This window comes from Solea solea, chromosome 7, assembly GCF_958295425.1.
Source record: "Solea solea chromosome 7, fSolSol10.1, whole genome shotgun sequence".
Lineage (NCBI taxonomy): Eukaryota > Metazoa > Chordata > Actinopteri > Pleuronectiformes > Soleidae > Solea > Solea solea.
The window spans coordinates 12,641,228-12,784,352 of NC_081140.1; the positions used below are offsets into that span (position 1 = coordinate 12,641,228).

General features: G+C 41.8%; 8 protein-coding genes across 12 annotated transcripts in view; 4 read left to right on the plus strand and 4 right to left on the minus strand.

The window, feature by feature from the left end:
• Window positions 1-13,867: 13,867 nt before the first annotated feature.
• fzd9b (frizzled class receptor 9b) lies at window positions 13,868-16,747 on the plus strand. The gene has a single exon (XM_058634855.1). It carries the CDS (start codon window positions 14,401-14,403, stop codon window positions 16,150-16,152), a length of 1,752 nt encoding a protein of 583 aa, XP_058490838.1. The 5' UTR covers window positions 13,868-14,400; the 3' UTR covers window positions 16,153-16,747.
• Window positions 16,748-33,238: 16,491 nt separating this feature from the next.
• On the minus strand, window positions 33,239-47,438 carry baz1b (bromodomain adjacent to zinc finger domain, 1B). 2 transcript variants are annotated; one of them, XM_058633657.1, is made up of 21 exons: window positions 46,650-47,438; window positions 45,024-45,140; window positions 44,258-44,402; window positions 43,438-43,630; window positions 43,174-43,295; window positions 42,881-43,078; window positions 42,612-42,794; window positions 41,206-42,490; window positions 40,864-41,037; window positions 40,496-40,634; window positions 40,155-40,351; window positions 39,954-40,068; window positions 39,761-39,859; window positions 39,469-39,646; window positions 39,178-39,363; window positions 38,856-39,003; window positions 38,052-38,199; window positions 37,810-37,925; window positions 36,926-37,065; window positions 36,463-36,569; window positions 33,239-35,929 (listed from the first exon to the last, which is right to left on the minus strand). In XM_058633657.1, the coding sequence occupies exons 1-21, from the start codon at window positions 46,766-46,768 to the stop codon at window positions 35,284-35,286; spliced, it is 4,755 nt and encodes a 1,584-aa protein (XP_058489640.1). In that variant the 5' UTR covers window positions 46,769-47,438; the 3' UTR covers window positions 33,239-35,283. The 2 variants fall into 2 exon arrangements, with proteins under 2 accessions (XP_058489640.1, XP_058489639.1); XM_058633656.1 differs by having other exon boundaries at window positions 41,206-42,520.
• Window positions 47,439-47,979: 541 nt separating this feature from the next.
• Window positions 47,980-50,548, minus strand: bcl7bb (BAF chromatin remodeling complex subunit BCL7B b). Its single transcript, XM_058634253.1, has 6 exons — window positions 50,390-50,548; window positions 49,858-49,933; window positions 49,665-49,752; window positions 49,372-49,530; window positions 49,178-49,281; window positions 47,980-48,515 (listed from the first exon to the last, which is right to left on the minus strand). Exons 1-6 carry the CDS (start codon window positions 50,500-50,502, stop codon window positions 48,444-48,446), a joined length of 612 nt encoding a protein of 203 aa, XP_058490236.1. The 5' UTR covers window positions 50,503-50,548; the 3' UTR covers window positions 47,980-48,443.
• A 1,630-nt stretch (window positions 50,549-52,178) lies between these two features.
• Window positions 52,179-101,035, plus strand: hip1 (huntingtin interacting protein 1). 2 transcript variants are annotated; one of them, XM_058634658.1, is made up of 31 exons: window positions 52,179-52,500; window positions 75,958-76,021; window positions 77,184-77,326; window positions 77,473-77,529; window positions 78,918-78,998; window positions 80,307-80,383; window positions 81,481-81,542; window positions 82,568-82,708; window positions 83,676-83,733; window positions 83,907-83,982; window positions 85,294-85,437; window positions 85,929-86,026; window positions 86,134-86,206; window positions 86,325-86,508; window positions 86,633-86,721; window positions 87,526-87,642; window positions 87,889-87,990; window positions 89,685-89,879; window positions 90,543-90,690; window positions 90,795-90,881; window positions 91,094-91,201; window positions 91,971-92,107; window positions 93,163-93,273; window positions 93,439-93,497; window positions 94,416-94,509; window positions 94,955-95,055; window positions 97,451-97,556; window positions 97,888-98,011; window positions 98,152-98,213; window positions 98,310-98,427; window positions 98,518-101,035. In XM_058634658.1, the coding sequence occupies exons 1-31, from the start codon at window positions 52,384-52,386 to the stop codon at window positions 98,526-98,528; spliced, it is 3,144 nt and encodes a 1,047-aa protein (XP_058490641.1). In that variant the 5' UTR covers window positions 52,179-52,383; the 3' UTR covers window positions 98,529-101,035. The 2 variants fall into 2 exon arrangements, with proteins under 2 accessions (XP_058490641.1, XP_058490643.1); XM_058634660.1 differs by lacking the exon at window positions 52,179-52,500 and adding an exon at window positions 62,809-63,327.
• Window positions 101,036-112,823: 11,788 nt separating this feature from the next.
• On the minus strand, window positions 112,824-124,958 carry LOC131463027 (protein yippee-like 2). 3 transcript variants are annotated; one of them, XM_058634663.1, is made up of 5 exons: window positions 124,745-124,958; window positions 117,404-117,635; window positions 116,407-116,450; window positions 115,964-116,072; window positions 112,824-113,543 (listed from the first exon to the last, which is right to left on the minus strand). In XM_058634663.1, the coding sequence occupies exons 2-5, from the start codon at window positions 117,518-117,520 to the stop codon at window positions 113,502-113,504; spliced, it is 312 nt and encodes a 103-aa protein (XP_058490646.1). In that variant the 5' UTR covers window positions 117,521-117,635; window positions 124,745-124,958; the 3' UTR covers window positions 112,824-113,501. The 3 variants fall into 3 exon arrangements, with proteins under 3 accessions (XP_058490646.1, XP_058490644.1, XP_058490645.1); XM_058634661.1 differs by having other exon boundaries at window positions 112,824-113,259; window positions 124,745-124,953; XM_058634662.1 differs by lacking the exon at window positions 124,745-124,958 and adding an exon at window positions 123,940-124,056 and having other exon boundaries at window positions 112,824-113,259.
• A 1,517-nt stretch (window positions 124,959-126,475) lies between these two features.
• gdpd1 (glycerophosphodiester phosphodiesterase domain containing 1) lies at window positions 126,476-133,881 on the minus strand. Its single transcript, XM_058634967.1, has 11 exons — window positions 133,712-133,881; window positions 132,856-133,005; window positions 132,580-132,622; window positions 131,389-131,524; window positions 130,477-130,522; window positions 130,119-130,240; window positions 129,765-129,854; window positions 129,509-129,642; window positions 128,734-128,793; window positions 128,422-128,473; window positions 126,476-128,114 (listed from the first exon to the last, which is right to left on the minus strand). Exons 2-11 carry the CDS (start codon window positions 132,989-132,991, stop codon window positions 127,980-127,982), a joined length of 954 nt encoding a protein of 317 aa, XP_058490950.1. The 5' UTR covers window positions 132,992-133,005; window positions 133,712-133,881; the 3' UTR covers window positions 126,476-127,979.
• A 1,557-nt stretch (window positions 133,882-135,438) lies between these two features.
• LOC131462670 (ion channel TACAN-like) lies at window positions 135,439-139,098 on the plus strand. The gene is made up of 12 exons (XM_058634080.1): window positions 135,439-135,698; window positions 135,836-135,945; window positions 136,071-136,187; window positions 136,318-136,377; window positions 136,704-136,799; window positions 136,933-137,022; window positions 137,471-137,536; window positions 137,631-137,692; window positions 137,786-137,878; window positions 138,051-138,115; window positions 138,455-138,523; window positions 138,813-139,098. The coding sequence occupies exons 1-12, from the start codon at window positions 135,630-135,632 to the stop codon at window positions 138,924-138,926; spliced, it is 1,011 nt and encodes a 336-aa protein (XP_058490063.1). The 5' UTR covers window positions 135,439-135,629; the 3' UTR covers window positions 138,927-139,098.
• A 1,166-nt stretch (window positions 139,099-140,264) lies between these two features.
• The window catches only part of porb (P450 (cytochrome) oxidoreductase b), a 15,833-nt gene continuing 12,972 nt past the window's right edge, over window positions 140,265-143,125 (plus strand). Inside the window, 1 exon segment of the mRNA XM_058634467.1 lies at window positions 140,265-140,407. The gene's annotated coding sequence lies outside the window, so the exon portion shown is untranslated.

Here is a 143,125-nt window from a genome sequence, read left to right on the forward strand (position 1 = left end):
AGATGAAACTGAACAACTATTTTCTAGCGATCATGCCTATTGCAGCTTTAATTTCAGCGGCGCTTAATAACATATAGATATTATTCTTTTTACATTGATGCTGACCCCGCAGGTCAATACTACCACACACACGCACATGTCAGACATTATCTTCTTAGTTTTTTGTTTTTTTTTCTGCTTTTATTTAACTCATTTGCTATATTTTGTGATTTTGAAAGAACTCAAACGCAGCCTCCCTTAACGGTATACTTTTTACTATACTTACTACAATTCTCCACACATTTCTACACACGCAGAGGTTTGCTATTCTCCTGGCGACACTGCATTGATTTCCATTCATTTGGACAGCCTAAACAAAGCGTTATCCTTAAGCTTAACTATAACGAAACCCTCAATTTAACTTAGTTTCTCAGAAATGAGGTACTGCCTCAGTAGGACCACACACATTTCTACACAACACAACACACACACAGACACACACGGACACACACACCCTTCAGATGTGGAGCGTTTCCAGAGGACAGTGCACCTGATTCCCTCATCCGTCCACAGGTTATATTTAGGACTCATTTAACGAACCAGTGACCAGGCTTACAGGCAGATGGGGGTTTGAAGGGGGAGGGGGGGTGTAGGGGGTGAGGGGAAGAAGCCAATGGAGGGTCAGAGATAGTTGATATGCCTGTGTGTGTGTGTGTGTGTGTCCTCCAACTGCTCTTACTCTCTATATAACCCCCCACTTTCTATCTGAACTGCCAGCTTTAATTCTTACACATGCACTGCTGCCCTCCCTATCTCCCTCTCTCTCTCTCTCTGACTGTGTATCCCTGTGTCGGCCCACCATGTGTCCTCTCTCACTCACTCTGTGGAACATGTGTCACTCGCACTCTCTCTCTGGCATGCACTCTGTATCTCTCAGGCTCTTTCTCTCTCTCTCCAGCTGACAGCATGTAATTGAAATGGTGAAACACATGAAAACATGACAAATGGTTGGAGGTATTTGTGCTTCATCATCATCATTGCAGACTCTCTCTCTCAGCTTGTAATTAAACTGCTCAGACATGAGGGCATCTACACACTTGGCTGTGGCACAGAATGAGTCAATGAGTTGTGACTCTGGCCCGCACGTGTTGTGTTTCCCGTCAAAGAGTCCCTGAGAAACGGGATATGCAGATTAGTAAGATTAAGCGAGCTCAGCGCAATCAAACGTGGCCGTGTCTAAGTGAGCGGAGGACAACAAATTCATTTTAAACCCATCTCAGGTTTGAACAGGTGTTTTTTGGCTCACGCTGTACGCGTCATCTCTGGTCCACCTCTGAAACTAAACAAGTGTGTGGGGGGGATCAAAGTTACTGCTGTGTACTGTTGGAGGATTTGTTAATGTAAGAAAACAGAGATAGAACAGTGATTAACATTAGGCAGGCGGCTGCACCATGCTGGGACCATGCCTGGCCTGGGTTTGATCACCAACAGTTAGTCCTAACAGTTAACACCATTCACTGATAAAAAAACAAAACAAAAAAAAAGGCATAATGAAACTGTATTTTACAGAAGTTATCCAATTTACAGCCAGGAACCAATCAACAACAAAACATCATCAAAATGTCCACACTGCATCTATAAATGGTACAGTAACATTACTGTTTGAATAGATTATTTTCCTCCTTTATCTCTGAGAGAGAGTGGGGGGGGACAAAAAACTGTGATAGGCCAACAGGACGGATATCAAAACAAACACACCACACACTTGTTAATGTGTTATAGCTTATATTATCATATCATGATTTTATCTTTGGTTTGTTACTTTGTCAGACTTGTATATGAAATGTTATTTGCCAGGCAGAGACTGAAACATGAGGAACAACTTGCACATATGTGCGCCTGCAACGCGACACCGTCCTGGTGGGAGATCCCTCCATGAACAGACTGGTTTCTTTTTCCGACCAGTGTCTGAAGAGTTTTTCTGCTTTCACTGGGGGTCTTAAATGTTCTGTGCCTGGCAGATGGCAGGTGTCATGTCTTTCAATGAGTGTATCTGTGCTTCAATTTGTTTACTGCAAATTTACTGTATATGTTGTTTTAATGTATTCTTGGCAGATTTTTTTGATTATAAAGTTGAACATATGAGCTAAACACCACAATCTATTTCTGAGGAGCCAAGTTAACAATCCCGAACAGAAACACTCTCTATATTACAGAGTTATTATTCATGTGGTAAGTGTTCCTGATATTGTGCCACCACATTTTTATCAGGTTGCTCCATCTATTTGTGTTGTAAAGTCTATTTTGGACCGAGGTCTCACTTGAATCATGATCCAAATAAAGATCGGGTGGGTAAAGAATAGTTTAGGTGTTTTTATTTCATAGCACAGCACAAAGGACTGCGGGCGGAGTTGAATCATTCTAGTCTGGTGTTTTTATTCCAGCTTGATAATGATTTGATAACGTGACACGACAGACACTTAGAAGCAGCGGAATGTCTGCAGGGAATACGGAGTCTGGAATATCAACAACTGCTCCTTGCTGCCAAATGTATAATCAAGTTGTTTTGGTATCTCCATCTATGTAAAGCAGCCGTCTTTCAGCTATCCTAAGCAGCTATCTCATGTCCCCACCGACATCAGACGGGGGACAGAGCAGTGAGACGCAGACAACACTGGATACACTGATAGTGCAGGGGTCTTGTTTTCCCATGTGCGTTGCCAGGATGTGATGTATAAATAGGCATCGGGCTGTTTTGTGTGCGAGTCCAGGCTTAAGTTATGTGGCTATAGCTTGATAGGGGCTGTGCACGGCTGCAGGGGCTGCAGCTGGGGCGGGGAGGAGTGGTCGGTCGGGGACTGTCGGTGCCGTCTCAAGTCTTGAGATCAGAGGGGTGGTGACGGGCAGCAGAAGGGCACGGATTCAAAGCATTTTGGTGTTAATTGAGCTGATTGGCCTGCTATTCACAGCCTTGACGTGATTGATTTAAGGATAGTGTGAGACTGTAACGGAGGTGACCTCTCTGGTTGTGGCTTCTTTGGTATGGTCTCAGGACTGCACCGTCGAGTCAAGTCAAGTCAATTTGATTTATATAGACCAACATCACAAACATAGTTTTGCCTCAAAGGGCTTTAAGGTCTGTGCGGCAAGTGACACCTTCTATCATTAGACCCTCACCTCATCGAGTGAGGGGAAAACTCCACAAAAAACCCTTGTACAGGGGAAAGAAAATGCAGAGAAACCTCAGGAAGAGCCACAGGGGAGGGATTCCTCTCGCGGGATGGAGCGACGTTGAGTATGTTTTGTATAGCAAATTTAACAGTGGGAACATATAAATCACAGAAATGTAGAAAAAAGCGGGAATTGTAGGAGAGGCAGATGGTCACAGTAGAGTACAATAACAGTATCACACGTTCCTGTGTACTTGTATAACAGTACAATCAACTAGTATTAATATAATAACAGCTGTGAGGAGTAATCCTCTCCCCCATTTTTTTTTTTCAAAGAAGACCAAGCAATCCTCCACCCTCCTTCACTTTTATTAGTTTTTCCGAGGAGGAGAGGACAAGGGAGAGAGAGAGGGGGGAGAAATGTGAGGGTCTGGCAGGAGCTGGCATTTGAACCTATGCTCTGTGCAGGGTTTTCCACACTGGTGCACTGGGACCAACATTTATTAAACTTCTACAACTTTACTCCCTTCACAGTGGAAGAAAAAATCAAGGTCGCAAGAATCTAATACTGCAAGGGCTCGGCAACACAGCCAAAAGCATTATCAAAGTTTCACATCAGTCCATATTGATCATTATCATGATAAAATGAAGAAACAAGTTAATTGTGGCCTTTAACTTATTCTAAGGGCAGAAAACAAACATGCTGAGAAGAGAAACACGTTGAGCAATTTGAGCGAAAACAGTCATAGCAATGATGTGTCTCAAAGTGCACAATGCATAAACATATTGATTTCAATCAATACTTTGCTATTTTGATATTAAAGAAAAATGTATCGCTTTGTACATATATATATGTACAATATATATATATATATATATATATATATATATACATACTTCTTGCAGGGAGGTGAGAAGATTGATGCCATTGCATGGCGGGACCTGTGCGCTTACACAAAGTTTTAACAAATTATGCTCAGTGCTCAAAGACCAATTATACGGCTACAAACTCTATACAACATATCAACTTACCACCCCCTTAAAAAAAGGTCATATGGGCTCTGACATTCTTGAAAACTCCAGAACTCATAATTTCTGAGCTTTCAGTAACTGTGGTAAATATATTGAATAACCTTGTTTGTACAATCCATATCAACACCATTCATTTCAAGCTTAACATATTGTCTAAAAACTTTTTTAGAATGTGACATAAGTCTTCTTAACTCTCAGTACAGGGCGACTTTTTAACATCCGTCCAGGGACTACACATTTACAGTAGTGTTCATTAATGTGCACTGTCACTGTTAACTAAACCAAAAAAAGTAAAATAACAATAAAGTAAGCAAGCAACTGATTTCATGAAAATGCATTTTAATGATATATGTAGCATTTTCTGTATTATACTACACTATACTATACTATACTGTTCTATCCCCCGTAAACCAAACGAGGCAACAGGACAACAATTCCCATGATTCCACACTGCTTCCTGTCATCATCAAACCAAGTCTTTTGTTTTTGTTCTGATAGACAGACACTCGGACACGGAGTAATTACATACTGTGAGTTTAAACTGCGTTTAATAGTCCACATATTTTGCATAGTGAAAACTCAAATGCCAAGTAAGCATATATTAAATTCCGTAGTAAACCTAAATGGAAAGTCCTTGACAAAATAAATGGTAAGTGCAACTGTTATTTCAAGTCAGGCATGCTGCTTGTTCTTTTAACCTTGCTCACTTCACCCCCCCCCAGTCCATTTTTAGTTATTCAAGTCCGGCCTGGTGAGCAAACTAAAGTGATTCACTCAACCCAAAATGAAACACAATCAAATCCCAGCACTTACCAGTTTGGAGTACTCACATTGTGTGACAAAAAAGAATATAACATTATCATCCTTTGTCAAACTTTGGCAAGACGTAATTTCTTCTCATGACCTGTCAAATTAAACAACAAAATGTCATTGTTAAGACCCCCCCCCATAAAACTGTATCTTAAAATATTTCTAAATCCTCTGACCCCACTTTCCCTCTGTGCAAAGCCTCAGCCATTCAAAACACCCCCACTTCTCTCCACTATGACCGCGCAGTAGTATTGCTTTCGGCTGCATTGCTCCCCAAGGACATGTGAGAGTGGACCTGAGTGTGCCCAGAAACTTCAGCCTTTAAAAACAAAGTTGAGATGTTTAACTGCTCCAAATTGAGCCGTTTCGGCGTCAGCCATCCAGTGCAAACACACACATCCGCATTTTGCATGCAAATGTACGTTAATACACCGGCACATCATCAGTTTATTCCTTTTTTTTCTGACATGGCTGAAGTACTGAAGATAACAATCCATAGTGAATGCTCCATTCTTACCTTTAATTTGCTGTATTAATGGCTAATACACACCACATATGTTTTTTAAGTTGGCGATTTGGCTGCAGTTCTGAACACCTATGGGCTTTTCCAATATATTTTCAACTCTCATTGTATTTTAATACTTGTATTATAAGATTTGAATCACAGGCACATTGTGTTTTCATGAAGTAAAACTGATATATCAGTGTGAAAGTTCTCATACTTTCTGACTTTATTTTCAGCAATTGCCATCAAATCTGGCAACCCTTTCATGTGTGTGCTTAAAATGAATTTCTTTGTAAGTAAGTGGTATGTTTTAAAAGGCATTTTACTTGATCTTGATTCAAAACCAATGGCAGTAACAGGTTAACGTGTCAGGAAAGCAACAAAGACCAAAAATGAGCAGGCGAGCTTGAAAAAAAAAAAGTCAGAGAGAAAACCTGATATCGGTGCTTCATGTTTTTAACAGATCGTGTGGCATTTGTGAGCTGTGGTGTTGAATAGAGGGGGGATGATAGGGGGAATAAAGGGCAGGTGTGCAGGCAGGTGATGCTCTGATGCAGTTATGAATGCAATGACAGAATATCAGGTTGTGAATATCAGGAACGGTTAGTGCTGGAACCTTCATCGTGACACTAAACACATCTTAACTGGAGGTCGAACCCAAAGTCTAAACATTTCAGCTTCATCCCTGAATTTCTCAAGCCTTGTGTCTAAATATAACCACTGTTAATCATGGTGTGAAACCTTGGTAGACCAAGCCTTTACATTAGTCAACCTGTCTTATACTACACTAATCATGACCCTGTTAGGATTTCACTACTTGCATAACTTCTGATGTGCTTCACTTCTCTTAAGTACTATGCAACCTTTATGTGTTCCAAACATAGATCTATATAAATATATCCTATATAAACCAACCAACCTCTGGCAACTTGCAAAAACAGTTTTAGCAACAAGTAGCGCCTGACCTTGCAAGGCATGCTGTTACAATGTTGACTGTGGCCAGATGGTATCACACAGAAAACTGCTAACTTCAGCACGTTACATGCATATCAAGCTTAAGTGTTGAAAGCTAGTTTATAAATGTATGCATAAAAGAGCATTGTACTCACTGTGTCTTTATACAACTGTTGTAAAAACAAAATCTGACGTTTTACAATGACAAACATTTCCAGATGAACTGCCAAAGGGGGAACCTATGGAAGCCTTCAGTTATTAAAAGGTGGTGATGAAAACAACATTTCATACATTCAGGTGATTGAAAACTCGAAAACAAATACATCAGAATAATTATTTTACATTCTATTTCTGCCAGTGGAAATAACTCTTCTAAATCTTACACAATGAACCTTTAATTCCCATACTATTGATATTTTGAGGGTATGGCAACAGTGTCACTCCTAACTGCTACAGGCTGTAGAGGAGATTATCTGTTTTCAAAACACTGGACGATGAGGAACACAGATGGACTTCGGTAATGAACCAGGCCCTTCCACTTCAGTCATCTAATAGCTTCAGCATAAAATTGCATAACGGTGAAACTGAGACATTTGGTGCACACTGTCCTCTCATTACAGTGAGTAACAAACTGGATCTAAAAAAGAAGTGAACAATGTCACTTAAACAGACTCCATAACTCTGCAGTCGTGATTAGAAAACAAGAAACCAGCTGCTGCTAACTTTCACTCATCTCCTGTGTCAGCTCATTGCCCTGGCACTGCATAAATTACAGATTATTACTGCACAATATGAACAAAGAGGTAATTGCATGATCCACGGCTGAACAATTTGCCATTATACTCCGCGTCAAAGGCAGCACACTGGTTCAAATGCATTGCTTCAAGTGTGAGGTGTCTCTTGTTACACCCATAACAATCTCAGACAGCCCGTGTCTCTGGCATAGTAATGTCATGCCGGGTTGTGGCAAGGCTCTCCCATTGTTCTACACTCGATGTTTATAGCTTTGTGCCTGATATATGATAACCAATAAGAGAGAGGTTGTAATTACAAGGCCCACACTGCACCAGATTGCCTGATGAATGCGTGAAATAAAAGACGGGGGGTTCTTTGTGGAGGCTACTCATTACAAAGACCTACAGAGACTTGACATACGGCAGCTCTATGAGCGGGAGAATGTTAACAGGGGAAGAAATAAATAGCATATATCAATTTCCTCCACCAAATGGCAAAATAAATAGCACTGACCCCCTTAAAACAACCGTGGTGGAAGCCAGTGAGTGTCCAAAAGAAAACACAAAATACTTGCACATATACTCTTTCCCCAACTCTGCTCAGGTCAAGAAGAAATAACACAATTAGGTGAAATAAAAACACACCAAGAAAGCACAATAGTATCCTATTGTAGGACTCAGGACGCAGAGCCGTGGTGTGGTCAGACCTTATGTCTCCTGAACTAATCAGCAGCATGGTGCCATTGATTCTTTATGCATGTTGTCCCAGGAATGCAGGGACAAATCAAAAGCCTCCCACACTCAATGTACTCAACTGTTAATATTTGAATTAACTCAGTGAGGGAAGGGAGGGCCCAATGGTTTAAAGGAATAGTTTCAGACATATACTTATTTATGCTACAGCTGTGTGTGAGCTTAGCTGAGTAACAGGGACAAACAGCTGACTGTGACAGACTTGGCTTGAAACAGTGATATCTATGGATGATTAGAGAGCTTTTAGATTTTTAGTTATCTTTCAATTACTATCTTATACTATCTTAGTACTATCGTTTCAAATTTCTTTAAAGAAATATTTTGTGAATATTCAGTTGTTGGTGAGATAAAATGATCCAATACCACTGTCATAACGCTTGAGGCATTTTATGGACTGGACAGGTAGTCTGAGCTTGTTATAAAAGTAGAAAATTGAACATTCTAAGCAGAGCTTGCACTCAGTATGCCACTGCAGTAATGGTTACTTGCTTATTTCCTGTACTCGGCTAAATTTGTCTACAGCAGAGCACCCCAAACTCCAGAGATTTGAAGCTCCTGAAATGTCCACAGACATTTGGAATGGTGTGGGGGGGAATTAAAAGGGCACCCACTGTGCACCAGTGGGACAAGCACCACTAAGGACACCCTTTAGGACACTGTCATGTAGGGGCAGTAAGGAACTTCATAACGGCACCAAAATGAAACAAAGTTGCAAGGGCATCATAAGCTATGGTACAGTTCAGTTTGGTACAGCACAGTTCAGCTAGGAATGGTAAAGCCCTGGGTCAGGCTTGTGTATCATCTGCAGCCATCCACCGCCGGATCTTGTTGCCAGCAAGATATGCAGCGTGGTAATTTACCAGTGTGCCGTCATTCCGACAATGAATGACGACATCGAACGCAACACAATGGACAACAGAGGACGGGCGGGGTGGGGTGTGGGATGTGCCCAATGGCCGCACAGCACGATGTCCGGTACCGGTGCAACAACAACGAACAACGACATTGAACACAACACAACACAACGGACAACAATGGAGGACTCCAGCAGCTCTTTTTTTTCTGCTCGGTTTGTGGCTGTTTGTCTCAACAAGACGTCAAGCTTTGTATGAGCTGACTGTCGTGGGACTAGCTCCAAAAATGCCAAACCGAACGGTTATATAAGTAATGCTTGCCACATGTGAATGGCAGCCATGAAAATAATTTACTTTTCCGATGGGTTTCCATTCAAATACCTCCAAGGTCCACCAGTGGACCCGGCCCACACTTTGGGGAACACGGGTCTATAGCATCTGTAAGGTTGTCCTTATAAAGGCTAAACTAAACTAAATGGCAGAAGACAGTGTCCTCAACCACAGCGATACAGATATTGAGGCCACATCAACCTTCTTGTTGCCAAATATTTTTGGATGTTACACAAAATACTGTATGTTTTTGAGTAAATAAACCATGAGGGTCACTGTTTTTAGTTTGACCTCCACAGACACAGACTGAGGATCATTAACTATGATCCAAACTGCTTTGAGGGTCAAACTTTGATTTGCCGGAGCTCCCACCTTGAGAGGCTTTGTGACTTGGATGCTAATGTATCATGATATGTGCTTCATACCTTGGAGAAAGATCTCGCTCTGATAATGATATGAGTCCTTAGAAGGACACACTCAACCTTCTCTGGGTCTTCTCCAATAAACCCTTGTCTTTGAAGTGCAGATTTCAAATGGAGGAATAGTCATGGAACTTAAGTCAAAGTGTTTCTATTTGATTCACCAAAAGCTCCAGTGTTGGTGTACAATGAGATATCATCTCAGTGTCTGGAATGTATTTCCCCCCCCCACACACACACCTGATCAAGCTCAATTTGATGTTGAAGGGGATTTTCTTTTCCACCTGAAGCCAAATCTGATAAAGCTGCTCTCACAGCCTTCACCTAGCTCAATTTGTCAGCTAGAAAGCATAAGACAAGGAGATTTCCTTTCATAAGGCAGGAGTAAATTTACGGGCTGATGCAGTGCAAAGTGCAGTAGTTAACCACCAGTATTATTTTCACACTCCAATGGACAAGATCAAAATAATGTGTGTTGCAGCCATCTTAAAGTAAGAGTTCACTATTTGGAAACAAAAAATCTCTTTCTTGATGAAAGTTTGACAAGGTGTTTGGTATTAGTGTACTAAATGAGCGACGGTTAGTTTAGCTTAGGAGATGCACTGGAAACAAGAGGAAACAGTAATAGCCAAACTATTTTCTAAAACAGTTCTTATCTTATTTGTTGAATTCCTCTTGATAGTCATTAATAAATTAAGTGGTTTGTATAAAAAATAACTCAAATAAACACTCGCTACTGGGTAAATCTGAACAAAGTATTTGAAGAACCAAAGTCACAGGATAACACTTTTGTACTTACTGATGGAGGCAGCAGTATCATCAATTCCTGTGTGTCCTGATGTAAAATCGCTCATTTTCCAGGCCTGGACTTTGGTGCACGAGAGTTAGCAGGCTGCCCATCTGCAAGAAGAAGAGGCAGTAAATATATTTTTTTTAACATATCATACACTGAAGCATAAGTACATTTTATTAGGTGGCTAAATTCTGTTTGTTTTTGTATCCCTGCTTGGAGCCATGTTACCGGCAAAAGCATGTGTCTGTACATGTCCAAGATAAGATAAGATAAGACACTATAAAGCCCTGTTTGGACGGGTTTTACATCAAGAGCCAGGGTAAAGTAATTATTATGAGAGCTTCTCCGTGACTTTTACCTTGTGTAAAAGGGTCTGGAAAAAATATTCCAGGTAATACTAATCCCATGCTTGAAGAAGCATTCACTTAGAGTCAGAGTCACGGGACTTCTGATTGCTTGAGGTGAATACATCTGTTCCCAAATGGTGTGGTTATGCAGCATAACGCACATGACGACATGAGGTTACAGTGGTGCGTAAATCAATTTACTCCTCCCACTTTTGGTAGTTTGGTAGCGATTTTGTATACCATGCGACTCAGCCATTAATATTACAAATAACATAACCCCCCTCCCCTTGTAAAACTAATTGTAGGTTGTAATAAACATGAATATATAGTTATGAATATATGATATAGATAAACATTAAATATTAATAGAATACCCAGAATATGTACAGCATGAGCTTAATATTTACAGTGCAAACATTGTAGAGGCTGATTCTTGGAGATGGCGGCATGCTCAGTGGAGTCAGTACTGACAGTGTGTCATTACCTCATACAACAACATTTCAAACAATCCCTTTTTAAAAATGAGGCTTCTTTGGATGTGAGGTCACAGTGTCATTCTTACATCTGTGTTGTCAGCATCAGTCTAGATGTTACAAACACATTCTGTGACAAGTGCCTTCAACAAGCGGAGTTTTAACTCGGGGGGGCTAATAGAGACAGTATGCAGTTGACAGCCAATTCAGTCCTGCAGGGCGAGAGGCCAAAATCCTTGAGTTCCTCCCCTGTTTGAGAAAAGATCAAATGCTCTGTGCAACAGCTGCGGAGCTACAGACTCTCCTTATTCTGCCACTAGATGGAAACAATCGTCCTATGCTCGGCACAATCAGTCTTCCATTCATTTGTTGCGTGTTATGTCAGATTGTGAGCACTGCATTGTCTTTTTTCATCATCGCAATGCAAATCCTCCTCCAGTGTTGATGAGGATTTTTCAAAGCATCACTGCTCAGCTGATCTACCCTGAGGCACCTGCCTCTGCTGAGGTGCTGTTAGCAAGGCAGTGAAACCCCGACAAGCTGCAGCTGGATAATATTAATTTCATTTCCACTCAATAATTTGTGTTGATTGTGTAATTTGCTCCAGATGTTGCACCAGTCGTGTACATTTATTGAGTAATGACATAGTCTACTCTAACCATTAACCAATGTAGAGATGGTTATACTTTATTCCATATACTATTTCTGTTTGTATATTACTTTACCATCATTCCACTTCATTTTTAGAGAAAAGTTACAGACTAAAAATTGACATTAATGTGAATTATTTCTGACAGTATTTCCATTTGTTACAACTTTATACCCTGCTGTTCAGTTTACACATTGGGATGACGTTCTACATTGTATGTATTACTATTAAAAAGAAATACCCAACACTATGTAAATGTGGTTAATGCATTTATGCATCAGTATCCACTGATGTGTACAACAATGACAGTGGCCATTCGTGTGCACAGTGAGCACTAAAGCGCTTTTAAAGTGGCTCTGCTATTTTTGCCTCCCATAATACAGAAAAACATGTGTCATACATAAATATGAACATTGCAAACAGAATCTCTCTGTGTTATTTATTTCCCCTACTGTTTAAGTCACATAATATTATTCATGTTTTTTCATGTCATTTCGCATGTAATATGATTACTTACACTAATATGTATATTACTCCCTCCAGTAAATGTTCTTCTGTCACTGATGGATTTATTTAGGTTCCACTTCGTCGCTTAGTGCATCTTAATCCACCGTCGAACTATCAAAAAGCATTAAACAAACATAGGCTAATGAGCACATAATGACGTCATGAGATAATTAAAAGAAAAACGATACGCACGACAACGTTCAAAATACACATACCTCGCTGACTGCACAAAACTGAGAGGGAATAAGCCGACAGGAACAAAAATATCTTCCAACAAAAAATATCCTCAAAATTAACGAGCAATAAAAGATTCTTACAAACTGCTTTTTCTTCAGCCTTCATGCTGCTTGTTGCTTGTGCATCAACTTTAAGTGTCCCCCGCACAACACAATTAAGAGACACACACCCATATTCACAGAAACAAACAGAATGCCATGACAACATGAAAATGAACACATACATAGCATATAATTTAATTAATAATTAACATCAGCTTAACTGATATATAAGTAAAAAACACTGTATATTATAGAGTTTGCATACTTTGAAGCTCCAGTTTGGTTGAAATGTCACCAATGATCAAAACTCTTTGTAATTAAAAACCTATTTTCTGTTTTGTCATTCTATATCAATGAAAGAAAGAAAGAAAGATCTACAGTATTAGTATAGTTAAAGGAAAACCAGTAGAATTATGCATGAAATTGTGATAGTGACATGAAAGAATCTTTAAAATGTTCTTAATTTAATATTGTATATTGTGTTGCTGCAGTTGTGTCTCTGCCAGATATATTCAGGGCCTTATAAAGTATAGTATAACATAGTAGGCTTGCATTACTAATATAGTATACCTATTAGTAGTTAAAGTAAAAGTAAAGTTAAAAAAGTAAAGTAAGTTAAAGTAAGTTGAAGTAAATCTGTAGGATTACGTGAGAAGAAGTAATAGATATATATATACTTTATATGGAACAGTTCCACCCCTGTTTATACTGTAAATATCAAGCCCATACTGTATATATTCTGATAACTGTCTACAATGTAATGTTCTATTGTAACTTTTTTATAGATATTGTTAATATCTTATTTATTATCTTTATCTTTATTGTCTTTCCTGCAATGACAAGGTAAATGTGCCCACAATAAAGGACTATCTTATCTTATCTCTTAGTAAGTGGCTTTATTTGACCAGTGAATTCCACTAAATTTACAGGACTTTTATCCTGTGGTTGACCCTGTCAGTTACATTCAGGCCTACAGTATTAGTAAGTATCAGTAAGAGTAAAAGTAGGATTGTGTATGAAATGAAAGTGTGACGTAAAAAGCAGTGACTGTTAGCTACTGTAAGTACAGTTGTACTTGATGTAAATTGCGTTGCTGCCACAGTGGCTGTGTCAGTGATATTCAGGGCAGAAATGTCAGAGGTATTTGACCGTCCTCCAGCATCTGTCTGATAATTTTCCTTGTGTGCGGCTCCGGTTGAAATGTGAGCGTCACGGAGCAGCCGCCTCCTCCTCCTCCTCCTCCTCCTCCTCCTCCTGCTTGACTGAAGTCCTTGTGAGCGGCTCTCAAACTTCAGTGTGCAGCCTGAAAGCGGAGGACGAAGAGTCTGAGCCAGCAGACACACGGACACACAGACACTGAGACAAGCAGGCAGTCAGTTCGTCAGACGGGCAGACGCAGAGACAGAGAGCCGCTGAAGGAGCTCTGTGACCGGGCTGCAGCCGCTCTGATAACCGTCGTACCCGCGGCGAGGATTTACTCTCCTTCTTTTTTTTTGGTGACTTTTTTTCCTCCGTCGTTTGTCGAAGTTTCCGATAATAGTCATGGACTTTACTGTCGCCTCTCCGTGGGATTAACCGTCTCAGTTTAAGACTGAATTATTAAACAGTGTTTCAGTGTGTGTGTGTGAGAGCGAGAGTGTGTGCAGCTGTTATTTTTGGAGTGTTTTTCTGACGGACCGTAAAGGCAGCACTTGGATCTGCCCCTCGGCATGGGGAAATAGCGGGGATCTGAGACTGTATCCGACCCCGTGATTTTGACTTTTTCATGGTCGTCTTTTAAAGAAAGAGCTGGGCTTCTTCTCAAACATTGAGCATGGATGGTTGTCTGTTAAAGGTGTCTGTTTTCCTCTGGTGTCTGCTGGTGATTTCTGGCTCCAGCTTTGAGATTGGCTCCTATGACCTGGAGCGAGGCAGACCGGCCAAGTGTGAGCCCATTGTGATCCCCATGTGCCAGGGCATCGGCTACAACCTGACCCGGATGCCCAACTTCATGGACCATGATGACCAGAAGGAGGCTGCCATTAAGCTCAATGAGTTTGCCCCACTGGTGGCGTACGGCTGTGATGTGCACCTCCGCTTCTTCCTGTGCTCTCTCTACGCCCCCATGTGCACCGACAAAGTGTCAACCTCCATCCCGGCCTGCAGACCCATGTGCGAGCAGGCCAGGGAGAGGTGTGCGCCCATCATGAAGAAGTTCAGCTACACCTGGCCTGACTCGCTTGACTGCTCCAAGCTGCCCACTAGAAATGACCCCAACGCTCTGTGCATGGAGGCCCCCGAGAACGAAACCAGGACGGAGGGCAAGAAAGGCGAGGGCATGCTTCCTGTGCCCCCTCGCCCGAGGCAGCCGAGCACCAGCAGCGGCCGCTCACCGGGCAGCATAGGCTCCTGTGAGAATCCAGACAAGTTCCAGTTTGTGGAGAAGAGCCAGTCGTGTGCACCACGCTGCTCCCCTGCTGTGGACGTCTACTGGTCCAGACAGGACAAAGACTTTGCCTTCATCTGGATGACCGTGTGGTCCATCCTCTGCTTTGTCTCCACTGCCTTCACTGTGCTGACCTTTCTCCTGGAGCCTCACCGCTTCCAGTACCCGGAGCGGCCCATCATCTTCCTCTCCATGTGCTACAACGTCTACTCTGTGGCCTTCATCATACGCTCGGTGGCCGGGGCTGAGAACATCGCCTGCGACCGTGAGCACGGCGAGCTGTACATCATCCAGGAGGGGCTGGAGTCTACTGGCTGCACCATCGTCTTCCTCATCCTCTACTACTTCGGTATGGCGTCGTCCATCTGGTGGGTCATCCTCACCCTCACCTGGTTTCTCGCTGCGGGGAAGAAATGGGGTCATGAGGCTATCGAAGCCCACAGCAACTACTTCCACATGGCTGCGTGGGGAATCCCTGCCTTAAAGACTATCATCATCCTCACAATGAGGAAGGTGGCAGGGGATGAGCTAACAGGACTGTGCTATGTAGGGAGTATGGATTCTGCGGCCCTCACTGGCTTCGTCCTCATCCCTCTCTCCTGCTATCTGGTCATCGGCACCTCCTTCATCCTCACGGGCTTTGTGGCGCTCTTCCACATCCGCAAGGTGATGAAGACCGAGGGCACCAACACGGAGAAGCTAGAGAAGCTCATGGTGAAAATCGGCATCTACTCCATCCTCTACACTGTGCCCGCCACCTGCGTCATCGTCTGCTACTTCTACGAGCGTCTCAACATGGACTACTGGAAGCTGAGGGGGCTGCAGATGAAGTGCGGCTCATTCAGCGGTCACAGCGGCGACTGCTCGCTGCAGGAGTCCGTGCCCACCGTGGCTGTGTTCATGCTGAAGATCTTCATGTCGCTGGTGGTCGGCATCACCAGCGGCGTGTGGGTGTGGAGCTCAAAGACCTTGCAGACCTGGCAGGGCCTGTGCAGCAGGAAGCTGACGGACAGGACTAGTAGTAGGAAGCCGTGCAGCGGCGTGAGCTGCGGTAGCACACACTGCCACTACAAATCTCCTGCTGTGGTTCTGCACATGGCCAAGACTGACCTGCACTCCGACAACCCCACACATGTCTGAGAGGCAGCACACACACACACACACACACACACACACGCTGCCTATCTGAAAGCACATACACTCATAGACACACACACATAGATAATGCCCTGTGTAAGGAGCTGCTAAAGACTTTATAAGAAGAGTGGATGAATTGAACAGTCGCTTACTGTTCTGCTGCTGCCAAGGGACACACAGGTACAGGCATCACTATGGGAAGCTCGTCCTAAACAGCATTGAAAAGCATAAAGGGAAATGTTCAGTATTGTTATACACATTATTGTTCCTGTTCATACTGTTCCGTACAGTCGACATGCCCAATGTTGCAAAGCCAAAAAAAAAGAAAAGAGAAAAAAAAGACTGTTATAGGAGGCATCTTTGAAAATATTAGCACATCCTCCTTCCAGAAAGTGGCATGCTAAACTGTATAAATCTGTATAAATGTTTTATTTATTGTAAATATATTTAATTTAAAGTCCCCCCCCCTTGTCTCTTATCAGAGTTGTTAAGATACAGTTATTAAAGGTCAAGGGAAATTAAGTGCCTTTTATAAGAACTCTGGTTATGGCCTTTTTTGGAGGATGAAATAAATTTGTGGAGTTCATGTTCAACTGTCTCTCTGCCTGGTGTTATTTTGTGGTCAACGTGAAAATTTACCATTTCAACCGTCTCGACCAGAGACCTAATAGTTGCAAACGATTGCTCATTCCAGCCTTTTCCTGCCCAATTTTCTTGCCATTATTCTTCTTCTAGTGTGTGCGTGTGTGTGTGTGTATCAGAGTCTTCCACCAAATGTGTTTTCATCCAAGTGCATGCCACACATCCCAGAGGCGTCCCCAATAATAATCCTCAAAGAGAATCACTGATGAATAGAGTGACAAACCATGGCAAGTGATCATGTTTGCATCATGCTCTCCGAATTGGCAGAGGCAGCTTGCAGAGGAATATATTTAATTAATGGCTGTTTTAATCCTCGCACAGATTCACTGCTGTTGCCCTCTCGCTGCTCCATTTGATCCTCGAGCAAACACTCATCACTTTGATCCGAGACGACAAAGCTGAAGTGGATTTCAGCCACGTTGCACGGTTTCACTGACAGATTTGAGTTCAGCACAGGCACTCAAAATTGCGGTCGTTCATTGAGTCGATGGATTATTAACCTGATATCAAAGTTTCTATGTGGTTTGTAGCTTTTGGAGGCCGAGTTTTTTTTTATTTTTATTTTTTTTGTTTTTACATAAATCAAGGGGATGCCTGGACACAAAAGATCCAGATTTCCGTTTTTTAGTTTGAATTTGATACGCTTAAGGCATTTTGTTTGGCCGTGGACACAATGCAGCCAATAAATCGTTCACAAACCACCACGAGGTACAAATAATTACAGGCTGTTTCACAGAAAAACTATGCATAACTTTATTTTTATTAAGTAAATACTCTAAATTGGTTCTTGCAGCTAACTTTTCTGTAGTAAAGTTGGTTTTTACTGTGCACGAGAGCCACCACGTTCTCAGATGGTCCATAAAAAAGTGAAAATAAATAGCTTTTACATCACATGACTTGTAACATTTTCAGCGGTAATGTAAATTGAAGCCCCCCACACACACACACACACACACACACACAGAAAGTCATTCCCTGGCAAACACACTAGAAATGACTGTGTTTGACAGTGGGATAATTGACTGTTTGTTATGAGTGTGCGTAACTGTGCGCCGTGTCACCAGCAGCAACACCAGCACAAGGGAGCGTGATAGTATGGAAAGACTGCGATGACCAGGAGTTTGTTTACATTGCATTAGAGGAAGCTCAGCTTCAGTGTGAAGCAGGCGTGTGCTAACTGACATCTCCAGAGGTCTGGAGCTGTTTTGTTTTCATTTTTCCACCATTTGCATTCCTCCAGTGAAAGTAAGATTCATGCGCCGCAGCTTGTTCCATGTTAGTGTTCATTTACCAAACAAATCAAAGGTGCGTCGCCTCTCTGTAGTAAATGAACCACGCGTGGATCCGTGCGACGCCTAAGTTAACTTCAATTACGTATTTCTTCCTCCTGCAGAACAAGATGTGGGTTAACTACCAACATCCTCCCCCCGCTTTTGTTTTCATTACTCAGCCATTGTAGACGCTGTCCATGGCTTGGCAGGCGAGAAGCTGCCTGTCCTGGACTTCAACACAGTGTGGATCACATTTAACTATTAAGAAGGCCTGTTTTTCTTGGAGCACGATCTCAGCCGGAGACTCGACTGGTGGTGTTTCAGCCACATGTTCCAGTTCATGGGTGCCTGAGCGGGGGGCGCGTGCTTCCTCCCCAGTTTACACTCCAGTGACACGACCCAGAGAGGCCTAACACTTGCTGTGTGAGACACAGAGCAGCTTGTTCCACCTGCACTGATTAGATAGGAAGGAAAGGGTTAGGGACATTATGGTGTTTGTCTTCATTTAGCAATACTTTTGTTTTTACCCTTTGAACCCCCTCTGAGCATTCTGTTTAAAATGTTTGCTTTTAATAGCTTAATATGACTAACTGTTTGTTTGTTTTTTTAAAAAAGGGGGCAACACGACTGACTTGAAACAATGCTCTTTTTGCTTTTCTACAAATATGAATTCTGTCACTACATTTCCAGGTCACTGGTGGCTATTTTTAGCTTCGCTCTCACAGAGGAAAGGAATCACACTGCACTGAGCTTCAGATAGAGAGGCAAGGAAGAATGGCTCAGTCCAAAAACAGAGTTTGTTTGAGCTGTGGTTCATTTTGGCGCCAGAGATGTGGCTGCCGGGAACACCTTCCTTATAAGCACACCCCACAAGCACACACACACACACACATTCTGGTCCAGCTTACTTAATGAGGACACATTTGGACATTCTGCATTCCCTAGTCACTTACCCTAAACTTAACCATCACAACTACATGCCTGACCACAACCCTTGTCCTAAAACCCTTGGGGACACTTTTTTCTAAACTGTCCTTGCTTCCTATGTTGTTGTTTTGTTTGTTTTAAGGGTCAGGGTTATGGGTCAACGCCTTTTTATAACCCGTACTCTGTACACACACAATCATATTTATAAACCCTAAACCCTCACCTAACCTAAACCAAATATGACCCTATATTAAAGGGATATAGAGCCTAAAACTTAAAACATGTCATGATGTGTAACATTATGTCCCCATAATGTGATTGCATAAAAAGCTAAGTTCCACCACATACAAACACACACACACACACACACACCTGAGGTGTGCAGTGCTGCTGCCAGCCAATCGACACACGTTTTGAGGAAGAACCCACCACACTTTTCCAGTAACGTCCCATCTCGGGAGCGAGCGTGCGTTCAGTCTCATTCAGAAGATTTGGCCGCGTCTCCTCGCTGTTTTCCTTCTCCTCTGGCTCAGGAGGTTAAAAGTGTCAACGTCAGTCGCACTGTGCAGCGAGTTTGTCTGTCGGGCCAAGAGTGAGAGGCTACTCCCAGAAAAGGCAACGTTTCTCCTCACAACACTCTCAGGAATATTTCATTGTGAGCCTATAACGCCGTGTGTTTGTTGACTCTACAGCAACACGGAACATGTCTGTTTACTCAGGATTGGGGGAATTTGTTTGGTTTTTTAAGGCACATGAATACCTCTGTGTTTTTCCCGCTGTACACGCGGGCGCCCGTGTTTTTGTCTACTGAGGAGAAACCCCTCCATCTGGTCATGAGTCTGATTAAAGGCAATCATTATGGCATCAATGTGCCTCCCCCGTAGACTTTAACCCCCTGCCCACTCCTGAGGGGAAAAGGGAGAAAATAAAGCATCCTTCATTACACTGCCCTCCCTTCTCCTGCAGTCCCTCTCCCCACCCCCTTGAGCACTATCCCTTTCCTGTGCTGTTTTGATGTGTAAATGAGTGCATTGAAAACCTGCAGGCCCCCAAAGAGATGCTTTCCATGAAAATGCAGCAGTCAGAGAGCACCAGAGTTCAGACTGCTCAGCACTCCTCGCAACCAGACTCCATTCAGACAACAGAGTGCACCGCTTTACTGCTGCTGCTGCTGCTGCTGCTGCTGCTGCTGTTACAACCGGACACAAACATGTGTAAAATCACACACACACACGCTGACCCATGTCACCACATTAACATTTTACACTGTAAACTCACACAAATAAGCACTGGAGGTTAAAACTAAGTCACATTTTTTTTTAGTCCAAAAGACAGAGGATAGAGGAAATAGTGTCAAGTGGCTGAAGAGATGGAGCAGCTGAATTTTGTTTTTTCTGCAGCATTTATCACATCAGGGAAGTCAACGCTCACACACTCACAGGCTGAGACGGGAGATTGTTCAGGGCGAGGGAATTTCTTGTCATGTGTTATCTACTCTGATGTACAGTGTAATGCACTGAAATGCTTCTCTGAGATCCATCGGGGATGATTTGCTCATGACATGAGTTTGTCTTTTTCTACTCGGCCTAATTAGGTGTGTCACTGCATCAAAATAAGGCTTCACATGAATACGACTCACTCATTTATTAATTTAACATATGCTCATTTGTGTTGGAAACACAGTCAGCTTTTGTTCAAGAAGAGAAAGACGTGAAGCCTCAGTGACTGACAGATTTATGACTTGGTCAGTGGTGATGTATTGCAGTGGAAATACTGTAAGTTTTGTACCTGATGTGAGCTGAAGGACAGACGTCCTCAGATGTCCAGATGTCGTCCTTTCATCTCCATCCAAAAAGGTAGAGACGTGAGCCGAGAGGAATGTCCCTTTTTAAAATAAACGAGGAGGATGAATATGAATCCGCTCCAAAACTGACTCAGATCAATATGTAAATGTCAGTGAACACAACAGAGTGCATGTTGTATGTTGTTTTCATACAAAAAAGTGTTTAATCATCGCTTCAATCATTTAAATGATTCCTTTATTTTCTCTCAGTGTATCTGGTTTTTACCTCAGCCAAAGAGATCGTGTTTTTGTGTTTGTTTGTCTGTGTGTGTGTGAGCAGCAAAGTAAAGGATGGATTTGGCTGAAACTTTGTGAGGTTTATGTCTTTGTTTGTGGCCCATGTAAGTTCACTGCCTGTTCACTGTTGACCTTGTGAGAAAATGTACATTTTCCTCTGAGTCTCTGCACAGTCAAGATCCCAGTAACACATTTATGATTAGAGGGGCAGGATCAGCTCGAATTAAAAGATCTAAGGAACAAACACATTTCCAGTGACATTATCGGGATGATGCATGAAAAAGAAAAGCTCACGGATCACACTTCCATGTGCAAATTGGCAAAACATAGCAACACTGACACGTTATACTTGGAGCTGTTTGAAAGTGGCAACGTTTACAGTTAAAAACATAAGCTTTGTGATGGATTTCAGTGAATGTCGTGAAAAGCTGAGCCGGCCGAGCACTTTAGTGACTCTCCGACTGACTGACATCTTAGTTTGGGTTCATAGGGACACGTACACAGATTACATCTAGATCTCGTTGCTCTACAAAGATTAAATGCACTTACTTTCAGAGTTACTTTGGTTAAATGCAGTGAAGTCAAAGATGTTCTAGGTGCAAACAGGTCAGGTCGAAGGAAAGCAGGAGCTGTGGCACGACACAAAGTGGCAGCAACGTCTAAACACAGTTCAAGTCATGTTATGAAACACTGCAGAGGGAGAGAAGTTTCAAGACAAAGTTTCCAGCTTTTTGCTTTTTTTTTTCATGTGAGTCTCTATGTGTTCTTTCATGTGCTTTGATCAACAAGCTGAAGTAAAGCTTTCTCGTGCCTCTGTACTCATTCCTGTGCTCCGTCTGCCTGTGGCTGAAGTGAGAGATGAATCAGGGAACAGAGGGAGGTTCCGCCACTCGCTCGCGCTCTCTGAAGCCAACAGCATTGCTGTGATCACAGTTAATCTCTTTTGCCACTCTGCTGCCATCTCTTCAAATGCATTCATCTTATTTCCAATCGTGTTCACTGCCTCCTCTTCCTTTCTAATTAGGTGCCATCAAGATTTCAGAAGTCACCCTTTGGTGTTTTGCAGGAGGCGAGATGGCTCTTTGAGCCAGAGGGTCAGCGATGGCAAGTATTTGTTTGAGGGACGCCTTTCATCATTTTGTTATGATGCACGATCAGAGGCTCGGGGATTATGTAGGTCAGACGTTGGAGAGTGAGAGCGCCCCTTTTGTAGCTGCCATTTTTATTCAGTTGCTAGGCAGCACCCGCTCTAATCTCTTGTACCAAAGAGTCTCTCCCCAGAGAAAAAAGAGAGGGAGCAGGAGTTACAAAGGATGGGGGGGGGGGGGGGGGGGGGGCACAGCATCAACAAAGAGCACAAACTCAAGCAAGGGCTGCTTTTAGAAACACTTTAAAGGGAGAGTGAGTGTGGAAGGACAGGATGTGGGAGTCTAAAGTTCAGCCCTGAAACCTGCTCAGACCCTCCTGGACCTCTTTAAAAGCCTTGTGCCACTGATTGAATAATGAAATGATGATTAAACCAATCACACAGTTCCAGCAGCAGCAAGGTCGATTCAATTCAATGCTGGGAAACATGATTTTGGCGTAAGAGTATGGGAGCTGAGCATCTTCAAAACAAGCAGAAATGCCCCAGTGGGACGATTAAAGTCAGGTAGGTGATGTGAGTCACAGTTTTGGCACAAATTGTCTGTCAGCAGGTACTGGAGTGGATCAGAACCCCTCAGATCCTTGGCTCACTTGTCTGGCAAAGTGTGTCTGCTGTCACACTGTCACTGCACCCCCAACCCCCCCCCCCCCCCCCACACACACACACACACACACACCCCAGCCCAAATGTGCTCATGTCACGCTTCGCCATCAAAGGCTCACCCCACGGCACAGAGCTGATGCACAGAGATCCCCTCCCCTCCTCCCACCCCGGGCTCAGTGTAAGGATCTGCTATTCTCCACTGCATTTCACCGTCTTTGAGTTTGGAGTTTTGAAGTTTGTTATTGTCTGTGCTTTTATTTTTTTTGTCTTTTTCTTTCTTCTGCCTCTCATTCACACTTCACTTGTGTGTTGTGTTTCATATTGACTGTTTTTCCACTCTGGCACTGTTGGCTCTTTAGCAGCCATGTAATCACTGATGTACCTGATTTCAATAATTCAGCATTTTGCAAAGACAGAGGAAGCTAGTAAAGGTTTTCAGGGAAGAAATTAATCTTATTTTGTCAAATGTTTTGGCTTAGGGCCAACTGTATTATGACATTGGAAGGAATTTGATCTGCAAACCTGAATAAAAATCCACAACAAAGCTTACGCAGTACCACACTGAACCAGAAACTGAAAACATGAGAACATCGCTGTGCGTCCAAAGATGCTAAACTATTCCTGGGACATATGGTCTCAAACAGAGCAGTGATTTCACTGAGCCTTTCTGAAGGTATAAAAGCCCTTTGTGAGGCAGCTCCACAGTTTGTATGGCTGCTGTAATTGTCTAATTAAGGGAGAACTGTGAGTGTGTGTGGCGTTTGGGTTGAGGTGGGGTGGGGTGAGTGGTGTGTGTAGGGGGACCCATCATAACATCACCCGAGGAAACCATTTTTCAGCCCTGGTTTCTGTTCTTGCTCTTCTCCAAAATTAACCTGTTCATTAACTGGTGTTTTGTACATTTTGTCGGCGACGTTGTCCAGAGTTGTTTGTGTTTTGAGGACGAGATGGGACAAAAAAATTAAATTAGACATTCCATGCCAGTTCAAACACATTCAACTAAAAAGAAAAAAAAAATTCCTATCATCAATTAAGCCCCTTTTTTCTGGCCAGGACTGTTGACTCAGGCTGATCACTGTACATTAGCCAGTCTGTAGTAAAGGAAACCAGCTGGGGCCACACTCACTCCAACACTGGACCTTTTGTCAAGGTCTCAGCCCCCTACAAGTAAAATAAAAACCTCGTTGCATGAGAGATACTCTTTGTGCAGAGGCAGACATTGTTCCTATTGTGGCGTGTCAAAGCTGACATGCCAGGTCCAACACAGTGCTGAATAAACTGTGGTTTGTGTACATACTGTAACTGTAGGCTGTGGAAAAGGAGCGAGGCAGCGCGGTCTGTGATGATCTTGGCGGCCGGCGAGGATTTGGCATGCGGAGCCAGCGCTGGAGCAGCAGTACCACATGCGGCCTTTTCCCTCTGGATAATAAGTGCTTGTGAAGCAGAGAGGGAGAAAACCTGCAAGGATCAGCCTTCCTGTTCACACCCCATCATGCATGAGCTGGCAGGATCTTAGTGTTGTTCTGGTCTTGAGACATTTCCTGTGCGTGTTTTTTGGGTTGCATCTGGGCTTGTTTACAACTCAGGGTAGAGCCTCATTAAGTGGAGCATGGTTATTGGCTAATGACGGGGGGGGGGGGGTTTCAAGTGCCTATGAGTGGGGCCAGACTGTAGCCCCAAACCAGAACCCAACTGGGCCAGGTGTTCATGACACATTTTACAATAAAAACATCCTCACACATGTAGTAAATGATAAAAAAAACATCAAAACCAACAATTTAGCTCCTCTCTTAGTGCCTCAGGATGTAAAATATCTTCATTTATTGCAGCACAGCTCTACAGTTTCCCAAATAGTGCTTATCGGCACATTTAATGTGTTGGTAAAACTTCAAAATGATGGGGGAAAAAAAAGAAGGATTCATAATGAAGCTATTCAGAGCAACAACTCGTGTCCTGGATAGGTTTTTAAAAACAAATAACAGAGCTCTCTGTCACAGAGGAATAAGATATATCAGTGTTTTGTCTTTTGATGAAAAACAAGCAATATCAGTGATCACAGCTGTATCCTTTCTAATGAACCTCTTTGCACACAGTGTGCAAAGTCTCCACAGACACCTCTGCTGCTCCAGCCAGAGACGGTGGCCTTGATTCATCCTCTCTGGTCATGCACACTCAAAGAGCCCCTTTTCCCCTCATTCATCTTCCTGTGCACACAAAGCATACAGGACCCTCGCGGCTCAAAGAACCGTCTCTCAGCAGCAGCAGCAGCTTCATGAATTCCTCCACAGCTTCCGTGTGAAGTGTCCTGCGAAGACTAAAGCTGTGCAGCAGAGGACAAAGCAGAGAGGGATTAGAGTCGACGTCCCCCCCCCCCAAACCCCCCCAACCAACCCTTTTCTGCTCATGCACACTCGCACTGTGTAACACTCAACATAATCAAACATTCACCCAGTGTGACACACAACACAACCAAACACTCTTCTGGGGCCGTGCTACTAAAACAAACTCCAGCGCTGGGAGCCCCGGCACAGGGGAGAAGTGGCGGAGGAGCAGAGAAGCCGGATGCAAGGAAGGCCAAGAACTGGTGGTGTTTATGCTGCACAGCCAGAGAGTGGGAAACGCATGGAACACGATCTCCATGTTTTCCTTACCCCGGCTAATCCGACAAAACTACAGAGGGAGCAGATTCTCTTACAGACAAAGCTGCCACTTAGATATTTATCCTCTCTAAGACAAACATCTGGCCCCAGTGGGCTCCTTTCATAGAGTGATATGAGTGGGTGTGATACTCGGCTACATTTATCTGGGTGTGAAGTTTTAATTAAAAGTGAAAGCGATGCCCGACAGCTAACCCTCCTCCTTCAGCTTTTTGTCTATCCCCAGAGCTTCATCTGAACGTGGAGTGAAGTGGGGGGGGGGGAAAGGATAACTAGTGATGAAGAGGCAAACGACAGTGCGGCGGCGGGGGAGAAAACTGGACAAACACATGCAGACACAGAAGGAGAAGAGTAATCTATCTACTGAGGAGGTGCTCGGGGTGTGAAAGCCTTCCTCTTATTGCTGTTTGTTTTCAGTTGCAGTCAGATGGAACAGCCTGGATTACAGACAAAGTGCATGTTGCCCCCCACACACAGAGGAGGGCGTATTGCTTACAGAAAAATCTGCTTACTCTCCAGAGTCTGGTTTTCCAGGAGCACCCTTGCATGGAAGACCGTCAGCTGGCTCAGAGCAGACAGGAAGGAACCAGGGCTCACTTTAGGGCATTCATTTGTCCTGTTTTGTGGTTTTCCACCGTTTTTTTGGGGGGTTGTTTAATGTCTTTATCTTGCGGCCCAACACAAAGATGCATTTGTGCAGCGGTTTTTACAAGTAACACCGAGGTCATGCTGTGTTTACCAGTCACCTCCGGTCACAAAGTGCCAGGGCTTCATTTATGAGATGGCGCATGGATTCTTTCATCACTTTCAACTAAGACAAAAAAAAGAAAAGCAGCTCATTGTACTCACACCGTGTTTAAAACAGCACACATAATAAAGTCAAACCTCCCATCAATCACTTCTAATTACCTTTAGGAGGCAGAAACAAGTGCGTGAATGAGCGTCAATATGTGCACTTGATAAAGGTTCCAGGTGACTTTAAATTACTTTGTTATTTTTACACACAGCAGTTCATTTTGTTAATTTCACTTTAAAAAAGAAACGGCAAATGTAGGCCATTTGACAGAGGTCAGATTCACCGTGGGCCTGTTTATATTAGTCAGACTATAACAAATGATAAGACTGAGACTTTTTCTTTTATGGCACTGGCTTTGTTTTGGTTTTGTATAAACAGTGTACGTTTAATCACCCACACGTCATCTTTTATGCATCACATTAAGTATTTGCTGTTGCTTTGTACAGATTTATATTGTGGAAGGTAGATCTGAAAGTAAATACTTGCTCCGGGTGTCACTGACACATGTCCTGTGCGTGGATGACTTAAAGCTGCAGCGTCTAACTTTAAGGCAGTTTCAGAAATGATGTCACATTATTTGTATGCTGCGTGTCAGCAGCAGCAGAGGTTGTTGTTTTTTTTAGCAGTATAATTCACTTCTGGAACTGTTTGTGGGCTCTTCAGTCATACTCCAACCTATTAGGAGAATAATATATTTATTTTATTTTATTTAACCTTTATTTAACCAGATAAAAGACCCATTGAGGGTCACAAGGGTGACCTGGCCAAGAAAGGCAGCAGCACACGTCACAGTTAATAAAAACAGGGAGATAACAGTTACAAAACAAACATTGAAATATAAAAGTGCGAGTAAATAGACGGAGTTGTGGTTGCTGTAACAATGTAAGAACACGGGCACTGTTCACTGGATTCCCGTTGTATATAAACAGTGAGCTGCTGCCGCCAAAACAAATCACTTCCTGTGTGCACAAGATCCAAACACTGCTGAACTGAGACAGCTGATAGGCTGAATCCGCTTTGTGTGAACTCATTCGACGTCATAGTCTTTTGTTGATATTTAAAAGCGACACAGTTGCATTTTACAAGTGTCATCCCACCTGATGACATGTCAGGCTCTTTGTCATAGAGACAGTGTGTCCTAAGATGTGTTACAACTGAGCACAGTAACACTCTCACTGTCTCACTGACGCCAGAGTTCTACCCTCCTCTGGCGACAGTGGGAGCCAGGAAAGGTGGCATAAAGCCTGGCCTCTGAGTGCTCCAGACTCCCTGGGTCTTGGGGAAACCAGAAGGCATGATCCAGTCTGTGGAGGCCATCCTTGAAGCATACACACCTGGGCTGAACTTGAACGGAAAACCCGCCTACTTTTGGGGGGGAACAAGGGAGAATTATTCTCATTTCAAAACTGAGAGTGGCTCAAAGAAAAGCGTCTCTCTGTCTCTTGCTTTGTGCTGTGTAGAGTTCCCTCATGTCTGATTGGAGTTCACCCAGAGTGTGTGTGTGTGTGTGTGTGTCTCCTGGCTCCTGTCTGCCATCCGTCTGCCTCCCCTGGATTGGACTCCTGTCGCCTTCACAGTGAAGGGCCACTCAACCTGGGTGGATATTCTTTCCCCCCACATCTGCTATGAATTTAGCGGAGCCAGGCCATTCAAAGGCTCCTTTATGGAGAGAGCTGTGACTGCTCGCTATTAAGACACACATGCACGTTTGCACACCTTGGCACACATGCACACAAACGTTTGTATTCATGCACACGTTTACACTCGTGCCTGGGTCTAAATATGCACTTTTATAACAGTGTGCTGTCTTTGTCTTAGCCTCATAATTACACACACACACACACACACACAAACAAACATAATGAACTTAAACGTCCCCAGAATATACAAGGATCTGACCTTAAGTCAGAACCAACAGCTGCAAACTCTTCTTTTTGCTGTTTTTTCTTTAAGAGAATTACCCGTGCATGGCAGAGTGGCGCGCAGGGTTTTTTTTTTGGGCCATTACACACTTTAATCTGTTTACTGCCGACATGCCTCTCACTGGGCACACGCACACTCCAGAGAAACATGAGCTGTGACAGCGGCGGGGATCAGTGTTGCTGGAGAGTCATACTCTGTGAACACTCCGTATCAAAAGCATATTCAAAGCAGTTGTTTGACGTATTAGAAGCTCATTTGAAAACATGCAGATTTGCGGACGAGGCAAATTGGACACGAGTGTGAGAGTGGATGGTTGTTTGTCTCTATATGTGGCCCTGTGATGTCAGCTGGGATTGGCACCAGCGACCCTCGTGTGGACGATAAAGTGGTATATGATGAATGAATGAATGAATCAGTCAATGCTTAGCTAAGCCTGGCTCGTTATATCTGTTTTGATCCTTTAATGGCGTGCACAAACTAAAAACACATAAACCTCATGAAACCATGGTTTTCACAGTAAGAGTGTCCTTGATTTAATTCCCAATTTGGCCAGGAGCCTGTGGAGTTTGTATGTTTGATGGACAGATGGATGGCTCTATTGAGAGGTGAATAAAAACAACTGTAGCTCAGTAGTTAACATCTTACACTGTAGGATACAAGAAAAAAGAGAATATATTCTCTTTTAACTTAAGCAAGCAAGAATAATGAAAAAAAACAATCTATCATTCACATTTTCTGCTAGTGTGAGTCAGAGTCAGAGGGTTTAAGATCCGCTGTGTGACATTTAAAGGTGAGACTACGGATTGTAACAAACTGTGGAAAGACAGCTGTTCATGTGTGTTTGCATAAGCCTCGGCCTCAAACTGAAATTTCCATTTCCTTGATTGAATTTCATGAAATTGCCATTCCCGCCATGAAAAGTGCCGCTCTGTGTCAGGTGCACGACGCATCGATGGATGTTTAAGAAATCTCCCACTGCTCAAAACAGTCGGACCGAGTTAATTGGCTTTTTTTTTTCATCCGCCGCTATAAGCTTAAGTAAGGAATCCAAAGATACTCTGTATTTTAAGCCTGTTGAACATGTGGGGATCACTGCCTTGACTGAACAGTAAAAATTAAGCCTCAGTATGATTCATGAAAGGCTTCGGCCCAATTATAACGTCTACCAGTTTGACCGCCTTTCATCTTCCCTGTAACGTGCTCATCCAATTGTTACTGCTGCCGTATCACGATCCACGAGTTCAAAGAAAGCCCTGCCTGTCTGAGGTTCTTCTCTCTGGGTTGTTTTCATGTGACATTAAAATAGTATTATGTATAAACTGGTGGACAAGAAGAAGCACTTTTTCTTTCCTTTGGGATGAGGGCGTCGTGCTCCCGGGAGAACAGTCGTCCTCTGAACTGCTTCGCTTCTGTACTCCATCACTTTTTCTGCCCTTTTGCTGTGGTTATATCATCAAAGGCAGAGGACGCACATCAGTGGAGAGAAGCCTCTGTTTTGTGAATAATGCATTAACAGTCATTTGTACTTGCACTTAAAGCAGAGGGGAGAGGGATTCGGGGCACGGTCGCATACGATAAGTTGGTGTTGGCACTCGATTGTCAGGTCACCTTTATGCTCTGTGAGCGATTATGTTACTTCACTCCTTTCTCCACTCAACTGCCTCTATCTCCCCTCTCCTCATTTCCTCTGTGTGCACTCCTGCAGCTGCCAGCACTGGCTCAACTCCCATCATGCACCAGGGCGTCGTCTCCTGTGTGACACGGCGTCACCTGGACGTTTTTTTTTAAAGGTGATCGTGACACAGATGTTGGGAAACCACAACAGAGACCATTTCAAATCTCACTCTACCGAGGTTTTACCTCAGTCAGAATGAAACAGGAAGCCACAGGTCAGCTTACATTTTATTTTGGAACTGTTCAATTACAATTGTATTAACAATGGATTAAATAACGTTGCATAAAATTGTACGTATTATATTCACATCATATAAAGTGGTTCTTGTAAATATTCATTTTCAGCAGTCAAGACCTTTAACACCAACCGAATTAGGCAAAGGGAAGAAGGGTATTTATTCATTCATGCATTCATGCATTCATTCATTCATTCATTCATTCATGCATTCATTCATAGAGAGAGAGGGTACCTCATGATACAATACACGATACATGGTCCACGATACAATGATTGTGTGATAATCAATATATTGTTATTGCACGTGGAAGGACGACGATATATCACCAACTGGATATTTTCACCCACTCTTAAGTGTACACGGTTAAGGTTTCATGATTCACAGCTCATCACGTCGGGTGGAAGAAGTGTGGGAAACACTCTGGCTCTCTCCCTCTCTGCCAAATGCCCTCTGTGCTGACTTGGACCTGAGGTAAATATTTGCAGGGTGGGTTGTTCTGCTCGTACACACACTGGGCAGATGACTCCCGCTGTCGGGGTTCAAAGTTTAGTCTGCACGTGGCCAGAGTTTGCACCTGCTGCTGCTGCTGCTGCTGCTGCTGCTGCTGCATAAAACCAAGGCAAACAATCTAAAAACTTGCATCCAGACACGTTAGATGAAGTACACGTGTCCCGAGCTGACCTCCTGTTGTTCAGTCACTTGTCTTGTCAAACCACACCCAACCGACATCCCAAATAAAAACACATACAAAGTGAATCATTTACCATTTGTGACCCACTGCTGAGCAGAAAGTGCAGGTTCTTCTGGTAAAGTATTGTAGTATTGATGGTTTTTAGGTTTAACAGGGATTAGTTTAACCATTGATGTTTGACAAAGGGAGGACACACTGGCTGCTGACCGGATACTCACGGTGAACTCTCTCTCCAACTCACTCGCCACAATAAAAACAACAGGCCACACTCTACGGGAGAAAAACACGCTATAGATTTGACTAGATCTACTCCAGTCAAAATTAAATGAATTGTTTCCACATTACACACCACAGTATACTGGTAAGTGATAAATCACCTCACAGTCATATGACTAACTGTATTAAAGTGGCTATAATTGATTTAGTCTGACGGTGGAGACCAAAAACAAAGTGTGAACATGAAAGTGAACCAAAAATGATGAATGCTGGACTTCGCCATGTGACTAGAGACAACTCCAAATGACTGGTAATGTTGATAAATGATACCTTGGAATATTTTCTTTATATAATGGCTCAAATATGAACTTGTATTACTGTAAAACGTCTGCCTCAAAACACATCGAATATTAGGTAGGTAGGTAGGTAGGTAGGTAGGTAGGTAGGTAGGTAGGTAGGTAGGTAGGTAGGTAGATAGGTAGATAGATAGATAGATAATGAAGTCATTGGTTCCTTTGACCTCAGCAGGGAGTCAGAGGTTGGTGATGAATGTGTGTCTCAGCTGTTTCAAAGCGTAGGATTCACCGCATGAGTCATAAACAATCTTCACATGTTTCCTGAGTTCAGAAAGAAGCAGCAAACATCTCAAAGTTAATATTGGCCTTATCATGGCTCAGCTATCTCAACTCATTCTTTCAAGCTCAAGAGACCAGTCCTCCACAGAGCCACACGATCTACGTCATGATCGGAGTTCATCCGGAGTTCATTCAAATCACACATAGATCACTTCAGTGCGCGATGGTGTTCACTTTGGGGTTTGGCTGCAAATTAACAAAACCCTCAGCCAACCAAGGAACGGGAATACTGAATATCATCAAAACCAAAAGGAAATCTCTGCAACAGTTCCAATAATTGACCAAAAACACAATGATACAGTTTGGTAAAGTATGATTCAAAATGCAGCCAACGAGAATGAAAACTAACAAAGTGAAAGATCATTTTCCATTTATTGAAGTGTCACTAATGACATGCTGTGTTTGCACTGGCTTTTCTCGGGTGTGACCTTTACTCTGATCCGTCTTGGCCTCGACACCTGTTGCCAACGTACAGATGGCTCACAGACTGTCAGCACCTCGCCGTTACATATTTCAGAGGATCTTGCTGTCCTCCTTGTTCTCTCCTCTGCTCCATACATCACACACACTCACACACACACACACACTCCGTGCCGACTTTTTTAGATGGTGGGAATCATCACTACCTGCTGAAACACCGTTTTTCATACACAGAAAACAACTTTAACTGAGTGTGGAGTAGTGGAATGAAATGATTGATTTGTTGCACAAACAACCTTGAAAAACTGTAATGTTGGAGGTGTGTTGGAGTGGGGACACATGAAGGGCAGTGGGTCCCGAGGACCAGAATTGAGAAACACTACACTACACCAACCGTGTGGTACTTTATTATGCTGACGTCCTGTTCACAGCCCTCAAAAGTGTCCAGGATCAGTTGAGGATGCACCTTACAGTGAAGACAGATATTATCATGGAATTACATCCATCCTTAAGTGGAGGATAACGATTGTAGATGATTGAAAATAATCCAAGTGGATGAATAATTCACTTTTTCACTATTTCTTTTCTGCAATATTTTTGTTTGTGATAAAATGTCTCAGCTACTTGAGCGTCTCTATCAGTGTTTCTCAATCCCGGTCCTCGGGACCCACTGCCCTGCATGTTTTCAATGTTTAATCAATAATCTTTATTTAACCTTTATTTTACCAGGAAAAGACTCATTGACAAGAGTGTCCTGGCTACGACAGGCAGCAGCATAGTCATACATACACACAAACAAAAGGTGGACACAAACATTATAATCACTTAGCATCCAAAACTGCAAACATTTCAAGGTAAGCTACAATAATAATAAAAAACCAGTCCCAGTATTATTTCAGTTAATGTAGTTAAAAGGTAAGAAAGTAAACCTAAGATTGCCTTGTAAATGAGAACATGTCCACGCTCCAACACACCTGATTCAAATGAACGGGTCGTTAGCAGGCTTCTGCAGTTGACGAGCGGATCATTTGAATCAGGTGTGTTGGAGCAGGGAAACACCACAAACATGCTGGGCAGTGGGTCCATGAGGACCAGGATTGAGAGACACTGTTCTCTGTGAAGACGCAGACGTTTCTGAGGAAAGAGACAACACCAGAGGGGAATGGAAAACGTTTGATATTTTTATTAAAAAGTAAAATTAGACATCAGTCAGTGGTCATGATTAGCCCGTCATCCTCCCTGTTCATAGATTTACAGATGGCAGTGATGTCTGTCTCTCTGACCCGGGAGTGCTCCGTCAACGCAACACAAACAAAACAGGGAGAACTACGGTCTTCGACTATAGCCTTTATTGGAAATTCTTTACATGTAAATCCTCCAAACCTGCCCGACCCCCAGCTTTAGAGACTATAAATATATATATATAAAAAAGGTGTAAAAGACTTTTGCAGTTCCTCCAAGGATTAAGAAAAATCACTTACAGTCAGGTCTCATTTTGAGAGGGGCAGTCAATGTTTGCTTGTTCTTTGCGATGTTGAACAATCATAACAGTGAACGCAACAACTGCTAAGCACGTCAGGAACAAAGCCAAACTTAAAAACAAAAAAGGGGAGGGGGGGGGCAAATGAAATCAGGAGATCAGTGACATTTTGATGATAACAGCACTAACTAAACACAGGAGAGCAGAACAGCACAGCACAGAAGAGACAGAAGAGGGAGAAACCGACCACTGCCTTGTCAGTGCGATGGAAACCTGACTGCAGACAAAAGGTTTTGTTTCGGTGACTGCTGCCGTGTTTGCTGCAGCCCATTCTTCACTTACTACAAAACAAGTGGCAGAGCCGTAAACACACCGGGTCAACTGCTTCAGTGGACAGTGTGAGCACAAGACAGTGGCAGTCGTGTGTCCCAGCCGTCCAGCAAACACAGCAGTATTACTGTAGTGTTTGGATAAAAGCTCAAGAAGAGCACCACCTAGTGACCAGACGAGGAATCCCTGCAGTTCCCTCCGAGGAGTCACTGTCACTAACTCCTCATTAAAGGAATGACGGAGGACATTAGGCGCTGGTTACAAAAATGTACAAGTGAGCGACGGTTTGTTCTCGAGAGTCCTGCTTAATCCTGAACAATTTAACTAAGGTGTTATTAACAAGTCATCATTTACAATTCCAAATAAAATGTGCAAAAAAATATCAAATATTCAAAAGAATGCCCGTTTTTTTTTTTTTTCCTTAACAAAACATCACATTTGTTGTTTTAAACACTGTTTACAAATGTTTATGCACATCATTGTAATAACGTGTTGTCCTGCAGCTGCTGGCTTTATAGGTGCACTGTACACAGGGAGGAGTGCAAACTGACGGAGCATTGAGGTACCGGTTCTTTTTAAAGTGGCAGGGCACTACTGAGGAGGAAAGGCTGGTCAACTCTACACGCCAACAATGAGAGAACGAGTCAGGTCCCTCGTTTTGGAAAAAGAAATAAAAAGAAATCTTGGCACCAAGAGCTGGGATGAAAGTTTTTTTGTTTGTTTTTTTTTTCTTTTTTTGTATTTAAGAGATGCAACTACACATGTGATCGTCAACCCAGCATCCGACTAGAAAACGACTATTACAACGAGTAAAACCATGTTTACCTCTACATTTGACAAAAGATAAACGTGGCGGCGACAATATGATTTGTAGAAAGAGCAATTTACTGGTGACAATCGGCCATCGTGCCGTTTCTAAGCAGAGAGGAGACTTCCACCACCTCTGCGACTTGTAACTGAGATATGACTGGGACAAAGATCGTACAGCTGGATTTACTGAGATTCTGAAACACTCCAGTGAAGTACGACTATGAATCAAGACCGACATCCGATGACACTGTCCTGGTGTATGAGAGGTGGGGGGGAACAGAGGTTGGAATTTAAAATTGAATCAGAGTTTTAAGAGCTATAGGGACATCCCCACCTTGGCTGAGCAAAAACATCACCAATACTAAACATTACAAATATAAATCAGTTTTACTGTCTCTTTTTTTTCTTCTCTCAAAATAAAAATTCAATGACACAAAAAAAAGTCCTTCTGAGAATTGAGTTTTGCTGCCTGTGGGAGGAGGAGAGGTTTGGGTGGAGGTGTCTTTATCTTTTTCATTTTTAAAAGGAGGAGTGGGACAGATTATTTTTTAAAGCAATAAGAAAAAAAAAGAAAGAAAGAAGCACCCTGGACTTCATGAGCGTTTTAGTCGCTTGGAATGTCGCTGCTGGCTGGACCGGTCATCGTCACTAGTCGCCCCTTTAGCATTGCCCCGGCTTCCCCGATGACGAGTTCTCCGTGTGTCCCGCTCGCCATCGCTGTCCTGCTCCCTGTAATCTTTCTTTCCTGAGGTGGCAGAGGTCCGCTTACTTCTCCTCTTGCCTTCATCCTCCTCATCTTCCTCCTCACTCTCACTATCTTCGTCCCTCTGTCCTCGACCATGTGTGGGTTTCTTGGTGATGGACTTGCCGTTCTGCATCTTCTTCTTTGGCTCCTCCTCATCCTCCTCCTCTTCTTCTTCTTCTTCGTCCTCCTCCTCCTCTGATGATGACGCAGGAGTTTGGCTGATGCGTTTGCGCGAACGCCGGCGGAGGTAGCTGAGGCCAGGCAGCAGCTTTTGGAGCAGCTCGGTGAAGGTCTGCTCGGTCTTGACCATACAGGAGAGCACGGTGCTGCCTTGCTGGTTGTACTCCTCTGCATTGTGGAAGACCAGTTTCACGTCTTCCAGGAAGTCTTGGGCGTGACGATACTGGCCGAACTTCCCCAGCATTGTCTGGAAATCCATGGGCTGAGAGATTATATCCAAATAATCCTCTGCTTCTTCTGTGGAAACGGGCTCCCTAAAAAAAGAGCAGCAGGGTTTCAGGATCACAGTGAATCAGGATATCGACACAGAATGTGTGAAACAGAAAACTCTTTAATTATTTTGAGGTGCACAGACACTGACTTTGTCAACAGATCTCCTCAAATCAACAATCGCGAGATGGTTACTGCGCTACGATACGAACGACTACATATTTTAGTTCAACTCGATGCATTTTAATATTGTACATCTTGAATGCCTCAAAATGATAAACATTGATCCCAAATTAAAATCCTGTCAACCTAAATGATCAATTTTGATTTCACCATGAAAACCTTCATCTTATTATGTACTAAATACTAAATCCTCAGAACCACAAAACTGTTCACAAACTGAAGGACTTTATTGTGAGATCCCATTCTGGTCCATACACAAGCACGAATTAAGCAAATGTTGTTGTGTACAAACCACACTACATATTGTATGGTTCCTCCGGCATTAAATTGGGACCTGGTTGACAAATGATACGACTACATAGTGTATCATTTGTACAGTTTATTTGTTGCTCACCTGAAAGGCCAACTGTAACGAAACTTCATCAGTTTCTTGAGGATTTCCTCACACCTCTCCAACTCCAGCGCTTGTCTGCGTACTCCTGTTTGGGAACTCTGTCGCACCTGTAGAAACCACACGAACAAACAGATTAAAACGAAGTATACAAAACGAGTGCTGAGAGGTATATCGGTTCATACCGAAAACTGTTATTTTTTAATTCTGTTTTTAATAAGCAGTAAAACCCTTTTCACTGCGGCACCACCCAAACTGATGCTGAGGGCTAAGCTGAAGTTGTAACTGTGGGACTAAAAACAGAGTACCATAAAAGGACAGGTTGGACCCTGAAGGTTCCTAAACTGAAATGGGAGAACAGGACGACAAAGACAAATTTGTGTTGTTTGGAAGGCTTTTTTTGGTGCGCACACTCAATTGCACCGCTCCCTCTTTGACAAGATAATGTGTCCTCGTAGCTTCTTACCAGTTCTTCAATGTCCACAGGGCTGTTGGGGCCAGTCTTCTGTTTACTGCTCTGATTACAGGACGACGACTGGGCCTTGGTTTTACTTTTAGAACTTTTCTGCCGAGACGAAGACTGCTTATTCTTCTTCCTCGGTCTCACTGTAGGGAAATAAGGGATAATCATGACAACAAGAAAAATAAAAGTAGAAAAGTAGTAGTAGAAAAAAAGTCCATCTGAATCCAGATTGCCCAGCTTACAGCAACAGAAAACAAATTAAGAGCATGTGTGTTTAAATTGACCCCCTAAAGGCTTTTTTTCTGTTGTTCTCATAGCAAGTGGGACAGTTCTGAATGGAAATATTATAACTTGATTAACAGGCTGCAGGACGTTTCTCGTGCTGGCACCAGCGACTTGATGACTGGAGTGATACGGTCTCTTACAAATGAGAAAATCTCTTCTGGGTTGAACTGCCATCTTCACTAAACCTCTTACTGGTCCACTGGCTGACCTTATCACACATTCAGGCCTGAGCTGATAGAAGAGATCATCCTGCCACATACTCTAAGTGAAGTCAGTGTGAGATGAGGCTTCAAAGCAAGGTCTAGACATGAGTGGTGCTACAGGACAACACACAGACAAAAGATGTTGGACATCCCCCATCAGCATTCCTCTCATTCCTTACCTTTGTTTCCCAAAGCTAAGTCAAGTTCTAAAATCTGCAACACAGTTCATTGCTTCCGTACTGTACTTTTTTAAAAAGACAGGTGGGATGCACTTCAAAAAGATGTGAACTAACAACAACCCATCTTTTAACTGATGTGGAAATGTTTAAGAAGAACTAAGATGTTTGAAGTTAAGAGAGCTGTAAAACCTGGATTCAGTTTTCTCATCTTGATACTCACAGCTGTGACCCATGGCTTTGTAGTCATTCTCCTCCTCGTCCTCATCATCTTCATCTGAGTCCTCCTCTTCAGACTCCTCCTCGTCCTCTTCTTCATCTGTATCTTGTTTGTAGTTCCTATGATAGAAAGGTTTCATTCATGAATAATAAGGTTGAATTGAAAGAATCCATGGGAAAAAAAACTGTCTCTATGGTTAACACACTTGTATGGAGGAGTAAATGGCGTGCGGGACAGATTGTTACCTTGAGCGAGAGCCACGTCTGGCCACAGTTGGCTGACAGGCCGGACAGAGCCATTCTCCATCAGGGATGCGGTACAGGGCCGGCCGCAGACAGAACAGGTGGAAGGCCTTGTTACACTCATCACAGAGTATAAGCTTCTCATCGTCACCTGGAAGATGTCAGTACAATTTTAAAGACCGAGCTACAACAGTTTTTTTTTATTCATACATTCCTGCATTTTGTTCTTGCTTTTCCTGGTCTTTCCTTCCCTGATAAGGACACTTTGTGTATGCTGCTGGGCAAGTTAATGAGTTGCAATTGTCATCTTATCACTACCGGTTCACCTGTTGGAGTGCGGAGCTGCTGATTCTTTATGTAGACCTGCCTGACACTACTTGTCTTTTGTGCTTTGAGCCTGTTGCTCTGTCTGGTTCTGGGCCTACTCTCCTGCAGCTTCAGCACGCATGGACTTTGCCTGAGCACTGGACAGGGAGCAGAAGATTGGATGGGTAGTGCTTGAAAGATTCACTCAAACAGGACAGAGTGACCAAGATTATATGAAACAACATAAAAATCAATTAGAATAGACATCAGAAAAAAATAATGACAGAAAGCATATTTCATCAGACTGGATGTGTTGCTCTCATTCTGCTGATGTCTCTGATTTATCCCGTAACCTTTTGCGGGATAAACGTTTTTTTTAAACTTTAATGAATTAGGAGGACAATAGAAACCTTCCCCTGTTCATAAAGGCATAATAAAGTCTTTGGCTGTGTGGATGCAGGTTTCTGACTCTAAGAGACGACAGTAGAGATCGATCCTCACCTTTCCTGCGACAGACTTTGCAGCGAGCATTCTCAGCAGACATGTCCCACTTTATGCAAGCGTCCAGCATTCCCAGCAGCACATGCATGCGGGAAAACGACTGCGCCTCTCTGATCGAGGTCTTCCACTTCTCTACTGCTGTGGCTACCTAAAAGAATAGGTTCAACAAAACAGAGTTTAACACACAATATTCATGCAGTTGCATGATATGTGTGTGTGTGTGTGTGTGTGTGTGTAATATATACATTACATACTCATCACTTATTTGTGATGTGCAAACTTTATTCAAACAGCCATAACACATTTTTTGATAAACTCTTACCCTTGCCTCCTCGGCCAGTTTCTTCTCATCATCAACCTCCTCAGTCTTGCTGCTTTCTTCCCCTCCTTGCTTTTTCCTCTTTTTCTGCTTTGGAGCCATGAATCCCTGCAGGAACTTCTTGATTACGGAGGCCTGAATAGTGATGATATACTCACCAAAGTCTTTCAAGCTCTCAGTGTCTTTCAACTATGCAGAGAAAATGAAATGATCAGTTATGGAGTACAGTCGACACATGTACACCATGAAAAAGACAGATGTGTGTATAGTACTAATTTTACACAAATCAATTACCTGATCTTCGATGTTGACATCGTCGTCCAAGTATCCCAGCCCTCCCTTCTGGAGCCTTGAGGCAACCTCCTGGATGTCACTGCGCAGGTACTTGAGCAGCTCTTCCTGGCCATCACAGGTTCTGAGTGCCAATTTGCCCTTACGGGTCATATGGATGGAGTGGAGGATGTCCTGATATCTAGAACAGAGAAGGGAAAGCTTTATTCTTCACACTGTTTATGGAAAAACTGCTATATTTTTATTTTCCAATATTGCACAATGTATGTCCCATAGAGAGAAGAATAAAATGTACCTGTTCTGTACCCTTTTCTTCAGTTCACTTTCTCTGACCCCCTGAGAATGAAGACTTTCCACGAGTTGGTCCAACTCAGCTGGGTTGTCACATACGAACCTGGTTCAAAAGGCATCAAAGTTAGAATATTGAGGTGGTGGTATTCAAAAGAAAAATGGAACCAATTGAACGAGAAAAGAAGCAAAGCTCTTACCACAGATTCTGTCCCTGTTTGGGAAAAGTGGTTTCTATACAGACGTCTGCTGCTGCTCCCTGCTGGCCTCCATCACCAATAGCACCATCTATGCTACCATCATCCTTTTCAGCTCCTAGAACAAAAAACAATTTATCATATTACCAAATCATTTAAATTTGAACCCACAAAATGCTAATATTTTATTTTTAACTACATTACCTTTTACCAAGGCAATTACACCTTGTGAGAGAGGAGTTGCGGCTACATCACCCCCCTCCTCCTCTTCCTCCTCGTCTTCCTCCTCCCCAGGCTCAGGTTTATCTTCGGGCGGAGGAGTGAAGTTGTACTCGATGGCTTCATGCACCCAGCCTTTTTCAATGTACAGACCCGGGACAACATCAGAGAAAAGCCAGTATCTGAGAGAGAGAAAAGCACAACCAACTGTTAGTATACAAGGGTTGTTAGCTTTTGTCTACATTCAGTATATATGTATATATGTATGTATATACATATACTGTAATACTTTTTTTTTTTTTTTTTTTTACTGTGTATGCGATCACCTGTTATGATTTCTGTCAGTGCCCAGTGGGGTCCGGCGCATGACTAGTTTCATTTTGGTGATTCCATCTTGGAAGTTTCTCTCTGCATTAACCCTCTGTTTACGCATCCGCTCCTCTTCGGCCTCCTTTTCCATACGCTCTGGGGTGGAAGTAGCAACAGTAAGGTATACTTATATAAAATCAGAATTGTTTAATGATTGTCTGCAAGGTGTTTCTCTCAGTGACAGAAATGACCAAGATCTCAGGAGCAGGAAACAAGATCAAATTTGTCTCACTTTAAAAAAAACACTTGTACAGTTAAACAGTTGTACAAGTGTACAACTGCTTGAAAGAAAAAAAACCAAAGCTCAAACCATTATGAAGTTTACCTTTATTCTGCCGGTCCATCTCTTCCTTCTCTTTCTTGGCTTGCATGGACATCAGCCGCCGGCTCTTTACTGTGCTGATCATGTCCTCTGGCTCTGGCTCGGGTTCTGGCTCTGGCTCTACCTTGACTTCCTTTTTGACCTCCTTCTTAACACCACCCTCTTTTTTCTTTTCACCTTAGAGACAAAAAGAAAAAAGTGATTACAATAGAAGACTAATGACAGGCAGAATGGTTCTAGTCTGAGAGATCTGATTGAATTAATTTTGAATGCATTTTATTATGTTCTACTATAACAACTAGGTTTTTAATGACAATATTAAGTCTTCTCGTTCATTGCATTTACCTTCCATCTCCTTTCGCTTCTTCTTCTCAGCCTTCTTGCGCTCGTTGACTTCTTTCAACATTGCCACACGCTCCTTCCACAGTTCGGCCGACCGCTGCTTCATTGCGTCAACGTGATCTTCCACTGAATAGGTCATGAGGATGCGGTGGCACAGTGCCACCAGCAGTGTGACCTTCTCTTCGGCACTCAGGTCAAACACTTCGACGGTCTCAAGCTTCTCCAGGAACTCACTGGTTACCACATCATCAAAACTGCTTATTGGCCCAGAGGCCTCTGAGCCCTGGCCACTCTCCTCATCATGAGCATCAAACGGGCGCAGACACAACCGGGCCAACTCTGACGCAGAGTGCATGGTGAGAGGGATCTCAGATAAGGGCATGTCCAGCTCGCTGTAGCCTTCTGCCAGCTCATCCTGCAGCAGGGTTTGGAGCAGCACCACCAGCACACGGTTCAGGTAGAGGAAACCGGACCGTTCTCCAACCAGTGCTTCCATCAGAGCCACTGCAGTAATTGGATATTGATCCTCTGGCATCAGTAGACCTGCATAGCAGTGAAGGAAGTCCACAACCATGGCCACATCGCCAAACAGAGTGTTGGGCAAACCCTCAGGCATGTCTACAAGCTTGAATGTGGGTATGGTCTTGCCACCGTCGATCTCCTGGTCTTCGTATCTACGCAATTGTTCGAGACGAACCTGCATCTGCTTCTCGCGTCTCTCCTTGGCCTTCTCTAGATGTTTCTCTTTGATCTCCTTACGCCGCTTCTCTATCTCTTCTTTCCTTTCCTCTTCGGTCATGGCTGCCAAACGTTTCTTGTGTTCCAGAAGCTCCCAGCGTTTCTGCACCAGCTCCCGGAGCTCCTCTGGAAGACGACCACGATCATCTGAGGGTAACGTCTTTGCAGCCTTGGTGATGAGAGAGGAAAGGGTGCATTTTTTGTCTTCTCTTCCCTTATTCTCCTTATAGTAGCGGAGGAGATGAAGAGCCATCGGGTGCAGGGGTTTCCCCAGTTTAGGTGTACCCAAACTGGTACTTCGGGCTCTCTTCTTGGGGCTACCAGCAGGGGTGCTCTTAGCCAGATGCAGCAGAGTCATCTGCTTCATCTTTGGTGTCTTTGCACCATCTTTACCATCCTTTCTAGAGGCTTTGAGCACACCAAGCTTCTTATCACCTCTCTTTCCAGTTGTCTTTCCTTCTTTCTTGTCCCCAGACTTTCTGCCTGGTTTCGGAGTGGAGGGCGCAGAGCCTTTGCCTTCTCCCTTCTTAGGACTTCCTGAGTTCTTAACCTTGAGTGGAGAACCGTTCATTTTTAATTTCTGAAGTACAGAAAACATAATCCCATTAATCAGCCCAAATGATATGCCAAGATAATGGGTCATTCATTACATTGTATAGATCCCAACTAACCTGCATGTGGCCCCAGATGGTGGGACTAAGAGGCATGCCTAAGGCGTCTTTCTTTTTCCTTTTCTTCTCTCCCTTCTCGTTTCCTGAATCCTCTCCTGGTGTGTCAGAGGACTTGTTCTTCTTTCTAGGTTTACCCTCTGGAGATGCTAAGCTCTTGCGCTTCCCTGGATTTTCTGCTAAAAACTTTATCATAACAAGAGAGTGTGAGCCGAGATCGAGCAACATTTTTAAATAAAGAGATAAGCAGAGAAAGAGTCAGAGTAAATTACCTTGTGTGGATCAAGAAGAAAGTCACTGAATTTACTGGGGAGATTAAACTTTTTGACCAGTTCATCCTCAACGACCCAGGGAGCACTTTCATGCATGCCTAGCCTCAGAGCATAGTGCCTGATGAAGTAACGCATGATCTCCTTTGTTGGAGGGCGCTCCGATCTGAAAAGACTGTCTACTGGAACATCACTGATCACCTGTAACACGAGAACAAATAAAGTGACTAATACTTATATATTATATTTAAAAATATATATCAACATTTGTAAACTGCTGGTGACATGTTACAAACCTTATCCTCATTGATGAGCTTCACGTCGTACTTATGAGGAAGAAATTTGGGCATTGCCCACCTCTTCTTTTCCTCTTTCGTGGCAGTGGGAAGTTTCCTTGGAGAGCGTCGAGCTCTGTCACCTGATGAGAAGCAAAATGTTGCTTAAAAGAAAGATCACACATAATCATCAGAAAAAACATACAGCATGTGAGCCTAAAACTCTCTGCTATATCCCTTCACCCTCTTCCTTGTCTGATTTTAAATGTACCAAGTTGTACTTACTGAGACTCTCCCTCCTGTTCTCCTCCTCTCTGGGCGGAGGCTCCTTCCGCTGGTTTTCCTGACTTGCATTTTCCTTGTCACTGGATGGAGAGTCGCAGGCACCTTCAAGCTTTTTCTCCGTGGTCTCGCCCTCTGGATTTTCTAGAGGGTGAATCTTCATCACCTTCACTCGCAAACTTTTGTCCTTTCCCACCTACAGAGAGCAAATATATATTATACTAACGATATACCTGGCAGAAAGAATATAAATGCAAAGATTTGCTTTGGTACATGGCCAGCAATACTTTCCATCACCATTATAGAGGGACGGTGCTGGAAGTCATTCATCCCGACTGCTGTCAGACTATACTATACTAACCCTCTGAATGTAGCACTGCAAACACCTTCACTTGCACTACTTCACCACTACTACCAGTATCCTGTGCAATAGTCCAAGTATTTACATTCTTACTGTCTGTATACACAACATTCACTATATTTATTTACGCATCTAACTGCATTTCTCTAGCCTTCATTCATTGCATATAATGTCCATAACTTTTTCTGTACATAATGCACATAGACCGTAGTCCTTTTTTGACCTATCTTTAATCCTTTGCTTGTTTTGTGTTGTCTAATATTGCTGTCTGCACACATCTGTCTCAATTTCCCCTTTGAGGGATAAATAAAGTTTATCTTACTCGTTGTTAAAAGATGAATGTCTAAAAAAATGTATGGTCATCTAAAGATTATATTATCTGATTCACATTAAGACCCAAATAATAAGTTATTACAGCCATATTTAATACACAATGTTAGAAATGTAAGACATCAAACTGACCATGAAGTCACACTCTTCACCGACAGCGTACTTGGTAAGGATTTCCACCCAGGCCATTTCAACCAGTTTGTCTAAAGACACTGTGTTGTGATGGACCATCTCCAGGACTGGCTTCTCAAACCACTGGGGATACTCTTCCTGAAGCCTACAAACACAGCATAGGCAGTAATGAGTATGATAAAATGTAATGACAGCATTTAAAAACAAGTTTAGCGAGATGAAATTGATACAACCATGGGTGTTATGCGTTCGATTCATGACAAGCCTTCTCAAACCCTGTTAAGATTTCTGCACTGTAGTCATCACCACAGTATTATGTAACATGACAACAAAGAGCTAAGAGTGACCAGTAGGGGGAGTAAAGTCTCTCCACTGATATAATTAGACAGGGCTTAAATACAGCTCAGGTGACTTGAGCTCTGTTGAGCTCTGCCTATGCAGTGACGTCTCTTTGAAATCGCATCTTGTTTGGGTCACCTTCCTCTGACCGACAACAGAGCACGTATACAATACTGTATACATGATGTGTGTTACTTGGGAATAAGTGAACTGAAAGTTCCTTACTGGATATGTTAATTTTTTGTTCTGTATTTTTCCATTTTTAGATGTTCTTAGGACACTCTCCCTAGACCATAGCAGATTCAAAGAAGACTCAATCACACACCCTGTAAATATAATGAGGAGCAATGGACAATCAAAACAACCCGTGGACCACACTCATTTGAGAGTAAAATGACAGAATCAGACATATGGATGGGACACTCACAGTTCTGTAACTTCTTGTTCCTCCTCCCATGCTTCTATGTGCGTCAGCTGGTTACTTCCAGTGCTCTTGCATGTCCAGACGCGCTCATTATATCTCTGTACACGTGCCTCATATTCCCTGTAATTAATTTGTTAAGGTAAATTGTGAAATTCACATGTAAATATTTACACCTTACTTGGCCACAGATAGGCCACTTTCTATAAGCCAGAAATGGCATGATGTTGAGACAACGCAACATCTGACACAAAACAACTTCTTAATATAAGACATGGTAAAGGAAAATATAAGGTGTACTGAGGGTTTTGTCTGGTATGATACTAGAAAAAGCTCATGGTTACTAACCGCTACGGAGGATCAGTTTAAGCTCAAACAGGAAACAAACTTCTATGAACAGTTTGACTGTAAAAAGGAAACCAAACACACTGAAGTGAAACTATGTCCCAAAGCAGCAAGTAAGGCACACAGGGTTTGGGATTTCATAATTTATATTCAAATATAACGTATATTGAGTATACAACAGCAATGTCAGCACATGAATGCAGATCTGAAACAACCCTCAGAGTTAGGCTGACATCTTCAATTTTAGTTGGAACTTACTTCTAGGTTACAGCGGGTAACTACGTTCATGACATCAGACCCAGATTATTCAACTGAGCTACTAAATTTGAATGTGTTCATTTTATGCCATGCTCTTTTAAACTTTTCAAGTTGAACTATAGGTGACATCTACTGTCTGATTAAAAGGACCACTCTGCCCAAAAGAAAATATCGTCCGTGTTCTCTAGGGTGATAAATGAATTGGGTACCTCAACTAAGTGAAGATATTTCTAATATTTGTTAGAATGTATTATTCAAGTATTGTTCGAAGTTGTCGTAGTATTCTACGTCATTTACTCAGATAAGTGACGTTGACAAAAATAAAGGGTCTAGTTATTAACAAATACATAATTTAATAAGACGAATATTAGTTGTCACTTTGATCTGTTGCTGCTAGCTGCTAACTTCAGCGTTCGAAGTTTCCATAAAGACATGCCTTCAACGAGTCACTTCGTTATTCAAACACTAAAAGTTAAATATCTTCAAACATTGTTTTGAGTACGTGACTGTGTTAGTCAGCTGACGACCACACTGGAAAACCCCAAAAACATTAAAGCCAAAAATTAGCAACTAGCTCCAGCTAGTGAGGGCAGAAGGAACCAAACGCAAGTAGCAAGCTAGCTTCTTATGCTAGCGGAGTAGCAGGTGACAGTAGGGCCGTTAAGGTTGAAAGTGAGAAGACGGTCGGTCATAGCGTTTCTTCTAATGTTACTAAGCATTATAACTGCGCATAGTGACGGGAAAATATGCCATACATTTAGTTACAAACGGCTGCAACGAAATTAACAAAGAGGGGACTGGTGTTAGCTAGCAGAGCGCTCCATCCACTGTAGGCTGAGTTCACGCGGGGAAAGATCAAATTAACGCAGGGAACGTGTCCAGTACTAATAACTCAGCTTGGATAACCCGAGTTACAGTCGTGAGCAGGCAACCTAACTGGAGCTAGTTTACACATAGACAAAGCCGTCAGCAGTGTGCATGCCAACTGTCTCGGTCTAGCATGAGCATCAACACCATGTTGAAGGATACTCTTTGTTCCTGAAGGCCTCCTTGGTGTGCTCGATGATGTAGACCTCCTCTCCCGGGCCTGCTGGATCGGCTAGCGGCTTAGCCAGCGGATAAGGTTTCCGGCCCAAAAGCGGTGCCATTTCAAATGTACAGATGACACGGTTGCCAATGCTAAAATCAAACCTTCTAGCAAAGTTTGTACAATAATTTGTAATATTATGTCCTTCGCATGTATCCAAGTGTCCCGATGTATCTTAGAAGGGCTCACGTTACAGCCGGCAGGCCCGGCTCCCAACGTGTAGCAGCTAGCTGGCTAGCTAGCAGGATGGAAGGCTATGTCGTTGCAAAACAATAACAGTGCGCTTCTTGCCGCCAGTCGCCTCATCGCATCCTTCTCTCCTCCTCCAGTTGCACTGTCACTGAAGTGGTCACACACGTTGCCTTTGATGGAAACGGGTAGTTGGGCGATCTCTTGATATAGTTAGTTAACTTCTATCCTTCGATGAACATGAAAGGGTGTAAAACCACACCGTAATCAAACTCGCGGCAAAAGACGAAGCTCGGCTCAGCGGGAGATCTGGCGCGCTGTGCAGTCAGTCCCCAAAGCCTGTACAAACCCGGCCTTTTGTCGTTTATTTAATCGGGTGTCTTCACGATTTCTCTCCTAGTCAGAAAACAGCCTTAGTGAGCCTCATAAAAAAAAAAAAGTAACATCGATCAACCAAGAGGTTAATTTTTGGTCGAAATGGCGGGAGTTTCTAGTGCACCGGTACAATTCCTTACTCCGTCAGAACTCCGTTTCCCCGGCAGCAAGCGGCGTCTCAACGACGCCCCGCCCACTCGCAACGTTCATTGGCTTTTTTTTAGCGAAGCGCCTTCGTCGAGTTCCTTTGAAGCCATCTCTGATTGGCTGACATGGCTTGTCTATTGTCCGGTGAACACAGCCCCTTTAACACAAGTCACACCCACACGTAACATGACAATGAGAAGCTGGAGGTCAGCTGATGACAATATAAATCGTCATTATCGGCGTCATTGGTTGAGTATTTTAATGTCTATAATGGATTTGACCAGTTTCTCAATGTTCTAGAACAAAACAAAACAAAAACAAGGACAACTTCGCCCCCACTGCTGTTAGTCTGAGTACAGTGTGCAACTGTAGAACACTTAACATGATAATACTGTAACACTGTCAAAACCTGAAGGTATAAATTCAAGCCATGCAGCCTCAATTAATTGACATGAAAAGTAGCATTTATTATGGTTTACAAAACATTAATTTATAAACATGGGCAAATTATAATATAAATATTTAAAAGATAGTTTTTTCTTGCACATGATAAGCCAAAGGTCAGTCTTTGAGAGAGTCATGTTTAATACAATAATGGCACATCTAAACATCAATCTGCATGATCCTACGCATGTAAAATGGTTTAAAACTGGCATGTACATCTAAATAAAAGCAAAATGCTATGGAAACATGCAAGAGTAAAGATCGACTGCAATAAGAGTAAATAATAAACAGTTAGTTCCCAGAGAACTAAACATTTATAATAAGTGAATGGAAATGAGCACTGCCTGTTATTAGCAGTGACTAAAGAAAGAATAGCTTAACAAACATACAATCCTTTTACAGACCTTTTAAAGTGAACAAAGGTTCTGCAGATTTTTTTGTTTTTTTGTTATTTGTCATTTGCATACATGTCATATGGAACCTTCAAATTATTTCAAAATCTTGAAAGCTTAACTGACAACAGCCAACAACAGGTGTGCACAAAAATATGTGCATTTTGACAAAATAGGTTAATAAATAAGCTATCTCAGAACAGCATTTTCTCCTGTGCAAATTTTCTTTAAAGGAGGGGCCCCTGATTCATCCAGCTCCTCCTGTTGAAAGAAAAGGGATATTAGAAATAGGGTTACTCAGTCACATAGCTGAAAACAATGCTATTTTACACAACTGACCACAAAGACATGACTGTCTATTTAATAAAGGACACTTTACATACACAGTTTAATCAAGCTAAGGCCGTAGTCTGACTAAGACAGGCAATCCAAGGAGAAAATAGATTTATTGGCCTTAAACGCCTGACTCCGCCTCCTTAGGTGGCACTGTATCTCCCTATAAGCTAGTGTGTATTGAATCAGTTTCTTGTTGACCTTTACGTCACAGAAAAACACCATGTTTCGTACCTGCTGTACATATTAATCGTGATACAAATTAGGTCGGCTCTTGTGGTCGATGTGTTGTCAGAAGAAAGACGCCACCATATGATTTCTGGCAACTGTACTACAGTTTTTTTTTACTTCCCACTCAAAGACCGGAGAGGAAATGTTGGTGCATGCACAGAACGCCATGTCCAACTCCACTCCGACTAAGTGTAAACATGCAGGAGTAATTGGACTGAATCGCATTATCCAGGTATGTTAGTCGGGCAAACGTGTTTACATGACATTAAAAAAACAAAATTATTGCCTTATCTGACTTTTAACATCTAAATGCACTAAATGGTTAGGGTCTACGTGGAACCCATTTTCATAATGTGAACCTGTGACTCGAGGGTGCTCCGTCTGACTGTCCCTGATGAAAGAAGGTCCTCCTTGGTGAGAGTTGGAGGCTCATCAGCGCCCTCCTGTCCTGAGTGAACCGGGTCTGTGTTCAGAAAGAATGGTGAATCAATGGTTTTATGTAAACATAATTATAATTTCAGCAAATCAAAAAATGAAAAAGGTTTCCACATACCATCCACACTCTCCTGGCCCAGCATTGGGGGCTGGGAGTCTTCAGCTCTGAGGCTGGAGGTATGTGGAGGGCTGACCTGCTGTGAGCTGGAGGTGCTGCTGCTGTTATCCATTTTAGGCTGGTAAACATCTGACAGAAAGCTCTGGTTGCTGTTTTCATCTGAAGTGAGGCACACAGAAGTTGCAACATGTTTTTATTTTATTTTATTTTATTTGTTGCAGTAATTAAGCTTTTTTTTAAAACATAATAACAGGATTACCCTTTAAATAACTCAAAATAGACACAAGACTCACCAGCAAAATCCAGTAAAGAGTTTGTGTTTTCCAAGACCACATCTTTCAGCCCTCTAACATCGCCACCTGTGGATTTGGTCCGATATATCTGAAAGCAGACAGTCCATATGGTAAATAGAAAATACTCTTTGAGACGATGATAAAAGTCTATATTTTACATTTTTTTAGGTATTAATGTATTTTTCACCCTCACCTGCTTTGTTTCTGTTACTGGAACCCACTTGAATATGCGTAAGGACGTGTCTCCAACTGTCACCCATTTCTTCTCCCTGCAGTGAAAATGATCATTTCATAGAGGAGCTCAGTTCAGCTCTGACACCACATTAACATGTTACATGGCATAAGGCTCAGGTGCTCTGTGTACACGGTACAGATGGCATCTCATCTCATTCCCCGTCATCCTCATTATGACTCCCGCTGACGTTTTCACGCACATGTAAAATTGACGATACCAGGTCGGAGTGAGTCTTTTCATTTTCGCTGATCAGTGATTACAGCGGCTAAAGGCGGCATGTGGGGCTGTAGCCATATTGACAGCTCTCGGTGAGGAAGAAAAAACTCGGCTGGCCCCGCCTCCTCTATCAGACGCGGCCATTGATTGGTCAACACTCGCGTCAATCATCTAACTTTTCCGACTGAAGTTTGTTGAGCGACGCAGCAGATAACAGCCCACGGTGTACTAACACATTTCCCTCCATATTGCCCACACAAACAGCATCACGTACCATTTGCGCACTTTCTCGATGGCCGCCAGAACCTTTTTGATGTCATCTTTCGCTCGACTGCGGGTCTCGGCGCGGCCTGATCGTCCCGACATCTTGATGCTGTTATGATTCATCTACAGATGCATCTGAAAACTTCAAGACCAAGCCCCAGTGCTTCGTTCCGGTGGTAATCTCGCGAGATTTCCTAATCTCCTTTATTCCACCCTTCTTCAATATGTTCATATTGTGGATACTGTGTGGGATGTACTCATATTTATTTATTTATTTATATTGTTATATATTTAGACAAATAAAAATAATAATTTACAGATTGATACACCAATAATAAAATGTATATGAATATATCTACTGGTTTTTATAAAATGACTGAGGGAATAATTAGCTTTTTACAATTAACTTATTGGAATTTTAATATAAAATTGGGGGTTGCAAGAGTTGACTCACTCACACACAAATTTGTTTTTATAGCTTAGTGAGGACACACCATAGACAGAATGCATTCCCTGGCTCACCAAACCTTAACCATCACAACTAAGTGCCTAACCTTAACCCTTACCCTAACCTTAAAACCAGGTCCTAACCCTGATTAAAGTTGTGGGACCCATTTAAAATTTGCCCACAAGGTCAAAATGTCCTCACAAAGATAGGTTTGTACATTTTTTTTGGACCTCACAAAGATATGATTACAAGTACACACACTGTTGTGATGTACGATAATATACTTTTCATAAGAGCTCATTAACAACTAGCACTTTTAATGTTTAATGTTGGCCAAAATTAGCTAATTATACTTAATTTCTTTTGCATAGTTGAATACTAGATAGTTGGATACACATTTTTTTTCTACTATAATCTACATATTTGTGAGTATACTGTACATGACTATCCAAAGTTAAGACTTACAAAAGGGTCAGTAGCAGATAAAAACAAATTAAAAACATATATAGCACACAATCAACTGAAAACAATACTCACCTGTGTCTTCTGAGCCTGGATGAATAACAGAAAGCAGTGCTTCCCTTAGGCATTTGTGATTATCAGATGTGCATATATATGTATTTATATATACATATATATACATATATGTGTGTGTGTGTGTGTGTGTGTGTGTGTGTGTACAGGCTTTGTTATTTTCTCTGCTAATAACTCTTTGTTGTTTTCTGCACCATTGTGTCTACACTATTTAAACATTTACATAAGTGAACAGCAGAGGGCAGGCTTGAGTTAAGATGCAAACTGAGACCAGTTAATTTTTCATCCCCTGCTCAGTTAACGGTTTTAAGCACTCTGGTGTTAGTAAACTGGAATTTATTTTAATTTGTATAAAAACAGCAGAGCACAAGTACAATTTATGTAAACTCTTTGAACTGACTGATTATATAAATTACTTTATATCTGTCTACAGCTCTGGAACAATTGTATCATATTTTGCAATGTATTCAGAGAAAACTGTATAAGGTTAGAAAATACCATACACTGTGGATTACATTTTTACATTCTATTGTATTAATGAACCCGTTATTTTTGTAAAACGGATGTTATAAATCCCGCATATCATCTTGTCATTGCACTTCAAAGCTTGACCGCAGTCCTACACCCTGTCGTGACTAAACGCTATTTGGTATTAGTGAAGTGAATATCGCTGAAAATACGTTTCACGACGTGACGCCGTTTTAAACATGAAGTGAATCAGAAAAAAGTATGTCACCAAACGTTTTATTTTGAAAGCGTAAGCCGGAAGTAGCAGTAACCCTGTGTGACCTGACAGTGGTGTTGCTTCGGCTTCTGCTGTCATTGACTGGCTGTTTGACGGAAAAGGCTAATGCTCCTGTGAACGGAGTGACGAGTCCAGCAGCACAACATGGACCGCTGCCTGCTGTAGTTTCTCCACAGGCTTTACACCATTTTTGTTTTTTGCCGTGTTTTGTTTTTTCACCGAAACTTGCTTTTATTTCCCCCCGCCGCTGGTGTATTGTTTTCTGCCACAGACGACAATGGAACGAGTGAAAAGCTCCATGCAGCAAGTACCCAACGCTATCCCCAAAGTGATCCGACGGACGGGAGGGGCCAACAGCCTGGAGCTGGAGAAAGAAAACTTCGAGAGAGGGCAGGTATGGAGCACACAGGTGCGGGGCTATTTCACTGTAATAACAAAGCTCTGGTTATAGGATCCGCTTTGTAATAATAATGATGTCAGCTGCTCCTGAAGTCAGCTGTGTGATATGGACTGAGGTGAAAATTTAGGACCACAGTGTCAACAGTCACACATTCATACATTTTTATTGTTATTTTTAATTTATTACAAGTCATTCTTCCAGTTTTTCTCACATTTACTCACCCTCTGCTCGCTTGTGCCTGGTCCAGATTACGGTTTATTGTCGTGTCAGTATGTTCTCCTCATGCCTGTGTACGATCAGCAGACACCAGTGAGTCCAGTGCACAACAAAAGAGCTGTGGAAATGTAGGTCAATGGGCTTTTGAATTCAGATAACGGTGTAGTTGGTTTGTCTGCAGCATAAACCCATACAAGTGGGAGGTAAAATGACAATATGTGTCACAGTATATGTGTGTGTGGTCAGCTGCATGAGTGATGATGATGGTTGTTAATCTAGTTGTGAGAAATTATTTCAGAGTTATTTTAAATGAATGGTATGTGTTTTGGGACATGGGGGTTCATAAGGTCTGATCTGCCACTTGGTAACTGAGCTGCTACACTGCTGTGAGTGGGGACTAGAGATACTACTCTTTTATGTCCGATACGATATCACAAACTCCAGTACCGATACTGACACTATTCCGATGCATTCATTGTAGACCATTTATGAATTAATAAAGCTGTTAACAATACATTTGTGCTGAGTCATTTCAGAGACTTGTGCCACTTTTCCACTACATGGTCCTGGCAGGACTCGACTCACCTCACCACGTCACAGTTTTATTGCATTTCCATTAGTGCTAGTACCTGGTACTTTTTTGTAGTACCTGCTCTTAAGAGGTTCCAAGTGAGCTGAGCCGATACTATGCGTAGTGTCGTCAGACTGCCGTCCACTGATTGGTCAGTGCGCCCCTCAGAGTGCCGACATCCGACACAAGAATGAAACCAAACAATGCCGAACTGTAGTTCAAATGAAAAGACTTAACAATCCTGAAAACATGCGATAATCTCCAACGTTTAGCAAGAAAATGTCTAAAATCTCATCATTTAACACATTTCTTCGCCCACGATGAGGAGGTACTATATTGTAATGGAAAACCAACCAAATGGTGAATAGTCGAGCTGCGTACTATATATGTATATATTTTATGTGTTGGATTTTTGGATTGTATCAGTTTTTACTTTTTTATCTGTCCCATATCCTATCAAGTGATTTTGACCGATGCAGATCTCCATCGCTAGTCGTGAGTGTAGGAATATGTCAAGAAAACATTGTGCCAAAGAAAAGGTCTGTCTGACAGCAAGCAAACCATCACACACAGTTAAAATGATAGAACACATGAAGTTTTCTCAGCTGGGCCCTCTCCTCTGTTAGGGGGTTACAATGGGTTTTCTCAGCTGTTTCTGTTCACATTACATTAAAACAATGCATAACCATGTTCTGGTTTTCCTATCTCCTTCTCTAAACAGGCAGTGTACCGAATGCTGTCTTTTATAAGTAACACACAGACAAAGCATAAGAACCTCATACACACCCAACTTCATAAAACTATCCCTTTAAGGCAAAGCTGGGGCGATAAGGACTTTGTGGGTTTTTTTTCCCCCCGTGTTTGTCATGTTGTGATGGCTGCTGATGAATGATGGAACTTTCGAAGCCCCAGCAGCTGTACAGCTTGACTTTGCATGAAGTGCTCCTTCGGTGAACAAATGTATGTAGGCTGCTGTTAGACTGTGCAGCCCACTGCTTCCTGCCTGGTGGTCTCCCCTCCCTTCTCCTCTCCTTAAACTAGACACATGGGAGGGAAGAAGGGGGGGGGAAAGTAGGTCAGATGAATCAAGGCAGTCAAACTGCTATGGCAGCCGCTGCAACATGCTTCTCCCATTTACAGCGGCTGCTAAATTGGACAGTTCAGTCAAACGTGGCCTAAATGCACACAGCAGGTATTTGACAATCCTGCATTCCGATGGTCCCATACAGTTGCCCGTCCCCCCCACCACCACACCCCCACCCCTGTGAGCCTCTCCCATCCGGGATAGTAGCCGCATGGATTACAGTCAGGGAAGGAAGCATGCATGTTTATGTGTTCCGAGCTGAGCCTGGTCACTAGGTCACTTAGGCTACTGGGATCTCACCTGGAAGTGTGTCATGTTAATGGTCTCTCTCTCTCAGCACCACGACATATTACATGAACATAGCTTGTGCCCACTACCTGTCGTGGCATGTTATTCTCATATCATGTGCTGAGGCAGTTGGTCCCGCTCTGACACTTTTATGTGTCTGCCTTAAAAAAAACCTCAATAACTGCTGCCACTAGATAAGTTGAACATATTAATACAAGCTGAGACATGTTTGATTTGCAATTTGATACCTGTGTTCTAAGACGAGTTGTCGTGCAGCATGACATGCTGTTAATTTGTCCCCTGTAAAGCTGTTATCATAGGGTTTTCCTTTTGATTTTTCCTGTTCTAAAATCCCCAATTAGGTTTGGTCACCCTTATGAAAGTGCAGCACGTGTTGTCCTTTTTCTTGTGGTAAATTTTTTCTTATGTACTAAGGATCCAGAGTTGTGGCTGATGCTGTAGATATCAATGCATCTGCTGCCTACTTTACAGGGATCAGTAAAAGATAATCTCATATGATCTGTTGTGCTTTAAAGCTGCCAACATCTGCTGTGTGGCTGGCTTTCACCTCCTCCACAGAGAAAAGCTCTCCGCCTGTATATCCTTTCAATCTGTCTGGTTTTGATTTCCCATCATCACCGGCCATTTCAGTTTAAGGTAAGGTGAAACCACATAACAGAAAACCAAATTCTCTTGAGTTGGATTTAGTAAAAAAAAAAGAGACATGTTATGATTTACCGGTTCTACAAGCAGTAGGAACCCAAATTCTAAGAAACCCTTAGATGCTGAAAGCAGTTATTTTTATAAAAAGTTATTTTATAATCACTGTGGACTGAATGACTGAAGCATACTGTAATTTCCACACTGTACTGAATGTCATACTTCATACGCTCACCTTGAAACCTGAAACTGGTATCCATATGACAGTGAGCAGCGTGCAGTGCAGTGGAGACAGCAGGGGTGCCTACTGTAGCTTTAAAGGCATGTTTCTATCTTTCTCTGTTGAGTTGGGTAAACAGTCAGGGTGTGTTCTGACATGATGTCCACATGGGTTTATAAAAAGAATGAGCCAGGGCAGCCACACGGCACACAGGGCTTACATTTAATGACATGTTTGGATTCATAATAGCAGCTGACTCTTTAATTTAGTGTTTAGCGGGGATCACCATGTTCAGTTGCGCTCTCAATAGCATGAATGATGAATACCAACAAGTAAATAACAAGTTAGGGCTAAACTTTGCATTTACTATAACCTTTATCTCAAGGCTCCGAAATGTCAGCAATGCCGGCCGACTGTTCCCTCGATTGCAAAACAGTGTGTGAGCAGCAGTTTTGGAGCCAGAAGAGGTTTTTCATTTGAAAGCTGGTGTAGGTTTAGATTGTCATCTTTGGACCAATAGGAACCATAATTAGTGCTTGGAGAAAACATCTGGAGCAGCAGCTCCTCAGCTGTGAGCCACAGAGTGACACCATACAGTTACATAATGAAGGCTTTTTAAATTAGACTGCGAGCCTCCCCGTTTCCTCTGTACTTGTTTACATGGCACCCTCCTATGTTTGTGTCTGTGTTTGAGTGAGTGTGTTTGTGCTGCAACCTGGAAGTTTTCCCACAGTGTCATAAACTCTCGATAACACCAACGCTATCAGTTACACTGAACAGTTTACAGAGGGAGATTTGTATGCTTCATATCTGAAGAATGCTTACTTTTCACTTTGGCAGACTGAGTCTTGAGATGCCCTTGAAGATGTTTGCTGGCCCTCATGTTTGAGTAATAATCTTCTTTCTGCTGCACCTTATCAGGGGTCATCGCAGCAGATTTTTGCCTCCAATATCTTTCCTATCTGTATGGATGATTTGGCATAGAATTTATACTCGATGCTCCCTCCTAATGCATGGAACCAGCACCAAGAGTACAACTATTCACCCTCATGTTGCCTCACTTTAATAACAATAGAGCTGCAAGTAACGGTTAATTGATTAATCTGTAAAAACATTTTGAGTAATTATTAGGTCCATTAAATGTTGAAAAATGTTGGCCAGTGTTTTTTCAAACCTCAAGAATTATTCACGTTTAATGACTTCTTTGTTTATATGAAGCAAAGAAACCAGAAAAAGAGCTTAAAAATCAGAGAACGCTATATTTGTTTTAATGAATTGATTATGAACAATAGTAATCGACAATAACTGGTTTAGCGCTGCAACTCTAGATAAATAATAATCAGAATCCTTTGTACATAAACAACATAAAGGAGTTCTAACAGAGTGTTTTTATGCCTGAGCTGTTTGCAGCGCAAACACTGGGAGAAATCCACTTGCATCCAATCCAGTGTGGTGGATTTTCTCTTTAAAACTTTAATGATTTACAGTCCAGTGTTATCCATGTCAAGTTAATTTCACTCGCTCAACTTTAACCACAGATGCGATGGGGCAATCGTGATTGACGTCGTCAAATAAGTGATTATGTTCGCAATAAACAGGGATCCACGTCATCTAGGGTTCTACGCATGTGTACTGGATCTCAAATTCCATGTTAGTTGTGATGGTTTCTTGCTAGGAATTGTATGTTGGTTTCTTTGAGCGCTGAGTTGTACACGTGTGGGTACCAGTGGACTGCAAAACGAGTGCCTGTGATTACTGACTTCTTCCCTGTTTCTTTTGAGCGAAAGAAGAGCACGCCACCAGCTGGACCATAGTCAGTGTTGTGCTGCATGGAGCATGCACCATTGGCATTGACTCCAACTAGAGGTGTGCTTACGTTTGTACCCTTCAGTGTTGAGTTTTGTTGCATAAAAAACAATCTTAGAGTGTTGCATTTCGGTCATCCAGAGGACTGCAGACATCACAGTTTTGGTTTCCATTTCAGAATTGTAATACAGAATTGAGACAAATAGTTGAATCCCTACACCCAAATCCTGCTTAATCATTGCTGGTTATGAATCACTGGTGTGTAGTATGGTTGGGCCTGCACTAATGGACAGCCCTTATCGCTCTGCACTCTGTTCCAGTGTTGTTCGATGCCTAGGCAGCTGCGGAATTCAGAGGAGGAGCGTAGCCGTGGACCTCAGACACAGCGGGACTCGGCATTGCAGATGTGGACGAGCCTTTTTTTAGTCCCCCGTCCCTCTGCCTCTCTCTCTCTCTGTCTCTCCTTTGTCTTTTGTCTTTATCTTTGCCTCTTTGTTCTTTACTCGACTTCTTTTTCATCCTGCAATTTAAAATGCACTGAAGTAATGGAGGGATATACAGTACAAGCAGTGCACACGAACAGACAAGCATGTAAACATGAAAACTCAGCCATTAAAAGCACTGAAACAGCAGAAACAGCAGGCGGTGGTTTGTGGCCTCATTGCACTGACTGGCTGTAAAGTAGAACAATAGGGCTGGACATGAGTGACGGGTCAGTAAGGGGAACTGAGTGCACCGACAATGGCTTTGATTTACAGATTGCTTTTGGAGTTGTCGTCCGTCTTTTACAGCACAGTAAAGCGGAAAGACTGAGCTTGGGCCTTTGTGGTTGTTTGTTTCTCATACAGCGGAGGTCAGAAGTCAGCCTGAGACCTGCATCATTGATGTCTGCCCCAACACGAGTGGTCTTATCTAGAGTACTGAATGCAGTACTCTCCTCAGTGATGTAACAAACATTAGAACTGGTTTTGCTGCTGTGGCAGATCAATGTGTTTTTACTCAAGCTAATATGATATGAGAAGTATGTTCAAAATTTAAAACGGGAAACAGATGTTTACAGATGATCCACAGTATAAAAGCTAGTTACCGGTTGTAATGTGTGGGTGTAAGATGTGCACTGACTGCAGTTGATCAACAGTAAAAATGTAATTATTGACCGGCCCTTGTGCTGACCGTGCTATATCACAAGGATAGTTAATTATTGCAAAGTTAAAAGCTTATTGATTCCTTAAACAAGTTCAAATTCACAATTTTCTGGCACCGTTAAATTATGCTCAAATAAACATGAAATGAAAAGGTCGTTTTCAGTCATAGTCATGCAGGCACTGAACAGTTCATATACAGTTACGGGCAAGTTGTTGTGAACACCACTCACACAATACAGACATTCTCCTTTGAACTATTTGCTTGATCAGATTTTCAAACATTAAGTCATTGACGTCAGAGGACTTTGGCCTCTGTTTACTTAACACTGACCATATTTTGGGTTCACAGCTTAATGGAAGCAATATAAAGGTCATTATGTGAGTCGCTGTTATAATGGTAACTGCACTCCTGAAGTGACAGCTAACAGAAAAACACTACTGAATATTGCGGTGAGTGATAAATAAACAAATAATTGAGTGTGCAGTGAAAATAAATAAATGAAATGCATCATTTCCAATTCAAAGATGATTTCATTGAAAACAAATGTGACATCCTACTACGCCCCTGGAAAACATTTCTGCTATTCAAAACAACAACATCCATCACTACCTGGTTTGTTGAAACGAATAAATGTAGTGAAATGAAATGTTTTGTTTCTGTGCTCACTAAGTAGTTGAGGTATGAGGTTGTGTGTCAGGCAGTGTGAGAGGAGGGATTTAAGCAGAGTAAAGTGTGTCAGGCCGCAGAGAAAAATAAAACTAAAGTATTATTTGTGGCCACACCGATCTACTTTTGTTGCAGTTCAAGCAGTCTTTAAAATGTCATCTGCTATATGTATATTGCACATGCTGATGATGCAAGGATGATACATTTTCATTGATACAACTATTTTTCAATATAGTTAATATCAGTATAGATATAACTAACACTAACACAATCTGCATTTAAATGCATGAAATGAATGTAAAGGTACACAAAGGTTTTTGTGTTGGAGTTGAGTGTTAAATGTCCAGGTTATTTTCAACTTTATCTACACTTCATTACCCTAATTACCAACCATGTACACTGGTTGCCCTTCCTTATCGCTCATCTTAATGGTACAGAGAATATTCCATAGATGGAAAATGAGGTCACAAATAAACTCTTGTTGTTTTCAGCAGTTTATGTTGTTTATGAATAACTTAGGACAAGAAGTGAGACTCAGAAATACGGTCCTTTAATTAAGGAGGGTTGGCGGTGGTGAAAAAGTGGGAGTGTTTTTTAGTGGTTGAGTGAAAATTCAGGCCCTGACAGAGTGGGACTGTTGTGTGTGAGAAATGCTCTGTGGCGCTGCTCTCAGCGAAGGGCCCACGCCGTACCAGGAAGTGAAGAGACTTGTTGGAAAAAAGCCGGCATTGTCTGGAGACAGACTGTTTATGCTGAACAGCCTGAAGGTATATAACGTGCAGCCGATGGTGTAATGAGTAGCATATTGATTTTTGTGGCTGCCTGGCCCGGCCTCGCATGGTCAGATGATGTGCAATGATGGTATAAATCAGTCTATTTATATAAGTTGTGACTTATACCATCATTACACATCATCTGACCATGTGAGGCCAGCATATCAGGCCAACATTTTCCAGCATTTGCTGTTTTTAACCATAATTATTCCACTTCTATCAGTCTATTTATATAAGTTGTGACAGAAGTGGAATAATTATGGTTAAAAACAGCAAATACTGGAAAATGTTGGCATGATATGTCTTTGTTCACTCACAGTTCAATATATTAGGTACATCTTTCCATCTGCTTATTAAATATCTGCCAATCAAATGGCAGCGACCCAAGGCATTTAGGCATGAAGACATGCTGAAGTTCAAACCGAGCATCAGAATGGAGAGGAAAGGTGTTTTAAGTGACTTAAACTGGACATGGTTGTTGGTGCCTGGCGGGCTGGTCTGAGCATTTCAGAAACTGCTGATGAACTGGGATTTTCACTCTCAACTATCTCTAGGGTTTACTGAGGACAGTTTGATAAAGAGAAACTATGCAGAGTAGCAGTTCTCTGGTTTAAAATGCCTTTGTCGATGCCAAAGGCCAGAGGAGAATGGCCAGACTGGGTCAAAACAGACAACAATTATTCAAATAACCACTTAAAATAGTTAGACCATCTTTAAACACGCTTCAAACCTTGAGGCAGATGGTCTACGGCTGCAGAAAAAGACACAGTAGCTCTCACTACTGTCATTTTGTCTCCTTTGTGTCTAATACTGTGGCTGGAAAGTGCAGCGCGTGGCTTTGCCATTGTACTGGAATCTTGCAGGTGTGCTTCATAAAGTGGTCTCCCAGTGTATGTTAATGGGGTATGAAACCTAGATGTTATAACACTGTAATAACACCTATGGTGGCCCTGTGGCCCACTTATGGTGGCCTGCTGTGACAGAGCTTGTAGCATTAAAACACTCACAATATATAACCCCTCACATTGAACCTATTGGGTGACACTCTCACAGGAACCAGATGGGGGCACCAGATACCTAGAATAGCTCTCATGGTGGACATTGGGCTTTTATGCTCCATTCTCACTTCTGACAATAGTTTATCAATTACTGTATTGACAGGCATCATTTTTGATCAATAACTCAGTGATTTTTTTTCTCTTTTTGAAACCAAACGTTCTCTGACTCTCGTGCTTCTGTCTGTCAGACTCAGAGCCTCGACCTCACACACACACACACACCTCCATACTGTAACACACACCTGACTGTGCACTTGCACTTCAGACTGAAATAGACAACTGTGACTGTAACTCTTGGTTAGCCTAATATCCATGACCCTGTCCATGCACTGAACTCCTCTGTAGTCTCTGCCCTGCTGCCCAGGCGATTCTCAGCTGTTATCGTCTTGCACTGTCTGTATTGTGTTATGTGAGTTTTGCACTATTCATCACAATTTGTAGTGTGTTTTGCACGTTCATCTACATGCCCTGTATGTAGCAGAATGACTTAAATTGACTTTTATGTCACACTAACCTGAATATTAGAGCAGCAACAACTTATGTTCTATTTATTATGTAGATAGTTTGCATGTTCTCTCTGTGTATGGGTTTTTCCTTGGTTCTCCAGTTTCCTCCCACAGTCCAAAAACATGCAATATGGGGATTAGGTGAATTGGACTCTAAATTGATTGTAGGTGTGAGAGTGGATGGTTGTTTGTCTCTATGTGGAACTGTCCACTAAATCACCTATCACCTTATGTCAGCTGAGATTGGCACAGCTCCCCCATGACCCTCATGTGGAGGATAAAGTGGTAGAAAATGGATGGATGGATGGAGATTTATTTTTATCATCAGTGAATCTGTTATTAATTGCAGCACTACTGAATACCTCTGGGTTTTAGACTGTTGGCTGAAGAAGACATCACCCCTGGCCCTGGAGCCACAATGGGTTGTAAGGGAGCTCAGCCCTCTCAGTTGGGTATTTCCAGGTTGAAGCTTAGTGCACATATAATTGGCCAAGATAATGGAGACAAAAGAAGAGATGTGAGTCTCACACAGCTGTTGCTATGTGCCTCCTCCTGTTGCTTTTGATCATCAATAAAACAATATTTAACTTTGAAACAATGTCATTTAGCCTTTCTGGCGTTATGGTTTAGTCAGTCTGTTGTTAACTAGGCAAAATAAAAAGACAGATCAATCAATATTAAAAATAATAATCAGTTCAGTTTATCATCAACTAGGACATCTAAGAAATGAGTTTGAGACTTGAGAAATACCTCCTGTCCTTCCCTGCAAATAGTATTAAATTTGGCATCATCAGTAAAGATCAATTCACAAAATGGTGAAAGTCATCAAGGTTAACAAGAAATAATAAAGGTACCAAAATAGATTCTTGTGGTACACCGTATGTAACAGGAACTGTGTTTGACGCACAACCATCTAGTAACAACAAACTGCTCTCTTTCCGTACCACTACTCGTAACGAAAAATGGAATGGTTGGGGCCAGTTATTTTACTACTATTCCTTATAGGTACTTTTCCTTATACAAACACAAACAATGCGGCTATAGTTGCGTGATGTGTTTGCACAGTGCAAACTCTAGAAAAATATTACAATTTGATTACCATACAAATAAGAATATTACCATATTATTACGCCCGCATTACATACATTTATACCAGACTATTACCAAAATTGTTAGCACCCTAACCCTAGCGAAAACGAGCACCGGTGACACCAACCGTCCCCACCCGCTCATCTACCATGACCCCTGGAGGTCCCCGCACCCCAGCTTTGGAACCACCGTGGGTTTCAGCCGTCCCACTCCGCGGGCTCCATGCTACTATTGTCTACCAAGAGAGCGGGTTATTTGCAAAATAAAGGTTTCCTCCTGCTGTCCTGGTGTCAGCCTCTGTGTGTGCTGCTGCATACATACACATGCAGGTTAGACTGTGCAGCAGCAGCAGCAGCAGCAGATTTGAACAACGTTTCTCCAGCCTCTGTTTTCCCTCTCACTGCCTCGGTTCCTCGGCGGTCTGATGCTGGGAGTCCTCGCTGGTCGGGGAGCTCGTTGGGCCCGCAGAGAAAGGAGAAGGGACGCGGAAGGAAGAAAGTAGGGGAGGAAGGAAGGACGGAGGCAGCATTTTAATACCAAATCGGGACACATGTTGAGCTAACAGCCCGCTCCAACTCCCCCCTCTTCTCCTCCCAAATGCATTTGGTGCCTCAATCGCTTTCCCGTTACTAATTACTCCGCGTCAGGATCAAGCGAGCGGATCTTCTACTCCTCCTCCGGCTCCGAGGGTCCACGCTCAGCGTGTCGGCGCGGACCATCATGGATCTCAGTAAAATTGTAAGTGAGACACAGTAGATTTTGTTTATTTATTTCAGGAATACAATCTGCCACAGATACATCGAGGGGTCTTCATGTGTTTTTGAAGGTGGGGGTGGTGTCCAAGAAGAAGTCCTGTAGCGCGCGCGCACACACACACACACGCACACACCGGAGCTGTTTGTGTGCTTACATGCAAGTTATGTTCAATACAAGCAGGGACTTGTTGTCTGTTAAACGTGGCTCTGGGAAGTTTTTTTTGTTTTGTTGTGGTATCATGAGGCATGAAGGTCTGAACAGACTGTCTCTCCAGTTTTTATTCCTGTGGTTTTCAGTCTGAGGTTCAGGCTCCTTGAAGGGGATCTGGTGCTGGTCCCTGCTACTCTGACTGTTTTAATCCACTTTTAATTTAGTGGAGATGATCACACATTTCTCTACAGGGGTGTGTTTATTGACTATATGTATATGTTAAACTAAGGATGAGCTGATGATACCGATCAAATCACTGCATCTAAGAACCACAGTGTAGAGCAGAACTACCAATAGTGGCAATTTAGGATACTTGCGATATATAAAACCTTATTTTTTATGCTCTACTGCAAGGAGGAGAACACAAATTTGTTAAGGGTGATGTTAGCTCAGTGGTAGAGTGAGTCTTCTTTCAACGCAAAGCTTTTGGGTTCGATTCCCAGCTTCTCTAGTCCACATGCCGATGTGTCCTTGGGCAAGACACTCATCCACACGTTGCTGTGCCGACAGTGACAAAACTGTAGTGTAGAAAAGTGCTGTATAAATAGAGACCATTTATATTTTAAATGGTTAATGATATTTTAATGCTCTGTCACATTTCAAATTGATTACACATTGAATGTTGAACTGAAGCTGACTTAAAAAAATATATCAAAATCAAATTGCAATTGCATGTTCTCTCCGTGTGTGTGTGTGTGTTTTTTCCGGGTTCTCCGGTTTCCTCCCACAGTTCAAAAACATGCAAATTTGGGGATTAGGAAAATTGGTCACGCTATATTAACCATAGGAGTGTGATACAGTGTAGTTCAACGTAGAAGAGTGTGACACTGTAAACACTGAGCTTGAATTACGTTTAAAAAAGGCCTTGAATCATGTCGTAATGCACTGTATACTTACAAATGAATTTTATTTTATATAAGTATCAGTAAATACCTGGTGATATCACTATGAGACAGTGTAAAAGTGTAATATCGAGCGATCGCTATAATAAACCAGCTGCAGCCAAGTCCATCTTTTGTTGAAGACTGGGTATTAATGAGGTTTTGCAGATTTAATTGAGTCTATTTTGGGGTCCAGGACATGATGATGTCTGAGATGTTTTCCTCTGTCGGCCACAGCGTTCTGCGTTTCACATGGCTCAGTCTGCAGCTGCAGATTAGTGGAAAAAAAGTTCAGCAGCCTCAATGTGCCATGAATGTCAATTACAGATTGCATTGATGTCAGAGGCCAACCAACCTGAAGGCACACAGTGTGTTGCTTTTGCGCATATTAAAGAGACACTGGGTGTAAATTTTAACGTCATAAGGTGGCGCATAGTGTCTTGTCATAAGCAGTGTGTTGTTAAACATCCAAAGGCCAAACATTAGATTCTGCTTTATTCTCACATTGTGTTTAATGACGTGGCTAGTGTAAGTGTCCAAAGTGTCCTGGAGCAGGTGCACATAAACCAAGACCAGCCTTTCACTGCCAACATGGTTGGATGGTTGTACTTTTAGCCCTTTTGTAGGTGTGGGGGAGGGTGGGTGTCATGAAAAGCACACCCAGATTCCCTTTTTTCCCCCAAAGATTCCCCCAGCCAAGGGACAGTCTGAGGAAATAAAAGACAGGTCACAGAAGCACCAGATTTCAGTCTCTAGTTTGAAAAATAGAGCTGCCCACACAAAGTCAGTCGGGGCATGCAAGCGCAGACATGGTGTAGGTGTGGTGATGGAAATTGTCCACCGGATGATCTTTAAAGATGATCTCGCAATATTACTGTAATGCCGCCGAAAAAAGGAGTTTTCAAGGCTGCCCTCCATGGTAAAGTGCTCCTCCTCCTCTTCCTCCTCCTCCGCTGTTTGGGTTTTTTGGCATGTAGTGAGACTCGGTGGTATGAAAACAAAGTCCAGATAGATGCAAGTCGCCCAGCAAGGAACTTTACTTTCCCACACTGCAGAAAAGTTTGCAATCCACAGAAGAACTCAATGGACCTGAGAGGACTGGGAAACTTGATCAGACATGCATGATGTTAAAGTGTTTACTGATACCAGACGATAATTCTCGGTGACATTCTGACCAATAGAGATTGTGTTGCAGTTGCTTTGTTGTGTGTTGAATTTTCCACAAGTAGATGTTTACACTATCAGGGTCTAGGAACAGACTAGGTGCTTGGGTGGTTCTCAGAATTTCCCACAGTCACATGAAGTGAACACTTGAGCTTATATCAGAAGTTAGTGACGGTACAGTGCTTCCCTCACTCAAGACAAACAAGACAAACGTCCAATGGTTCTTTGAGCGATTATTTGGTGTTGTAAATAAATATATTTGTAAGTTTTGGACATTTTAAGATATATTTGGAAAAATATAAATGGAATATATGGACTTAAGAATTCCCATTATATTTCATCTACACGACTGACTGAATAACAGTTTGAACAAAAATGCACCATTAAGGGTAAAATCAATAAATATGGCCATTATTTGGTATTATGCACAAATTGTTCTGTTTTTAAAAGTGCAAAGGTAATTTCTCACAGTGGTGAGGTGTGCAGCTGGAGTGGTGGGTTCAAGGTGAAGGTGGGATTACATCAGGGATCAGCACCGAGCCCCTTCCTGTTTGCAGTGGTGATGAACAGGTTGACAGATGAGGTCAGGCAGGAGTGTCCATGGCCTATGTTGTTTGCAGAGGATAATGTAATCTGTCATAAAAGGAGGGGACAGGTGGAAGAGCCTAGAGAGGTGAAGGTCTGCACCGGAGAGAAGAGGAATGAAGGTTAGTTGGAGTAAGACAGAATACCTGTGTGTGAATGACAATGAGACAGGTGGTATGGTTAAGATGATGATGGTGGCACTGTCTAAAAGACAGGAGGTGGAGCTAGAGGGGGCATAGCTGAAGATACAAGGCTTTTCTTTGGGACTGACCAGGATGGACAGGATTAGAAATGATCATATTTGAGGGACAGCTCAGGTTAAACAGTGTGGAGATAAATTAAATCACGTGCAAATGAGGTGAGAGTGAATATACTGGACAAAGGGTGTTTTAAGATGGAGCTGCCAGACAGAAGGAACAGAGGAAGACCACAGGGAAGGTTCATGGATGTTGTATAACAGAAGAGCACACAAGTGATAGGGAAAGATGGGGACAGGCGATCCGCTGTGGCGACCCCTAAAGGGAGAAGCTGAGAGAAAAAGTCTGTTTGGAGCTGTGTGGAGTTTGTCTTCAGTGTTGTATAGCAATAATTAAGTGGGCTGAAGAGCAGCGCTGAGCTGTTTGACATCATCAGTCCTACAGGAAACCGAGGCTACTTCACACAAAGCCACAGAAAGCTTACATGTTCGTAGAGGCTCATAAACCTGCCACCGAAGTGTGTGTTTGTGTGTGACTTTAACCAGCTGCTGCTACCAGGAACAGGAGCTCAGTGCTTTGAGATCACACACTCCAAATGTCCAGGACCTCAATGTTTTCATGCTTTTTAATGGGCTCTTAAGAGACATCACCGTCCCACGGGGGCTTCTGTGCTCTTTTATTTATGGGATGGAGGCAGCTCAGTTTATTCGGAGGAAAACATGCTCCCAGTTACACTCTGAGAGACTTGAATATGACTGAGAAATCAGTTCAGCCCGTCAGCTTTCATGCTTCGAGTGGTGCATGCTGAGGTAATCCAGCTTCAGCATCACTTGTAAAAAAAAAAAAATATCAATTGCAATGTTTCTGTTTAATGAGTTGACAGTGGGGCCACACGGTGGTGTAGTGGTTAGCACTCTCGCCTTGCAGCGAGAAGACCCGGGTTCGAGCCCCGGTTGGAACAAGGGCCTTTCTGCATGGAGTTTGCATGTTCTCCCCGTGTGTGCGTGGGTTCTCTCCGGGTACTCCGGCTTCCTCCCACAGTCCAAAAACATGCAATGTGGGGATAGGTAAATTGGACACTCCAAATTGACCATAGGAGTGAGTGTGAGAGTGAATGGTTGTTTGTCTCTATCTGTGTGTGGCCCTGCGATGGACTGGTGAACTGTCCAGGGTGTACCCCGCCTATCGCCCGATGTAGCTGAGATTGGCACAGCACCCCCCGCGACCCTCTGGTTGAGGATAAAGCGGTAGATGATGACTGACTGACTGAGTTGACAGTGGTGTACATGATTCATGATCAAGTTTGTAATTTCCCCTCATATAGCCCGATCAGGTCTTTTCCTGAACTGAATTTCAGATTTAGCGGTTCTAAAGAAGGCCACCCTTTTCATTCCTCTTTCCTCTCCTCAGTGCCAATCAGACTCGCTCTTTCGAGGTGTGGCGTGACTGCTCTGTGAGAGCGGATGTTTATGTCATATGCAACACATAAAAAGGAACTTAAACAAGCAACACTGAGGGCTCTGTTAAGAGCAGTGACCTTTCAAGTAGGGTGGAGTAACTTGTTTCGGTTTGAAAAGGCCTTTCCATTTATTATCTGGTTTTTGAAAGTATTTACAAAAAGTTCACTTTCGTGCTGTTGTAACCTGTGGTAAGATGAATGGTGTGTGTTTGTGTGAAATGCGCTGTGGTGCGGCAAGCTTTCAGTTTCAAGTGTTTATTTTTGGTCATCACCATCATCATCAAATCAGGGGAGTTGTATTATATTCAGTGAAGTGTTAGGTTTGTGTAACATTCCTTTAGAGTTCCAGAATTGAGCTAGAATATTGCTCACTCACAGATGTATTAGTTGAACATGGTGGAGAAAAAGTTGCTTGGTCTAATTTAGAAATGTTGTAATTAGAGCTGAAACAATGAATCGATTATTAATCGACAACAACTATTTTGATCATCGATTAATCTGTTTGAAGCTTTTTACATGATTAAAACAAGATTTCTGGTTGTTTAAGCTTCGAAAAAGTGTATATTGTCTTCATCATTGAAGACAATATTCGATAATTGTTGTTTCAACGAGAAACAACTGGGGTTAAAAGTAGAACGAGACTGATGACGACATGGTGCAAATGTAACTGAAAGCTTTTCGTTCATAGCTGATTGATGAGTCATGGCTGATAAGAACCAATCAGTAAGTAAATGCAGGTTACTGCGTCATCATTTCCAAAAGGCTTCTAACGCATTCCCAGAGATTTCAAACGAAATTGGAGCCAGCCTTTAAATAAATCCACCTTGGGGTCTAAAACGTGTGGATGACAACTGTTTTTGGATCAGAATTGATGCGTTTTCAAATGAAACTATGGATGCGGCACATCAGCTGAGCGGGAAGGTGTAGTGTAGCGGTGTTGACTTTAGCAACATGAAATACAAACACTGACGTTATTATAGAGTGTAGTTTTCCTTTAAGGATACCTGGAAATGTCTGGCAGGAAATGTGAGAGCTGTGAAAGAATGAAGAGTTTGGCCTGAGTGACTGTCCCAGCCGCTGCCTGTCTGGGTTGACTGAGCATGTTTTTTAAGCTGGACAGGGGTTGGGAGGGTAGAGCTGGGCATTTTCAGAAGGCAGGCAGGAAATGGCCAATGCAGGGTGTGCCAAGACAGGAAGCCTGACTGGGTGTCTGTAACCCCACCTCCACCATCAGTACCACACCAGTACCGCCACCAGCGCTACCTCCACCCCCAGTACATCAGCCACAATGACCGTATCTCCACTGCTTCCCTTCAGCATTACAGTGCCACTGTATTTCACAAACAAGTGTTTCCTGTTTTTAGTCCTCCCTCCATCTTGCTGCTGTTTTCTCTCCTTATGTACAGCTCGGTTGCTGGACAGGTCTCAGCAGTGGCCGTGGTGCCACTCATCTCCATTATTTTGCCATGTGAACTTGCACTCAGCTGAACTCTCATGGAGTCAGATAGGACTGTGAAGTACAACTGTCAGGACACAAGTCATGAAAACAAGCTATTATGTGGAGAACTGAAAAGAAATGCTTTGCACACCATGTCCTGTTGATTTGGACTAAGCTTAATATGTCTGTTGACGTGCCGTCTGTTGCGAGTGCTTGCACATTTCTCCATCTTAGAAAATGGTAAAATCCATTGGCATATATTGACATATGTTCATTTTACCAGTATCCAAATACCACTGACTAAGATGGTGGAAAAAAAAACCTTCAGCCTTGTATTAAACATGCAGGAATATCACTTAACTCCATCTGTAGCATAATGTTTATCTCAATTGCAATCACCCCAATAAAGGTCTTGATTTGGGGTTCAATTCTGACTAAAATACTGCATGCACTGCAGCATAAATATGCAGTGACTTTCTTGATAAAAAAAGACTCAGACAAATGATGAGTTGATTAAATGTGCGAAGCTTTTCAGTAGGAGTGGGGGGAATAAATCAAACAAATTGTTTATAATAATCATTTTCTCTCCTCCACAATCCTGGTATTTCTGGCTGGCTTGTTGAACAGAAACAGCTAAAAAAAAAAAGCTGTTGCCAGTTTACCTCAGAAAGTATTCCATGTTCAGTGTTTCCTTCAGTCCAGGGTTTTTGAAAAGACAACTATTAAGTTAAAGGTTGTTAATGTTACACTGAAGGCTCAGCTTTGTGCTGTGTCCTGTCTTATTGGACACAGCACCAGAGAACAGTGACAACCACTGTTTGTTTTCCACTTGGTCTGGTTGTATTTTTGTATTATTAGCAGAGGCAGCCAAATGTGTCAGTTTACTTGAAAATAATAATTTTTTTTACATGTTATTTACCACTGTCCTTTTCAAGTCAGATAAATGACTGACGATGCGATGTGCACCGAGTTTTGGAACTATGACTCGTGGGTTATTGTCTAAATGTATGATTCAATCTTGGTTTATTGAGAAAAAAAAAATTACAGTACTATCAAAGAGCAATACTTGTAAACCTAATTGACTGGGGTCAGATAATCATAGTACTGTAACCAAGTTTCATCATTCCACTGTCAAACTAAATCATTACAGTCACTCAAGAAAACCACCTCAGCCTCCTCGTCTGAAAGACTTTAAATCCAGAGACAACAAGTGTTACTAAATTCACTCTTTCATTTGAATCTGGTGAGACATTCCACAATCATTTACTCATGAGTGAACATCACTGGCTGCAGGTCTGTGCCACAGCAGAGCGTAATTTCTCTTTCACTATCATGGAGTGACAATGATGCCGTGGACTTACATGTCTTTTGGGCTTACATGGAAGTCAATATTGCCATGGCTTTTTTTTTTTACAAATTTGCCAGTGGAGTCGCTAAGAAGTGAGGCAGAGGATGAGGAAGTGAGTCAATAAGTAAGGGTCGTTTCACTTAGCAGGCAGAAGATGCTTCCTCTCTCTCTGGGCTCTGCACCAGCCCTTCAGCGGACACAGCCAGGCTGCGATCAGCATATCAATGCCCTGCTTTCTACTGAACGGCTGATTGGGCCTTGCCAGGCTGAACTTAACATGCTTTCAACACTGTATCAATAAAACTTTGTTCGAAAGCAAAGCTGTGGACACAACAAATATGTTTCCGAATATGGTATGATGCAAAGATGAGCTTTGTCAAGTGGATGTTCAGTAGCACAGACTGTGATTGCTGAATGTAGTTGAGGGACACTGTGACTCTGACTAATGTCCTGTTGTCCCTCTGGTCCTACTTTGCTTTTATGTCCTCGTAACCACTCTCTTCTCACCTCATCATTTCAGTTCACTGTTCGCTGGTTCACCGCAAGAAGCTAATAGCCCACTGATGCCAGTGAACCACCTCAGTTAATGCCAATCCTTAGCAGCTGGCACTTTAATTCAACCCCAAACACAAAGTACAAAGTCTCACTGTGGCCTAATTGGGTCATCTTCATGTGGGAACTAGTTGCACAGGGAGTTACTCTGTCATTACTTAATTTCCTATTAGAAATGAGCCCATACGATACTCAGTATCCGAGTATCCGAGTCATGTTGTGGGCTGTTTATTTCTTCTTTAGATAGATATAAAGATATCTCGTAATCGGACATGAAAGAGTGGTATTGTGCCGTGCCTATTTTCTATGTGTGTGTTTGAGACGTAAATAAGTTGATTCTAAACAACCTGTAAAAAAAATAATGACATTGATACTGTTTTCAATGGGGCATTCACCTCATTAAAACATTTCAGGTAATGCCTCATGTGTCGTTCACTCTGGTTTCCCTCGTTCCGATGACAATACAAGCTGATGTCGCCACCATCTGCTCTGACACATCAACAACCAGAGTCACTTCCCTCTTTGCTTTTCCTGTGAGGCAGTTAACAGTTTTGAAAACATCATCTCAATACTGAGGGAACAAAGGATTTAATTTTTTTTTTTAATGTGCAGTCTTTGTACTGAAAGTGCCAGAAAAGTCTTATGTTCTAAAGTTGGAAATGTTCTCATGTTGGGCAGATGTTTTGGCTGCAAAAGCACAGGTGTTCTGTTTAGTTAGTTAATTCAGTGGGTGACTTAAAGAGGCCATAGCATGGTGCTATCTCACTTATATGTGAGATATGGATGTATACTTACAAACATGAAGTCGTTTTTATGGTCAAAAACGTTCTAGTCGCTACAAACGAGCCAATGTAAATGTGTCATCACTGACACTCTGCGTGTAGCGTGTAGCTTAGCCTGTAGCCGGCTATCGCTAATGCTAAACGACAAAGCAAGCACACAAAGACAGTTATATACGTATTGTTGGCACTGCTCCTTCTTTTAGGTGAAGTTTGGTGCTGTGTCCTGCTTTATATGAGTACTCTAACCGTAGAAGAGAAGAAGAACTACTCTCGTAACTGCTGAGCATATCGGTTGTACGGGGCTCAGCAGCTACAACGAGAGTAGTTCTTCTTCTTCTACGATTGAAAGTACGTCAGCGGATGTGCCCGGACTCTAGTGCCCGGACTAGGAGGCGCTGCTGTTTAGAGGAGTGGTGAAATTCGCCAGTGACGTAACTAGTCAACGGAAGTGCCGTTCCGCTTCGTAGAGCTCAGGAAAACAATCGAACCCTGTGCTCTCAGCAGTGGCTGAACTGATTGTTACGGACTTTTAGGGCTTCATAAACAAGGTACAAACAAAAACGCAGTGTTAATTGGCACTTCCAGGCTATGTCCTCTTTAATATGCTGTTGTGTTGACCATGTGTACAAGATGAGTCCGTTTGAACACCCCTCTTTTAAAAAGTTAGTCGTGTGTAAGTTGTTGATTTTAAATGTATATTGGTGGAAATGTTTAATTCACGCACACTAGCGGGTGTTGCTGTTGCTTTGTAGTTGTGTACTTTAAATGACATGTTCAAATACCCTCTTATGTCTCACACACAAGTTCACAAGTCCAGTCTGAAGGCACCAGTGGTCTCCAGAGGAGAAATATACTGTATGTGGAAGCAATTGTGGCATCCCCTGAATTCCACCACCTTGCCTCTGTTGTGTTTGAGCAACAATCCACCATTGATGATGTAGATGTGGGTGGGTTCCACTTGCGTGTGAACACCAAGTTTCCTACTGTGACTTAATTGTCTTAATCAAACTAAAGAAGAGGAGGAGTCAGTTCTCAAATGCAGTTTATGGAAACACGTTGACTCAGATGAACACTGTCCATGTTGATGCGGATTTTTGATTTCTTGTTATTGTTGATCTTGGAAATAATACTTTGACAAAATAATCTTAGCTTTACTTTCTGACAACTGAGCAATGACCACATCTCGGTGTCCAAGTTCCATAATTATGTTGAAAGCTCTGGTTAAAAGGAGCAAGTTGACCTTGAGTTTAGTCTGGTTTTTGTCTATGTGGTTGAAGATTAATCTTGACTAAGTGCCTCAGTGGTTTTTTTTTCATCCTCTTCAATCAAATACAAATCCACTTCTTGAATCAAGGGATAGGGTTAGACCTCTGTTGGCCTTAAAGCAGTTTCCACAAAAAACACTCTTTTTGCGTTCCATTAATAATCCACTATTTTTTTGAGTTACTGAGTTAAGTATATTCATAAGCAGGAAGTTGTTTGAAAGCAGTGACTTATCATCTGTGCTCCCGATCAGAGGTTTGACTTGATTCAGCTCAGATTTGCAAAGCCTGGACAGGATGGTGTAAACCATGCTGTGTTTGCCCTTTTACAGCGCTCACTCTCTTACACACACTCACACACAGCCTGAGTCTTGGCTCAGGTCGTGCTGCTGATGCAACAGGACAGGTGATGGACTTGTATGCTTCGATGCTCATGTTGAGTCATGTTAAATTGCAGGCGTGTAGCAGACTTGGACTTAGCCATTGTCTTTACGACATATTGTGGTGACTTCTCGTAATCACCAGGAAGGGCGGACGGCTGACGTGGAGTTTAGACTCAGATGTTGAAAACACTTCATTCAGAATTCTGGGACACACTTGGTGACTTATTTGTTGTATTGTGTGTTTTGGTGTAAAGACACAGAAGCTGTTGATTTCCTCCCCCTCCTCCTTCTTTGGTGTTTCCTTATGGTGAACTTGATAGCTGAAATACTGGAAGAGGAGGAGCAGACTCAGGACATCTGTGGGAAGTGAGATTATGAAACTGGCCCCCCGTCCTCTGTTCACCCGAGCTGCCGCACTCACTTCATGATGCTGTGCAGGCAAAAAAATGACAAAATGCACATTTTATTTTCAGTGGCTTCGTTGTCGTTGTGTCGTGCACACCTGGAGGTTCTCGTATTAAACGTTTAGAGAGTCGTGGTGATCTTGATTTGATTTCCCTCGTGTGTGATGTGACGTGTGAGCCAGCTGCCCAAGAACATCTCGTCAAACAATGCAGGAAACACTTGTAGGATTTATTTCACGGCACAGTTTTCCTGTTTGGCTCTGTAACATGTCGTTGATGGGGGGGGGGGGGTATCACAGCAGCGACAAGTGGTTCACAAGTGGTGTTTTAATGTGGTTGTTCAGATTGCTCATGTGATCTGGACTGAAATATTTAGACTGCTCTTTGCCATTGAATGTACAACATAAATTCATGGTCATAGGACGAGTTCTATTGACTGTAGTGATCTCTTAACTTAACCCATGAACTGACATATGGTCAAAAAACATTTTTAACTGGCATTTAAGGGAATGCAAGACACAGAGAACAGTTCATTTCTGTTTTGTCTGCTTCACTTCTGGCAATGATGCAAATTTATTTACATTCACATTCATTTACGGCTACTAGCCATGCATGTTTGGGGCAAGCTTTACTTTTTTACAGCCTGGAACAGTGCTCCATACTTTTTATTCCCTCAGTCTGATCAAATGAAGTATCAGTTAAGAGAGGGACTAAAGTAAAAGGTTCAAACTAGTAACCACCGGTTACACAAGTAGCAGTTTGAATGGTGTTCTTGCTATTCCTTCTTTTCTGGTTTTGTTTTTGTTTTTTGAAATAAATGTTTTCATTAATTGTTCCTTTTACAACAGCTCAAGCAAACAACCTGAAAGCATCAACACACATTGGGTCAATTACACACACACATATAGCCTCCAAGTTAAAGAAAAAAAGGAATGAAGTAAATGAATAAGGAACAGATGTACTAGAATATGCCCTCTCTTTATGGTCTTTCAGGAAATCCCTGTAACAAAATGGAAGATACATTGGAGTCCAAATAATTCAAAGAAGGTTACAAAAATGTCTGTTAATTATCAAACGGATTGTCGTGTGTTTGTACAGGTTGTTTGTCCCCTGACGCAGAACCCTGATGACTTTGGTTTTCCCTTGAACGACTCTATTGTTACTCATCAGTCAGTTTCTTGTGGAAATCGCTCTGTGTTTCTTGAATCGGTGTCATTTGTTTGTTTGTTTTTTTTAAATGTTGGCTTAGAGTAATGAAGAAGTGAACACACTCACTTCTTCACTCCAGAAGACTGAGGAAAAGAATGCTTGCTTTGTCTGATCCAGATCACTCTCTATCCTTTTAGAACCTTTGGTGCATTTACTGTTTTACTTGTACTATTTACTATTATTTTTACCAGGAGTCTGGCTATGAAACAGCCCAGGTGTGTTTGTGTCAGTGATGTGTAAACGGCCATATTTCTTTACAATCACGTTTTCTCATTTTCAGCCTAGTAACAAAGCTGTTTTCTTTGTGAAGTCTTCTCTTTCTTCCACCTCTCTCCGATTTGAAATTGTGAGCGTTTGTTGCAGGTGGAACGTGAGATGTAATAGAGAGATGTAATCTGACATATGTGTCATTCGCTAGTGCAGCTGTTTGCCTCTGAGGCTGCCGCGCTTTCAAAAAGCCGAGAGTCACTCAGGCTACTCAGCTGCTGCCTTGAATACCAATTCTGCAGAAAATGGGTCAATCACTCTTTAATAAAAACTTAACCGCTTCCCATTCCCACATGGTTATAATAAAAAAGGGAAAATCAGGTGTGGGTGTGTGTGTTTTTGCGGTTGTACGTTTCAATGGAACAACACTGTTCTTGTGTTTTTGCTGTGAGTGTAAAAAATACAAGCTGTGGACTGATTTGTGTTCTCCATTTCTCATTCTCTCCCCTTTTCCTTTCCTCCTCTTCACAGGCTGTCAGCATCAATAAGGCCATCAACACACAGGAGGTTGCTGTCAAAGAGAAACATGCCAGGAATATCCTCATATTGTCTGTGTCTGCATCTGTGTATGTGTGTGTGTGTGTGTGTGTGTGTGTGTGTGTGTGAGGAGGCTGTCCGCTGTGACTGGAGGGTTATGTTAGTGCAAGAGCACAACAACTAACTTAATGTAACCCCGTCACGTAGCCATCTGTGAAACAGACTTAGTTGTTTGAAAGCTGCGGAGTTTTCTCCCATTTCTGCTTCACCAAGCACTGGGCAATTAGTCAATAATGGTAATTATCACAATGTAGTTTTGTCATGTAACAACATTACTCGAGCTCAATTTATCAATATAATGGCTATGCATTGTACAAACACACTTTGAGATTTACCTCAGCTTTTAGAACTACGACTGAAGAAAGGTTTATTGTGATTTATATTGTTGCTGAATTATTGGCCATTATTATCTGACATTTATCATGACAATTGTCAATATCAGACAATTTTGGGGGGAAATAAAGGGTGATAATATTTTTAGGCCAGCCCAAGTATAAAATGTTTTATAAGGAAAGAGGAGAGCTGTGACATTATTTAACCCTTAGAACACAGAGCATTTTGGCTGCTTTTGTTTAAACGTACAGTATATACAGAGGGTATACAAATATGCAATATAGAGTGTCTTTTTTCAGCACGACCTAGGCAATCTGATGAAAAACGTATTCATTTTCACCAACTACATAAACACACCTGAGCAAAAAGTAATAAAAATGTTTAAAATCGGACTGAATTTGTGAAATTTGGAAATATGTCACAGTTCAAAGTTCATTTGGTTCGTTTTTATGAACAAAAAGAAAAAAAACGGTCTAATTTTGTGACTTCTGCACGTAGATGAAAAAACACCAAATTTTTTAAAGCTTGAATATGTGACCTATAAACACACACGCCCAGGATGTCCATATAAGGAGTTGTGTATTATTCCCATAGCAATTTACCGTGGTTGCACCTGTGGCACAGGGATAAAATTGACAGCCGAATAAGTAAAAAGATATCCGGTTCTAGTTAATATCTTATAAAGTCACAGTTAAGTGATAAATGTGTGTTTTTAAGTGTGACAGTGTATCGGAGTCACATCTTTGTTTAGAGAGGAGAAAACAAGTCATGAGTCAGATTAATGTCACGTGATGAACATCCCCGTGCTCCTTGACTGTCCCCTTCACCCTGCATCCTGGGAACGCATCATGAGAAAGGCGCCCACACATTCTGGGCAGCAGTCAACCGGCTTCCTCTCTCCAGTAACGCAGTGCTCTGCTGGAAATTCTGCCACGTCTTCCACAAGCTGCTGCGAGACGGACACCCCAACGTACGTGACGTTACAATCTCACGGCAGAAAAAGAACACAATCTGCATTCTTAGTGTCCGCACACACACTAACACACTGTCACACAAAATACTTTTGTTTTCCCTAATCCGTGTCCTGCTGCTCTGTCTCTGCTCTCCTTCCTCCAGGTGATAAAGGACTCCATGAGAAACAAGGCTGATTTGACTGATATGAGCAGGATGTGGGTAAGGACACTGATATTATTGCATTACTCTAGTCATGTCACAGCATGCAGGGATATGGAACATTTAATCAGATGGGACTTTTATCTCACCTGTCTCTCTGCCAGAGGGACAATCACTGCTCAAATCAGTCTGCTAGTTCTCCTGTGATTGCTTGTATTTCATACATAAAATCTCTGCAGACATACAGGATAAGTGACACCCAGGGAGATGACAGACAACGTGGCCTGTGTCAAACGCTAGTGTAAAAACAGAGAATGTGAATGTCAGTGGTGTCACCTGCCAGCATGGTGTTGTGACGACAGTTACATCAGTACCACACATAATTTGTGCTCCGAAAATGCCTTCTGTTCAAACAACCCCAGTGTTGTTTTTGCCCCCCAAAAGGAAAAATATAAATATAATGTATATATATATATAGATATATATATATATATCTATATATATATATATATAAAAAAAAGCTGCTGCTTCCATTTTAGTCTGAAAACCTTGGGCGGCATTTTAATCTGGAAGGGCGAGAAGGAGAACATTGGAAACAATGAAAAGCCCCGTGAACACTCGGTTTCCCTGTGTCGTTGGACTTCTCACCGTTATTGTTCCTCGTCAGCAGAACAAAATCTGAAATCATGCAAACGACAGCAGAGGAGAGAGAGAAAGAATCAGCTTCCGGTTTACGCAGCACTGGACCCGAGTGGTCATATTTTTAGGCATACAGTATGGCCTTATGTTATGCCTGGTGTTGGTCATGTTACTCAGAAATAAGTTACCTATTACATATTACTTAATATTACAGTAATACATTACTGCCCAACACTGGTGTCGTGTCATGTCACAGATTTATTCAGACAAAGATGAATCATGGTCATATTGGTGATAATGTTTGCTCAAAGTGAGCACAGGTCTCTTTTAGACTGCATTTAATTAAGCACAAATTCAGAACAAAGACTCGCTGGTGGTCTGTGTCGCACCACTGATTCTTTAGGAGATAAACAGACTTCTTGCTGTTTTCTTAAATCACTCAGTTTTGTTGCTGATATCTCGAGGCAGGAGGATACAGGAAGCTTGGTCTCTGTGATTCGAGGTTGTGGCCTCTCTTTCCTCTTGTGTCACAACCACTCGAGCTCCTCGGCTCAAGGAAAAAGGAAGTGAGAGCAATTGGCAGAATATTGGGGCATATTCAACTTTGTCACAGAACACTCTTGTTGCCACATAGACCCTCCCAAACAGGAGCTCAACCAGTGTTTTTGCAGTAAAAAAAAGCCCTGCAGTAAGAACAGTTTTGTTGTGCCAAAAAAGCCACAAAAATCTCCACATGTCACACGTCTTCCCAAAAGAAGACTTTGATCACATCTCGCTTCATTCCTCTAAATGTCTTGTCTCATCCCCAGGGACACCTGAGCGAAGGCTATGGGAAGCTGTGCAGCATCTACCTCAAACTGCTCATCACCAAAATGGAATTTCACATCAAAGTGAGTCAGTGCGACCTATAAAAACCCAGCGTCGGTCTCCCTCATCGCTCATTATCTTTGTCTCAGACTCTCCTTTTAGTGCCAGCTTGGCTCTGCGGGTGGTGGAGGAGAGGAGAGGAGAGGAGAGGAGAGGAGAGGAGAGGAGAGGAGAGGAGAGGAGAGGAGAGGAGAGGAGAGGAGAGGAGAGGGAAGGGAAGCGAAGGGAAGGGCAGCTTCATAGAAAATTCTGGCTTTTAACACTAATGGCCTCTCAAGATTCTGTAATGTAGCTTTTTTTATGAGACAGCTGACTAGGATGGTGCATGGACCAAAAGGCAGCATTGATGTCATCACAGTAAGATGTGGTTAATCATTGCTCTGCGAAGGACTGGAAGTTAATTCCCAGTCTGATCTGCTTTTATTTCACACTTCTATTACCAGTGTTCGCCAACTGTGTGGATGCATGTACAAGAGTGATATTTCAACATGTAGTTTGACCAGTTTTGAGGATTCTTTTCAAATAATTGAGCTCACACGGGGCAGAAATGAAAATCCCCTTATCACACATTTGATAAAGGTCAGTCAATCAACAGTCACCCACATGTTACAAGTAATCAAAGTCTGCATGTTATCTTATTTCAGCTTCCGGGATCAAATGTGTTCACATCTGTCCTCAGTGATCTGATCACAGTCAGGTCATGCTAATGCGTCCCCACTGTATCCTCATATCTGATCACAAAAAAACAGACATGGAGGTGGTTTGAGGACACATTTGTCCACTTAATTGAGTCAGCTGACGTCTTCTGAAAAGTAGATATTGTCTGTTAAACTTCAGTGATGCAGCTTTAACCCGTGTTTAACGGCAGGGGATTAGCGGTCACAGTGGATGTACATTGTGTCAGTCTGCAGGGACGGTGTTTGTCAGCAGCAACTATCAAAACAATGAAATAACCTGAGGGATTAAAGAGGCTCTGCCGGCACTGATGTTAGAAGCGCTCAGGTCTCACTTTAATCGACCTGCCGAGGGACTACAGGTGGAAAGTAGCCTCAGGCTACAGCCTGGCATATTTTACATTGTAATGATAATGAATATGCACTGTCCCTTTCCTTAAGTAAATAAATAAAATAAGAAATCTTAGCATTCGATCACATGACTTAATTGTGTGTGAAATAAGTGGCTTTATAGTGACGGTCAGGTTTGGTTCACCTTCTTTCAGCAAAATAAATAAATAAATAAACCACTGTACTCTACCTGCTCTGGAAAACCACCCGAACTGCCCAAGTGTGTGATTTGAGTTTAAAGCGTCTCCTGTTTGTCTCCTCCCTCAGAACCCTCGTTTCCCCGGCAACCTGCAGATGTCAAACAGACAGCTCGATGAGGCGGGCGAGAACGACGTGAACAACTTGTGAGTGTGACGCGTTGTTTGCAGGAACCTCCGTGTCAACGAGTTACGCTGTTATTTCTGTAACCGCATAGAATCAAAGTGCGGGAACACTTTAATTGTAATGCATCAGATCTGCCACTCACATATGAAATCAGTTAAATGAAGCCATTCATAGTCATAAATAAGTCTTAAACAGGCCCCAGGGGTTTATTCTGCAACAAGATTAGTGTGTGAATTAAAAAGAGAAAACATTTTTAGAGTTTTGATGATTTTAATCGAGTGATATGGCTCATTATTTTAAGAGGACGAAGTAAAACAACTCATCGAATATGATTCAGTTTATTTATTGTTCTGCTTTGTTCAGTCGTCGTTGTTTAAAACTTTTCACTCATGATATTTCATCGCAGTTTATGATTTCTGTGTATTCACATTTTCTTTGTGTTGAATGAAAGTCATAAGTAAATGTCAAAAGTGTTATCCAGTGTGCGCTTCTGTTGAAATTAATTTGTGTAAATCGTGCAACATTTAATGTCACGTCATTGATCTCCTTTGGATTTTCTTAGCCCTGCAGAGGTGAAATGATCTGGTATTTAAAAAGAATACGGTGTTTTTCTTTTTCAACAATTTGAATCAACTTCTGGACCTTCACATTTGTCCCCATGTTAAGAATCACTGTGCTTTCCAGAGAACATTTCTTATCTTGTGAGTAGCTCTGCAGCTCTGCATTGATATAAAGTGTAAGTGAAAATAAACAGAACATCTATAACGTTGCTGCTGTTGACTTAAAGGTCTAGTGTTAGAGCATGAGTGATATCTAATGATGAGACTCCTCCGCTCACTACTTCATTATATTATACAAGTGCATCAGAGAATTACAGTGTCCCACGCACAACAAAAGGACATAGTTCATCTTCATTTGTATAATTAGCCTCGAGTTCAAAATGTTTAATGCATGCCCTGGCTGGTTTGTTCAGACCACGGTAGAAACACGGTGACGCAAGATGCCAGCTTCCGTAAAGCAAGGCTTTTGTCTAAAGTACATGTAAAACATACAATACCCTGAAACAGACCAGTATATTTAAGTTTGGACAATGATATCTCTCTCTTTCTCTCTGTAGCTTCCAGTTGACTGTAGAAATGTTTGACTACCTGGAGTGTGAGCTCAACCTCTTCCTGGGTGGTAAGTTATTCTAATCTAGGGTCTAGTAGATGTACAGACAGATAAACATGGCCGGATGTCATCATCTGTCTGCTTTTGTGTGTGTGTGTGTGTGTGTGTGTGTGACGGCTGTTTGTGATTTCATACTGTGCGCCGCCCCTGTTGTTGTCTGAGTGAGTCATCTCAGGTTAATGTGTCTCAGAGAATGGGCCGACCTAAAAATAGATGGCTGGGATTTGACCAGGAGTCCAGAAGAAACGCTGGAAAAACTGCATGCACCTATTTCTAGCTGAGGGGGAGGAAATTAAATTCTGGTTTCTGTTTATCGTGCCCTTCATTCTGCTGCCTAATCACAATATTATCTCCCCCTCCTCCCCTCCGCTTCCTCTGTGCAGAGAATATTTCAATGCTTTCGTGTTCAGGACAACCTTTCCACATACGACTTCATATTTCCTAATATTGCTGTTTCTTTCTGAGATTAAATCATGTACTTTAAAATCTCAAGGCTTACGTCAGCTTCCTCCACTTGTCTTGGGTCCTCCACTTGTCTTGGGTAAAGCATTACATCAGGGGCCATGCCTGAGGTGTGTGTGTGTGTGTGTGTGTGTGTGTGTTGTCTAGCTGTGCAGGAAACCACACCTCTGCAGTGCACAGAGGCTCTCAGGGTCTGCCTGTGGCGCTAGTGTGAGCAGCACAGCAGGGAAATGAAAGAGGGGTGTAATGATGGAGGCAGAGGGAGAGTGAGACAATCCTCTCAGTGTTTCAGGTTGCGGCTCCTTTTCCACTCCACTTTAAACTCCTTTTTCAAGGCAGAGCTGAGTTGTGTGTTGCTTTCATTTTTGTTCATAAGCTAAATTTAGCCACAGGGAATTGAACAGAGAACAACTGGCACAGCAGCACCTGACTGATTACTGATGAGCCTCAGTATGAGCTAACCTGTTGAGCTCACACAAGTCTGTGTGTGTGTGTGTGTGTGTGTGTGTGTTGATCTTTATGAATGCATTTATTGATCTTATGTGTGCGTGTGTGTGTTTTTCCTCTCCCAGTATTCAGTTCCCTGGACATGTCTCGATCGGTTTCGGTGACGGCAGCGGGTCAGTGTCGTCTGGCTCCACTTATTCAAGTCATCCTGGACTCCAGCCACCTGTATGATTACACTGTAAAGCTACTGTTTAAGCTGCACTCCTGTGAGTCTCACACACACTCACACACACACACACGCACACACACACACACACACCACTTATCGCTCTCTGTCTCTGTTTCTCTCTCACTCTCAAAAAGGTGAAATAATGCAAAGTAAATATTTAGTAATAATAGTAGTTTAGTAGTAACTTAGTTTATCATGAATCGATGAATCATCGCAGCCCTAAAGAAATGTCAGTTACAGTCTAATTATTGTCAAAATGAGTACACACAATCTAGCCTAACAGCCATATACAACTCTCTCTGTGTTTATTATTATTATTATTGTTGGTTGATATCCTCTTCACATTCAGATAGGCATCAATAAATATAGTTGTCTTGGAGAAGGAGAAAAGAAAAGCCTGGAAGATGTAATCAATACACCCCACATCAGTGACCCCACCCCCTCCTGTCTGCTCTCATGTCAAAGCTCCGCCCTCAAAACACAAATATGATTGTTCCAAGTTCTTTTGAATCTGTGCCACTGATGAACAAATCTGTTTGTGGCTCTTGCACAAGGCCCTTTGTTTTTGAGCAGCACTTGAGTAGAAACTAAATATCTCACACAATGTTTATTACTTAAACAATCAACGTCTTAAATGAATCAATTGTGATGCTGAGCAAGAGCATAGTGTGGGGTATTTAGTTTCTTTCTATTTTCCAAAGCAGCTGCATCAATAAATGTTGCAGATACTCGTTGAATATTTTCCAGTTTTACATTTACATCTTGAACAACCTGTGCGACAGAAACACGCGTGTCAATAATTAAACTTGGCGCGACATTTCTGTAAAGACTTAAAGACGTGGCACGTTCTTCTCTGAGTTGAAGAACTTTAAAAACTTTAAAAGAGCCAGCTGATGAAGCAGATAAAGTAGGAACAGGAGTGCTTTAGCACAAATCACAACATGTATCCGAGCAGTTTGCGTGGCTGAGCGCTGACGGCGTTTGTGTTTTGTGTGCACCTGCAGGCCTTCCAGCTGACACTCTCCAGGGCCACAGAGATCGTTTCCAGGAGCAGTTTAAAAAGTACGAAAGTTCACATCTCTGCAGAAAACCAGGCTGTCACCGTGCAGGGCTCTCTCACTGAGTGTGACCCCCTAACACTGAGCTCATAGTATTGAGCTGTGTTGAATGAATTTTCTCTCTGATTTTCCTTCTGCCTGTTCTCATCCCTCTCTTCCTTCCACTGTCTCTTTCAGGTTAAAGAGTCTGTTCTATCGCTCTAGTAACTTGCAGTATTTCAAGAGGCTGATTCAGATCCCACAGTTGCCTGAGGTAATAACAACATTTTTCACATGCAACACGAGCTGGTTTTAGGTCTCCGATCAATGATTTCATTCATTTCCAAAACAAAGGTCCACCTTCTGATATTTTTACTTTGTGTACTAGTTACTTAACCACAAGACCCTGAATTATCTTATTAATCTGCTCTGCCAGTGTTTACTGTCTGGTTATACACACTGATACCAGAGGTGGGAGAATGTCCCATGTGCAAATCCCAAGTCCCAAGACTTGTGAGAATCAAACTCGTCATAATTTAAGTTCTGTGAAATTGTCATGATCTCGCTAAGTTTCCTCACTTAAATCAGTTCAAAGATGGTGGTCATGGCATGAACAGCTGGAATGTAGATATGAATCAGGTTGCATGATTGAATATTATGGAAAACAAATTTGTCTATAGTTAGTTACCTCGTAAGTCATGAATAAGAAGTCAAAGTCAAGATGTGACATTTGTCAGTGTTAGTCAAACCACATTTTCTGACTTGAGTCGAGTCATGTGACTCAAATCCCCCAACTCTGGCTGCTACATACAATATTACTACTAGTAATAATAATAATAGTAATAATAGTAATTTAAGAAAATTTAACACTCTAAATTGGTTAATTTGAGTTTCCACTCGCATAGTACCTGGACCAGGCACCAGTATCTGCTCTGGCGAGCTTCCAAGCGAGCTGAGGTGATGCTATGCGTGATGTCGCCAGACTGACCAATCAGTGGCCGTCACAGGAAGAGACGTCCGGCGGCTGAACAATGCTGAAATGTAGATCAGTTAAAAAGACTGATCTGATAACACTCCTAAAAACAAGGGTTAATCTCCAACAATTACCAGGGAAATCAGAGGAGTCTGCTGTATTTAGCGACAGCACTGCTGATCGTGACCCGGCATCACAAACCCTGCCGCTGTATTTTAGTGAAGTGACTGTGTCAGACGGAGTCATGGAGGAAGTACTGAACAAACAGTGCACCAGCGCCCCCTGCGACCCTCACGTGGAGGATAAAGAGTGAATGAGTGACTAATTATAATATATTATAGAAGAATAATTAAAGAAAAGCAGTTTACAAGACTTTTTCAAAGCAAAGTTTCTCGGTTTAAAACAGCAAGCTATTGCAATTCAAGTATAAGACACATAAATAATATCAAATAAAAAATTATAATAATGGTAGAGTAAAAATAATAAAAAAAACTTTTAAGAAATAAGATGTGGTAAAATTCCTAAAATGCGTTTGTGTTTTCAGAAGTTATTTTAAGAGTGTTATTTTGAATATCGCAATGATTAGACTTGGATTGTTTCTCATCCTCACAGAACCCTCCTAACTTCCTGCGTGCGTCAGCTCTGTCAGAGCACATCAGCCCCGTGGTTGTGATCCCTGCCGAATCCTCCTCCCCCGAGTCCGAGCACATGGCTGAGACGGACGACCTGGTGGACACAGATGTTCCCTCACTGCCGGTAACTACACAAGACAAGTGTCCCTCAGTGTTCTTATCGGTTTGTTTTGGAACTGTGAAGCTTCTTGTCTCATCATGAGTGCGTTCAGTGATGACAGATATAGAAATACAGAGCCACATGTCATACAAATGATTTGTAAAATTGCTCTCAACATCTGGTTTATTTTTAAACTGGAATGTCAGCTGGCTGTGGACAGGATCTTGAGAAAAAAACATATTTTTCCTTCTTGAGGAATTTGATATAATGAGATAATTTTGAATCCACACTTCAGCTGCAAAGCACCTGGTGCAGGAGCAGTACGATGTGGCTGATAATGACATTTTTATTCTTGCTTCGTAGAAACTGGCGGATGTATAACGTGACTGTGTTTCCTAAAATAATAATAAGTAACTAATAATAATAACAAGGGAAAGATCTCAGTTTTATCGCACATATTTCATTGAATTCTTCTTTATGGTCCTCTAAAAGCTCCTCTTGTTTTAAACCTCCAGGCTCCTGTGGAGACCAAGTTCGACGACCTGTTCGGCACATCGGCTGCTATAGACCCGTTCAACTTCAACAGTCAGAACGGCATGCGCAAGGACGACAAGTGAGGCTCGCCAGTTCATGCTAAATCTCTCTTTTATTTAAAGACTGTAACTATACAGAAAATGACAAACACAGTGAAGAAGTCATGTACATTTCTGTGTCCGTCAGAGATCGTCTGATTGAACAGTTGACAAGGGAGATCCAGGCCCTCAAAGACGAGCTGGAGTCTTTCAGACTGGAGGTAAAGAATCCAACAGCCTTGTTTAACCCTGTTGTCTCACACAGAAGAAAACATAAGAACACAAACCTACTGAGACATTTATGCACTTATCATCTTTTCTCTCTCCATCTGTCAACAGAGCGGTCGGTTGTGTCAGGTGCTGAGGGGGCGTATCAGCGAGTTGGAGGCGGAGCTTGCCGAGCAGAGTCACCTGAGGCTGCAGGCTCTTGGAGAGAGCGAGTTCTTGAAGGCCGAGCTGGACGACCTGAGGAGGGTCAGAGAGGACACGGAAAAGGAGCAGCGGAGCCTGACGGAGATAGAGAGTAAATTGATGGAGCAGTCGATGCTCTTTTGCTTTCACTTTGTCACATTGTGTGTGAAATTATGACCGTGTTGCAGTTAAAAGTGACTGCGTTTGTCTCTGTCTGTCTTCATGTGTGTCACCAGAAAAAGCTCAGGCCAATGAGCAGCGCTACACCAAACTGAAGGAGAAGTACACAGAGTTGGTTCAGAGTCACGCAGACCTGTTGAGGAAGGTGAGGAAGACGAGACAGACTTACTTGTTCATGCTCATGAATCCACAAAACCCTAAGTTCAATTATACTTTTTTTGCAAAATGCATTAGTCACACTCAGAGTGTCACACTGTTTTTTTTGCTGCATTTTGTTTTGTATTCTTGTTGCATCAAAAAATTTAAAAATGAATTATGCTAACCTACAGATTCACATTTTTTAAAAAGGTAAAGTTTGTCATCGATGTTGTTAGTGTTACTGTGTTGTGAGTGCATTGTTGCAATGTTTTGCTCAAATCTCCGGAGCCCCAGACATGACTTAAGGGAAAAGAAAACTCTACTTCGTGGCCACAAAATAAGTATAACGTGAGCACAAAATATTAATTTGTGTAATAATTCTGTAAAAATGATTCCTTGCAATCTTTGTAATTCATTCCCAGCCTAAAATAAAACTCAATTACACTTTCTCTGTCCAGTGTGCAGATTCAGTCCTCTTGCGTCCCTTTTTGCTTACACAGCTCTCAAGGTAATTCATGGGAATGATATTAATATTATGAATTAATGTTATAGCTATTTCGTGGCCACAAATGACTGGAGTCCCGTGTCCCCCCCCCATGTTGTGTCTGGGGCTCTGTACAAATCAGCTTATTTCATGGTAATGCAGACTGTGAAGACTGAAGAAAAAGTGGCTTCAGTATGATCGACCCAGGCTTGATCGTAGTAGCAAAAAACTGCAAGTTCTCCTCTCAGTGTCCTTTTGTTTTGTGGACACAGCCTTGTGCTAATTATTTTTTCTGCACGTGTGCATCTGTGTCCTTTGTGTCTGTAGAACGCAGAGGTGACCCGGCAGGTGACGGTGGCTCGGGCAGCACAGGATGAGGTGGAGACGGTGAGGAAAGAGATGCAGGAGAAGGTGAAAACGGCTCAGGAGGTTGCAGACAGACAGGTGAGGATGAATGACCTGTTCTTAATCACAGCTAAACACTTATACCACCTGTGTTTATACCTGTGCTTTCATCTCAGTGATTCAACTATAAGACTCCAGCCTTGCATGTATACAGAGCTAATATAACAAGGCACTTTAATACAAATTCAGGAATTCTTGCTTTCGGTGCTCAAAATGCTTTCTCAGTGTTTCCAAACCGAGTGAATTTCAGCTGTCTGAAGTGAGCCCTGGTCTTTTCTTGCTTAGGAAAGGGAACAGCTGGAGCATCTTCAGGAGATTCAGAGGGAGCTGGTGTCCAGCCGGGCGGAGCTGGACGCCCTGAAGACGACCGTGGCCTCGTCACAGCAGGTCACTCTCATCTCTGTGTAAATCTTGCTGAACTTATACACAAGGGTCCAAATTTGTTGTCATCCTAAAAAGAAACTATTAAAGTTATGAAGTGTTCACACCAGGATAAATCTAATAATAACAACACTCCTTTTCTAGTCATCAATTACTCGATTGATCTTGTTCACAACCTCACTTTTGTCGCGTTATTCTCCACATGAATCAGATGTGTCAGAATCCTCTTACTTCTCCTATGAAGGAAGTTGGACACACATTAAAAGAGAATACAATGCTTTATGTGGGATCAGATTTTCCAAGAACACATTTTGATGACGACAGCAACAGATCCCAGATACTGACTGTTATAGTCAAATTACAATATCTTATATTTGCACACACACACCAATTAGTGATTAATTATCGTGAATTTGACCTCTGGTCATGGGCTGTTATCGTAGAAAACAACTGTGCTTCTGTTGAGTTCATGCATTTCCCCTTTTTCTAATTCATGCATTTCACCTTTTTCTGATTCATGCGTTTCACCTTTTCTAATTTCTGTCACACTCCTTATTCTCTTCAAATTCCCTGTCTGACACACACACACTCCACATCTCCTGCCTCACTGTCCCTGACGGTTCTTCTGCAGTGGCCGTGTCGGAGGCTCAGACACGTCGCGGTTCAAGTGTATTTGTTTGACATCAGTGTTTGAATGAATTACGAGGACGTTGTATAAACAGTAGCTAAATCATCATCAATCATTATCCTCCGTGTTTCTCAATCTCTGCGTGGTTGAGCCAAGAGGAACACGCAGATGGCAAGATGATGTTTACAATAGGTGACTGAAGGCATTTATTTGAAGGAAATGGAAACACAGAAGCAGTTAAATCTCGTCCAAACAGCTGTTTGTTTAAATTTTGATGTTTGGTCCCTCATGTTCTGCCTCAGTGGAGGAGGATTTTCATTGCAAGAGCAATAGAAAAAAAAATGTTCAAACATGTAATATTTTTAACATGGAATGATAAACTAATGAATCCTGATTGTCTTTTCCCTAAGGTTTCACATTTCTCCCAGCGCATACTTCCTTGTTCCTCCTCTGTGTCTCTCAGCCTCCCACTCCTCAGTCCTATTTTTGTAGCTACTACATATCAACCCTGTCACTCCCCCTGTCCTCCTCCATCCCTCTTATTTCAATAGAGCAGCCCACTTTCCCATCTCTCCCATCTCATTCCCCAGTGTCTGCCTCTCACTCGTTCCTGTCATAGAAATCACATTTTTAACATTCCTGTTTCTCTTTCCTCTCTCAACACTCCCCCCTCCTCCTCTCTGTGTGGAATCTGCTGGCTCTCAGGCTGTAAGTCTCTCACCTGCCTTTCTCATTATGTAACTATATAGCTATAGATGAGCTACAATAGATTATTTACTTCATCTCACAAACCCTGAGTGCACAGGATGTGATGTCACTTCACTCTGTCGCCATAATTAATGGTTGTTGCATTACAGCCCAGTTGTGCAACCACAAGTTCCTTTAATTGTGAACTTGACCTCAACCCAAACCTCTTTGGAGACTTAAATGGAGCCAGTGTTGTTGTAATAAGTAGCTGAAGATGATTATTATCATACCACATCCTGACACGACAGCTACAGTGTCGTCTTTGTCCCTTGTCCTTCCCCGTCTTTATTGCTTTACCCCTGTGTCTTTTGTTTCTTTCATGCAGTCAAGCGAAGCACTCGGCACCGAGCTTGCCACCCTGCAGTCTGAGAAGGCCGAGCTGGTGCAGTCCCTGTCAAAGGTGGAGGCGGCGTTGGTGGCCCAGGGGCAGGAGCTAGAGCGGGTCCAAAGCTCGCTGGTGACTGAGAGGGAGAGTGGGGTGAAGACAGCCGAGTCCCTGCAGAATCAGCTCAATGAGAAGGTGAAGGGTTGTCATTTTGTGATTTAAAGGTCGAGGTTGTAAAAATGAGTGACCTCTAACGACCCCTACACCTACAGTGGCCTTTTCATAGCAGAAAGGATGTATCGATCTCTTTCACATCTTCCACTCCTCCTTGTGCTCTATAGTTTTCTTCACATAAAGTGTGTGTGTTTATGTTGGTGGAGCCATTCTCCTTTGTTTGCATTCTAAGCTCCAGCTTCAAAATGCAGAACACACCCTCTGGCTGGTTTGTCCATTCGGGGCTGCTGGAAAAACATGGCTGCAAAAGGACTTAAAGCAAAGTCCCTTCCCCAAAGTTCTATAAGATATAACTTATTCTAAGGCTATGAAAACCAAGCTAGTATTTTAAATTTCTGCCAACAAACTTTCCTTATTTCTTAATTCTTACACACTGGACTGTTAACTGAGGTTTCAGCACAACATGCATTGTGTCCTGACAAATTTTTATGGATGGTACGATACCAGTTTTTGTGTCTGATAACGATATCACAAACTCGAGTATTTCCTCATACCGATATTGGTCCATTTATGAACCACACATTTGTGCTAAAAGACTTTTTGCTGATTATTATTTATATATTTCTGTCCAATATCTGATCCAAGTGGATGGTTAACGTGGTCGGTGCTTGTTTGCGTCCACAGGAGAGCAGGGAGCAGACGTTGGAGGGCCAGCTGGTTGCAGCTCGCTGGTCCAGTCTGCAGGGAGCTGTGGAAGAGGCAGAGAAAATCATCCGGGACTCGCTGGCTCAGATCGACGACCCGGCACACATCAGCTGCACCAGCTCTGCCGGTAGATATACCGGCATATTAAATATACAAGGATGCTGCTGTGACCTGTATAAGTGAAGAACCACTGACCAGTGCTGTGTACACGTGTTTCCTTCATCTCTGCAGACTACCTAGCGTCCAGATGTCAGGCCTCTTTAGACTGTATGGATCGACTCCACTCGGCCAGAGAGGCCTTCATGACAGACAGCACAGGTGGGAGGAGTTTAGCTCTGTGCATTTAATGTGAAAAATGACTACATTTTTGATCACACTGTTTGAAATGAGAGGGGGGAAAAGTAAATACACAATAACCCCCCACACCCCCGTGCTGATTAAGCTTTTTGTAACACAAAGGCAGAGAAAATTAATAATTCAACAAGTGTGTGTGTATTTACTTTAACTTTAATTTGTATTGTTTTGTCCAGGTGTGTGCGAGCTGCTGCGAGTGGTGACACAGTGTGGCCATCTGGTGGGAGACACCATCGTTCAGGGTAGTGCCACCTCACACATGGTGCCTGTGGAGCAAGGTGATGGTAAGTGTGTGTGTGTATGTTCGGGTGAAGTCTTGATGTGTTGCACATGGACAGTGAAGTTGAGCAGTGTAATCTCTCTCTGTCAGTTACTGGGATAAACGTTATCACAGCATTAGAAAATAGTGTTGTGGTGAGTTTGTGGTTAATACTTAACGTAACAACCCGAATGTCCTGCTGCAGCATTTCCACTGCAATGAAAAAATGCTCTTTAAATAGTCTCCGCAACAGGAGTTCAGCCAAAACATGCACCATTAGAGTGTTTGCTGACTTCATACAGCAGTAATGTTTGCAGAATTTACTCTCTCGGGAGGTGTTAGCAGCCTGGGTAAGTCTAAACATGCCCAAATAAGATGACGCTCTGGTCAGAGAGTGATTTGCACTGACCCGAAATATTCCCACTTTGCAAAAACATTTAAAGAGCGCTTGAGCTATTGTATTTAAATGTTTGTGTACAGCTTTGATGCAAATCAGATGGTTGTCCTGTGTCTAAAAACACAGTTCCACAGCTGCTGTATATCAGAGTTTCAGTTTCCCTCTTCCTCCCGTAAGAGAGGCTTTGAGTCGACACTTGGCTTGAGGGGACGTTGGTATAATTATCTCTACAGCTGCAGCTGCCAGGTTACAGAGGACACATTTATGCTCTTTTCATAGCAAACTGGGCACAAATCATATTTAGAACAAGGACAGATGTGTTTGGTTGTTTATAATTAAGATACGTGGGCGATAACACCCCTGTCCTCCCTTCTGTCCTTGTCTGTGTCCCTGTCAGCTCTGACAGAAAGTGTAAAGAAGTGCGGGGCCGAGGCGCTGTCTCTGCTGGAGCAGATGAAGCAGCAGGATGACCTGGCTGCAGCTGACGACAGCAAACTGAAGGCAGCTCTGGAGGCCATCCTCGCCACTGCAGAGGTTTGGACTGTGACACACAAATCACCAATCCCATTTCGCACCTTGCACCTGCCACTCAGACCCTGTTCAAACCCGGTATTATCATCTGTCCTGGGAGATCTGATCATGGCTAGATACATACATTAATATGCAGCCACTGCTACAATATTAACCCTGAGGACCATGGTGACAGCAGACTCATCCGTTACAATAAGATCCATTAAAGTCAGTGTGGATTTAAATAAAGGGCGGGGTTATCAGATTCAACCCTATGTGGGACGCATTTGATGTCAGTGTTGACAGTCCTACTTCGGGCTGTCTGCATGTGATCAGATCACTGAGGACGGATGTTAATACCAGGTGTGAACCCTTCATTTTGCACACTTGCTCGTAGGTGTGGGATGTCTCCATTTCTTGGTGAGGTAGAACACCAAGTGGCATACAATTCACACTTTCAACAGAGTGTTCTGAACTATTTCCCAGAATAATAGAATCCAAAGAGGCTAATGCTGCTGCCTTGACAATGGCATGTTGTCTTTTGTTTTTTAGCAATGGCGTGTTGAATTTCCTACATAAACATGTTGGATCTGCTCACTGTTATGATAACCCCGGCTCAGGAGGTCACAACAAAAAAGAAAAAACACACACTGTTAACAAATGATTTTATTTATTGAACCCGATTTAAATCAAAACACATTAAGAACTAACACTACAAAGATGAGATATGGTGAGTGGGTGAAACATGGGCGTGGGAGTGTTATAAGGTGTAAAAGAAGATCTAGAAAGTAGGCTACTAAACCAGACCAGACCTAAAAGAGAGCAGAGAGAGTGTGTGTGTGATCACAGCGCACTCGGCACAGATGATCTAAACGAGTGCAATTAGGACAACAGGCCTTCACATTACTTAAAAGCCATCAGAGACCGCTCATGACATCTCACATTTCCATTTTTGTCAGGGTAGATTTCAAACGCTAACCCTTGTAAAACATGGTCACACTGTAGCTGCAGTTGCTGTGTGATATTCTCTACTTTTGTTATATTTCAATAATGTCCCTCTCCTGGTTCCACTCTCTCAGAAACTGCGTCCTCGTGGTTTGGAGCTGCAGCAGGGGGAGCTGGGAGACCTTGTGGAGCAGGAAATGGCTGCCACGTCCGCTGCTGTGGAATCGGCTGCTGCCAGGATAGAGGTGCTTAAGTGTGTGTATTTGTGTGTGAGGGCGTAATCATCTGATGGAAGATGTGTATTTAAATGTTCTTGCTCGTTCTTTGCGTGCCGTGTGAAAACATTGCCCACTGACCACTTCAATTCCTCCCCTGTGTCTCTGTCTCTGTGTCTCTGTGTCCTCCAACAGGAAATGCTCAACAAGTCTCGAGCAGTTGATACAGGAGTCAAGATGGAAGTCAACGAGAGGTAAAATGCAGATTAGAGTTGGAACGTGATGTCATTTCAAACATAATCCAGCATTATTACACTTTCAAGAACATCACACTTCACTAAACTAGAAACTCAGTTCACCCCAAAACAATCCTTTCTGTTATTTGATGGCTTTTTTGTGGTTAAGAAGAAAGTGTTTCATATGAAACTAGCAGTGGCTCAAATGCAGAACAGCAATAACTTTCTTTGCAATAAATGAAACAAAAAAGAAAAAAAATCTGAAGATTTGGGAAGTAATTATTCTCCAGCTCTTGTTTTTTTACGAAAACGCTGATCACACATGACATTTCTGACAAGTCTGAACCTGCAGGATTTATTTCTGTAGTATTTTTACAAAAGTGCAAGTTAAAAATGACTTAAGTCTATTAAGGGTCACTGTACAGTGTGCTGTTAATAGCTGCAGAGGCTTAAACACATCCGGTGTTGCAGGAATTTTCCTACATATGTGTTATTTGTGTGATACACATAAAGGCCGTGTGACGACTCTCAGTAAATTTAAACGGCACTCTCTCTCACCAAGTTAATTATTGATTTAAAGTGCTGTTTTCTCAATTACCGCCGTACCAATGCTGCGAGAGACAATTATGAATGGAAACAAAGCTGCAGCTACAAACACTGCTTTGGGAATTTAGGTCAGTGGTGCATGGGCCATGTAATCGTTAGACTGAGAGGAGACGAGACTGCTCTCTGTTTTGCTCTGTTTCAAACATAACTGTTGCACATTTGGTTCGATGGCATTTTTATTGTGGTTAAAGTCTCAATAGCTGAAGGACATCGGCACAGACGCAGCAGATCAGACTCTGTTCTGATTTAAATTAGAGATTTATAATCATCAGCTTCCATGGAGAATTACAGCAGGACCGTGTATTTCCTCTTCTCTGTCGCCCCCTGCAGGATCTTGGCATCGTGTACAGAACTGATGCAGGCGATCAAGGAGCTCGTCCTGTCTTCCAAAGAGCTGCAAAGAGACATTGTGGAGAGCGGCAGGGTGTGTTATTACGGCTGCTCATTCTTCCTGTAGTTCATAACTGACAGTTTTTCCTCCAGTCATGTTGCAGCAGTGTTGTCAGTATTTCTGTATTTATTGCATGGGTAGTGTGTAATTACAGTTTGACGAGTCTGTGTGAACGACTGGAGCTGACACCAGTATTTTGTGATGATTGTTCCAGCTTCCCTGGTGTGATCATTTTTTATTTTCCTAAGATTTAATTATATATAATTGTTTTGTTTTTTTCATGAGATAGATTAGAACCAAATCTATTTATTTTGACAGTACATTGAGGGTCTCTGAGGTCCGATGCTGTGTGCTAGTGAGCCTGTATTTTTAGGATAAGTGTCTAAACACTGTGATATGACTGGCACATTAACACTGTGTGGGTCAAAAGTGGGTCATGTAACAGTTGTTGTTATATATTCTTTCTCTTGTCCACCAGGGGGCAGCCTCCATGAAGGAATTTTATGCCAAGAATTCCCGCTGGACTGAGGGCCTGATCTCTGCCTCCAAAGCAGTGGGATGGGGAGCAACAGTCATGGTGTAAGTCCCAGTCCTAACACGAGAGTATCTCCCACTCACTGCAGTGTGTTCTTTAACAAGTAAACAAAAACACTGACTCAAGCTTTTCTTGTTTATTACTTGTCATATTTCCACAGTACACAAAACATGATTCCCACTCAGTGTATTAGAGGAGGAAAGGGGGAGAAAATCAACACACATCTAAACTGAACACACACTTAAAGACAAAGAAAAAGACACTTAACACAAATCTATCTTGTCTGAGGATATCAGCATAAAAAGTTGAAATGTCCGGTAACCTTATCTAATGTCCACTGATACAGGGAGAATCATTCAAGCATTAAAATAGTGTCCAAATGAAACATATTTCTCTTGCACCATCACAACGGCTGCTCGCTCAGTCGACTAAATTCCCTAATACTACAACACACACAGTAAACCTTAGTCAATTAACAAGTGTGCCCATTCAGTCTCTTGTAATACATGAAGTTATAGAAACATTCCATATTTATAACCGTCTTTTTCTACCTTCTTTATCAGTTTATATTTATATTCTAACCAAAGGTGTCGTCTTTACCCAACTCTGAAATAACGAGCCCTTAATAACGACACCTTTTTCACTTTCTTATTATTTGCTTGGGTCGTGACAGCTAAAGCAGAGTCCGTCAAACTTCAGAGGCCAACAACACCTGCAATACCTCCAAGGCCCACACGGTGCTAAAGGGTTTTACATTATGACGTACGAATTAAGGGCTGCTCAGTGTGCAAAAGTGTTTGCCCCCTTCCTGATTTCTTATTTTTTATCATGTTTGTCACACTTAAATGTTTCAGATTATCAAACAAATTGAAATATTAGACAAAGACAACACAAGTTAACACAAAATGCAGTTTTTAATTGATGATTTTATTTATTATGGGGGAAAAACTATCCAAACCTACATGGCCCCATGTGAAAAAGTAATTGCCCCCCTTGTAAAACCATCAGGATGGTGACTGTGGTTAGTCACCATCAGGATGGTGACTGTGGTTAGTCACCATCCATCCATCCATCCATCCATCATCTACCACTTTATCCTCCCACCAGAGGGTCGCGGGGGGTGCTGTGCCAATCTCTGCTACATAGGGCAATAGGCGGGGTACACCCTGGACAGTTTGCCAGTCCATCGCAGGGCCACACACACACAGAGACAAACAACCATTCACTCTCACGGTAAATTTAGGGTGTCCAGACCTAATCCCCATATTACATGTTTTTGGACTGTGGGAGGAAGCCGGAGAACCCGGAGAAAACCCACGCACACACGGGGGGAACATGCAAACTCCATGCAGAAAGGGGCCTCGAACCCAGGTCTTCTTGCTGCAAAGGCAGAAGCGCTAACCACTACACCAACCGTGTGGCCCGTGGTTAGTCAAATTTTTTGGAAAATTTGACTTGCCACACCCAGGCCTGATTACTGCCAGACCTATTGAATCAAGAGACCACTTAAATAGAACCTGTCAGACAAAGTGAAGTCGGCCAAAAGATCCCAAAAAAGGAAGACATCACGCCGCGATCTAAAGCAATTCAGGAACAAATGACAAACAAAGTAATTGACATCTATCGGTCTGGAAAAGGTTACAAAGACCTTTCTAAAGCTTTGGGACTCCACAGAACCACGGTGAGGGCCATTATTCACAAATGGAGAAAACATGGAACAGTGGGCTACCTTCCTATGAGTGGCCAGCCCACTAGAATTACCCCAATAGCGCAGCAACGACTCATCACAAAAGAACCCAGAACAACCCCTCTAATGTGGCTGAATTACAACAATTCTGCAAAGATGAGTGGGCCAAAATTCCTCCACAGCGTTGTAAAAGACTCATTTAAAGACAAGTTATCGCAAACGCTTGATTGCAGTTGTTGCTGCAAACGGTGGCCCAACCAGTTATTAGGTTTAGGGGGCAAACACTTTTTCACACAGGGCCATGTAGGTTTAGATTTTCCCTCCCTTAATAATAAAAACCTTCATTTAAAAAAACTAACTATTTAAATTTGTTTGATGAGCTGAAACATTTAAGTGTGACAAACATGCTAAACAATAAGAAATCAGGAAGGGGGCAAACACTTTTGCACACAACTGTATAACTCAGGACGAAGTTTGTTAGGTCAAGATCAAAGTTAACTCAACAACATTTAAAAAAAAAAAACAGCTTAAATCTACAGTATGTAACTTTTTCTTGTACTGAGGGAGCATTTGTGTGTATACAGCGCTGTGTACCAACAGTACCGTCAGTTTACTGCTGTCGTTTCGCGTCACTTCCTGTGTGCAGCTCCGGAATGTCTCCGAGCCGCATGAGATCCCCACGAAGCCAGACTGAGAAATATTTGTATTTACACTGCAGCGCTTCATCTTTGCACTGTGTGGTGTCGTTCCAGGGATGCTGCTGATCTGGTGGTGCAGGGCAAAGGGAAATATGAGGAGTTGATGGTGTGTTCACATGAAATAGCTGCCAGCACAGCACAGCTAGTAGCTGCCTCTAAGGTAAGCAAGGAATACATAACTAGTAGTTTGTCTGTGGAGTCTTTTTGGCTCAAAACTGCTGTTTTGTATCTCAATCCTGGTCTTGGTGAAACACAGTCCTCGCTCGAACACACCTGATTCCAATGAATGGGTCGTTATCAGGCTTCTGCAGTGCTTGCTAATCAGCTGAGTATTTGAATCAGGTGTGCTGGAGCAGGACGACTTCTAAAACATGCAGGAACACCCGGATTTTTACATGGTTTGCTATTTGTTGAACTAGCACAGTTGGACGAATACAGATATAAGTAACATTCCCATGGTGAATATGTTTACTTACCTACTTACTTTTCAGGTTAAAGCAGACAAAGACAGCAGCAACCTGCGACGCCTGCAGCAGGCGTCCCGCGGCGTCACACAGGCCACTGCTGGCGTCGTGGCCTCCACCAAATCCGGGAAATCCCAGATTGAAGAAAAAGGTGAGTGAGTCTTGCTTGATGTTTTATTTAATCATAATACAAAATGCCCACTTGCTCTCCTTTCAGACTTACTGTAGATAATCTTAAATGTCGTCAACGTGTCCTCACAAAAGTTTTGCTTCTTTGGTTTGTGGTTCCAGACACAATGGACTTCTCCAGCATGACTCTCACACAGATTAAACGACAGGAGATGGATGCACAGGTAAGCCACGTCTCTCATAAATCTTAAGAAATGTTATCATACAGAGAAGTTGTTTTGCATTTCCATGCGTGATCCCCGCTCCCTGCGCCTACCCAGGTCCTAGTTCTGGAGCTGGAGACTCGTCTGCAGAAAGAGCGAGAGCGTCTCGGTGAACTGAGGAAGAAGCATTATGAGCTGGCCGGAGCAGCAGAAGGCTGGGGCGAGAGTGATGAGGGTGAGGATAAAGAGCAACCGCCGCACTTTGAGTATACTTTACATTAAGGAAAAAGAAAAAAAAAAAGACTTAAATCTGTCTTTTCCACAGGCACAGGTTGAGACCTTTCCTCCACTCCACCTCGCCCCCCCTTCCTCTGCCAAAAGACCGGCTTCTGTCTTCAGTCTCTCTCCTTTTTGTTTTTCCTCTTCTCTTTTTTGTTTGTTTGTGATCCAAGCCAAATGAAAAGGTGCTTCTTCTCTGAACCTGCTCCTCCACCCATGTCCGGAAGCTCCCATTGACGGACGGCACTGAAGGGCCCTGCGGAGGGCGGGGTTTGATGGAAGTAGGAAAGAAATGGATGCGAGGAGTGGGGAGAAAAGCCGAGAGTGCGGCCCGACTTCACAGCCTCATGTTCCCTCTGCCTCTCGCCCTGGACTGTGTTGGTGGAAAGTGGCGCTGAAGTTGACGCTTTCAGTTTTTCAGAGTATTTATTGTCCTCCTCCTCTGTCATCTTTTTCCGTTTCTTCTTCTTTTATTGAGGAATCACAGCAGAGATGATACAAGCACAAGGTCTTCTCAAGAAACCCCCAGGACTGACCGCACAAACAACAAGCTCTCAGCAGAAAGAGAGGAGATGAGTGACTGTCTGTCTTCTCCGGCACTAAACCATGTCTCTGTCACACTGACTGCACACACGCGCTCCTGTGTAACACGTGTGTGTGTGTGTGTGTGTGTGTGTGTGTGTGTGTGTGTGTGTGTGTGTGTGTGTGTGTGTTGGTGGCGAGCTTCTGAAGCCGAGGGAGCTGAGCTGCTCAGTTTGACCTTCGCTTTCTTTCTCGTCTTTTCTCACTGTGAGATTATCACCTTATTAAGTCCACACCACTGCAGGTGCTGGTTCACTGGACTTTTTGCCTTTCACCTCCTCATCATTGTAACAACTGTGACCTGTGACTGTTAAAATTTCCCTACTGGGCCCCGCCCCCCTCCTCTTTATATTTTAACAGATGTTTGTCTGGAAACTTTTAAAACAAAACAGGGAACTAAAGCACACAAACTGGCCTTGCTCCTGATGAGCTGTGAGACTGCCAATTACTTCGCACTACATCATCGGAGGTTAGATGTGGCAGTGCATCCTGGGAAGGTCAACAGTTGTCGCTAAAAACACTAATGACATGGGGTCATTTTTTTAGACATTTCAGTTAGTAGAAGGGGGCAGTGGGAGGCAAGTCTGCTCTTCTGCTGCTTCACGTCTGGCAACAAACACAGAAAGTTTGAATACATTTCAAGATCCCGCCTCGGTTCCCGTCACAGCGGCAGCAGCTCTGGATGTAGAGCCGGGATCGAGCGTTGTTTGTCGCAGCGTTACAAGCATCTGCTCCGACTAGAGACGTCATGACGGCGCCAGCAGGATGACGACTGTTCTCCTGGTGAGGATTATAATCCTTTTAGGGCAACTGCAGGAGACAGGTCTGATAAATCTGCACAAGAGGAAAAAGTTAATCATTGTTGGATTTGAAGGAGCCCCACTGCACAAACCTCGATCATTGAAATGTCAAAGATTCACCTGCCTCTTTAAACTGTTTGGCTGCGGTTTTCTAAATCCTTCTGTAACAGCCAGTGCCACAGTGGACCGTGACGTATGCAGCACACAGACTGCAGCGTTTTCATTAGCTTCCTCGAGACCAAGTAGCTGTGTATATAAAAACTATGAGCCTTTTACTGTTGGAAATAATCCCTTGCTTTCTTCACATGGCATCCGTTTTTGCATCTAAAGATTCCGTACAGTTGAATTAGAGATAGAAAACAGTGACTGTCGACTAATGTAAGTCATTATTTCTTCCACACGGCGTCGTTATTTAACAGATTTTTGTACTGAGACTGATAACCTGACTTTAAACGCGGACTGCAAGAATACAGACCATGCCTTTGTGTAAAAACCACGAGATGAGCGGACATCCATTTTGAAACCTGGCCTCCTTATTTCTCCTTCCTGTTTGACCGTAGCGATTGTGATTCTCTTAAAGTTTCTCTTTCTGTCTGTGTTAACATACTTAGTTTTGACGCTCCACGTCAGCTGCGTAGCTCCAAAAAAAAAACTCACACATGGAGCAGCAGTTGGTCACAAAAGTGTTTTCTTTCTTCCAATGCAACAACATCCATCTGCTGCACCAACCAGGTTCAAACAAACACGTACTGTTGGCTCCAGGTCTGTGTATAATCATTTTCAATCCTGATTTTAGAGTTCTGTTACTTTAACCTCACATGAGCACAACATTTGATTTGAGAAATTGGAAGATGAAACAAAGGAGGATGCGTCCACTTTTGTTTCGTGTATTTTTAAGTGTCTTGAAAGATAACTGCACCTTGAGGGACTTAAGTAGTTGTATTTAGTTTTTCTTGCCCATGTCTTCTGTATTAACCTCCCTCTGTCTCTCACTCTGGGGTCTGTGTCTGTAGTCGTACCAGCTCAGCCAGCCTTTCAAACTGCCTCACACTGTAGTCAAAGAGAAACAAATACTCACATAGCAACAGTGAAATATGTCTTTGTATGATATACTAAAACTTTGTTGGTGGGTTTGTTTTTATTTTTTCAGTTTTTAAATAAATATTTCAACTTGTTAATACACACGAGTGTGGAACGGTTTGTTTTTCTGTTTTGGTTTTTTCCACAAAGTGAGACAAAGCAGCTGCGAAAATTGAGATTATCGTGATTTATTCCACTGCTGCTGTACAAATCTTCTGACCTAAGCGTTTCTTAGAAGTTAAATAATTGCATCATTTCATCCGGTTTTTTTTTGAAGGAGATAATTTGCAGAATTATGCCGTTAATAACGGTGTTTTGAGCACAAACATCAGAGTGCTTGTGTGTGAGAGTGAATGGAAGAAAAGTGTGCGTGTGAGCTCTGTAATTGTGCTTCATGGGGGCAGTAACCTCGCATCTACATCAGAGCACAGCTAAAATCCTAATGCACCTAATTGATTTTATTTTGGGGAGTGAGATCTTTTCCAGTAAAAGCATCGACACATGCAATTTGAAGTGCTCGGTCAGCACTGAATGGAAAATAAATAAATGTCAAATCAGATCCAAATGAATAACTTTGCATGATCTGTTGCTTGGAAAAAGAAATACGCAACAGATCCGCTTGCCCCCCTCTCACACACACAGTTGTCAGGCATTGCAAGACTTGAGCGTAAATGATTCAATGTCATCTGAAACCACTGTGCTGAGATTACAGAAATCCATAATCTGGGCTAAAGTGTGCTCCAGGATCAAGCACATCAGATAAGACTCTTATTTCCTCGTAGCTGCAACAACACAACTGAGACTCTTAACACAGAGAAATTACAGCTACTTCCAACAGCCAGTGTTTCCTCAGTTATATCACGATCCTCTTTTAAATTACAATTCTCTTGTGTTTATTTCAAACTTGAATTAAGCTCTGAGGCCTGTTATTGCCTAAGTCTGAAAACCTAGGCAATAACAGTGAAGTGCAAGTGTTTTGGAATACTGAGTTGGTTTTCTCTGTTGTTGGACAGATGCTCCTGCATCAGTTAATGACCCACACCTGGTGTCAGGTTCACACAGAGCAGGTGTGTCTCGTTAAATACATCAGGATATAAGCAGGACTGTGGGCCGGCGCCAGTGTTTGAGCAGCAACAGCAGCAGCAACAACAACAACAACAAGTAAAACTGTTGAAGCAGAAAGTCTGCCAACTGTCGTGATGAGGGTTTTGGGGATCATTCAGACTTTAGTGCTCTGGGTTAGGGTTGTTTTCTTTGTTGTTTCAGTAACTGCTTCAAACACACACACTGTGTAACCGTGTAATTTGTCTCTTCCACAATTAATCAATGCTAACAGAAATATAAAACTCAGTCTATAGATTGAGCAGATTCAGTCAAACGACGTTAGATGACCTGTGTGAGTGAATTATATCTGTGTAACAGTTATTTTACTGTGAAATAAATAGTATTAGGTTTAAAAATATATAATAAAAACTTCAAAATAAAAAAATTCATGCACGTTCTTGAACATTATTTGAGGTGAGGACCCTCATGGACATAATGCATGTCCCTTACCTTAAAAATCACAAATGTCTTAGCTTAACCCTTAACCTAACCCACAGTCCTGAACAGACACTATTATACAAGTGCATGTGAGCACTTACCATGAACTACTCTCCTCTGATGAAGCCCAGAGTTTGGTGAAACGTTAAGACCTGGTGGTGCTCACTTGTTATTGAGATTTGACATGATTTTACTGATTAATTATTGTGTACTAACAACTTTGTTTTCTTGACTCAAACTTTTTTAATCTTGTGCCTTAACTTTTAACACATACTGTATCTCAGTCACTCTGTGGGGGGGCTTTCATTGGGTTACAGGGTACCAAGTTTTACTGTCTGTTCTCCCCTAACAGCCGAATGAACCACTTAATGTGCTAGTGCCTTATTTACCCCTCTGCTTTGTATTGGGTTTTACTTGCGACTCAAGTGTTTCACCTGTGCTTTTGGAGGAACTAGACGGCCATTTTTGGTCCCTACCTAGAAATTGTCTTCTGAGTTGATGGTTATTTTGTGTTTTACTTGACATTTCTTAATAGTCAAAATACAAGGTTTTTCTAAAAACCACTCCCCCAAATAGAAAATAAGGGTAGGTGTCAACTTGCTTTGCTCACCCAGTGCCCACATCTTGTGAATTTCCTATTTTTAAACCAATTTTCACACCATTCTTAACTTGTCTCATCCATTATCTGTCTATTGACTTGTAGTGATCATGGATTTGAAAAAGAGGAGATCATATGAAGGACATACGATGTCTCTACAACGAGCACCTATCCCTGATCAAAGTATGAACACTAATACTGTAAATTGGAAAATACCTATTTTAAGCTGTAACAAGGCCGTACACCATTCTCAAGTCAGTGAACAAACACAACAAAATGGTCACTTCCCTATTGGTATGTTACAACATGTAAACATTTTTTACAGCTTTTATCAAACCCCAAATTATCTCCTCTGTGAGAAAGTGGATGCAAATACACTGGGGTGATTAAAGAAGTTGTCTCATTATGAGCCACAGGCATTGCAAAAAGCTATTGCTTACGGAGGAGCAAGATATAAACATAAACTGACTCAATCTGGTCCGGTCCTGGGTACAGGAAGAGGTCGGAGATTTGAGACCCCCAACATATCCACCTGGGCATGTGCAGTCTTGTCTCACCTGCAGTGGTTTACAACTGGGATTCCCAGATCCATTCCACAAGCTAGATTGTTTCGAGGCCCTGCCCGGACTGCCCACAGGCAACTCCACAACACCACTTTCTACAAACTGCCATACAACTACCATACAACCTCAGACCCAGGCTGAACTCCGGGTCTGACTACAGTAAAAAAATACATCACAGCAAAACAAAGAGACTACCTGTTTGGACCTGAACACCCTCGGCCCTGCTTCTTCTACCTGTTACCAAAAATCCATAAAGAACCTCAAACCATTCCCTATGAAGTTCCTCCCGTCAGACCCATCGCCTCTGACTGCAACAGTGCCACTTATCACGTCACATAATATATTGATCATTTTCTAGGCCCCCTCTCCACCACACGCCTAAGTTACATCAAGGACACCTACCACTTTCCCCAACCACGCTTACCTCTTTACTACAGACATAGACATATAAACCAACATCAGCACCAGCCTCGGCTTACAAGTAATATCCACCATTCCAATCTTGATTCCAGGAGGAGGTCCGAGGATTGACCAGATTTTGGACCCCAACACATCCACCTGGGCATGTGTGGTCTTGTCTTACCTCTAGTGGTTTACGACCGGGACTCCCACAGCGCATCCCATGAGCTAGATTGCGTCGAGGTCCTGCCCAGACTATTGACCCTGACCTTAACCACTCCTCCTCTTCTGTACCTAACCCCAACCCTAAACCATGTTTCCCTCCCCTGACCACCGCCCAACATCCCCTAACATCCTCCCCTGGCGGAAGCCGTCCCCCTGATCTTGCCTCTCAAATTCTGAACCCAACCTTAACATAAACCAAAGTCTAACACTAACCCTAAAACCAAGTCTTAACCCTTAAAAAGTTTTAATGACCAACCTAAATGTCCTCACAAATACAGGGTTGAATCAAAATTGTCCTCACAGCCTACAACAGACAAGCACAAGCACACCCGACAAAAACACCCTGAACCAATTATAGAACAGTGACATAAAGCAAAAATGCAACTAATCATTTTCAAAATGCATTCATTGGTTCTTTTCTGATTAAACACTTCAAAAAGAAAGACAACTTTTATTAGTTTACAGGTCATGGAGCATCATGTTCGTACTCAAAGTGCTATATTGGCAGGTTCTACTTATATATTATTAGATAAATCAAGCCAACTTTTTCTTTTCTTTTTGAATGTTTTCACATTATTATTACAAACCATAACATGTGTTTTATTTTAATGCAAGAATAGAAACTCTAATGTTAGTGTAGTCTCGTATCTTTACACATTCTGTGCACGGCTCCCTCACTTCTCCCTCACTGGCTTGGCTTGGCTTGTCACTTATTGTCCTTGTTCAGCAGTGAGTTTGTTTCCTCTGATGTGATTAAAACATGGTACGGTGCTGCTGTGTTGTTTTGTTCTGAGGCTGGTCTTTAATCACATGGGTAATGTGGTGGGTGGTGCTCACGAGAAAAAGGCCGACTGAGCTATTTATAGTCTCTGCAGTTCTAAGCTGGGCTGCATCACAGCACGTCGTCTCCTGGCAGCAGCAGCAGCAGCAGCACCTGACCAAGCTTACAGAAACTACAGTATATCTACTGTATACATGTCATAAATACACTGACAGGTACAGGTTCATTTTTTATTCTCAATAAATCAGACTTGATTTATGTAGTATGCACCTTTCATACAAAGCAGAACAACTCAATGTACTAATGTAACTAAATAAAGACAAAGCTACAGTACAGTAGTTAATGTATGTATCTGACATCCATGTGAGTGTGACAGGTCAACATTCCAGTCAAAACAAGGTCAGGGAGCAGCAGCATTGTGCAGGCCCTCGCAGCCAACATGCTGCCAGCAGGTGGCGCTCTGCTCTCGATTTAGTTTTTATTTGATTTCTGATTTATTGGGACTTTGGTGGCAAAACGGTGGATAAATTCGACTCGAAATGGCTGACAGGAAGCCATTTAGTGTCACGGATTCCTGTTTCGTTGTGAATGGTCAAAATTAGCCAGAATTCCGATGGTTGCCGTGGCCACACACTTTTGAATCTGCGAGACCTTTTGATAACTTTTCATCTTTGATGTGTCTTGTACAAATGGGCGTGTTTTCTTTATGTTGGCACAATTATCCTGCTCAGACGAGTTTGTTCATTTACCGAACGTGCAAATGGCCAAGATGGACACCAAATTGAAAATGTCCAACTTCCTGATGAGTTGAAGCCATGGTCCTAATGGACTTTTTTGTTCATCTTGGGCTGTGACATGTTTCTACCAAGTATCGTGAAAATTTGGTGAAACTTAGTGTCGGCTTTGTACTACCGGGTTTCACCTTTGGGGGCACTACTGAGCCATTTTGCACCGCATTCACGTTAGCCTAATTTTATAAAATTTTCCACTAGTTCTGATTTGCGTGCCATTTTTTACCAACATTTAGTGCCTGAAAAATGTGATTCTTTGGGAATAAAAAAAGGTCCTCACACCAACTGTGTAAGTCCACGGGCCCTAAAAATAAAGCTGAAGAACAAAGCAACAATATTTCAGTGGACATTTGTCAATTGCTTAAAGTAACTGCAGGTTACAGTAACTTCTCTCTTCATTCTACTTTAAAAATCAATAAGGCAGGATAAGACTGATGAGATGAAAAGAGAGTTATGATGATGAAGTGTATCACGTAGAAAAGTTCCATCCACTTTGACAAACCTGTGCCATCGAGAGTGAAAAATGCAAAAATGTTCCAAGAACACATCAGTGCTTCGAGTCTCAAGGGCTGCACTCACCCTCTACCTTATCTCCATGGCAACGCCACCAGCTGCTGAGTCACAGACAATTAAAAGAGTTACATTTGAACAAAATCCAGTGGGATTATTCTCACACATGATAAACCTCCTATTACAGGTTATATGGAGTGTGACAAGAGCCCAGATGGAGAATCATAGCACGACTAACATCGGGATGAAGAAAACCTGATAGGGAACTATTTAAAAAAACATTGTTTATGGACGTTTTTATCCATAAATGACTGAGGCTGTCCTCACTGACACTATGAAAGTCCTGCTTTGTGCTTGTGATCTGTGTTGCACTGTTTCCTCGCTGGCCTCGGCCTGATTTTGAGCTCCTGACACAGATATGATGTCACAGGCTGAGGAGGAAAACCCTCTCCTTCTCTGCTGATGACGTCTGCGGACACAAACAAGCTGGGGGCTCTTTTCTTCACTGTGTGGCTCATGAAGAGTCACAATGGCAGCGTTTATATGCCGACACAAACCATTCCTTGGAGACATTTCATAGATTCTTACTGATCGTCAATATTTGGTGCCACTTATAAAAGTGAACCTTTTAGAAAAGAGCTAGCACGTCTTCAGGGCCCGAGCATGCGCACAGTGAATTCATAGAATATTTTGAGGCACTAAATGTTGGTGAAAGCGGACGAAAATTGGCACACAAATCAGAACTGGCAAAAATGTTTTATGAAATAATGGAAATACGTAAAAGTGGTGCAGAAATGGCTCCGTAGTGCCCCCAAAGGTGAAACCCGGTAGGACAAAGCAGAAACGGGTGGGGGTTTTTTCACGTAAAAATTTCACGAAACATGGTGTAAACATGTTACAGCCCAAGACGAACAAAAAATTGGAAGACTGGAATTTTGGAAAAGACTTTCTGTAACACTAATACTGTGGCTATTTAGTAATAGTATGGTAATCACCTGGTAACAGCTAATACTTTGATGGTTTTACTGGAATATTACCTCATTTTTAAAAGCTGGAAATTGCATTAGGAATGAGATAGTTTGTTCTTTGTGTAATGGTCATAAAGTGTTTGTGTCGTCTCCATGTTGCAGCTGAATAATTAAATTAAAGCAATAAATAGGGGACACAGACATGATGATGATGATGTGACTGGTGGAAGCCATTTATCCCGCGTCTTTGTCTCAGCAGTACTTAAGTGTCACTGTGGTGGTTTGGCTTGATTGCGACTGCAGATGACGGAAGATCACTTTAGAACCATTAGAGACTTTGAGGCTTCTGTGTCTTCTTCGGTGTTCATGTCAACTTCCATGTTTGTGAGGACCGATAAAAACACTGAATAACATCATTAACACATGTCTGAGCACAGTTTGTACAGATGGAAGCGATGAGCTATAATAAGATAAACTCGATAAACATTTATCTTCCTTGAAGTTCTTTCCTAATGACTTTGTTCCAGCTGTTCGCTGCTGTCTCTTTACATTTATCTGCCCTGGAGGTTTGGTTTTCTGTCTCTTTGTCTGTCTGTGAGCAACGTCACTCAAAAAGTAAAGCACGGATTTATTTTAAATCTTCTGGGGATGTAAGTCACAGCCCGGTGAAGAACATACTTATTTTATAAAACAATTATAACCTCATGAGATAGAAGAGCCTTTTCTGGTAATGTAGTTTGCGGCTCAAGGAACACATAATTACATTTAGGTGGTGAAAGTGATACAGATTAGAAAGCGGATGATTATTGACACTGAGTGGAAGTGACGGGGCTTCGGTGGACGTTTGTGCTCTCTGAGTGTAGAGAAGTAGAAACTGAGGGCTGTTCAGATTGTTTACTTTTCTGCTTTGTAAACATTATTTAGTGATATTTTAAATGCATATGTAGGCACAAGTATGTGCGCTCCTATTGATCTCTATTATTACTCTGTTATTATTCAGTGACAATAAATTGACCTTGAACCTTATATATTATATGCTTCTAGCTGCAGTCAATACTACTACTTATATTCATTTGAAAATCGGAAATAAAGCTGAGATGGGCAGAAGAAATGGGGTGATATTCAGATACTTGGCGCCCCTTATTTGTGCAAATAGGATTGTGAGTCCAGAGTCAGTGTGAAGTATCCGATGCCATGTCAGTCCTTGGCTGCCCTCTTGTCTTTGTGCAGTGTGAGCATGTGTGAGCATGTGTGAGTGTGTGTGTGTGTGTGTCTCGGCAGAGCAGATTACAGACTTGTGTGTCTCTACGTGTAGCAGACGTGACGGAGTGGCACACACGACGAACACAAGTCACCTGCACATTTACAGACTTTAGGGGGAAGTGAAACCCAGCACGACCCAGATGTGAGCATGTCCCCTGACATCATCACACGTCGAGGTCACGCGGGGTCACAGATCTCGTCAGACGCCGTGTCCTGCTTTTGTCCGTTCTGCACATCACATCGAATCATTACACATGTGGAGCCATCCATCCAGTCAACCCCCTGCCCTACTTACTGTACATGTGGCAGACACAGACATAAACACAGACCTCAACAGAGAGACAGATGAGGGCTGGGCAGGACACCAACTCCTCCTCCTCCTCCTCCTCTGCCCTGCACTGGGAAAGAAGAGACATAGATAAGGAGAGAGAGGGAGAGAGAGAGAGAGAGAGAGAGCGAAAGAGAGAGGGTTGCTAGGAAACCTGGCTCAATGCAAACACAGCACCATCTGCTGCAGTGAGATTTGGAGTGGGTTAGCCAAGTCAGACAGACAGAGAGAAATCAACCCAGAGGGATCATTGAAAACAACCCCACAGGGAGAGAAAGAGAGAGAAAGAGAGAGGAGAGAGAGTGGGAGGAGAGAAAGAGAAAGCGAGGAAGGTCTGTAATAAAAGAAGACATGTAGCAGAGAAAAGCAAGATATGGAGGGACAGGGAGTGAAGGGAGGAAAAGTAAGTATGATGAGGAGTGTGATTAATGTTTGACTAACAGGTGTGTGACTCTTACACTACCCACTCACAACCCTCCTACACACACACACACACACACACAGGACATTGCATTGACTTACATTCATTTCCCGGAGACTTAATCATAATTACTACTGACCTAACCCTGACCCCGACCTCAGTCTAACTTTAAAACATGTCCTCACCTTAAAATGCCTGTCATTTACTTTGTGGGAACTTGATTTTTTTTTTATGTCCCCATAAGGAAGACAAGCCCCCATCATGTGACTGTGTAAACAGATTTAGGTCCCCACAAGTACACACACACAAACACAGCAACTGTCCCCATGTTTCATGTTGGAGTGAGATGAGATGAGAACTGCGACCAAGCTGCTGCAGATGCTGCTGCTGTTACTCTTGTTTGTTTTCATGTTCATGTCTCACAGTAACAGCTGATGTAAAATGTGCCCACATTCCTCCTCCTCCTCCTCCTCCTCCTCCTCCTCCTCCTCTGATGATGATGATGATGATGACGCCTGGTCAATTTACAAGGAACGAGCAGACACCATATTCATATTATGTAACGGTCAAAATCACCGGATCACATATCACGAAGAGAAATCCAATACTATTCCGACTTTTCACGTAAATGCAGCGTTTGTAAACATGTGAGCTGTTTATTTATATAAAAAATATCTGTTACACAGTTAAACACAGTCATGTTTTGGTGACAAATATGTAAACCCGACCGTATTGGACTTGCATCAACGTCAGCACATATTCAAGGTTGTCGTGTCATGCCATCCCTACAATTGACTTCGTCTTCCACCTCATCATTTTCTCACTATTATTGTTTGCTGTTCTTGTCACTGTGTTGTCCCAGTGTTATAATATGTCAAAACTGCTTTTAATGGATTAAAGAATGTCTTAAAGGGCCTGTGCAACTGTGCATGATGCTGATTAAGGGAGATTTTTTGAATCAGGACTATTTAATATCCCCTTAGGCTGCTTTTACTATATTAAAACGTATACACATTAAAATGTGCAATATGGAGTGTCTTACATCCTTTTTTTCAGCACAACCTATAGACAATCTGATGAAACTATATAAACACCTGAGCAAAAAGTACTCAAATGTTTTTTTTTTAAAGCGAATTGAATTTGTGAAATTTGGAAATAAGTCACATTTAAAAGCTCAAACTTTTGACTCTGCAACACATAAGAACACAAAAAAACATTTTTTAAATTAATAGACATTTTTTAAAGCCTGAAGATTTGATCTATACACACAAACACACCCAGCATCCATATAAAGAGTTGTGTATTATCACCAAGGGTGCACCTGCGGCACTGATCTGTGCAAACCAGTGCTTATTATTATTAATGTTATTTTGAAATTCAAATGTAGGCTAAAACAAACGTCTACATTAGGAACTTGTGGATGTTTGAAAGACATGGGCGTTTATTAGACAAAGAGGACCAAACAACTTAAACACATTCTGGAAAAACGTGAACTATTGTGCAGCGTTTGACTCGGGCATTTTTGGACACTATTTAAATCCTCTTTTAAAGTGCATTCCTCCCACATGAAGACACAAACTATGTCCATACAGATATCAAGGTGCTTTTTTTATTAGATGAAGATCCAATGATATTGTGGTCTACATCAGCATCCTCCTTTACAAAATTGACATTAAAATTGAAATATTTTCAGTACAAAAGTCGTATCGAACAGCCAATGTGTGATACGGGAGAGAAAGCATGACATGACCTACATCATATTCATTCATCATCCTGTGGATCATCGAGAAAACACAATACATTAAAACTATTTACAATCTGTAACACAGAGGCCGACATTAATGGTAATCCTCACGGTGAATACAGTAAATAGAATATATTCATATATTAAGATCTTTTTGTTTACAAAGTCATAATGCATTATTTCAGTATATCACAGAGAAAGGTTATCCGCAACCTTGGCTTTCAGCTATACACACACACACACACGCACACACACACACACGCACACACACCCTCGTTTTGCAACATTTTGCCCAAGCAAAAAATAAAAATAATTATATCTTTTCTGTTTGGTCAACTTATTGTTGATGTGGGTGGGTTCTTTGGTTGTGCTGGGTTTAATATCAAACCTGGGATTGAGCGCGAGTCAGCTGCTGAGATTTGAGTAAACAGAAGAACAGCGTACAAAACAACAGGAAACTATATGTGACAGGGGAACTCATTTGTATGTAATAAAACAAACAGTGCGTGCTATTGCAGCGGGATCGCACAGCTCAAACGGACTGTGATGCGACTGATTACTGATGTTGTATTACAGCACAAGTTTTTCAGTGAAGAGGACCGGGAACACAACTGGTTAGAATTCTACATCATGCACGCACTGGATCGTTGCATTTCCAAGAGATGGAAGCAGCAGAAATGGGTTCTCTTCTCTGAAAATAATGCATTTCCATCGGGAGAACTTGCACATCCAGCACATTTACTATGATCCTGGCATTGGAGAAGAAAGTTTAGCATCAAGGTACCTGAACAATGCTTCCAGTAATGTTTTCTCAAATATTGCGCAGGTATCATAATGCATGAGTAAGCTCAGGTGGGAAAACCTAGTCCAAGAGGATAATGTGTTCCAATAATTCCAGAATGATTGTTTTGTTTTATGAGGGAAAGTTAGTGAAGGTCAGCGTAACAGCAGTTAAACAGTCATCCCAGACTGAAAGAGAGCCTAAGAGTAATAGATATATTACCTTTTGATACATCTGGATTACACACATCTGTCATCATAACTTCAAGAACAACAGAACAAAATTGAAATGACTATCATTTGCATTTCCCTTGAGTCCCAGACATGCACTGGCTATTTCCGTCCTGCAGTTTACATGATGAAAGTGTGTTTGTGTCAGACTGATCACAGCTGTGTCACCTCTGCTCATCGAGCTGCATCAGCAGAGAGATGCTCACAAACCTTTGGGAAACACAGTCAAAGACGATCACCGGAGTGTCGTTTTTTTTTTAAATTCTATCTGGCTGAGAAACGAGGGCGGACGGAGCGACGTGTATCGGACGCTGAATAAAACTCCAGGAGCTGGAGTTTGCTCTGCTGCCACACTGTTGTCTGTTTGTTTACTGTTGGCTCATCCTAAGCTGCATCACTCCCAGGTCACTGGATGGATCCCAGCCACAGGCCATTAAAGCCGGTAAAAAAACGGGATCAGAATCTTCTCTTTTCCCAGCAGGTGCAGCTGAGTGAGCTCCCCCAAAATCCAACGCCCATATGCTCGAGCCTCCGTGCCCAGCGTCATCACCAGCCCAGCTGGCTCTGATCAGCTGGATTTAACATCATCTCATTCATGATACGGACAGACTGAATGTCTACCAAAACCCTGCCAGGCTGTAGCGCCTGCTTTCTTTCTGAGTGAAGTTAAGAGTTGAGTTGCCTGTGAACTACTCGTTCTAACATGACTGATGTTTCCTAGCAGGTACAGGAGGAGTGTTTCAAATCAAAGTTTCAGAAAAAAAAACGTCCACTACTGCCGGCCACGGCCAGTCACCTAGCCCTGCTAGCTGCGTACGAGCCTGCCTCGTCCGTTCTCTCTGTCAAGCTGGGATGTCTGCGCTCTTGATGTATGCATGTGTTTGTGTGTGTGTCTACATCAAGAGGCATGGTAGGGAGGGAGAGTTACAAAGGTTAATGGTAAATCAGCCAAACCAAAGTCACACACTCACCCACCACACACGTCCCACCCCGCTACCCCTCCTCCTTTCATTTGTCCATCCATCCCGCCACCCCGTGGTCCCTCCCCCTCCTCTTCTACACTGTGGCGGTCCTGTCCCGGGTGCTTGTCCATCAGTCCCAGCCGTTGTCCTTGATCATATGGGCCAGTTCAATGATGAACTTGCCCTCTTTATACTTCTGACTGCTCTCAAAGGCATGTTCCTGGAGGGTGTGGCAGAGACAGACACAGAGGATATTTAGAACTTTGACAGAGAGTAGGATCGTGTCGGGGGAGATGCAGGGAGCAAAGTGGTGTTTTTATTTACAAATAACACACTTAATGACCAGCTGTTTGTCTACAGACTTCCCTCGTAAAATCCACACAGGACTGAGGCAGAAAAGGCTCCGTTGTCATGTATGTTTCTGCAACGCTGTCAATCAAAAACTCCTTCCTCCAAACATCATCATGCACGTGTTCTGACTGCTTTGTCTTTGTCTTCAGGCCGCTGTAGGAAAGTGGCGGCACAAAATGGCAGCCTCAGTAAAGCAAGGCTCTTACCTAATGTACATGTAAAAGGCTTATACTAAGGCAACAAACCAGATCATTTTTATTTAAATGTAACTGTACTCTCGCGCAAACATACATATTTGTAGTATATCCTCTTAAATGACCCCACTCGTTCTCTGTAAACCTCCCTTTAAAACGATGTCACACGCTGCAGCCTGAGTGACACGTGTTGGCTGTGACTTGTTTGGTGTTTTGCTATCTTGGTTAATTTCTTCAGATCACATTCCTCACAGTAGCAGAGCATTGGGTCGAGCCTCTCACTAAAACTTTGATGAGTGCAGGAAATCAACACTGCTGCAACTGATTCTAATGGCAGTCGTCCATCGAGTGCTCCTCCTGTATCTGGTGTTTGTGAGCATGCACGCACGCACGCACACAAGCGCACGTGATCTCTGTTTTCTTTGCCTTGTGCGGTCATGACAGGATTAGAAACTACACAGAAAAGTAGCTACTTTTGACGTTGGTTTACCAGGTGTTTATAAGCCACCGTGAGGAAAATGGTTTATTTTTAGGCAGAGGGGGTTAAAGAATCAGGTTTAAGGTTAGGGACGTTTCCATCATAGGGTAAGATGAGGAGAGCTGGTCAATGGAGCCTTCTCATATTTAAGATGAGGTGTGTGTGTGTGTGTGTGTGTGTGTGTGTGTGTGAGTGGGTGTGAATTAACTTCTTTAGGATACAGTCACGTGTCTTATAATATAAATGCTCACCTCCACAGTGACAGGGTTCACCACAGCGACAGCTGCACGTGTTCAGCTCTGTTGATATATGAGGACAACTAACATGTGTGGATCCTGTTCCATCGCCCTGTTCTAAATACATACTGTATGTGTATTCTAATGTGCTATATTAATGCTTGAGAGTGACTTTGACTAGAGTTAATGTTGCTCTAACATTAGACAGAAAAACACAGTGACGCTGTTTAAGTTCCATCTTCATCATGGAAGTTATGTTTTCGCTTATTGTTTGTCCTTGAGCAGCATAACTCAGAAAGTTATAACAATGGGACATAGCTAATCGATCAAGGATGAAATTAATAGATATTGGTAGTGATCCAGATATGGATCCAGATTCAACTGGGACCGCTTGTAGGACTAACAGTCATGATAGGGCCCTCGCCTCATGCAACAGAAATGTCATGTAGTTCTGTTTACGTTAAAGCTTTCAAAAAGTGGAATTTTAATGTAGTTTTCCTGCCATTCAGCTTTGTCGGAGCGCTGAGGCCACGCCTTTTGACGTACAGAAAATCCTTTGATAGATTTTAATTATTAACTTGTTTAGAACATATGGACCGAGTTTGACGCGGCTAGCTCAAACGTGCTAGGACGAGTTCTTTCAAATGCGCAGACAAGCCATTCTTGTTTTTCGAAAATGGCCGACTTCTGAGTGGGCGGGGCTAATGGGAGTACATTAGAAATTTGTTTGGTATCATAAGAGCAACAAGTTTGGTTAAAATCGGGACAACTATGTGCGACTTAGACACAATAGAAAAAATCTAGAATTTAGCATTTAAATTGGCCCCTGGCACATTCGTGCTCGGGCCCTAATTACTAACCTTGATGGAGGTCTGTGCTCTTTAAGCCTCGTTTCCACCAAGCCTTGATCTGACTTCCACTGCAGGGTACGTGTGTGGGCTGGATAATGAAATCATGTAGCTATTTAACGCAGCGTGACGTCATACCGTGGCGACAAGGTGCAGCTCGCCATTTCATTCTTACAAAGGAGATGAACATGACATAGGAAACAAACAAAGTGCAACAACATAGAACACGCAGCATTCTGTGTCCCGGCTGTTTATCACTCGATGGAGACAAGCTTTGTGCTTTGTTGCTGTTTTTCCCCAATCGTCACAAGTAAGTGACGATTCTCTGTCGAGCCGTCGACGGAATGCACAGTGTGTGTAGCTCTGCCCCGTGGCACCCAGACCACTGTGATTTATACCCCAACAGAAGGGTGCCAAAAATGGGGACAGTACAGATTGGTTATTTTGGTACCCTTCTCAATGTGTGATAATGGCTAATGTCATGAACAGAAGTGAACTCAACTGTATGACATGGTTGCATCCTCTAGTTTTAACCCCTAAGTGCTAAAATCAAGCTTGAGAGACCTATTAAACTATAAATTAAGTCCTGATAAAGAAGCTTTTACTTAAAAAAAAAGTTGTCTCCAACCATTCTGAGAAGTCCAATTACAAATGTGTAACAGCTGTACCACAGCACTGACCCTGACTGAGGAGGAAGTCCACAAATAATCAGGGCCCAAAACAGTTGTGCTATAAACGCAACCTCCCAGTTTATCGGCCTCTATCCTTGGATGCAGTTTGTGTGGCGCTGTGAATCAAATCAGCCGAGGACACTTACATATTTCCAGCCCAGGGTCGTCTTGCAGTTCTCACAGTAGATATCTGCTACAGCATGCAGGCCTGTGAGCAAAACTCTCTCCTCTGCAGGGCCACACCCGACGTTCACCCTGAGAGAGGGAAAGTCAGTGCGCGTGTGTGTGTGTGTGTGGAGGGAAGTGGGGAGGAAGGGAGACACGAGCAGAGACACGGTAAGACAAGTAATAAAAGATAAACTCTTGTGAAAGTGGCTTGAGTCATCCTTGCTGTGGAACATACGATACATTCAAACAGTTTCACACTCACTTCAGGTTGATAATGACACACAGGTGAGCCCCATCTACTTCTACATCTCATCTTCTAACACCTGGATACGTTAGATCATTACTGTACGTATACCATGTGTTGTTTTTATTTACACATAAAACTGCAGGTGGGTGGAAATGAAGCAGCAGAAATACTCACACAGAGTTGAACAGGTAGGCTCTGCCCTGGCTGCCCTGGAATGACTGCAGAGACAAGATGAGACAAATACTTAACAGTTGCAACAAGACTTTTATCTTTGGTACATGTTGTGCTGTATTCTTCTGTATTCTAAAAAGTGTCGTTATAGTCGCAATCCTGTTTCCATTGGTGTATAATCTAGAGGTAGATCAATGTGGGTTTTTTTTATGGCTAGTATCGATCCACTTCACCCAAAAATATAGTGTTTTTTTTACTTATTCGCATCACAGTGGATCTGAGATACATGTCTCATTTACCACAACAGCAGAGGAAGAGTGGGATTGAAGAAAAATACAATTGACAAAAAGTCCTCGTCAAAGTCACTTCCTTCAAAGAAAATAAAGACCCTACACTGCTCTTTACTGGTCTCTGTCAAGTTTTATGAGTAAAGAAGTAAATAAATAAAAAAAACTGGTCAAATTTGGCCAAATGAAACAAACACAGAAGCATCATAATAATTTTAAGTTTATTCTACCTAAGTTTGTTGTGGGGGAAAAAAATGGCGGAAACTGCCCTTTTTGTCTCCATCTGATAAAATATAATACAATTGCTTAACTTCAATAAACACCAATGGTCTGGTCAGTCTCTCAGTCACTGAAGTATAAATATTTTATTACATTTTATTAAATGCATGAAACAGGTCAACAAAAACCTAAACTTTGTAATATACACATTTAGATGAAGTAATGAAGTTACAGTGGTCTGAGCAGCATTTTCTCACTGTTTCTGAGAACAAAAATCTATAAAGTTGCATTAGTGTAACTGTTGTGTTTTCCTTTCCATGAGTCCACCGTGTTGGGGTGCCATGGTTCTGCAGTAGCCCATAATGAACAAACCAAACACTGGTCCTAAAGAGGGTCGTTCTACAAGCTGTCCATTTGTTTGCAATCTGAACTTCTACACACTGATCCCAACCACCATAAATAAGAAGGGTCGGATCCCTGTCACTGTCAGTTACCTTGGAGATGAGCTCGTCATGGTTGGCCAGGTGAGCTCGGCAGTGGATGCAGCTGTAGGTCCGGTGGCAGCTCGGCAGGTAAGCCTGGAAGGTCTTGGAGCGCGTCATTCTGACCATGGGCGGGGTTGGCGGGCGGTGCAAGAAGGGACTGCCAGCCCAGGTCGGCTCACAAGGGAAGCACCGCAACACACAGGTGAGGGCCGTGGTGGGCGGCGGGGCGGGAGGCGAACACCTGAGCACAGGGAGAATAAAAGAGCAGCCCGTGGTTACGTGGTTGTGTAACAGCTGATGTTGCAAACTGAGCCGCAGGTACATACTTGCTGATGGGATTACAGTCTGCTCTGCTGGTTCAGATCATTTTCCAGGCTCATTGCATCTCTGAGACTCCTAAAACCTCAAAATGCAGCGAGGTGCTGAGACACTGTGCATTATTAATATGCCTGTGTCTCCGGCTGAGTCACTGAGCTTCAGCAACAACATCTTCAAGCTGAAAATGCTGAATTAGCTCTACACACAAAACGGGTCAGTGAAGAGACTAGTTTTGCCGCAAAGGCATGAACAGCCAAAATAAACAGGTTCGGTTATGACTAAATTCTTGCAGATTTGAGTCATGTTCGGCGCTAATACTACAAATTGATATGGTGGCACAAGATGGCAGTCTCTATAAAGCAAGGCTCTTGTCTAAAGTACATACAAAAGGCTTTGTTGTAAGGTAGAGAAAAACCAAATGATCTTTACTTTAAAGCAATTATACCATTATACACTCATATTTATTACACTCCTGCTAAGAAACACGTTGGACCTTTGCTAATGTTATCTTGCTCGGCCTAAATACAGCCTCACAGGGCTGTGGACTTAATCTGGTTTAAGCTACAATCCAAAATATTTTCCAGGATGAATCCTATCTCCTCTGCTCCAATTTTAATACTGCACAACTTTTAGTTTGGGGGCTGTTGGTCAGACATTGGACAACGCCAATATCAACATATTTCACTATCTTCAGGGGGGGAAATTCCATAAATGAAGCAATTCATCAGTTATTCAGGTTTTGTGATGACAGTCCAGTTTCAGACCCTTCAGATTCTTGTGCAGTCGTCTCCACTCTGCACTGAGTTGTCAGTACACATAAGTGTCACAGCGAGCTCACATACTGTGTTTATGTCTATGAGGCTGCAGAGATAATCTGCTTAGCCTAGCACAACTGTGCGGATCGTGCTATGCCCTCTCCATGATATCCAAATAGGCCGAGCCCTTAAAATACTTCTGCTGGTATGCCCTGGTGACTGAGAAGATTAGCAAGCTGGACTGGGAACCCATCCCAAAGGCTTGGAACCAGGAGGACAGGAGTTCACTCGGACCAACTGTACAGTTAAAGGCCATTGCTCTCTACCTTGTGGCACATCCAGTGTCAGTATGCTTTTATTGCTTAATGCAACTTTATTGCATTATTATTGCGATTATTTTTAAGCATAATATAAATGAATCCCGTGATCTGAGAGAGAATGGTCTTCTGTACCTTTTTCTGCTCAGTTTGCAGCCTCACAAGTCAAATCTGTAGTGTGACAGGAGACGTTGGTCAATCACAGGACAGTTCAGAGAGATCTGCATAAAAGGTCCTTTCTCGTGCTGGATACACAAACAAACTCCCTACACTGCATTTCATGTGGCCCACCACTTAATATCAAGTTATAATGGAGTTATTCCTGTATGTTTTGGTTTTTGATTAGTCACATTAATAATGCATCATTAATGCATTATTAATGTGAACTATATATCGTTCTATATCAACAAAGACACTTTTATTTTTGAAATATGTATCATATGTATGCGATATCATGACGGAATATCGTGCTATAATTTTAAGTTCATATTGCCCAACAATAGTTGATTATAGTAATATAGTAAATTTCACTTGACTGGGTCCTCTATGACTCGTGTCACCTCAGTAATACACAGTTTAATACTGGGTTAAATTTCTAAATAAACTAAATAAAACTAAATAAAAATATTAGTCGAGGTTAGGGCTCCTGCGGAAGGTTTTGACTCCCAATATTACAATTGTGTTATTGTGTTTTGGAGTTGTTTCACAATATGTTGTCCCGTTCTGTCTACTCTCCTTCCCGTCTCTCTTCACTTAACCATCTGGTAAAACTAATAAAATAGTGAATGGGAGCAGGAGGCCTCTGTGAGTTGAGGACAAACAACAGGGAGACAGAGCGGTCTCTTCATTTTACTGCCCTGCTGTATGTTTTTAGTGTCGGACACAGGCCGATAAAAGCTCCAGTGCTAATGAGAAGGACCGGGGCATATAAATATATAAAGCAGTGAGACATGCCCTTGTTTTCTCTCCTCTGACTCCATGCCAGCGGCGTGGGATTGAGGCACAAAGACCCGCTCAGTACAGCTGTCACAGCTGACCCCCACACCCCCACCTCACCCGACACACGCACACACAAAAGAACCATGTTTAACCCGAAGCGTGTTTTATCCTCTCTATCATTACAGGAGTGAGGACAAGGATAAACTTACACGGCTTCCAGTCCCACCAGACCGAGTGACAACCGGTCGCGATGTCACTGATTAGAATATTGCTTTTAAAGCCTGGAGTTTCACAGCTTGATCAGTGCCGTGTTGGCGTGTTGTAGATATCAGCTGGAAAAAGGCACCTGTTGGAAGACACTAGCTGTCAATCACACTGGTGATCACTCATATTATGCCATGTTTTATTTATGGTCTATCTTCCACATAATTCACCTGAAAATAGCGACAGACCATAAACGTACTTTTACAAATCAGGTGAGAAGTCGGCTTTGAGACAAAGACTTGGATTCAAACAAAGTTCTTTTAACAACCAGTGGAGTAGCCCCCTGGTGGCTATTCGGTATGTTCTTACTTCCTGATTAGCTTCGCCCAGCAAACCAGAAAACTACATCCACATTTACTATACAGTCTATGTTCAAGACTTGTTAAAACGGTTATAATATAATCATAATAATATCAAAGCTGCCGTCACCTACTTATGCAAACCTTTTCCTGCTTAAATTTAGATGCCGTATCCTTATAAGAATGTAATTGCTATTGGAAACTATTTTCGCAATCTGTTGTTTGTTTAAGTAATGACATATCTTGCTTTGTTTCTTATCAATGTATACTGTTGTTTGGACAGAATATTCATATTTTTAGATCGCAGGTCATCGATGAAACCGTTATAACCAAACAATAACAATGAATATAATAGTTCCTCTTAGCGATATCCATCAAACAGCAGTTTTTAATTACAGTGTGGTTATTAGTTTTTAAAATAGGCCAGATTTTATAACGTTATTTGAAGCGTCTTCTTTGAAGGAGGCACAATGTCTTCAATGTAAATGTGATATCATTACAGGGCGGACGTGCTGTTTACTCAAAGTAACTGCTCTATGAGATGCTGTTACATTTAGCTGTCAGCGTGTCAATATAGTGTTTCTCCCACAATGTGCTAATGATGTGGCTTTAACGGAGCGATGTTCCAACAGCAGAGTGTTGCAGTATCACACGTGTGACACACGCGTCTTCTCAAGAGTCTGCAGTCGCCCTCTGATTTATCACTTCATCACGTCTTTGCAGACAACAGCACGAGGTTTACAAGGGGCTTTGAGCTCTAAGTGACATGTTTGTCAGATTATTCAGTTTAACATCAGAAAATTCCTTTTGCTGTTGATGTCTCCCCTGTGTCTTTCTAATCTGTTTCTGGACAATTTAATTGTATAACTTTTGCCAAGGATGTTTTATTTTTTCAGAGATTTGGATTACATTTTTTGGGGATGTATGTAAGTGTTGATCCTTATTTTATAAAACAATTGTCGACCACATCAGATAGGGATAGAGATTACAGATAAAAAAGAAAAGCTCACTGATTCAGAGAGGATGTATTCCACTGATTTGGCCATGATGTTTTGTGTATAACAGGACAATAACAATAAATACTCACTACATTCAGAACTTGTTTCGGTTTCTCTCACGCAAACTTCCCGATGAAAGAATCATAACACAGACAAATGGAGACACGACAGTGATGTGACTGAGCAGCAGTTTACTGTCCTGGACCGGCTCAAAGCAGGACCGTGATGCTGTATGATATTTATGACAAATGTCTTCATCACAGCAGTCGTCTTGGTGGGTGAACATGCGTCGAAATCATCTACGGCGAAAACACTGTCTGCTGGTAACAGCTGACGCCTCGTTTGTAAAAGTGCTGACGCAAGAGAGTCAATCCACGCTGCTTTGTACTAAAAGAATCTCTGACAGAATAACAAAATGATCAGATGACGATGGAGAAAGTGATTGCTGAGGTCCAGTCTGGCTCCAGCGGCAGCAGAAAGGATTATCAAACCAGACACATCAAGACACAGACTGTCTGCATAACCTCAGTGAGTGTCTTCACTATTTGTCCGCCCTTTATCAGTTTATCTTTCAATCCGCGTCTTCTCTTTTCAGCTGCCTTTCTACATATTTCTCTATTTCTTTTTTACTGCTGCCACTCTGACTATTCATCAGCACTGCTGTGGGTCGTTCGAGGTCGCCAAGCTGTCCATTCTGGTCATTTCTGGGTGTCATCACAAAAGGTTACGAGCCATGAGCCAAAAGGGCCCTTGTATATGAACAAAAAAACCTTTGTTATGCAACGCACTGACGCTGCTGCTGCTGCTGCTGCTGCTGCTGCTGCTGTCGCTGTCTAACAATGACTGTGAGCGCGAGAAAAACAGAGGGGAAGAAGCTATACGAGGTGAGATGGATGAGAGTCACATGAGGACGGGGAGTTTGCAAAACCGAATGAGAAGACGGACAGAAGCAGCACTCGTCCCTCCAGTGTTGGATGAGTCGTGCATACTACGCTGCCCAGACCTGCACTGACAAATAATGTTTTGTACTTCATGTACTTTCATCCCGCTCTCCGCTCTCCATTCACTGTTGCACCACGAGTAACAGCAGCATGACGTCACTGACTAGAGAATGGTACACAAATAAAAACCCTCCTCTGTGCCCCCCCGCTCATATTAAATCTCACTGAGGAGGCGACGCCTCTGCGTCCCAGGTGCATGTGTGTGTGTGTGTGTGTGTGTGTGTGTGTGGTTGCTATGTTTTATGTGGACTTTGTTCTCGTCTTCTGTTGGTACAGTGAAAAGAGGAAGGCAGTTTTAACGAGCCTTTACATTTCCTCTCAAAAACAGAGATAACATGGGATGGGCCAGTGTTCATCACTATTATGCTTAATAAGCTTATTGTGATGAAATTTAATAAGTGGGACAATTGAGAAAATTGTTGATGAGGGGTGGAACTATAAAAGTTCATCACTTCATTCTCCTCCCTCTCCAACATTGACTGGTTATTATTTTGTTTATTTATATAGACCAATATATATTTAAATTCATTTCTTAAAAGGTCGTAAAAAGTAGGGATGCACGATATTGGACTTTTTGCCAATATCCGAGATATCGGGAGTGCTTGGGCCAATAACCGACACAGATAAGTTTTACCCTGCGCCCAACTGCAGAGGCCATTTAATGTATTCTGTAGTAAAATTGACTTTGATACTCATGTCGCCGCAGATGTAGATCTTTTCCTCAATGAGCAAAATAAATAAACATAAAAACATATGTATGTTTTGTTGTTGTTTCATAATGCAGAGACAGTGTCACAGGGATGGGCTTTGGAGGTGGGTTAAAATATCGATTTGGGATATATCCTCGTCCTTCCCCGTGCAATACGATAATCGATACGCCAGGGCAAGTATCGATATTGTAATTAACAAATGAAGGCACGCTAAAGTAAACAGTCGCTGACAGTTTCACAGGCGTCACTACTTCATGCCTCCTCCTGGTGGCGCTGCTGAAATGAATGAGGGAAACTTGGGCGGAAGTTACCTGGCTGAAGAAGAGGAAGTTTACAGCGGGATAATGGCGGAGAAAGCTACGTTAAGAGATGCTCCATCCACGTTCAATACATAGACTTTCACACACTTTCTTCTCTATGTTGAGAATAAATAGACAAATCCTACACTTTTAATTTTTCACAGACGTTTTGTTTTCTTCAGTTAGAGACAGATATCGTGATGACTGTCTTGCAATATATGGATTATCACAGAACCGCTGTATCGTGATATTATTGGTATCGTGGACCATGTATCGCATATTTTATCGTGAGTGTGAATATTCAGCAGATTATAAAAAGCCTTCACATTTATATTAAAAAGAAACAAACTTACAGTTGTTTTACTGATGACTGAAAACACTAGTGACTAATTTGTGCAGGAGTTGCATCTATTATCACAAGCAACATTAAGTTAGTGGATGACGACATGTTTGTTTGCAGAAGTGATGAAAATGAAGAGGAAGCTTGAAGCTGCTCCTCTTCACTCATCATGCTGCAGATGCTGCAGAAACGGTGAAACTGACCGTGGTTTTTATGTTGCATGAATCTGCAGGAAACACGAATCTCTCTATCTATAACAACATCATAGAGCTGTTTGCAGAACCTATCTTATTATTATTATTTACCTGATATTGATCCTCTTGCGAGTCTGAAATAAAGTTTGAATTGAATCTGTAACTGAAGGGAATTAAAGTGACTAACCAACTTGTGAGTCATCATCACCATCAAAGGTAACACAGTCAACAGTGCGCGCGCGCGCGTGTGTGTGTGTTATTACTGGGATGAATGATGTCACAGCAGTCAGTGGTCAGTGTTGAAATGTATCTAGGCCACAGATGGTGGGGATACCTCGGCTAAGCACTGCTGGAAACGTACGCGCACGTGCACGCGCGTGCAATGATCCGCCACTCCGCAAAGCCTCCACGCGATCAATGACTTTGACATATCGACGAGAATCGGGCGACTGCCGCAAGAGTTCATGATCACATCATTGCGGGGATATATAACCGCATTGATCACGGGCTGACGCGCACACACGCGCGGCCAGGCGCGCGCACGCCGACGATGGCGCATCTACGTGTCTGACTGCCACCACCACAAATAGCACGCGCGTCCCAATCATAACAACAGCCACAAGCAGCTACTGTGTGGGCTCCACTTCTGCAGCAAGTCCACGCACGGAGCGTCAATCCACACACACTTACCAAAGCGTGTTATTCAAACCAAAAACAAAAAACACTCAAGTACACACTTGTGTGTTTTTGTTGTCATGTTATAAACGTGTACCTGCACATCTGCGTCGAAGTTGCCTCGACGTAAAAGTGTCGAGAGGCTGCTCTGTGTGTGTGTGTGTGTGTGTGTGCATGACATCACAATAAATGAGCTTTAAGTGAAAATCGTGCGTGACAACACAACAATGTTTTTTTTTACCTTTGAGGGGAAGAAACTGCGAATCTCCACGTAGCAGAGAAAATGTCGCACCTTCTCGTTTTCCCTCGTGGCAGAGCCAATCCTAAACACCGCGGAGCATTCTTTACTTCCCAGGAAAAATCACAAAATTTCCTCCGCTCTTCAGCGATGCAGCCAAGTCTAGAAGAGACGCAATGTTTTGACGCGCGTCAAAGCCCAGCACAGTTTACAGGAGAGAGAGAGAGAGAGACACAGAGAGAGACAGGGAGAGAGAGAGAGAGAGAGAGCGAGCCTGCAGGAGTGAGAGCATTCCCTTCTGTGTATGTCCGTGTTCGCATGAGACCCGTCGTACAGTTAGGATGGTTCCTGTCTTTTATGATTTATTTTTGCACGATCAGGAGCTTGTTTTTTTTCTGTTCAATGTCGTATGATACACGTGGGCCATATTTGTAGCAATAAACACCTAACATCACGTTCAAGTTTAAAGGTGCAGTGTGTAAGAATTAGTGACATTTAACAGTGACACTGACCCTTGGCATATCAGAAAGGATGTCATTCTTCTTTTTTGTGCAAAACATGGCAGCACAAACAAAGTCCTTGCCTAAGGCCCTTACCAAATGAAAAGCTTGTTAAAAGTCCGATTTTTGGTCGGACTAAGACAAATAATTTGGTTTTCTTGATGTCATGTAAAACCAAGCTAGTCTTAATCAGACTAACATACCTTGATAAAGCGATTCATAGTTTGATTACTCCGGCATGTATATGCTTAGTCGGGACTTAGCGTTCTGTGCATGCACCAACATTTCCTCCCCAGTCTTTGACCCAGAAGTAGAAGGAGGTGACATATAAACTGCAGCACTGTTGCCGGAATACTGTATTTCAAAAAAACTGCTGATTTACTGGGATTTTCATGCACAGAAAGTTCTGGGGTTCTAGAAAGTGTTCAGCAAGAGAGAATATCTAGTGAGCAGGAGTTGTGAAAATGAAAATGCCTTGTTGATGCCAGAGGTCAGAGTAGAATGACCAGACAGAAATGACATGATAAGGCCGAACTGTCAAAGTGAAAGCAGAAGACCTCACTGGGTGCCAGTCCTGCCAATTTATTTGGTGTCCTAAATTAAGTGTAGATAATTGTATCATATTTTTTGAAGAGTTTTAGATTCAGGTAACTTTTGTATGTGAGGTCAGATGTCATGTTGCTATGCTGTTCACACTGCCATGAAATAAATAATAATAATGATAATAATAACAATACTAATAATGATAATGATGATTATAATGATCTGATTTGGCCCACTTGAGCCTGCAGTCTTCATGTAGTCAATAAAGTTCACACTCACAGTAGGAACCATCTTGACAGGCGGCTGAGCTTCAGTGAATGAGTGACAGCAGCATTAGCCAATCAACACACAGATACAGCATAGCAACACCGTGCTGATTGGTCAAAATGTAGGAGCAAAGTAACCACTAATAACACTGGACTTTTATTTAACAGACCATTTTCTAGAAAACATAGCAGCAGCTACTGTGAGGGTAGTTATATTAGAAACAACTGCAGAGCATGAAAATGACTAGAAAATTGTGTCCATCTTCATTCTTTCTATGAACTGCTGTGGAAACTAAATCTCTCTGGTCTGCACTGCCCCCTGCTGTCAGTCTATAGGTACTTACCACTAACACGCAACATGTAATCTGTCAGCTGTAGCTGAAAATCAATTTCTCGATTAAACATGCACAGCATCACTGTTTCATTTTTAAATGTTTTTATTAATATTGGCAAATTTTAATCATTTCTACCATATACCATGTGAGATTGTAGTCTTTAGATATTGCCTATGGTTCAAACTCATAACATATTCAACAGTGTGTCAGATATTCATTCAAGTATGTAAAACAAATACAAAGTTCAGTTTATTTACGCAAGATCTGCAACACAATTTGGCAGATCACAACTTTCACTGAAACCGCTTTGCTTTTTTTTCAGCAGAGCAGAATTTTGAGACAAGAGAAAAAAAATAACCACCGAAATAATGATTTGACAGTAAAATACCAAACAACACAGTACATTCAGACAATACTACATTCATTTACCGACCCTCACTGCATGCTCACATGTGTGTAACTCTGTATTTGCACAGATGAACTCACAGTGCGGTATTAAATCACTGTTTCTAGTTTTACATGACTAGCGTACCTCGTCAGTTTCACTTTAAAGCCCATCTATTGATGTTTCTGAGATATAGTTTTGACGATCGTCATATTACACACATGTGGAAGAGGTATACATATGTAGTAACGATGAAGTTCTTTAATTTGTGCAAAATGTCCGTCTCTCAGATACATCAATTAACAATTATGTGATACATTTGATTCCATTTGAAGGACAGAAATGTCTTGTGGTACTCAATTACACTCAGTTACACAAACATACAACCCATGTCTTTACAAAAACAAAGAACTGTTTCTTTACAGAACAATCAACAGTTCAAACATACTGTAAATGTGGCCTCAGCACTCACACTGTTCATGTGATACTAAAACTCACTGGAGCTGAGGACTTGTGCGTTTACACCCAGGTATTAATGTCACCTTTTTGTTTGCATCTGGTGCATACTGTATAAATACATCTGGATGAAAAGTGTGTCCATGCTTAAAATATCTCACGATGGCTAAGATCAGCATGTGACAGTCAGATTGTGAAAAACTGTCAAATTAACATAACAGTTCGTCATGAAGCTGCATGTGCTGGTGTTTTGACAAGCACAACATGACGCAACGTAGAAATACTGCAAACTGTCACTTACTTGAAGGCAGTAGAAAAGCTTAAATAAAATCTTTTAACATCAGTAAAACAAAGAAAACTTTTCAGTAAAATGTCATGGATGTCAAGACTGGCAAATGGCATATTTCAATGGCCATGTTGTCCTATTCAATAGATAACTTTAAAAAGAGGAAATGTGCATTTTGTAGTGGTGAGGGAATAAATAATGTGCAAGGACCACAACTGGACCTCAACAGCAGATATGACATCACGTGTTCTCCTCTGTGTATTTTATGTGACAGAAAATACAAGACAGTGCATTAACAGTACAACATGAAATAAAACACAGTGTGAAAGTGGTAACGCTGCTGGAATGCATGCAGGGAAAGTGTGCATGTGTGTCATGGGAGGCTATTTTGACAGGTCAGTTTGAAGTGCATGTGTGTGCGGTGTGTGTGTGTGTGTACAGAATGGGGCGAGTTAGATTTCAGCAGGTCACTGGGGCTTAGAAATATCATTCCTGTCCATGAAGTCTTTAAGCCGGGAGGGAAAATCAGTCATAACTCCTGTGGCTCCCAACTCAAACGCCCTCTGGAAGTCCTCCTCGTCATTCAGCACCCATATGTACACCTGAAACCAGAGGAGACTCGTCCACTTAAAATGCACCCAGTGCACAGTGTGTACTGGATGTGTGTGTGCGTGCATGTGGGGGGGGGGGATGAACTAAGGTCACAGTAGCCAGCCTTCACCAGCCTATTTGGTCTTGTTTTTGTTGTGACCTCAGTCGTTTCCCAGTAACTGCTTTTAACTGCAGCATAAAACAGCTGCTTCAACAAACAGCTCCACGCATGCAGACTGTTTAACACTGTGTAAAGTATTTCAGTCATATTTAGAACATAATGGAGGACAAGTTGTCAATAGATGGTAGCAGTTTTACCTGTATCCCCCTGGCAGTGAGATGCTTAAAGAGAGTTTTCCTCATCAGCAAACTGAAAGAGAAAAATAAATACTCAACACCAGGACAGACGTGCAAGTAGAGGTTAGTGGGAGAGCTTTGAATATTGTTACACAGTGACGTGCTACAGTATGTGTGTGTACTATCCTTAGCCAAAAAGTATTAGCATCTCTCAAAAATGTAATGTTTCCACAGAGAGAAAAAGAAGCACTCACGGATAACGAATAAAAAGGTGGAAATTAAAATGTCAATGAGTGAGGGCTTTTAAATAATCAGACAAAATGAGTGACTTACGTGTCTGTCAGCCAGGTGACGAATCTCTGACTGTGAGTTAATCTGTTTGGATCTTTTAATCTGCAGAAACACAATGGTAACCGTGTTGCCACGAAAACATTTTCAAGTAACCAATCGGCGATCGTTCATTAACGCATCCCAAGCAATGTGGCACACACACATTAATAACATACTGCTATATTTACTCGGGTCAAACACAGCCAACAACAGCTGAACGGAACAAGCTCAAGACATGTTCTGGGAACTGCTGACATTGGTTCGAGGAAAATGAAGGAAATCATTAACTAAAGTAGACATAAATGTCACAGGTTGAAGCAAAATGTTCAATGCAAATGTCAAACAGCAATTCATAATCACATAACTTGTAGAGCGCATTTAATGTAAGAGATTGATGATATTTACAGTGAAATAACAGTGTGATAGAGTTACTGGTTGGTTGTCAAGCAGCACTGTAGCAGGACATACTGCAAACAGTCAGCGGATAAATGAGAGAGGAGGGTACATCTGACCTAAGAACCACAGGTACCTTTGAACTCTTTTTAAAACCTGAATTAAACATTTGAGGAATCACAGTTGAATCAAAAAAGGGCAGCTTTTAAATCCTCAGTATCATATAAATATGAGTGTCTTTGTCCACATAGTGGAACATTTCCAGGGTTTTTTTAATCACATATCATGGCCTACATAGGTGCATGGACTCAATTGTTTTTTTTGTTGTTTTTTTTTTAAACAAACGGTAGAATTCAATTCAGTTTTTATTGTTGTGTGAGCTTACTTGGTAATGATGGAGGGCAGAGGAATCTCGAGGAACTGCTCCTTAAGGGGAACAAATGGCAGGAGGCCAGTGTAGAAGAGGCCCAGCAGCTGCAATACTCTGGATAAGCTGAAGAACACTGGAATTCGAGGGTTCTGCACAACAACCACACAAACAAGCTGAGGCTCATTTGCCTTGTGATTCATTGATTACGGAAAAAACACAAAATATTGACTCTAAAAGCAGCTGAAATACACTGATACATATATAAAAGCACCTCTTTATAACACTTCTTGACAATCTGGTTGCTGGCGTTTCCCCACACAGTCAGATGTTCTCTGTTGTACTGAACAACCAGCTCAGAGATCTACAAGGATTAAAAGCTCATTAGTTTGACTTATTAAATGTCATGTTGCCATTCTGCAGTCCTTATTGCCAAACGACTTGTGACACTATGCACAAATGCAAATCCAACAAAAGGACAATGAAATGACATTCAAACATACAATATAGTATGTAAGTAAAGTGATCAATGTTGTTTATAAAAACGTTCAAATTATAAAATCAATCAATCATGGACATGGACTTGAACAGACACATTGGTTGATAAGAAACGAAAACAGACACACACCTTTTTGATGAGAGTGTCGTTGTTGACCTTGATGTCAACGTTGACTGGTGTTTCGGGAAAGGCTTCAAAAACGTCCCTGAGGAGAGGAATGCGCTTGTCCTCTCCTCCCTCACAGAAACACTCTGAAAACACAGATGAAGACAAATCAAACACAGTCAGGTAGAGTTTAAACATACAAGGGATTTGCTTTGGTGTTTGGTGGATAACACACAACATAACAAGAAGATAAGATTAAAGAAATACCAGGATCAAATAGACAATATATAATGGCCAAATGTGACAATGGCCATTTTATTCTAAATAAACACAACATTTCTGTTTACAATACTTATTTCAGTTGTGGTTATGTGATGCTCACCCCTCTGAAAAGTTACACCCAGCTTGCAGAGGTACGGAGGCAGCTCCTGCAAAGAGCACACGGGTGTCAGTGCATAAAACTTACAGTCAGAGCCTGTACAGTCCAGGCAGGTGTGAGTGGCTGAAGGCGTTCACAACAATATGAACAATCACTGAGTGTAAGGACATAGCAAATGTTCCATGAATATTGTTGTGATTTCTATTAAGGTCTTTGGGCAAATCAAAGTTGTTTTGTTACGTATTAAAAAGGCAGATGTGTGGTCAGTTTTTTAACATTTGTTCAGGAAGCAAGATGTTTAATTGTTTAAGAGAATTTTATTCGTTTCAGATTTGTTTAAAGATTGCATTTGAATGCAGATGCAAACCTACCATTACTGAGAGATACATCAATATATTTAGTAATGTTCATTTTACTTATCATGAGTCAAGAACAACAGAACCCTTTTTCTTTAATGGGCAAATTAAAGTATGATGTTAGTGATGTCTAGGAATTATTTTTAATTTGCATAATATTTCTGTTTGTAAGGAGTTTGTCATTATTCAGCTTTACAAGAGATTTTCATATCCTTACAGTGGCTTTATGATAAATGACGTAAAAACTCTTGAGGTTGAGAATTACAACAAATCCAAAATCAGCTTTTGTTGTAGGGATACATGTGGGGCTGGCTCAAATCCTCAGTGACAGTACAGACCTCAGCTGATCGACTGATCAACTCACACGATGAATCAATGCTGTTACAACACTTACACAAGTCTAGTCACAAGTTTTCTCACTTATCGGTGTTGAAAATCAAATATATGTGAATCTCTTGACCTCCAAGTCTTTGTCTAGAGAGAGCAAACATATGAAGCTAATTGTGGCTTTAAAATAATTAAACGGTAGTTATTTATTTGTATGGAGATGATAACTCACAGCATAAGCGAAATCAGAGATTTGGGCATTGATTCCAGTCGCCCTCTTCAAGTTGGCATCATGTGAAACCACCACCTGTTCATCCTTTGTCAGTTGACAGTCCAACTCCAACATGTCTGTGCCGAGATCCACGGCACTGTATGAATCAGAACCCAGTACACACAAACTGTATTTATCATAATAATACACTTAGTTAAATCATAAACCAGTCTTCTTTGTACTCCTTTAATATATGAATCACATATAACAGCAGTGTATCATCTTTAACATATATACTATATACTGTCAGCCTTTAAAACAGAGGTGGACAACTTCTTTACAGACATAGTAAAGTAATTGAATTATCAAGTTTTCCAACCTCCAATGAATCTATAATTCTAATTCACCCCATCCTACTTTGCAACATGCATACAATATATGTATTTTTAAATGTAAACTAGCTACCTGTATCAAACAGAAATATGAGCTCTATACAAGAACTATCCTTAACTAAACATCCACATCTGAGATGAAAAGAGAGAACGCGGGAAACCCGATGATAAGCAAAGTGATGTGTGTTACAAATAAGCTGTGTTGGGCAGTAGCCTTTTTGCAATTCTGACATTTTTTAAAGGTAGCCAGTAAACATACTTGTAAGCTGTGTTTAGCCAGGATGGCACAGCAGTGGGAACTGAAATATTCAGTTTGCATTTGGACTGACTAAACATGGTGCTCTACCGATCTTCCCATCTTAGGTTAAGTGAAATTGGCCAAACTGTTGTGTGCCACTCCCTGGACAACCGAGGCAGTCACTTCAATTTATAAGACCTCAAACACTCAGCAAAGGAGACAAATGTTTATCCTTAATTTACATGTAAAAATTTATGAGTATCACAGACAACATTTGTTTGCAGGCAAAACAAACCTCCCTCGAGTGTTTCTGAGCATGTCTGAAAACATCCCAGGCAGGATCCAGGCCTTGGGCTATATATTGCTCATGTTTGCATGGCCTGGGGTATCAATGCCTATGTGTTAAAACCTTGGTTAACAAATTAGGACAGGGAGCCAGGAAATAGACCAATCACAAATACCACTACCCCGAGAATCTTTTTTTGTGAGTGGAAATATTGACCAGATAAACCACACGGCCTGCAGTGTAGTTACGTCACACATAGATGTAGTTATGTAGGAACGAGCATAAGTTGCACTCACTGCTTGAAGGCTGCCATGGTGTTTTCCAGGTTTTCACCTGCCCCTGCAATGCAAAAATAACATTTTCACTACAAGGGTTTCAAAACCTGAAAGTGTTCAAATACACTGATGAGATACACGTTTAAATTGCAGTCCCGTGTATCATTCTCATACACAAAACCACTTTTCTGGACAACAATTACACTAACAACTAACAAACAGGTTATATGTCAGTGAACAAAAGGACAAATTGAAAATGTGTGGGTGAGCTTGAATGAGTCAGAGCCACCGTCTCACCTCCACGGTGGGAAATGTGTCTGCTGATGAAAGTCTCTCGCTTCCTCCGATGCAGAAGACTCGGGCATTTCAGCAGCAGGGCGGAGGTGAGCACGTAGCCCGTTACTGTCGACAGGACATACACGGCAGCACACATTTTCCTTTCTGCTGCTAGACAAACACAAACACAAACCAGTTAACATCTACGCTGGAGCAAAAATGTACTTCAATAACACACAGGCAGACAGTGTTATTCTGTGTCTAAACTGAGAGATACTGAGTGGAGTGTGAAAGGTATTTTCCCATTAATGAAAACACCAAACACCATATTCTATAACCCTAAATATAACAAATAGACTCAATATAAACTCAACCAAACATAAATGTTGTAAATAGATGAACGGCCATATACAAAGTCATACAACCCCTCACATACCCTGACCCACAGAAAGTTATAACGTATTATTATTATTATTACAACAACAATTATTATATATAATTAATAAGTTATGATTTGAAAACTAGTTGATAACAAAATCTGTTTGTGCTGCTTAGTGTTCTGTTTATTTTAGATTCAAGTATTCATTCCCTTGACATCCTGAAGAATTCAATTTGTTATAAATGGGTAAAAGCATGTACATAACTGCTGAAAGCCAGTGTTTAGAAACACTATTTGACAAATTAGAACAGATTGTGAACATGTCAAGATTACAAGTACGTAACTTGTGGAGAAGAAATATATAAAACATTATAAAACGTGAAATGAAACATCGGTTCTGACCACCAAACACCACAGTCACAACTGCTACATGACAATGCCTTTGGTAGCTTCCGAGCTGTGTTACGCTCGTTTGCTGTGCTCAGGTCGAAATCTTACCTTTGTCATTAAAGCAATTTGGTAGTCTTTGTATTTTTGTCTCGAATAACTTGAGTAGTCGCGGTAAAAGTTATTTAATTTCTGTGAACCTGTGAGAAAAGGTACTTTGTAGGGAGTAAAAAGGGGAGAAACAGTCAGACTAACCAGCTGTCGGCAGGCTGTCAGTTGTCTGCGCATGTGTGTGGTAAACAATTCGTTTCCGCTCGCATATTTCAAAATAAAAGGGGCACTTTGACCAATGGTGAACATTATATGCAGGTGTCTCAAATTTATATAAGCTGGGGACCACTACCCATCTAGTCTGGTCAGGAGGGGACCAGTAAATTTAACTATAGAAAAAAGAAATTGTTTAGTAGAGGTGGGCAATGGGAGCTTAAATTATATAACAATATTCCAACACAGATATGTGTTGTAATGATATATCGCATACTTTCAAAATAAAAGTGTATGGTGAAATAGCACAATTAGCAAATTATAAAGGCCAATGTTGAATTGTTCTGTTTTTAGTCTAATGTAAACATAGTATAAGTTAATATTTTGATGGTATCTTGATGTGGTTCAGCAGACAACACATGCAAATAAAAAAAGCACAAAAGGACATCAACAGCAGATAAGCAGAAAAGACCTGTTTGAATGTCGGTTTCTGAGTTGTTGTTTTTTTGTATAAATTAATCTTCTCTATGGCTGTTTTTAAGTGTAAATAAAGGTTGCAACTGACTTTTTTATTGGAGTGGTAAACACCCTCGTTAAATACTCTCCAGTTTATTTGTCTCACACACTCCAAATAAACTGGAGAAAGGGGAACATTTGTCCGAGGCGGACAGAGTACACAGCTTCATTGCTTGAGTAAAAGTACAGATACCCCTTCCTAAATTTTACTCAAGTACAAGTAAAAGTACTACAGTCAGATGTCTACTTAAGTAAAAGTACTGAAGTACTTGTTTTTAAAAGTACTTGAGTATCAAGAGTACAAGAGTACATTTTCTAAATATTGCATTACTACTGCCACAGTGCTTACATTTATGTACAGAAATGTCCTACATGGAGTTATGAAAAATGTTAATGTTAATACCTTGGAGAATGTAAAAGGAATTGAAAGTAAAATCAAATCATTTTCATCTTTTGGTTGGTGGAGGATGAATTATTGTAGGCTGTGATGATTTCCTTTTTCTTTTTTCTTTTTTTAGAAGAAGTAACGGGTACTCAAGGTTATGGATAGAAATGTAGCCGACTAAAGAGTACAATATTTGCCTCTCAAATGTACTTGAGTAAAGTCATGAGTACTCCCCAAAAATGATACTCGAGTAAAGTACAGATCCCTCATAATTGTACTTAAGTACTGTACTCAAGTAAATGTACTCTGTTACTGTCCGGCTCTGCATTTTGTTGTGTCCAGACACTAAATCTAACTGGCTATGGTCATTCTAGAAGAATTGTTTCATGTTTGCAACCAAACTTACAGCAGCCAAAATGAACTGGACTATAACCTCATTTATAAAGTGAGCTGAATACATCAGATGACGTTACTGTGATGTACAGCTGTAGGAGTAAAATATATGCTGAAAGGTAAATGCACAAAGCAATATCGCTGACCAGAGATATACTGTGGTAAATGCACTGTGAAAAAAAATGATAATAACCTGATGCTTTTATTACTGATAACTGATTGTGATAACCAAAGAATGTCCACAGAACAATGTCCAAATGGGAATCTTGCACATTTATACCAGTCAAAGTTCACATTATGCAAGAAGCGCTCCACAGAGATGTGATACACACCTTGAAGAGAATTCATATGGCACTATATCCAAGTAATTTCTTGTTGCTTAAATCGGTAGAATCTGTTGCTTGGTTGTAATACACAGTGGGTGTGGGTTTTGTGTATGTATAATTAAGTGGTCTAACAACTTCGAAGAAAATGCCTCAAGGTTCGACAAACATTCGGGATGAATGGAAATACATGGATGAAGAATGTAAACAACTTCAGGTAAGAAATTGACTTAGATAATCTTCCCCGAAGCACGAAACTGTCATGTATGATTAATTCTTTTATGTATCTTAGTGGTAGTTAAGACAATAATCAAGAGTGCATTATGGACAAATCTCTGTTCTTGTGTCCTCCAGGAGACACACCGAATCTACTTACAGAAACTGGATGAAATTTCTAAATTACAAAGCAGCTGCTCTTCCTCCATTTTCCGGCAGCGAAGAAGGCTGACGGAGATGTCGAAAAAGTAAGAGTCCACACATCCACAAATGTGCATGGACACCTATCTATAGTAACATTAATAGATATAAATGATGGTACAAATACAAAATGAAATGCTACCTGAAACTGTCCTCTTATGCCGTCCATCAGATGCAGCACAGAATCCTCAGAGAAGGATTCTAAAAACGTGGATGAGATAAAAGACAAAATCAAGACACGGCTGAATGCTTTTTCTGAGATGGAAGCTTTTCTTCCCAAGAAAAATGGGTGACAACTGCATTTTACTCACAAACTCATTGTGGATGTCATGGAAAACAATGCATGCAAAGTGATTAATTACATCCAAAATGACACTGCATGACATCAAATATAGTTAACATGATCATTTTTATTGCAGGCTATATCTCAGTCTGGTCCTTGGAAATGTGAATGTTACTCTTCTCAGCAAACAGTCAAAGTAAGAAATTACTTTAAAAGACAACACAGGAAGTGAATGTCCATTTTTAGTTCTGTAGTTGTAACATTTGTCTGGTTAAAGTGCATTCGTATCAGTCACAACCTTTTATATACTGAAATATCTGTGTACTGTATCATTTTATAAGCCTGATATGATTCATCACAGTATCGAAATTCAGTCAGTGATGCTCCAGTAGCTCAAAAGGCACAATTAATACTAAAAGCCTATATTATGACATGACAGAGCATTTCCCTAGCTGATGAATTGTATTAAATTATTGCTTTACTCCTGAAAGGCCTGATACTTAGGTCCTGAATATTTTCCAGATTTGCCTACAAAGACGAATACGAGAAGTTCAAGCTGTGCACTACAGTCATCCTGCTGTTGTTGTCCTTCATATGCTATTTCTTTGTGAGCTACAGGTATGTGTGCATCCGTTTATCACGCACCACAGCTGGTCCTTGTTTTGATGTTACAATGACATCATTGGCTCTTTTGGACAGAACATGTGCTGCACCTTTAAATCCAGCATTTGTCTTATGTTTATGACTTTAGATTTGTGGATGCAATCCTCAATTTCCTGTTGGTGTGGTACTACTGCACATTAACTATCAGGGAAAGCATCCTCACCAGTAATGGCTCCAGGTCAGGCCTTATTCTCTGTATACAATCAAGCCTTTCATGATCATATTTTGTATGTATAATTTTATATATAATGTACATTGCTTTCTCAGTGCATCTAAATGCTCACCAGTCCTGTGCAAAAGCCTTAGGCCACCATTAGATTTGTTATAAGCAACACTATAGTGACCATACATTACGGTATAATTATTTCTCTGTCACTTTATTGGAAGACGTACACAAAAGATAGTTGTCTGTGAATATAAAAAAACTCTTAAACCTAAAGTGGAACCCTTAATATTGTTGTTAAAATCTGTAAAAAGTCTATGAGCATTATTTACTCACATCATTCCACTGCAAATGTCAATGATCGCAATATTTTACAGACATAAAAACAACAGAGCTGGTGGTGCCCTGAGACTTTTGCATAGCACTGCAGTTAATTGTCTTCTAATGTTGTCATGCATCACAGAATCAAAGGCTGGTGGGTTTTCCATCACTACGTCTCAGCTTATTTGTCCGGTGTGATGTTAACATGGTGAGTGCTAAAAATCTAAAAACCTAAATTTCAGATTAGGAAACAATGAAACTCTGTTTTTTTAAATTAACGTCTCCCCCCCTTCACACCTAAGGCCTGACGGAAACCTTTACAAGATATTCAGGAACCAGTTTCTTGCCTACTCCCTCTACCAAAGTAAGGTCAAACTATCAAAAGAATTAAAAAAAAAATAATAATAATTCAAATTTACAAAAAAATCAAACCATGTCTTCTATCTGGAATGTGCAGGTTTTGTTCAGTGTCTGCAGTGCTATTATCAGAGTGGTTGCCTGTACAGATTACGAACCCTGGGAGAAAGACATAACATGGATCTGACTGTGGGTAAGCTGCACTGTAATGTCAAGGACATGAAGAGCAGATGCTCTCAGATGAGCGTATCTTTTTTTTAAAAAAAGAAAAAAAAGTGGATGTCTGTGTATCACCTGCTGTGATAAACTAAACGTGGGAGTGAAGCAAAGAAAGCAGCTTCACCTTGTCTGCTTTCTGGTTTCAGAGGGATTTCAGTCATGGATGTGGAAAGGGCTGACGTTTCTTTTGCCTTTCCTCTTTTTTGGTCATGTGAGTACAGTCAGTAACGATGACATTAGTGTGCAACTAAATAGTAAGTAATTTCCTCTTACTACATGTGACTGCCTGGTTTGCAAAAAAAAAGAGAAAGAAAAACAAAACAAGCTTTGTCACGGTTTAATCCTGAAAAACAAAAACACACAATGCCTTTTAATAAATTATAGTGTCATTCTATACTAATATTACTATCCTGGATATTTAGGAATGTTTTTAGACAATGTTTACGTTTATGGCCACAACAGCCTCTGTTTGCACTGTCTCTGTTTGTACCGTGTACACCCATTCATTATAAATCACCAGAAACCTAAGTCCTCATGTTTTGTCCTGTAGTTCTGGCAGCTCTTCAATGGCCTCTCACTCTTCAGGATGGCTCAGCTCCCAGACTGCAAAGAATGGCAGGTCAGTGCTTTCACAGTCACTACATTTCACTGATTCACCCTTTACTACCCACCATAATCTATGTTTTTGTGACATCAAAACACATTATTTGATCACAGTGTGCCTTTACAACACGAGGCGGGTCCGTTATTTGTATAGCTACAACAGTGTCATCCTTATAAATACTGTTAAATGTAGTTTTTAGTTTTCATTATATTTAGTGTCGAATAAGCATCCCCCTGAATAATTCACCTTGACAATGAAAAAAATAAGAGTCGTCAAAGATTGTTTTTTGTGTGTCTGATTCCAGGTCTTGATGTGTGGTCTCTGCTTCCTCATTCTGTTCATGGGGAATTTTTTCACCACTCTTGCTGTGTTCCGTCAGAAGCTCAAAAGCAGGAACCAGAGACCAAAGAGTCTGTGATGTGTCATGTTTAAAAAGAAATGCTGTCTCACATGTCCCACTCGAAATGACATATCATCACTGAAATCAAGTAACGATGCAACTGCTGGCCATTATAAAATATGTACAGTAGATATGTAAATATAATATAATGTGCTACTATTAATCAACTTCTATTAAACGTGTAACTGTCCTTCAATGCCTCTGTGTTCTTATTTGTGACTGTTACATGAGAGGTTCCCAGGAGAGAAGACAAATTCCCTCCAGTATAAAAGCACTCTCCAATTAGTTTTACAACACACTTACCTCTACGACTGGTTTTTGGACACACACTCCTATATATGTGCATACATGTCTGTTTGCTTCTGCTTCAATTAAATGTGGGTATGTAAAGTCTGACAAGAGAAAGTTATAGCTTTTGTAAGTTGCTTTGAATAAAGGCGTCTACTATTTACTACTACTTTTATTTACATCTCATGTGTATTCTTCATTTAAAAGTAATACAATATATGATATGGTTTAAGGTCAAAATGAAACTGAGTGGCCATAGCAAAGGTTTGTGTCTAAATGTGTTTTTTTTCCCCCCAAGGTTCTTCAATGAGTCCGTTTTATCTTTTTCATTAAGTTTTATCTGCTGTACCACTGTAATGCCACTTACATCAGGACATTTATTTTTTTATTTAATGTTACTCAATTTTAACAACCACACTATTCTCTCTTCAGGGGTTTTATTAGTATTTATTTATTGTTTTATTGCTGTCTCTGGTGTTGTGTCATTTGCTGAAGAGACAACTATTCTCTACTACTAATACTTTTTTCCTTTTTTATTAACATTTCTTAATATTAACATTAAATAACATACAATTAACAGCCTTTGTATGTGTGAAATACTGTGTTTGTTGAATGTTTGTCAGGCATGTGTCTTTATGTTTTTATGAGAGGCACTTTGTGTTATGTTTTATGTGAATGAAAAAGTGCTATACAAATACAGTTTGATTGATAAATTGATTTTGAAACTGTGATGTTGCCACTTCAGTGTAAGTTGTGGGATTGTCTATCTACCATGTGTGTCCTTGGTGATGTGAACATCAACCGACTTTAAGCTGTGGAGGACACACAGACACACGCAGACAGTGTCTGAACTACTGGCAAGCTGAATTACATAACCATGACCCTTTGCCTGGAGCACCCCCACTATTAAAAAACGCTCACATGTTCACGTTGACAGAAGGTACTGTACGTACAGACGAGTCCAACACAAAACGCATCTGGTAGCAAGTGAAAATCAACGCGATTGAATCCATTACAGCATGGGCGGGGCTTCAAAACCAGTCCACGCATTGTTAAAAACTGAAACCCCATGCAAATAAGTATTATTTAAGGTTGTGTAAGCACGAAGGACCTCCCCCGCCGTCGGCTGCAGTTGGTTTGTTCCTACGTGGCGTAAAGTTTCCTTCCGTGTGAACCGCAGTGTGAGCTTGACAAGAAGAGGAGAGGCGAAGGTGAGTGTGCAGTCATTTAACTTGCTTAATAAGATTCACAGCGACCTTTTGTCCATGGCAGTAGGTGGGAAAGGTATATAATAACATAATAGATTCAACTCGAAGCCGGGAACTAAAAACACAGTGGAAATATGAAGCATTTTCAGTTAAACAAACAAGGGTACGGCGCTGACTCGTGTGTTACGCAAAGGCTAACTTTTGAAAACACCAGCCGGGGAATAGCCTCGGCCCCAAGTTCACTCCCGTTGGTTAGCATGGTCATTGAACTGGGTTCAAACAAAATAGTCGTTTTATTTAAAACGAGTAAAACCTCATCGACTTTCTGTCATCACCGTTTGAAGCTTGTTAAACCGCTGCCCGTAGCTTTACATGTACCGGTCTCCACATGTCTCCTAGTTGCACCGAGTTGAACACACTCAACATCTGGGTAAATAGTTGGACTCTGAGCTGTCAGTCACTCATGTGCTGTATTCATTATGTTATACAGAAAAAAACCCAAAACATTTAAGTAGGAAGCTGATATTAAAATAAATTTGGTCAATAATTGATTGTGCTTATGTAGTGTATCAGGCTGCCTCAAAACAGTTTATATATAATGCAGACTATATACACTGATACAAACATACTTATGGGTAGCATATTCAATTTCTGATTAATACAGCAACCACAATTAGTGTAGTTTAGTTGTTGTGCTATAGTACACCACAAAACTGATAATATTTCGACAACCACTGATTCCTACAATATTATCTGTCAATGTTATGAATATAGTAATTCATAATCTTTATAAATGTAAGGTGATTTAATAAGCTCTGTAGTTTTAAGTTCACAGTTTCCTTTGTGCGTAAAATGTTTTTGTTTCACTTGCTACTCTCTCATACATGTTCAATGTGATGTGTTGTGTTTAAATATTATAAGTGTTGTTTATCTCTTGAAAATCAGATGACACAGCTCAAAACGTAGTTCATGTTAAAGAATTCTATGATTTAGTGCAGCTCAGGATGAACTGCAGTAATCCCTGTCCCTATCAGTCCCATTGACCTTTCAACCCCCATTGGCAGCAGCTACTGAAGCTTCTTTTTTTACTCGACTTTGGATACAAAATGTGTTAGCAGGCAAACTTTGACATTTTGCCACTAGAGCTTCATATCCCAGTACTATATGTAACTTTCAGTAATAAGCAAAAACTAATAATTTTGTATTTTACTGAGGAAAATTAAAGTGCTGAACTTTTTATCAAAATAGTTTTCTTTTGGGGGATTTGGTTTGGTCAACCTTACTAATTTTTGTAGCCTTGTAGTTTCCTTTTTTTCACTCATGCTATGTCTTTGACATGACTGTAAGAATAATGTAATTACTGTGGTAGCTAGTAGAAACGACCTCCGTTGCTATGTGAAGTTTTCCTGTAATCAACCACTGACGCATTATAAATGTAAGACACAATACACTTGTGTTTTCAGTTTGAGCTGCAAATTGATCCTGTAGGGAGAGAGTAGTCGACATGGAAACGATACCACAATGGACTGAGGGACACTGAAAAGTAATTAGTGTCGTAAAGTAAGACCAATACTTACAGCTTCATACGTTAGGTATGTCTAAATAAAACTGTAGCTTGTGGTGTGATTGTACTGTATTTCATAATATAGAGAGGTTTTCCTGCTTTTAAGTCTACATTGAATTTATTATTGCAATTGACAAATGAATAGAAACACCTGTCGTTCTAACACAGCATACAGCACAGCAAAATGCAGTGATCCAAAAAGACCATAGAGCTAAATCGACACCTCTCTTAAGCAGCCTAATCTGTATTTTTAATATTAGCTCTGGCCTTAAAATCTAGTACTGGTTGGCTAATAGTTTTTAAGGACACAGACATATGCTAAGTAAGTAAGTGAGAGTGAGTATAATATTAACAGATCAGTTAGAAAATCATTTAAATAGCTGATCCTATGACTACAACCTTGTATTACCCAATGTGGCTAATGTTAGAGAAATGTGGACATTTTTGCTTTATTGATACAGTACCTTATCAGATTATGTTTCTAGTGTAAAATGTTTTAAAATACTTTACGTTTAAAAATGTTATTAGAATATTTGATATGGGAGTTACTGGAGTATGCTTTATTGCAGGCCATTATGTCCATGTCACTTCTGTACCTACTTTGTTGGGACACAGTTACCTCTGTACATGCTTATTCAAGGGCTTGATATCAGTGAGTCAGCATTCATGTTGAGTGTGGACTTAGGTGAGAGAATGATGTCAGTCAGACTGCAATGGAATTGTGAAGAGCCGGCTCACAGGATCTGTGTAGACTTAATCTCCAAGTTTTTGCCCCTCAAGCACTGTAACCTGAAAGCTGACAACACGATGTCTGTTTGTGCTCAAGTGGAAAAAAAAGAGATTCCCCCTGTAAAGGAAAGCCTCAGGTTTCAGTGTTATAGTTATGCTGAGCACAGTGGTAAGGCCAATTGTCCAATTAAGTGTGCACAAAAGCTGTCATTGTACGGTAGAAAATTAAGAATATTGCTTCCTGCAGCATCTCAACCAGTTTTATTTGTTATGTCAGATTGTTCCCATAGGTGGTAGACTTGGAGCACATGTATAATGAAATAATGGCTACAAATTATGCAAAATAGACTGTGTTAGGACAAGAAGTTACATGTGCTCCAAGCTGTTGCCTCGTAGCAACAGTTCAGTAATGTAGTTTTTTTTGTCTA

Excerpts from the sequence above, each read along its gene's own strand:
- baz1b (XM_058633656.1), bottom strand. The coding sequence starts at position 46,768 with ATGGCACCGCTTTTGGGCCGGAAACCTTATCCGCTGGCTAAGCCGCTA. Across the intron at positions 39,004-39,177 it reads AACTGGCCGAGGAGGCAAGG|GTAGCCACAGCAGTAGAGAA; the intron begins GTAAGAGTTTAT and ends CTATTCTTTTAG. Across the intron at positions 37,926-38,051 it reads AGACGTGGCTCTCGCTCAAG|GAACTACAAACAAGATACAG; the intron begins GTAACAATCTGT and ends TTTCTATCATAG.
- fzd9b (XM_058634855.1), top strand. The coding sequence starts at position 14,401 with ATGGATGGTTGTCTGTTAAAGGTGTCTGTTTTCCTCTGGTGTCTGCTG.
- LOC131462670 (XM_058634080.1), top strand. The coding sequence starts at position 135,630 with ATGCCTCAAGGTTCGACAAACATTCGGGATGAATGGAAATACATGGAT. Across the intron at positions 135,699-135,835 it reads AAGAATGTAAACAACTTCAG|GAGACACACCGAATCTACTT; the intron begins GTAAGAAATTGA and ends TGTGTCCTCCAG. Across the intron at positions 137,023-137,470 it reads CTCACCAGTAATGGCTCCAG|AATCAAAGGCTGGTGGGTTT; the intron begins GTCAGGCCTTAT and ends CATGCATCACAG.
- LOC131463027 (XM_058634661.1), bottom strand. The coding sequence starts at position 117,520 with ATGGTCAGAATGACGCGCTCCAAGACCTTCCAGGCTTACCTGCCGAGC. Across the intron at positions 116,073-116,406 it reads GCCTACCTGTTCAACTCTGT|GGTGAACGTCGGGTGTGGCC; the intron begins GTGAGTATTTCT and ends TCCCTCTCTCAG. Across the intron at positions 113,260-115,963 it reads CGACCCTGGGCTGGAAATAT|GAACATGCCTTTGAGAGCAG; the intron begins GTAAGTGTCCTC and ends CACACCCTCCAG.
- bcl7bb (XM_058634253.1), bottom strand. The coding sequence starts at position 50,502 with ATGAATCATAACAGCATCAAGATGTCGGGACGATCAGGCCGCGCCGAG. Across the intron at positions 49,753-49,857 it reads CAGTAACAGAAACAAAGCAG|ATATATCGGACCAAATCCAC; the intron begins GTGAGGGTGAAA and ends GTCTGCTTTCAG. Across the intron at positions 49,282-49,371 it reads GGGCCAGGAGAGTGTGGATG|ACCCGGTTCACTCAGGACAG; the intron begins GTATGTGGAAAC and ends TTCTGAACACAG.
- gdpd1 (XM_058634967.1), bottom strand. The coding sequence starts at position 132,991 with ATGTGTGCTGCCGTGTATGTCCTGTCGACAGTAACGGGCTACGTGCTC. Across the intron at positions 130,523-131,388 it reads TCTCTGATTTCGCTTATGCT|GAGCTGCCTCCGTACCTCTG; the intron begins GTGAGTTATCAT and ends TGCTCTTTGCAG. Across the intron at positions 130,241-130,476 it reads GGGTGTAACTTTTCAGAGGG|AGTGTTTCTGTGAGGGAGGA; the intron begins GTGAGCATCACA and ends CTGTGTTTTCAG.
- hip1 (XM_058634658.1), top strand. The coding sequence starts at position 52,384 with ATGGAACGAGTGAAAAGCTCCATGCAGCAAGTACCCAACGCTATCCCC. Across the intron at positions 76,022-77,183 it reads CAAAGAGAAACATGCCAGGA|CCTGCATCCTGGGAACGCAT; the intron begins ATATCCTCATAT and ends TGTCCCCTTCAC. Across the intron at positions 82,709-83,675 it reads ACTGTTTAAGCTGCACTCCT|GCCTTCCAGCTGACACTCTC; the intron begins GTGAGTCTCACA and ends GTGCACCTGCAG.